The sequence below is a fragment of the Pinus tabuliformis genome, chromosome 8, assembly GCF_031772625.1.
Source record: "Pinus tabuliformis cultivar Carrire ecotype Pingquan chromosome 8, CPIR1, whole genome shotgun sequence".
Classification (NCBI taxonomy): Eukaryota; Viridiplantae; Streptophyta; class Pinopsida; order Pinales; family Pinaceae; genus Pinus; species Pinus tabuliformis.
The window spans coordinates 1,616,525,111-1,616,669,289 of NC_142294.1; positions in this window are offsets into that span (position 1 = coordinate 1,616,525,111).

Below are 144,179 nucleotides of genomic sequence, written 5' to 3' on the forward strand. Positions count from 1 at the left end.
ACTTCAGTCCATCTCCGGTTTGGTTTACGAACTAAATAGCTTGGAGCTGGCTTCTGTCTTTGTGTTCATTTTTTGTCCTTGAGTTTGATTTTTGCTCTCTTTTCAAAGATTGGGGATTAGTTCTCTGTTTTTTGATTTCCTGGTTCAGTCTGGGAGGTGCCTTGATTGTTTAAAGAGTGATTTCCTTGGTTTGTGAGTTTTTGGCTCGATTGTGCTCGTTTTTTAGCTTCAGCGCGGTTTATAATAAAACAGTCGCACTGCCATCGCGTATCTGTTTCTTTCACTTCTTGATCATCGCGCTTACACACTGAACAGTCGCGACGGTTCTGGAAATCGGACCAGCGCGGTTAAGGCGTGTACTTGCGCGCTGGCAACGCTTTGTTGCTACGCGTGGTTTCTAATCAGCGCTTTGTTGTTGTGTATCACCCGCGCTAATACCTGTAGAATTGGATTTCTTCAATTTTGCCTCCTGAGCCTGTAGGTCTGGCTATCCCCTGCTGTTTTCACTTGGTTTATGACTTGATTTTCATTGTCTGAAGATTGAAGCACTTTCTTGAGAAGTCTTGTTGAGCGGATCTTGCTTTTTGTGTCTTGTGACCTAGCTTTATCATCCCAATTTCGTTGGATTGGCTTTTCTTGGTTACTCGCTCACAAAGGTTCGTTTACTGCTTGCTTTTGGTTTTGTGAAACCTTCCTCTTTGCTTGCTTTTGCTTGGTTGTTTAGGTGATTGTTATTGAACCAGTCTTTGCATTGTTTCGATTACTTCTCACTACCCGGACACGGATCACAGTTGTTTGGGGTCAACCGGTTCTTTTCACATTTGTTTGATTATTATCTCTCAAAATTTGTTTAGTGCACTTTGCCTTTGAAAAGAAAAGAATAATCTCTTTTGCGTTGCATTAGTTAACTGAAATTAGAAGCTTTTCATTGATTAAGTGATTTAAAATAAAGAAAAGTTTCGTTTATTTGTCATTAGCTACATTAGGGTGGTTCTTGATTGTTTGTGGTCATTTTGTTTGATTGAAAAATTCTCAACTCTCTCGTAGTTAGTGTTCATCGAATGAAATGATATTCTTTGGCATATAGCTTGCATTTAGGGAATTGTGAGAGATTACATACGGTAGGACCTGGAAATTGAAACTTAATCAAAGATCGACCATAAAATGAACTGAATGAACTTAAAAACGCATTGGAACATAACGCTCACTGATTAGAGGTCTAGGCTAGAAATGTGCTCCGGCGTCATTAAACCTAGTCACTGTTGTTTCACACTACGGTTGGGTGATTCCTCCTTTTGTTACTCGATAGTGGTCTAGCACGGACTTGAGCTCCCACATACCATCGCGTATATAGGGGAGACCCCACTAGGTTATCATCCTTTATCCACAGGAAGCCATGTCTGCCGCCTTACAAGCCGTAACGCACCGAACACAGCATTCGGGAAGATTGACTGCTGTACGGGAAGTCCTTGGTTTTCATATGACTGCCAAGGTGTATATGCAGTTTTACGAATTTGTTTGGTAAACCATTTTGCCTAGTTCTCCAGAGTACTCACTTTTGATCCTTTTCAGACTCCTTAAAAGAAAAGGCTCACTTGAGCAGTTTGTCACTTCGGGCTCACAAAACATTCGAAGGCGACTAGAGTCACCTTTCTGTCCTTTTCTCGACTCTTAAAACATGAAAAGGTCAAGTTGTGTCCTTGCGTCTTAAAATTCATTTGGCCGCGATAAACATTACCTGGTTAGACCTTGTGTGCGTTAGTTTGAGTAGGGTCCTTTATCATTAGATTCCCTTAGGTTTTGTTTGAAGTTTGTCATCCTGGCTGAACCGTCGACTCCCGTTCCAAGTGATCAAGGGTCTCCGTCCTCCACTGCTCCTGAGGTACCGGTTGTAAGTGATACTCTTCCTGTTATCCCGAGTATCCAACTGATCAACTCTCGTGCTCCAGACGATGAAGGTTACGAAATTCATTGGAACCCCATCTGGGAGCCTGAAGAGGACGATATTCCTTTTACCCCCTCGGGTGTTTCGTCTCCAATGTCTACCTCTCACATGGATGAGACATCTCCTAGAGTGAGTGAGACACCTATTTTGTCGAATATCGACACTCCCATCCCAGCTACTTCTCCACTCCCCCCACGCTACCAGTCGTTGAGGGATAGGGTAAGTGCCAGGACCCCTGCTTCGACTATGTGGGACCCCCATATCACTCCCACCACGGGATCTTTTGTTTCACAAGTCCACACTACACCTGTCACTTCAGTTCCGACAAATCCAACTGTTTGTGTAGCACATTCAACTCCGGTTGTTAGTGCCGTTACAGCGTCTTCAGCCTTGAACACTGGTGCTGGTCCCCCTCACGGTCAAGTGAGTAACGGCCAGCCGGCACACTCACCTAAAGTTGTCCACCCTGCACAAAGTGCTCCACCCTCTTCTGGTCCCGTCCCAGGAGGGGGGCCATATGATGCCTATGGACAAGTTGTTCAGGATCCGAATGCGTAGGGTCCATTCTTTTATTACGATTATAGCAGTCAATACCTTCAGCTTTCTCAATCCTTGCCTACTCAACCTTTTGTGGAGGTTTCGGTACCATTATCTGTTGCTTGGAACGCCACCACTTTCCATGGGGGCCAAGCAATGCCTGCATAGCTTCAAGGACCGCCTAACCAAGGCCAGCCATCTTATGTGCAAACCCCCCAAGGGCAGCAATATTATGGCCAGTCTTACCCAGGACAACCTGGGGGCCTACAAGGACAACCCTATCAGGGACAACCTTCGGCCGCTGGCGGTCCATCTTTTACCTATCTGACTTAACCTTCTGGCTATCCAGGGCAACCTGGTACCCAGCAAGGTTACCCGTCTGGACAACTAGGACAACCTTACATCCAACAAGGCCAACCTGGTATCCAGTAGGGTTATCCCTCTAGACAAGCTGGACAAACGTATATTCCACAAGGTCAACCGGCAATCCAACAGGGGTATCCTTCTGGGCAAGGGGGGCAGCCTTACATACAGCAGGGCCAACCCACTTCCCAGCCTAGTCATCCTTCTAGGCACGTGGGCCAGTTTTCTGCACAGCAAAGCCAACCCACTGCCCAGCTTGGTCATCCTTCTGGACAGGCTGGCCAACCTCAAGGTCAACCGGCCGTCCAGCCCGCTCAACCATCTGTTCCTCAAGGACAACCCTTGGTTGCTCAAGGAAAACCTAGTACCCAGCAAGCACATCCTTCTGGGTAAACAGGTCCGCCCCAAACCCAACTAGGCCAACCTTCCGGCCAGATGGTCCAAGCCCAAACTGTTCAAGGACATCCTTTTGGACCCCAGACTCAAATTGGTTATCAAATGCAAGGTGGGTCGCGACCTCAATCTTCTTACCAAGCACAGCCTTCTTATCAGGCTCAGTATGGAGCTCAGCAGACGTATGGCTACCAGCAACCCCAGGGGCAAACTCAATTTACCCCTTATCAAAATTATCAAAAAATGCAGGTCACTCCTTACCAGAATTATCAGCAACAGTATGGTGCGCCTGCAGGTCAAGTTGCTAGTTCATGGGGTGCTGGGGGGCAGAACCAGGGTCAACTGTCTACTTATGGACAGAATCCTTATGGACAGAATCCATATGGACAGAATCCTTATGGACAGAACCCCTATGGGAAAAATCCCTATGGGCAGAACCCTTATGGGTCGGGCCCATCCAGACAAAGTCCATGGGGGAAACCACCACCTGGTTGGAACCCTGGTACTACCTCTCTTCCACAGCCACAAATGTCCTTTAATCCTCAGATGCCTTTCTTAGCGACGTTGGAACTTCCAGATGTGTCCAAGTTGACGAATGATCCCATTCTTCATAATCCATATTGGCTACCAGTTCCAACTAAAATACCCGGTGATTGCCCAAAATTCGATGGCAAAGCTGGTGAAGATCCTCAAGCACATGTCATGACCTATCACCTTTGGTGCTCATCCAACTCGTGGCTTGATGACTCCATCCGGCTCTGCCTCTTCCAAAGGACTCTCACCGGCTCAGCCGCTAAGTGGTATATTGAGTTGAATCGCGGAACATTTCAAGATTTCAACTCGCTGGCTATGGCATTCCTAACTCATTTTCAGTTACCCATTCGGTATGAGCCAGGGACACATCTCCTTACATCTCTCAAACAGGACACGGCCACGCATATATCCGATCATATACATGAATGGAGACGTCGTCGTCGCTTGATCAAATTTTGGATTCCTGATCAACTCCTGTCCGATTGGTTCATGACTTCCTTTGTCCCTGGGATCGCGCGAGACATCGCCATGGGAGCTTGTGTAACTGAAGAGCAAGCTATCGCGCGTGCTCAGTACCTCGACTTAGTATACTCTCAGTCAGGTACTTTATATGATTATTTGCCAGACGCCCCGAGACCCGGAACATCCAAAGCTCTGCCAAAACCATCTGTTGACGGAGTTATTGGCTCTGTAAACGCGCCTTCAAAGAAGTCATTCACGAACCCTGGGAAGCAAAAACAGAATGCTTCTAATGGAAACACTTCTCAGGGTCCATCTAATTCTGGAAGTACCTCTGAGGTTAACGCTGTTCAGTCCACCACGGCGGATAAATCCTCGAAAGGGAAAAAGAAAGGGAAAGCCAAGAATAAATCCGAACAGCCCAAACAGGACTCCCCTAAACCTCCACCCGAGGAAGGAGCCAAACATAAACCTAAGTATCCTTGTCTTATCTGTGATGAGGATCACTACACTAAAGACTGCCCCAAGCGGTCCGAAGTTAGTCGATTGTTGAAAGGTGCTCCTGGGACTCCTGCTGTGCTTAAGGAACCTTTCCCATCTCAGCAAACTCAAATGGTGGCAGATCCATCGCAACCCTCTTCTTCATTTGGCTCTCAAGTATTTATGGCTGGGACAATTCCCATCCATGTCACTACTCGAGCAAAAGAATATCCATCTCACACTGGGAAAGAGCCGGAGGTCCCCTCCAGCGCTCCTCCGTCCAGTTCTGGTCCTCTCCACATCGAAAGACCTAGCACTGAGACGACTATCCGACCCCCTCCAAAAGGTGTACTCCGGAAGTCTTCTTACAACCCTAATGCTCGTGTTGCCCAGCACTACAGCATCGTTGAGGACTTAGCTCAGGCTCCGTCTGCTATGTCTGCTCTAGAAGTCCTCCAGAGCTGCCCCTCCCAGAGGAAGTCCTTGCTATCGGCCATCGGTGGCATAGACCCGGCTGACTCGGATCTGATTTCTTTTGATCTCGAGGGCTATACGCCGAGACTGCCTCACCAAATCGCTTTCCTTATACAGGTCATCATCAATGGTAAAATGATTCATCGTACAGTCATTGATGAAGGTGCCTCAACTTGCATCATGTCTGTTGCTTGCTGGAAAGCTATTGGTTCTCCAACATTGAGTCAGTCTCCTACGACGTTAGAAGCCTTTGATGGAAGAGAGTCCCGTCCTTACGGTATCCTCCAACACTTGCCCATCTCCTTGGAAGGGAAGACGGTAGAAGTGGAGGTCGAAGTCGTCGACGCTAATCTTACCTACAACCTCCTCCTCAAACATAGCTGGACATACGCCATGCAAGCCGTGGCCTCCTCCCTTTTCCGTGTCATCCGTTTCCCTCATCAGGGGAAGATTGTCACAGTGGACCAGCTCTCCTTCTTTGCCTCTTCTTCTGAAGGTAATGTGCCTTTTGTGGAGCATACCTCCAAATCATTCGAGATTGTGGGAGTTGGGCTCTTTAAGGATCCCGCCCTAATGGGTGTCTTTCCACTCCCGCCTCCGAATATCGCCCCTATTAACATGATTTCCGTGCGTTCTGATCCGTGGGTCCTTCCTCCCGCTAATCAGATAGAATCCTGGGGCGATATGATGCCGTTGAGTCCTGCCAAGCTCAACTACGTCGAAATCGTCGCTGCATCAGCTCCCCCTCCCGAACCTGCTCTTCTGAGTGGTGTTCCCGATTCATATGTTCATTTCCCTTAGCTTGGAGATGATGCTACTTCAGATCCATTAAAGGAAATATTTCCTTCCGATGAAGCCATCATAGAGACCATGTCTCTTGAGGAGCCCCCTTGGTCAGATCATCACCATCGTTCCTCGTTTCTCCCTGCCCATCAGGAAATGATCGCATGTCTCGAACGGTTTGCTTCATGTATCCCATTCTAACCTCTTCAAACACCTATTCAAATTTACCAAGTGTCTTCTGAGGGCAATATGGGAAACATTACGCAGACCCAACCCATCGACATCTCTGTCAAACCAGGGATTGTCGAGCACATTCATATTGGAGTCACTTGCACTCCAGAGGAAGTTCAACTTTACACCGATCTATTTCGCGAATTTCGTGATGTCTTCGCTTGGTCCTACAAAGAGATGCCTGGCATCGACCCTAACATAGTGGTGCACGAGATACCTACATATCCAGGTGCTAAGCCTGTTCGTCAACGCCTACGCCCTGTGCACCCCTGAAAGGCCACAGCCATTAAAGCAGAAGTCGAAAAGCTTCTCAAGGCTGGTTTCATTTACCCCATTCCACTCATGGATTGGGTTTCTAATATAGTCCATGTGAACAAAAAGCAAGGTACTATTCGAGTATGTGTTGATTATCGTGACATTAACCGAGCTTGTCCTAAGGATAACTTCCCCACACCTTTCATCAATCAGCTTATTGATGAGTGTGTAGGAAGCGAAATCTACTCGTTTATGGACGGTTTTTCTGGATATAACCAGATCAATATTGCACCCGCTGATCAACATAAGACCGCTTTTATCTATCCTTGGGGCACTTTTTCCTATAAGAATCTCCCTTTCGGTTTAAAGAATGCCGGTGCTACCTTCCAATGTGCAATGTCCTATGCCTTTCATGACATTCGTCACATTGTACAGCCGTATCTGGATGATCTTCCAGCTCATTCAGCCAAGCGTCAAGACCATCCCTCCCATCTTCGCAAAATTTTTCTCCGCTGTCGACACTACCGTATCAGGCTTAATCCTCATAAATGTGTCTTCTGCGTTGAATCAGGCCGACTGCTTGGGTTTATCATCTCCCGAGAGGGCATCCGTCTGGACCCCCTAAAAGTCGAGGCTATTTTGACCCTTCCTCCCCCTGCTTCTTTGCAGCAGTTGCAGAGTTTGCAGGGTAAAGCGAATTTCTTAAGACGATTCATTCCGAACTATGCCGAGGTGGCTAAGGGTTTCACATGGTTATTGAAGCGAGATACACCCTTCCATTGGGATGCTATCGCTCAGGAGTATTTCGAGCGACTCAAGGGTCTCCTTGTCTCTGCTCCATTATTGCGACCTCCGAACTACCACCATGATTATACTCTGTATCTAGCCGCCGTCGATACTACTATCGGCATGGTTCTCATACAAGATGATGATGATGGCAATGAACATGTCATATATTATCTCAGCCGCAACCTCTTGGATACAGAAACTCGCTACGCTTACGTCGAGAAGTTGGCATTGGCCGCCGTTTGTGCCATCCAACGCTTCCGGCATTATATCTTGTTGCACACCACGACCATGATTGCTGACTGCAACCCGATGATGTACATTTTGTCACGTCAGTTGCTGGGGGGCAAATACTCAAAGTGGATCGTAATCCTCCAAGAGTTTGACTTGGAATTTACTGCTGCCAAGTCTAAGAAGTCTCTGGTCTTTGCTGAATTACTTTGTTCTTTGCCATCTCCTTCTGCACCCTCTCTTTCAGAGGATCATATCCCGAACGACACTCTTTTTCTGATCAGCACCCTCGATCCATGGTACGGGGATATTATCGTTTATTTACAAATGTCCTCTTTCCGCTCCGCTGTATCCAAAGATGCTCGACGGTGGATCCGCCATCAGTCTCAACCCTATCGTATCATAGGGGACACCGTGTACCATCTCGGCGTGGACTCCGTTCTCCGTCGATGTCTTACCCTCGAGGAAGCTAAGAGAGTCTTTAACGACTGCCACTCTGGCGCCTGTGGTGGTCACATGTCCGAATATGCCACAGCTCAAAAAATCCTTCGCACTGGTTATTTCTGGCCCTCCATTTTTAAAGATTGAATTCTTGTCGTCCGTTCATGTCATGCATGCCAGATATACCAGCGGAAGATGCGTGCGCCACCGGCCCCTCTGCACCCTGTAGTGACTGTAGGCCCTTTTGCAAAATGGGGCATTGATTATACAACCTGTAAGCCTCGCTAAGCCAGGGGGCATGGGTTTATTATCGTTGCCATCAATTACTTTACAAAATGGGCCGAGGCGATGCCCACATTAAATGAAGACGGTCATACAGCAGCGCAGTTTTTGTTCAACCATGTTATTACACGGTTCGGAGTTCCACAGGCCATCGTCACAGATCACGGAAAACATTTCCGTAATCACATGATGACTGAACTGACAACCCAACTAGGCTTACGGCATGATAGTTCGACCCCATAATATCCTCAGTCTAACGGCCAGGTTGAAGCTGTTAACAAGATTTTGGTTACGATGCTTCAACATACTGTTGACATGCATAAGTCTAATTGGCATCTGATGTTGTTTCCCGCCTTGTGGGCCTACCGAACCTCTGTGAAGGATGCCACCGGTTTCACTCCATTTCAACTAGTTTACGGACTGGAGGCTACCCTTCCTATAGAATGTGAAATTCCTTCGTTGAAAATAGCCGTCGAGTTGCTTCCCAACACTACTCCAGTAGAGGAATGGCTTCTTTATCTAGAACGGTTAGACGAGACCCGTCGCTTAGCCTCTCTAGCCATCGAAGCTCAAAAGAAGAGAGTCAAAAATCATTTCGACCATACCATTCATCCTCGTTCCTTTGTTGAGGGAGATCTAGTCCTACTATACGACCAAGCAAATGACAAGCTGGGGGCAAGCAAACTCGAGCCCATGTGGCTAGGCCCTTACATTGTAAAGAGAGTGTTTCAAAAAGGGGCATACGAGCTAGTTGACTATGAAGGTAATCCTCTTGATAAGCCCTGCAATGGGATGTACTTGAAAAAGTACTATGCATGATTCCATGCACTTCAATTTATACATGCGTGTGTCTTAGCAAGTGTGTGTGTGTGTATGTTTTCATTGGCTTGGTGTGAAAGCGTGATTGCTCCTTATTGTGTTTTTGCTTCTTGTGCAGATGTCGGGTGCACCTTATATTGGTTTCGCTGATGGTGCCTGCCGCAACACTCGCAATTTGTCCTCTGCAGCGTGGGTGATCTACGATCCTCACGGTGAGTTGATAGATCTTCAAGGTGTGTGTTTAGGTTGTACTACAAACAATGTCGCTGAATATAGTGCTGTTATAGAATTATAGTTGAGGCGAGTAATCTCAATATTCGTACATTGGTTGTTAACCTAGACTCTCAACTTGTCGTCCATCAGCTCAATGGGCGATATTCCGTCAGAGACCGTCACATTTTAAGGTTGTACTTACATGTTAAATTGTTAGAAAGGAATTTTGACTTTATCACATATCAGCATATTCCACGACGATTAAACACATTATCTGATGCATTGGCTAATCATGTATTAGATAGACATTTGCGTAATTTATAATCAAAACATCATACAAGCAAGCACATAAAAGCACAATAATAAACCATAGGAATATGTATATATATATCGTATGGCGCACCAAGGTGCTCAAAAAATAAGTGTATATGTCTAGATAAGGCCTGTGTTCTCGGTACATCTGAGACACATGTCTCTCAAAAAACCATCAGTAGGAAATAAAGACCTAGATGTCTACTGTGGTGGGTTATGCTCTCTATAATCTGTAGTCGCTCGTGCCACCCGCCTCAAAAGGCGATGCATCCTAGGTTCTACCCCCACTGTATGGATCTGAGATGCTATGGGGACCTCCTCTATCCCCTGGTAATCTGGAATCCCTGACAGTAAGCCCTCGAGGTTCCGTATCACGGTCTCCATCGTATCAACTCCCGGAGGAGCCAGGGCTAGAGCTCCAATGCCCTGTGCATCCCTCCACGCCTCTGGGGCCAAACCAAGGGGTCTTGTCGGTCCTACATCTGCATACCATAACATTCATCGTTAAGACATGTACATGAAAAATCAAAAACATTACAAAAATAAAAAATCAAAAAGAGATCAAGTGGCTTACCACCATCGTCCCACTACTCTCCAGCAGGCAGCGGCATGTCTGGGTCTCCACGGAAGTCTATGCCAGCATATGGCCAGTCCTCCACAAAAATAGTCTGCCGATCCAGCCACTCTCGGAAGTATACTCCCCATGCCACTGGTCGGCTGCCACCTCCTCGTGGCATGACATGGCCCCATCGACTGGCCCTCATCTCTCGGGGGCCTCTAGGTGGATCCACGACCATGTCCTGCAGCTGTAATGCCAGTACCCGCTCCATCATGAGCGGGACTAAAATTGACCCATAGCCAAACTGCTTCGACTCACCACGTCGGCAGTTGGTCAGCTGTCTCTTCCTACTGGTTGTTACTGCCGCTGCCCAGTTGAATATGGTAGGATTCAAGCATTCGAGAGCCAATCAAAGATGCGCCTTCGAGGCCTCGTGATTGGCCAGGGAGCCCGCTGCCCGAGTCACCATGAAGAGTATGGTTCGAAGGACAATGTCCTCCACCGTAGGAATAACTACTTTCCCACTCCGCGTCTTGCGTGCTTGTGGGCACACCTGGGCCATCATCATATCCAGAGTATCACCACCAAGTCGCTGCCCCTCCAGAATGGGCATCTCACCTCGACGTGATAACCCGGTCAAAAAATAGATATCTGTATATTCAAACTCAATATCTCGGCCTCGGATCACAAATTTCCCATCAGTGGGATTCCAGGCTCTGATCAAGAATTCAATAAGGTCAGGTTGTGCTCGCAGGCACAGAGTTAGGAAGAATTTGAGCAACCCGCACGCCCGCATTGCATTATGGCACCTAGCATCGGCAAAGTGCCGTTATGTCCTCATTATCATGAGCTCGCTCCTGCCAAAAGAACACCATTTTACCCTGCATGATCACAAAAATTCATTAGGGCCCTATCCATAAAGTTTCATACGTTCAATTTGTTAAAAAACTTGTTGCGCGGCGTCAGCGCGACTGTTTTTAAAACAGTCGCGCTGATAATGGCACCCTTTGATATTTTTCCTGGGTCAGCGCGGAAGTACATCACTCTTCCGCGTTGATCCGGGGGTGGTCTGTGTAAATTTTTTTCGATCAGCGGGGACCCGATAAGGAAATCCGTGCTGACCGAGGGCGAATTGAGTTTCAAAATATCCGCCCAGACCAGCACTTCCCACCATTAAAATGCGGCTAAAATACTTCAAAATGGAGCGTAGAGGAGGGTGAACCTACCTGGAACAGACTGCAGGATGGTTGATGTGCATACGGAGTGGAATTCGGCTCGTCAACCTCACAGCTCCAAGACGTCCTCCAAAGCTCCAAATGGTAACAATGGTAAAAAACTTTTTTACCCCCCTATTTATGGTAAAATTTCATAATTAAGTATTATTTTTCATAAATGTGGGATTTTTGTGATGATTTTTACCATGTGCTTGGTGCCAATATAGTTCTACTATGTTTTTATGCATGTGGTCCGTATTATCTCGAACAGGTTTACGCGTGCGGTGTTTCTTGTGCAGATTCTCATGCCGGTGGAATTACGACGGTTCTATACACACTTGGTCCCGGAACGTCGTCTTTAAGCTCTTTTTCGACGTGAAATAAGAAAATATGGCCGAGCCCCCCTCTCGGCTCGTTAAAAGGAATGAGAGGCGGTCGCCTTTAAAGCTCTTTTTTCGACCGTTTAAACTAAAAAAGATTGTCGGGTTTTTGTCATTTCGAACTCGTTATTGGCTCCAAAACGACGTGCTTCTGACCGCTTTTCTACTTTTTCGGGTCGAAGTCACTACTTACGAAAAGTACTCCTCGATCATACTGGTCGGGCAGTTCTTTCGAGCATTGTTTTATACTTTTTCGGGCTCGAGAGACACAACTTTATGAAAAAGGACCCCCCTGGAGTTTTCTTTTCTGCTGTCTTTTCAGACTCTCTAAACAGGAAAAGACGTCGAGTTCTTCCTTTGTCAGACTCGTTAAAACTCAATGACGTCGGATTCTGTCAAAATGGCACCTTCCAAGCATATGTTATCCCCGTCAAGCTTGTCATCAAAAAATAATCGGGGTACTTGCCAGAAATGGTGGGGAAAATGGATCCATAATTATTGTCGTGTCGGCAGTATGTCGCTCTTGAACATGGCACTCGTCTGCATTCGTGTCTGGGTGGGGGCATCTCATCTTGTTTTACACTAGCCTCCGTGGGTTTGGGTTATCCTATTTGACCTCTCATCTGCTCATTGCCTTGTCACCATGACCTCTGCTCATTTGATGTCAGATACTGCCAAGTCCACTGTCGTGTCGTCGATATGTTCAAGGGAAGTTGACCTCTACAATAGTACAACCCCCTCTGATATCTCACATAATTTTGATTCACCACAACATCCTTCCTCTGTCTCGTGTCACTGATGTGGGAAACACTATGGCCCACCTTTGATCAAGGTCACTTCCTGTCGACTTCAGCTCATTATCCAGGAAGCTGATCTAGAGACTCCCTTCTGGTGCCTTGGAGCATGCATGCCTCAATGGCAGGTTCTTTGTGTTCGACGAGAGGTTTTCATCATTGGCCTCCGATTGAATGATTCTGCAGGTGTTCGACGCCATCTCACCTATTCGCACGCCGCAGATTGTACCTATAGTACCTTGAGGGCCATTGTCATTATTGGTGGTACCTCTCGCGTCTGTTAACAGTTTTCATCATTGACTAGTAATCAGACGATGTTCGTGCATGTTCGACTTCAACTCATGTATTCGCATGCCTGAACTTGTACTTTGTTCGGGTCGAGATGGAGCGCAAGACCCTGGATTTTGTCTATTGCAATCCAGGTTACGATTTTGTGGATTATTATGATCATTACATGACTCATTGATGGATGGCTGCGCCCATACCTGAGTCTTCATGGATGGCTGCGACCATACCTTTATTATCATCATGGTCTCTTTAGCTAGGTGGCTGCATCCATACCACAGACCTCCTTCGTATGTCTTTTGGATGGCTGCACCCATGCCTGGATTACGTGTAATTGATTATCAGAGATATCAGTTGTACATACTTCCTGGTGATGTTCCAGTTCAGCGAGTTTTGAAAAGCATTTCACCCCTCCCACTCTCTCGGGCTTCATGCTTTAGGGGGCATCTGTTACACAGTAATTTGTCACTGTCTCCCTGTCAGTCTTTCTACTATGTCATGAGTCCAATTCATCCATGCTCATGCTCTCTAATGTTGCCAAATGACCCACTTTGCCAAAGTTTTTGCTATCATCGCGACTGTTGTCAAGATAAACGCGCTGATGGGCGCTCCATAACAGACGGAATGCGCTGCCAGCATGGAAGTACACGTGTTTCCCGCGCTGGTCGAATTTCATGAGACAGCGCGTCTGTTATTCATATCTGATCGCGCTGACATGACCTTCTTTGTTATTCAGCTGCGATGTCAGTGCTCCAGTGCAGTTATGGACCCGCGCTGATCCAGTTTGGGCGAGTTTGTTCTAACAGCCGGCCTTCTAGATGACTCCAGACCTGGTTGTTGGCCTTGTAAATGTCGCCCTCCCTTCTCTGGCATGTCTGTTTTGTCATTTGAGCCACCTTCCTTGGAGATAAGCTCATCCTCCCACCATTTGTGGAGACTCCTTCTCCTATTTAAGCCTCTACCATTGCCATGAGCAGCTAGTTTGGAATTGATAGTGCTTGGAGTGTTGCTGCTAGTGTGTGATCTTGATAGGTAGTTGGTCTGACAAGTGTGGGATTGCTAGAGAGCTTAAGGAAGGTTGTGAAGTGTTTCTTTCTTGTGTACTTGTGTGAGAGAGATTTTTTTTCTTGGGAGATCTATCTCCAAGGGTGAATGCTTAAGAGACTTGCTGGTTGGACCCTCTTGAGAAGGATTCGACGTCAGAACTATGGTTGTATTCTTCTTTGTTATTTATTAATAATAGATGACTATCATTATGGTTCCACTCTCATTGTTTTATGTTTGATGTTGAGTTATATCTTTTCTGACCGATATATAATTGCATCTACTAGATTTTATGCTTGTTTTCGTGTTGTTCTTTGCATGTGCAGGTGTCCAATCACGGAGATCGTGGGGATCGTGACCGGCCAAGGCAAAGGAACGAGGGCGACATCTCTTTGAAAAACACTAGCGTTGGAATCCAAGTAGGTTCTCACCATCTACTTTTTATTTACAATTAGGAACTTGTGTGATAGCATTGTGTGATTGTTGCTAGACCCGGTCTAGGCTAGTAGGGATCGTCTCTGTCCGCAGAGAGGATTTACCTCCACAACACCAACATGACCGACAATTGCAACAAGATAGCACTAACAATGCTATACCAAAGTCAGTAGTCAATTTAGAAGATCTTTATGATTTGAAATATCGGTTTAAAAGATCTACCAATTCAAAACTCCAAAGTTCAACATTGAATTATGAATTAGTAAATCTAGGAACTGATACCAAACCGCAGAATATCAATCTAGGCCTTGGTCTAGCTCCTGAAGAAAATTTAGCGTATATTCGTCTCTTGAGACAATACAAAAGTGTCTTCGCTTGGAATTACGATGAACTCAAAACGTATGACACATCTATCATCCAACATACTATTCCAATGATAGACAATGAAAAACCTGTCCAACAAAAGTTGAGAAAGATCCATCCCAATCTAGAAAACCAGATCAAATCTGAACTCAATAAGTTATTGAAAGCCAAAATAATTTTTCCCGCTCGACATTCCAAATGGGTTTCCAACATGGTCCCTATTAGAAAGAAAAACGGATACATTAGAATTTGCATTGACTTCCGAAATCTTAACAAAACCTGCCAAAAGGATAATTTTCCTTTGCCTCCCATCGAACAAATACTGCAGGCAGTCGTGGGCTCAAAATTGATGTCCTTCTTGGATGGATTCTCAGGATACAATCAAGTGTTGGTACATCCTGATGATCCATTAAAAACCACATTCATAACTAAATGGGGCACAAATGCATATCAAAAGATGCCATTTGGTCTGATTAATGCTGGTGCCACACTTCAGAGAGCCATGGACATCGCATTCAAAGGGTTAGTTAATAAATCAGTGGTAATCTATTTGGATGATATAACTGTATATTCCAAGAAACGAAACAATCATCTTAGAGATTTAAAACAAATCTTCCAATGTTGTCAAAGGTATGGAATTTCACTTAAGTTGAAAAAATCTTTTTTCGCATTAAGTGAAGGAAAACTTCTTGGATTCATAGTGTCAAAATCTGGAATTCATATTGATCCTGACAGAATCAAGGAGATTTCTGCAGTACCCTACCTCACGACAAGAAAACCATGCAATATTTTCTTAGCTAGATTAATTTTGTAAAGAGATTTGTTCCAGATTTTTCAAGAATTGTGTCTCCTTTACAAGCAATGATTAAAAAGAACTCAAACTTTAAATGGGGCTAAGATGAACATGAGGCATTCAATCTGATCAAACAAGAAATCATTAATGCTCCATCTTTAGCAACTCCAAATTTTTCCGATCCTTTTACTTTATATACGTTTGCCTCTGATAGGTCATATGCTGCGATACTCACTCAAGTAAATGAAGAAAAGGCAGAAGCCCCAATTGCTTTTTTCAGTTCCAATTTACAAGGGGATGAGTTGAATTATTCAGATGTGGAGAAACAAGCTTATGATGTTTTCAAAGAAATTAAACATTTCAGACCTTTTCTACTCAAAACACATACAAAAATCATAGTACCGTTTCCAGCGGTAAGAAATCTTCTAGTACAGAAGGATGTGGGAGAGAAAAGAGCCAATTGGGTTACTGCCTTACAGGAATATGACGTAGAAATCAAACCATCAAGTATTGTAAAAGGTCAAGTCTTTTGTAAAATGCTGGTCGGAGCATCGCTGATGTCCGAAATTCCATCTACAGAGATACAAAAGTACGAGGTAAGCCTAACCGATGTTGAGTCATTATACGCTGATATCATTTATTATCTAAAGAATGGATACGTTCCTTCAAACCTCGATCATACCAAGAAAAGAGCTCTAAGGTTGAAAGCCAAACAATATCAGCTCGTGAATGATGCTCTTTTTAGAATAAATTATGATTCTGTTCTCCTTAGATGTCTTGAGAAATCTGAAGCTGAAAAAGTCTTGCAGGAACTCCACGATGGGCCAGCAGGCGGACACTACACTAGAGATGCTACTGCTCATAAAATCTTACGCGCAGGTTATTACTGGCCCACATTATTCAAAGACTCACATAACTATGTGAGGAAATTTCAAGTCTGTCAAACCGCTGTTGGGAGACAAAAGAAACCATCCTTGCCACTGCAACCAATTAACATTGACCAGCCTTTCGATCAGTGGGTATTGGACATAATAGGTGAGATCGTTCCTCACTCTTCTAAGCAACATAGATATATCCTCAAAGCAACAGATTACTTTACTAAATGGGTAGAAGCAGTTCCACTCAAGACGGCTAATGCTGAAAATATCATCGAGTTCATAGATCAGTTCATAATCACCAGGTTTGGGTTGCCTTCTGCTTTAATGTTTGATAATGCATCATATTTTTCTGGTAATGCAATGACCAAATTTGCACTCAAAAGAGGTTTCAAACTCAAATACTCCGCCAATTATTACTCACAAGGGAATCGGTTAGCTGAATCTACAAATAAGAATTTAATCAGAATCATTAAGTGAACCATTGACCAAAATCATAAAAACTAGCATAAGTCTTTAATATACGCTTTATGGGCAGATCAAATAACACAGAAAGTCTCCATTGGTACTTCTTCCTTTAATTTAGTTTATGGGAAAAAAGTGGTTCTTCCAACTCATTTGGCAATTCCCTCTTTAGCCTTGATTCAATATATTGATGAAGCACCAACTTCTTCCTTACAACTAAGGCAACAAGAAATAATCAAGTTAGAAGAACAACGAAAACAAACCAAGATAACTCACGCTCATCATCAAGCCTTAGTAAAAGCCTCTTTTGATTCTAACGTGATATCCAGAAAATATTTTCAGATGGGAGATCTAGTTTTAAAATGGGACAAGGCTCATGAGGAAAAAGGGAAACATACAAAATTTCAACGAATGTGGCTTGGCCCTTTTCAAATCATAGAATTCATAGGTCCATCTATATTTATGTTACAGGACCTAACAGGAAAAAGAGATTCTTTACCTGTTAACAGTCAGATTCTCAAAAAATATTTTCCATAGGAGATCATTCTTCTATTTTGTAGAATAGTTGTTTTAGTTTCATAATAAACTAGGTTGTAAATGGTTACATTTTAGATTCATGAAAAAGACACAAATTCTCTTTTAGATTTTGTTTTTCACTTGTATAAATAGAATTATTTTTAGAAAATTGATCATTATTATTGAAAGATACAATTAAAAATTCTACGCCTAGAAATGATACTAGTTTCAACTGTATAAATTTTGATAAAAAAACGACTTTTAGTAAAGAAATTGTTTTGCATCAGTCCAATGAAAGGTATCAATAATAAAACAAAGATTCTCTGTAGAAAAGCTCTTTCCAAAAAACTCTATTATTGTCATCCAGAACCATCTTAAGGAAACAATGACTTCCTCCCCACCTAGGAAACTACAACGTTTAGGGAATGATCCAATGATACACTTTAACTTAAAGAGTAAGAGGTCTCATCACGAGCCGACTTATCATAATCATAGATATTATAGCTTGCTGACTTTGCCAATACTGCATACCACAATAGGGAAATGACTCAAGATTGTTGCAATCAAAAGACAAGGGGTCTCATCATGAGCTAGCTTGTTCAGCAAAGCTATAAATCAATGAATGACTGTGTCATAAATTGGATACCAAACCAAGACATTGTTCTTTAAGTGTAAAAAAGAAAATGAAAGCAATAAGTGTGGATATGGATTTCTCTTTGAAAATTGTAAATTTATCTAAGTAGGATACAAGATCATTGCTGGGTAACAGGTAACCCTGTCGAGGCTATAAATGCCTGCTGGCAGCAGAGGCTCTACCTACGACAAATGAGCATATCCAAAACTGATTTACAGAGAAGGCTTTGTTTTTATCTTTATAAACTAAGTAATAATTGATGTAGATACAAGGACTAGCTTGAGGAAGTAAATAATCAAAATTGAAAAAATAAGAAACAAAATATCATTAATAGGTGAAAGCATAATGTACTTTGTCTTTCTATAATAAAGTTTAATTTCCTGGAAAATTTTCTGTTTTGGAAGTTTAGAAAATTCAAAAGAAAAACAGAGATAACTGGTTCTTCCAAGTGAATCGCCAATTGTTGTGGCCAGCAAAAACCCCCTTCTTATTTAGTGTTATTACTAATACTAAATAAGTGGGGACCCTTAGTCAAAATTTAAAAAAATCAATTAGTGCTTGTATTTCCTTTTTTAATAAAACTTACCGTCAAAAAACTTAGGAGAAAACCCTTAAAAAATCAAAAAGCCTAAGTTTTATGATAAAATAAGATTATTCCTTAGGAAATATCGCATCGCAAAAAGATCATGGACACCCCCTTTGCAAGCCAAATTCTAAGATTGCGAGATCGTGATAAGGGACTACGGACATATATCGCATCGCATGCATCAAAACACTGCTTATGTTGAAAGACTTTAAACTGCCGATATGCGACGATGCATATCGCAAATTGCAGGAAACAGATTAACGAAAATTGTCATATGCCACGCTCCCGTGATATTGCGATATTGCGGTAGAGCAATTATGTGATATTGCGATAAAAGCGGCAAAGCGATAGAACGATTATGCGATAATGCGATATGATGGATTTGTGATATAGCAAGCAAACGATATGGTGATTCTACGATGTTGCGATCTGCGATATTGCGAAGCAAATCGCAAAATCGCTTCATCGCAGATCTTGCGGGCTCGTGGTTCGAAAAAGTAGTTTCCATAAACCAAGACCTGGTTATGCGCTTTAATGCCAATTAATGAGTTAGTTGCTAGTAATTAATGGAATAGGGTTTCGTGCTTATCAAAAAATCATTTCATGTAAGGTGGTGTATTTTATATGTCTTCAGCATTTATATCTTTCCTGTCACCTTTCCTTATCATTATTCTCACTTCACTTGTAAATTGCAGGAATGAAGAACAGAGAATGATACAAAGCAGTACGCAGGGTACTATGGGAAAGAAAGGCAAAGCCCCAAGCTCTGAAGAGAAGGAAATGGCGCCCTTGCATACAGACACTGCTTGCAACCGAGATGCTGGTATTGCTACCTCGGAAGGCATGTACAATCTACTTGAGGAAGAGAATCCGAGAGTAATGGAGGTCGAGGCTACTGCAGGCTCATATAGTTCTTCTGAGGCATCCCTTACAGAGCTAGCTTGTTCGTTCTTACGCCGAATAGCGGCGAGGCCCAAAATTCTTCCATATACAGACATGGTTAAATGGATACTGGACAATGCTGATATCAGAAACAGACAATTTAAGACTCAAGGTCAAGAGCTGACGAAATCATTATTTTTACAAATTTTGAGCTTTATATCCGCTAAAAGAAAAAGCGAAAAAGGCGAAAAACGCACCAAGGAAGCTTGGATCAAGAAATGGAGGCAGTTTCCGCGCTAATCACACATTGCTGAGCAAAACTTCTTGAAAAGGAAAGATCATAATTGCTCAGTCACCTGTAAGCCCAAAAATTTGTAAGAAAGCAACGATAGAGGTAAGAAGTAAAACTTGAATCCTAAACCAGTGATATTTGTCAGAAATATCTTCAAAATAGTATCTACCAAAGACACAACAACTACAGGCAGACTAGAAACAGAAGGCTCAAGAAAAGGCAGAATCAATCCAAAGGTTAACCAAGTTGAATTGGGATTGTTACTGGATGTACTTGGTAAAGCCACACAGCCAGTGGATGACCCTCAAGTATATCATCAATTCTGCCGAAAATATGGCACCAGCTCTTGCCGATTCTGTTTTCTCAGCACAGCTAAAATTGGAAGTCCGCCAACCGACTCTTCTCAAACAGATGCTGAACGTGTGCGATTTCAAAGATCAGATACACAGTTAGTTAGTAATTTTAAATTTTTACTTTTAATTTTGTTTTATTTTCGCCTAAGATGAGGACGGTCATTTAAACCGCATCCTACATTTTTGTAATGAGTTATTTTTAGATTTAGTTAGTAGTATTTAAACCCTTCTCATGCATTTAGAGAGGGGTCCTGAAATTTGTCAAAAACTTATCCCCAGAACATGCACTTTTGTACCTTTTAAGGAGGTTTTGATGAATGAATGGAACGGGATTTATTGATATCTGCATTTAATATCTGCTACTGATGTTGCACTTCTGTACTCTTAGTGGATGTTGGATTAAGAAGAGATAAATCATTATCACTTGAAGCTCATGAGTAGGACTAGTTATAAATGGTACTTCTATCTCTTAACTATTTCTGCCTTTGTGTTAAAAGTGATATTCAAGTTCAGTTGTTTATATATTGATGTGTGAATGCTTAAGTTATCATTTGGCACTTTTGTACGGTGATAGCTATTTATTTATGCTTAATGTATGAATAGTTTATTATGCGATATGCCTTTCACAACTGTTTTGTCTAACTTTTTATACGAAGTGGTTCATCTTTATTGAATTCTTTTCTCATAGCAGTTGAATGATCTTTATTACCAATTGTTATTTGAAATCATTTTAGATCGCATAACAGAAGGATTACACCCCAGGTTAGTGTAGAATTAGATGTTTCTGTTTATTAGAATAAAATTTGCACGTTATTAGATTAGAATTAGAGCATCTCACTTAGGAACTTTTAGAAGGGAAATATCAATTCTTCACACACATACACATAAATTGGGAAACTGGTCCCATATCCCCAGTCGGACCCACTATACCAAACGGAAAAGGAGCTGCTAACCAAGGTCCGGACCGGGTGGGTATCCCCCTTGTTGTAGACCTGATTTTCGGGGCTTCAACAGAGCCCTGAGGAAAACCACCATGGTGTTTCAACTTGCAAATAGATCCACAATATCCCCTAATGGTGTTATTGAGGATGTGATGGTCTCCATCGATTCTTAGGAGTGCCCCAACGATTTCATTATACTCAAACCCAAGAAGTTCAATGGGCATCCTCTCACCTTAGGGAGACCTTGGTCAGCTACTGTTGATGCTTATATCAACTGTAGAGCTGGGGACATGACGATTAAAAATGGGAAACTCACAAAGCAGCTTGTATTATACCCCCTTACTCAACCTCTTGTTGAGCATTATTTTCCTATGCTGGTAGAGGAAGAAGAAGAATAAGAAGAATAATTATATCACGCATCCCCTTACCTAATAAATACTTTAGAAACCATTGTTGGAAGAAGGAAACTATATGAGGATGATCTTATTGACAATTTTCTGCAAAATTAACATCTTGTTGCCATGCAAATTGATGAACTAGAAAATGAATTTTTAGGGAAGCCTGAAAACAACCCTTGGGAATAATTGTTTACTACTAGTTCTTAACAAAATCATGCCAAAGTTGTGGAAATTATTCCATCTAAAACCCTGAAAAATAGTCCTTCCCTCTCAGCAGAATAGGAAGAGAAATTGCTCACTGTTTTGAGACGAAATCTTGATGCCTTTTCTTAGGAATATAAGGAGACGAAATGGGTTCATACCTCAGTTTTCACAAATCATATATACATTAATGAGGGATGTAAACCTATTCACCAACCCCAAATAAGAATGAACCCTACTCTTAAAGACATTGTAAAAGAAGAGTTGCAAAAGTTATTGGATGCGGGATTCATTTACCCCATTTTAGATCAGGAGTGAGTGTCTCCTCTTGTTATTGTGCCCAAGAAGAATGGGAAGTGGATAATTTGTGTCAATTACAATTAACTTAACAAGGTTACAAATAAATATCATTTACCCTTACCTTTTATTGATCAAGTTTTGGATGGTCTTGCAGGGAAGAATTTATTTTCATTCTTGGATGGTTTCAATGAGTACAATCAAATACAGCTTAACCGTGAGGATCAAGATAAGGGCCACCTTCACATGTCCATGGGTGATATTTTCCTATAGGGTCCTTTCCTTTGGCTTTTGTAATGCCCCTGCTACCTTCCAAAGGTAGCTTTGAGTATTTTTGTTGATCTTTTTCATGATATAGTTGAAATTTATATGGATGGTTTTACTCCTTATGGGGATGATTTCTAGGAAGCCCTCTCCAACCTGTGTAAATTTTAAAGAAGTGAATTGAAGTGAATCTCTCAGTGTCTAGAAAAGTGTGAGTTTTTCATGAATGCAAGTATTTTCCTAAGTCACTTCCTCTCAAAAGAAGGGATCCAAGTTAACCCTAACAAGATTTTCAATATCAAAAGGGTCCCTGACCCTCAGAAATAAAGGGATTTTAGGAGTTTCCTAGGACTAGTGGGATATTATAGGAGATTCATTAAGGATTTTAGTAAGATATCCTAACCATTGTTTTGGATTGTTAACTAGGGATTCATATTTTTTTTGGACAAACAAGTGTCAAGAAACATTCGAAGAGCCGAAGGATAAATTAACCATTGCACCAGTTCTTAGGGGCCCAAATTGGGTCTTGCCTTTTCATGGGGTTGTAGGGGCAACCTTTGGAAAAGTGTAAGGTAAGTTTCCTTATTCCATTTATTTTATTAGTAAGAATCTATCCAAGGATGAACTCAACTACACCATTAATAAAATTGTTTATTGTACACTCCTTGAACAAGTTTAAATGTTACATCACAAGGAAAGAAGTTTTTGTGCATATTGATCGTGCATCCATTAATTCTTTAATGAAAAAACCTAATGTCAATGCTAAAATCATTAGATGTTTATTTTTATTGCAAAAATTTGATCTAACCATTGTTAACAAGCCAGGAAAGGAGAATCTGGTTGCAGGCTTTTTATCTAGACTAACATTGCTTATAGAATATGAAGATATGATAGATGATCAACCCCCAGTTGAGAACCTCTTCATCATTTCATTTCTATCACCTTGGTTTGATGACATAGAAAAAAATTTGGTTTCTAGGAAATATCCTCCTGTAGTGTCCTATCTAGGGTGCTAGATTAGGCTATATTTATTATCGACCAGGATGCGTAGACTTAGAGGCATGCGTCTACAATATATAGACATAAAGGATTATTAGCTAAGTGGTTATGATGGTAAGTTATTGGACTTCTTTACGGAAGATTGAGGTGTGTTACCTATCACCCAAACACTTAGGTCACTCAGTTAATATACCTAATTAAAACACTGTCATTCAATTCATCTACCAAATTAAACACTGTGTATCACTTTAAACCAAGATTTCAATCTCCTTACGGAGACACTGTGCATAAAACCCCTGTTCAGCAAATACTCAGCATTCAACTAATATTCATGAAAGATAAAGACATACTGAAATCGTAAGCATACTTTAAAATGATAACAGAGTTCATGACATTGATTTAAAAGACAACAAAGGATCGAATCCCTTACAGGATACGATTCACGATCTCAGTGATGAACTATTCAAGCACTATCATAAACATCACTCATACGCATTCTAGTGAAATCAAAAACCAATTCTAATTGTTGTGCATATCATTTAATACCCTAAGTTGTGAATAAAGAGAAATGACAGTATACCAGTTTAACGCAGGGCTCGTCCGCGTTTCAGAGGTATACTTGACTGTGATCAACCAATTATAGAATCAACGCAACAAGGAAATCGTGACTGCAACCATGTTCTTAGTATTAAGTTAAAAACTCTGTTTTCAAAACGATACAACGATAATCACTAACTAACTACCAGAACTGTGTTTACAAATGTTTTTACAACCTTTACATTTCGAAACGAATGTACATTCTTGATGCGGTTGTTGCCGCTTTTATCATGTCATGACTTTTTAAAATGTTTCTATTCTGAACTGATTTCAAAAAGGAACAAAACTAAATCAGTTTAGAATGCTATGTTGTTACTGCCTTTGTCGCCAACATGCTATACTTTGACCATCATTGACTGCACATGCAGGAGGGTCGGTTCTGCTGTAGGATAGGTATCCGTCCATGCTTGGACATTCTACTTTTCATCCCTACCCTTCGCTCTAGCCTAGCTATCATGCCACATGTCAAACAATAAACCAATTACAGGATGTTGTAACTTCCTGTAGTCATTTTATCAAAAATTCCTAATTCTTTAACATAAAACTCCTAAATCAATTTTAATGCATTTTAATAACTATAGTACTATTAACTAATCAATTTCAAGGGATCTAAGAGATGTATGACGGAAAGAGGTAAGCAAATGATATGTTTTAGGATGAAAAAGGAGGTCATGGGATGGTACCAACATCTCTCCCCAACTTAATGAATTAGCATGACCTCATGCTAACCCCGAAGTGCTTCCCTTGAACTTTGTCCCTGCCTGTACCTCTGTTGCCTTCAGCAATGTATCCACATTCTTTTTCACCTGGGCATCTTTCTGACCATGAAGCTCCTGCTTTAATCTTTTGTATTTTTCTTTAAGGGTCTTCTTCTGGTTGTACCACTTAGTGGCCCATTTACAGATATCTGTTTGCTCAGCCTCAAGTTCATTGATTCGCTCCCTTAACTTTTCATTCTTCTGTTGAGTCTCTTTACTCTGTGCTCGGAGAATTTCATTTTCTTTCTTGATAACGTTTTCCAGCATATTGGCCTCCATGAGTTCTTCCTTTAATTTCTCAATTTGTTTCTCCAGTTTCTTCTGTTTCTTAATGGGAGGTGGTGAACCTTTTTCTTGCCTGTTATTGCTTTCAACCTCTATATCAGCTCCTGGTCCTGGTTGTGAGTGGGCACTACTCTCAATATCCATTGGTATAGGTGCATTGGATTCAAGTTGGTCTTCTTGTAACTAGGCTTTTGATGCTCTCCTCGTTCTTCTTGAATAGGTGGTGAAAATTTTATCTTGCTCTACTTTCTGAGCATCCTCTTTTCTCATTTTCCTAGTCCTTATGCTGCTCACAGGTGGAGTTACCTTGCTTGCTTTGTGTACTGGGATCTCTTCATCGATATCCTTCATGAATCCTGAGTTTTCCTGTGGTTCTTCCTTGTCCTCTTCGTCTTTAATTTGGTTAGCAGCTAAGAACTCCTTCCACGTTTTCCCTCTTCTCTGCAATTCATGCTCAATAAGAATTTTAATTAACCCAAAGTGATATAAGCTCTTGTCTTCATTTCCCTTCTGCTTTTGGATGGTATTCGACATCTTGGTTAGGCTTTGCAATAGGAAGTATGGTAGACTGATAACACACTGCCTTTTCAAGTGTAGCAGTAGTTTAATATGGTACAGATAAACAATATTGTAACGGCCTTCACAAGTTACAAATTTTTGGAGGATATAGACCATCTCGTCCCAGGGATGCATCAGCCAACTCCTTGGGACGCCTTTCTTCCAATTAACTAATGAGACTCTAGATCTGGACATAAATTGAGTCCATGACTTCTCTTTAAATTGCTTTGTCTTGAAGTACTTCTCCCCTTCTGGGCTGACCCCTATTGACTGGGCTATGGTGTCTTCTAAAACCCTGAATGAAAAATTACCTATCAGGGCTTTCTCTCTGTTGAATGTGAAAGCAAATTGTTTGGTAACCTCTTCATTACTTCCACGAAATTTCTCTAAAAAGGGCAGCCACTGTATCTCTTTGAGAATTGAAATGCAATCTTCGTGATACTGGGAATTGTCGAACATGCTCGGCTCGACCCTATTGGTCATTTTGGCAGAGAGTTGTGCTCTAACTCTTCTCTGTTTATGTTTTGCAATTTCAACAAAGAAGTTTCAATTTGTTACCTTTTTGTCTTCCGCCCCAACACTGATGACCTGGTGGTGTCGCTCCCTTAGTAACCCATATGATGCTCGGTTGACTGTCTTGTGATTATGGTGGAAGTCAAACCCGAATGGCTATATTTCCCTTTTGTGGCGCTCACTGCTTTCAATCCTTACTGTGGAAGTCACTGGAGTCGAATGCCAACGTGAAATAACTGAGAATGATGGTGAAATAACCAACTACACTTACTTCATAGCGTAATCGTCTTTTGGAACAGAGGAATGGTTGTACTGCTTGTATGGATGTCATCATAGAAGCGCTGGAAGCGTATATGCAGTACTGGGGTATGATTTCAGGGAGTCCTCTATATCATTTGGCTACGTCAGGTGGTGGAATCATAATTCGGCCATGTGGGATACAATGAATAAGCCTGCTTAACATTTGTTTCTTTCTTCTTTTTTCTAAGAACAATTCACCACGTGTCCTTCTTCTATTGGTACTCAGCCAAATGGAAGATGTTGGTATGGCTGTAAGATCCGATTGACATAACAAAGTTGATATGAAAAGGGGGTAACGAATTTAGAGGTATGAAATAGGTTGGAGTATGAAAGATGATAAGAATTAACAGTAAGACAAGGGATGATGGAAAATGTAGTGTCTTTGAAATTGATCATAACAGTCACAGTTATTAAATTCAACATTAAAAATTAATCTAAGAAATTAAATGTTAAGAATATGGAATACATTACACTTTTGTTGGTTGTTCAAGTGTTGCATTGGCATGCTGAGTAGGACTAGTCTCTTTTGATTATTCTTTGCTGTTCATAACAGTTCCCCTGAGATAGATTCAAATGCAACAGGTCCCTCTGAGATCTTGAAGATGTTCATGCAGCTCCTTTGAAATCCGGAGAAAGAATTATATGTATACAGGTTCCTTGATCTTTGGTATTTGATGAAGTCTTGGTGCCCAGCAACCTGTGGATCCTTGTAGAAACTTGATGAAGCTTTGTTGAAGTAATCCTGAAGTAACAGTCTCTTAACAGGTCCCTTTTATGTGTCTTAAACAGGTCCCATTACTGCTGGTGTTGGTAACATGGTCTTCTGGACAGAACAGGTCCCCCTGCATAATGTTTATAACCAGGTCCCTCTGAGATAAAACAATGACAAAACAACTTCTTTATTGAAATCTGGAATGTTGAAACAAACTGCTTTGGAAATTTACAATGAGGAGATGAGATAAGAAATCTTTAAGAATTTACAATGGAGAGATAAAAGAACAAAACGCTGATGCTTCTCTCCCCCACTAAATTTTTGACTTGTCCTCAAGTCATTATTCAGTTGATAAATCAAACAGGGAACAAAAGAAAAGGAATTCTTACCCGCCAACGAATTGGTTTTCAAGTAAGAATTCGGGGTTAGAGTGTGCCAGAGTCTGGTTTTCACATCTAACCCATTGTTATTATTATTTTTTTGTGTTTGTTTTTTTTTTTAGATTTTGTTTTGTTTTTTTTTTTTTTTTTAAATTTCTTTTTGAATTTCTAAATTGAAATGAAATGAACTAAGGCAGGGATACTGTAGCTGAAGGCTGCAGTATCTCAACCTCTCTTTGTTGAGATACTGTTTGGAGAAAATTTTGCTTGCTGATGGGCTTAGTGTATAGTTTCAGGCGATGACCGTTGACAGTAAAGGAATGACCTTCTCCATCAATAGTTTTGAGCTTGACTGAACCATTGTCGTAAGCCTGAATAATTTGGTATGGGCCCATCCAATGGGTGGTAAACTTGGCTTTATGATCTCTGAATTTAGAGTCAAAAAGTAAAGCCCAGTCACCTTCCTTGAACTGCTTCTTCTTGATATGTGCATCATGCCACTGCTTCCTTTGTTTTTGCATGAGGATTGTGGTTTCCTCTGCTTGCTGCCTCATTTCATCCAGCTGGTTCAACTGCTGAATTCTTTCTTGTTGTGCTTGGTCCAGGTCAATTTGAAAATCTGCAGCCAGTTTAAAAGTATGTATTTGAAACTCAATAGGAAGCATTACCTCTTTACCATACACCAACTGATATGGTGTAAATCCTGTAGTATTCTTCCACGTAATTTTGTAAGCCCAGAGTGCATCTTTGAGCTTCTCTTCCCAATTCTTCCTGTTCATTGCCACAGTTTTAGTAATGATCCCTTCCAAAGTTTTGTTTGTGGATTCCACCTGCCCATTGGCCTGTGGATGGTAAGGTGTACTTCTTCTGTGCTTGATTTGGTATTTTTCTATGATGTCCTTTACTAAATTTGAAGTGAATTGAGTACCTTGATCAGTCACTATCTCCCTTGGTACTCCATACCTTACAAAAATCTCTTCAAAAAGGAAATTTACCACTGTTTGTTCGGTGGCTCTAACCAGTGCTTTTGCTTCAGCCCACTTTGTGACGTAATCAGTACATACTAAGATGTACTTCTTACCATTGGAGGTTGGGTTAATGGGTCCTATAAAGTCTAGAGCCCATTTTTCAAATGGCTCTAGGTGAACTTGGGGCTGAAGTGGCATCTCGTCTGTAGCTGTTGGCCTGCCCATTCTTTGGCAGTTGTCACAACTCTTCACATACTTCTTGGCATCCTTAAAAATGGACGGCCAGTAGTATCCAAGAGTAAGAACTTTGAATGTTGTTTGCTTAGCTGCAAAATGCCCACCACACGGTTCATCATGGCAAGATTTTAAAATATCAATTATCTCATCATTTCTTACACATCTTCTAATAATCATATCATAACCAGTGTAAAATAAATCGCCATTAAGCCATGAATATCTAGCACTTTATTTGACTAGTCTCTTCTTTTCCTTTGCAGTAAAGTGTGGAGGTGTCCTTACTGTAGACAAATAATTGGCCAAATCAGCATACCAAGGATTCACTATGGAAATTTCAAATAAATTTTCATCTGGAAAAGAATCTTCAACCGAAACAACCTCACCTGGATTTTGCAGTCTAGAAAGAAAATCTGCCACCTGATTCTCTTTACCTGGTCTATCTAACACTGTGATGTTAAATTCCTGTAACAATAATAACCATCTGGTAACTCTGCCATTAGTTATTGGTTTATTCATTAAATGTCTAATGGCAGAATGATTAGTATGTACAAAGACTTCATAACCAGTTATATAATGTCGGAATTTATTCACAGCATATATGATGGCAAGTGTTTCCTTTTCTGTGACTGTGTAGTTTGACTCTGCAGGTGTTAGATTTTTGCTAATGAAATAAATGGCATAATTACAAGATTCCTCTTTTTCTCCTAATGGGGCACCCACTGCAGTGTCAGATGCATCTGTAAAGATATGAAATGGTAGGCTCCAATTAGGCCCTCTTAAGACTGGTGTGGTTGATAACTTCTTTTTGAGTGCTTCAAATGCTTGCTGGCAGTTCTCATTCCAGTTGAAAAGTACATCTTTTGTTAGAAGTTTAAACAAAGGTAAAGCTATTTTACTAAAATGTTCAATAAATCTTCTGTAATAGCTTGCATACCCAAGGAAACTTCTTACCTCTCTTTGATTCTTTGGAATTGGCAAATCAACAATGATCTGGATTTTTGCTGGGTCAACTTTGATGCCTTGAAAAGAAATATAGTGGCCTAATACTATCCCTTCGTTTAACATCATAAAGCACTTTTCATTGCTCAAGGACATATTAGCTTCAATACATCTTTTCAAAACTCTTTCAAGGTTCTCTAATGCATGTTCAAATGAATTTCCGTACACTGAAAAATCATCCATGTAAACTTCAACACAATCATGAACTAAATCAGCGAAAATAGCTAATACAGCTCTCTGAAATGTAGTTAGAGCATTGCAAAGTCCAAATGGAAAAACATTATAAGCATAAGTGCCCCAAGGACAGGTGAATGTGGTTTTGTCCTGGTCTTCTGAGGCTATCCTGATCTGGTTGTAGCCACTGAAACCATCAAGAAAAGAAAATGATGATTTCCCAGCTAAGGTGTCTAACACTTGGTCAATAAATGGTAGTGGAAAATAATCTTTGAGCGTTGCTTTGTTCAATTGTCTGTAATCAACGCAAATGTGCCACTTACCATTTTTCTTGGGCACTATAACCAATGGGGATACCCACTGACTGTCAGAAATAGGATATATAAAATTAACTCTCAACAGTTTTTGCAATTCTTCTCTGACAATATCCTGGAGCATGGGGTTCATTCTTCTCTGTGGTTGCCTCACTGGTTTGATAGTACTATCTGTATAAATATGGTGAGTGCATGTGTCAGGGTGAATCCCATGCATATCGGTGTAGTCCCAAGCAAATTCTTTCTGGTATTTTCTCAATAGTCGAATCAATTTCTCTTGCTGAGATGAGTCTAGGTGATTTCCTATGTTCAGAGTTTTCCCTGGACTAATCTCTATGATCTGACTCTGTGTGTTTGTGATGGATTGAATTGGAAAAATATCGTGAAATGTGGTTTGCAAAGATTGAATGGTGCATGTTTCTTGAAAATTTTGGGCTAAAAGTACATCTACAGCATGATATTGGTCGTTTCTCAAATTTTCAGAAATATCAGGTTGAGAAAGGAACAATTCTACCAAATCATTATTATTTTGTTCTTGGAAATCATAGATTTGGTCAATGCTAAAAACAGATTGTACTTCTTCTTTATCATTGTATTTATCATCAAGCCACAAATTGTGTGTTACTGGTGGTGATTGTGCCGATGGATAAAGAGTGAGTTGTTTTCTTTCGGTCCCTCTTGAAATGATCATGTTGCCCGATCGACATCCTATGAATGCATCAGCAGTCACTAACCATGGTCTACCAAGGATGATAGGGTGCCCTCCTAGATTGGATTTGGGTTGAAGAACTAAGAAATCCACTGGATACTCCCAAGAGTCCAGTGAGACAATTATTTCCTCCAAAATCCCTTCAGGAATCACTTTAGACCTATCAGCTAGTTCTAGAACAATCGTTGTGTGTTGCAAATTTATGAGTTGGAGTGTTCTCATGGTTTCAAGAGTCATGACATTTATTGCGGACCCAAGATCTATCAAAGTGTTTGGAATCTGTATGTTGTTAATGATGGTGGTCACTTTGGGAATGCCAGGATCAACATACTTTTCCATGGAGATGGTATTGGTCATAAGGCTAGCTAAATGTCCTATAACATGAATGGTTTGAGGATCAATCCTTTTCCTAGTAGGCTTATTGAGGCACATGTCTTTGATGGCTTTAGTATATATGGGAATGTCTTTTATAGCTTGCAGCAGCGGAATTTTTATATAGACATTCTTGAGTTCATCTAAGACATCAAACTGTGGTATAGACATTGGAAGTTTCATTTGGATCAATCGGTCTGGAAAAGGTGGATGCAATGGTTGCATCTGCTTATCTTTGGTATCATCGTTTGGTTTTCTTTGATTTGTCATTTCATTTTCATTTTCTATGTTTTCTTCTTGCTTATCTGTTATTGGAGAATCTTTGTGGAGTACCCTACCAGACCTCAAGTTGATATTTTGCAAGGGTAGTGTGGGATATGAGGTTCCCTCTTCTACATTGTAGGTTGGCCTCTCTGCTCTGTTATTTGGATTTGGGACAGTTTGAGCAGGAATTTGAGTAGGTCTGGGAGGTTGTGAGTTAGATGGAAATTGCAGTTGTGGTGGATTTATTGGTGGAGGAGCAGGCAGTGCTTGTTGAGTAGGTTGAGGTTGGTAAACAACTTGCTGCTGAGGATACTGCTGATATGATTGAGAATGTGATGAGTATGGCTGATGATATTGTTGATATGGTTGTGAATATGGTTGGTATGATTGAGGATATGTATGATAGGATTGAGAGTATTGATGAGATGGTCTCCATTGTTGCTGTGGGTGATTTTGGTGCTGCCATGGCATGGGTACATTCCATGAATTCTGAGCATACATTTGATCATTTATAGGGAATTGCAAATTTTGATTTGGAAACATACCTTGAGGTGCTAGCCTTGGCTGCCATGGTCTCTTTGTGCCCATGTAATACACGTTTTCCATCTCTGCATTAGCTGCCATATTACAGTTCTACAAAACCTTAACTTTAGGACAATTAAATATATCATGATGTTCAGTACAGAAAGCACAAACTTGGATGTTTTCTAATGGGCAGTCTTTTAAGGCATGTTTCTTCCGGCATTTTTGGCAGAAGATAGCCATTATCTGATCTTCATCTTCTTGTTTCTTCTTAGCTTTTAGAGTGTCAATTTGGTTCCCTAGGGTGCTTAACAGATCTGTTTTAAATTCTTCTAACATATTCCCTATTTCAGCCCTTGTGACACTTGCTGAAGCAGATTTTGTGACTTTGGATGACAGGGTTCTTTTTCCAATTTTAGCTTTGCTCCTTGAATACTTTTCGCATAACTCAGTGATTTCTTCAAAGCGTAAGGCAGAAATGTCACCTTTTCCCATCAAGTTAAGATCATCCATGTATTCCTCTCGGATGCCTTTCAAGAATATTGTGCGGATCAGATCAAGAGGCATAGTTCGGTGTTTGGATTTTTGTAAGTTGTAGACAAACCGTTCTAAGTATTCCTCTAAGGTTTCATCCTCTTGTTGGCTCATTCTAAAGATATCATCTTTGGAATCTTTGGATCTACAATAAGGTTGATATTTCCTTAGAAATATTCTTCTCATGCCATCCCAATCAACTATCGCATGCTCACCAAGCCTCATGAACCATCTTAAGGCTGATGCCTTTAATGTCGCTGGGAAGAGTCTAAGCCTATGGGCATCATCTGTGTAGCCATATGTTCGACATACAATGTCAAACTCGAACAAGAATGAGTCTGGATCTTCCGAAGCCATACCATAAAAGTTTGGTAGCACGGATGGAGGTATGTTTTTCATTTTGATCTCATCATCTTCTTGTGGTTCATGTGTAGGAAACTTAAAAGTTGACTCCTCTTCGTCTCTATGTCCTTGATTTGGTACTGATCCATCTCCTTCCTCAGCCATTCTAATAGGTTTCTCTGTGTCAGTGTCACTTGTCTTAAAGAGGAGATTAAAGAAAGATTGTTCGGTCACTGTGCTACTTTCTCCTTGTGTGGAGGATCTAGGAAAGTGCTTCTTCTGCGATTTATGTGCTAATAAAGTTTGCCTTTCGATGAGAGTAAGTCTTTTTCCTAACTTTTTCTTATCCTATAATGCTTGTATGGTGACTTCCTCAGCTGGTGTTGTATTCCCTAAAGAGTCTGCTCCTGATGATGGGTTAGTTTTTGAATGGTGGGGGGTTTTTATGAATCTACCTTGATTGTCTCTAAATCTAGGCATAAATGAACATGATTTCTAAATCTATGTTTTTGCTCGTTTTTGTTTATTGAAAAAAATTTCTTTTTAAATCCTTTAAGTACGCCTCCCCGGCAACGGCGCCAAAATGTAGTGTCCTATCTAGGGTGCTAGATTAGGCTATGTTTATTATCGACCAGGATGCGTAGACTTAGAGGCATGCGTCTACAATATATAGACATAAAGGATTATTAGCTAAGTGGTTATGATGGTAAGTTACAGGACTTCTTTACGGAAGATTGAGGTGTGTTACCTATCACCCAAACACTTAGGTCACTCAGTTAATATACCTAATTAAAACACTATCATTCAATTCATCTACCAAATTAAAACATTGTGTATCACTTTAAACCAAGATTTCAATCTCCTTACGGAGACACTGTGCATAAAACCCCTGTTCAACAAATACTCAGCATTCAACTAATATTCATGAAAGATAAAGACATACTGAAATCGTAAGCATACTTTAAAATGATAACAGAGTTCATGACATTGCTTTAAAAGACAACAAAGGATCGAATCCCTTACAGGATACGATTCACGATCTCAGTGATGAAATGTTCAAGCACTATCATAAACATCACTCATACGCATTCTAGTGAAATCAAAAACCAATTCTAATTGATGTGCATATCATTTAATACCCTAAGTTGCGAATAAAGAGAAATGACAGTATACCAGTTTAACGCAGGGCCCGTCCGCGTTTCAGAGGTATACTGGACTATGATCAACCAATTATAGAATCAACGCAACAAGGAAATCATGACTGCAACCGTGTTCTTGGTATTAAGTTCAAAACTCTGTTTTCAAAACGATACAACGATAATCACTAACTGACTACACAGAACTGTGTTTACATATGTTTTTTCAACCTTTACATTTCAAAACGAATGTACATTCATGATGCGGCTGTTGCCGCTTTTATCATGTCATGACTTTTTAAAATGTTTCTATTCTGAACTGATTTCAAAAAGGAACAAAACTAAATCAGTTTAGAATGCTATGTTGTTGTTGCCTTTGTCGCCAACATGCTATACTTTGACCATCGTTGACCGCGCATGCAGGAGGGTCGGTTCTGCTGTAGGATAGGTATTCGTCCATGCTTGGACATTCTACTTTTCATCCCTACCCTTCGCTCTAGCCTAGCTATCATGCCACATGTCAAACAATAAACCAATTACAGGATGTTGTAACTTCCTGTAGTCATTTTATCAAAAATTCCTAATTCTTTAACATAAAACTCCTAAATCAATTTTAATGCATTTTAATAACTATAGTACTATTAACTAATCAATTTCAAGGGATCTAAGAGATGTATGACGGAAAGAGGTAAGCAAATGATATGTTTTAGGAGGAAAAGAAGGTCATGGGATGGTACCAACACCTCCCAATATATCCTCAAAGGAAAAGAGCAGAATTGTCATAAAAAGTGTTCATTACAGTTGTTGGAAATGTAACTAGTTTCAGTCTTCATAATTGTTATTGTACTCATTTCAATATGTATCTTATGTAACAAAAAAAAATGTTATTTTAAAGCATGGGTTTTATGCTCACTATTGATGGTATTATAGGGAAAAGCATGTTCTTCATGCTTCTAGGGTTTGTTAGGTCATAAATTTATTGTTGTGAGTCAAGAGAGTCAACATCATGATTATAAGACCCATGAGAGCAAAATGTATCTTGTAAAAGAAATTTATTTTAATTATAAAAAGTCTCCAAAACCTCCAAAAGTACAAGTCGTCCTTGGAAACTACAAGTCGACCTAAATAAGGTGATTGGACCCCTTGGAAAGGCTATGTAAAGAAGAAAATTTGACCTCAATTATTACTCACCAACTTAAGTTCGATCTCTCAAGAAGACATTCTATCTATAGATGGGAAGAAACAAGAAGCGAAGGTATAAAATAAAATAAGAAGGAAGAAGATATTTTTTTAGGCTCTGTCTCTCTCACACGTGAAAATATCTAGGGTTTCTGTAGCTTCCAGGAAGGTCAAAGTTATAGGTCTGAATTCTAGGAGAACGAGTTGTAGTATCAGGTTGTTGAAAGAGAATATATTATCTATTGACCTTGTTGACCTTGGAAGGATATGTCTTTCTCAAAGGAGGATTTATTGAAAATCTGGATTAGGGTTTCTGTAGCAGCTACAGGGCCAAAGTTGTAGGCTGAAGTTGTAGTTCGAAGTTGCAAGTTCGATGTTGTGGGTCAAAGTTGTAGCTGAAAGTTGGTTGAAGCAGGATCAAGTTTTGTTGATCTGATCCACTTGAAAGGGTTTCTTGAAGGGATGGCTTGGTACTTGGTTAAGGACTTGGTCTATGGATTGGGTCTTGATTGTCTCATTTGAAGCATATTCTATAAGAAGAGAAGATATTTTTTGGGTTTTCCACTTGGAGGGGTTTTTCCCTTACCTTGGAGCTTAATTTATGTGTCTAATGTCTTTATTATTTTTATCTTGATAATTGTTTGAGAAAAATATCTAATAAATAAAACACAAGAAGATAAATAAAGTTCATAAGAAATGTTTAAAGTTAAGGAAAATATGAATAAACTGTTGCCATATTTCATTTTCCAACAACACTTGGATTGGGGGCAATCTTTTCAGATTGGGCCCAAATCATATTTTGAGTGTTAATTTTTTTTAGGGGTATATTGTTCTTTGCTTTAATAATTTCATTTTTTCATTTACACATTAAATTAACCCCATAACATTATTCAAGTTTACAACATTATTCAACAACATATGCAATTATATAGAAATAACAACATCAACATCAATGCAGCGGAACATAAAGGAACAATAGAAGAAAAATATTCACACATAGAGACACTGGGATTGGTCGGAGGCCAGGGAAAACTCCACTATGGGGAAAACCCTTTCAAATTCTTCTTCTTATTATATTGTCATTGAATGATGCAGAAAAAGAGAGTATAATGATCCATATCTTCAATCTTAAACCTACCCAACAAAATCAACTAAATAAAATCTATGAGATGAACCCAACAATGTTAATACTCAAAAACCATGATTCAGAAGCCAATGGTCAACTGTCACTGTTTGTGGTCAACTACTGAACATTATGGTCAACTAAAGAAAAACTTTGGTCAACTAATAAAGCAAACCCTAGGTCCCAACCACATAGACAGAGAGTCGTGCATGCAGATGAAACCCTTCAACTGCACACATAGGCCTACATGCATGTGGTTGTGACTGAAAACTTCTTGTGTCATACCTGTGGCTAGAAAACAAAACCCTACAACACACGTGCGAGTTTCATACCCTACAATTTTGGACCTATTCGAGCCAATCTCTGGGAACCTGCCTCAGACCTGTGTGAGCAAAAACCAATAAAGAGAATAGAAGAAATGATCCAAGATGATGTCCAAATGGGCTTGAGGTCACTTGTATCTATAGCCTTACAAGGGGGTCCAATTTTCTTTAGGGCCAACCTGATAAAATGTGCACATGTGGGCTTTAATTCAAAAATACACTTTCCCTTATCCAAATTGGGCACTTCAATAGTCAAAATTGGTTCTCTCGAAAAGAGGAATATCATCCCATGCTTGGAATTTGTCACTGAGCTTCCAAATTAACATTGAGGAGGTATGTAAGGGAAGATGATCTCTTTGACATACTCTCAGGATGTCATGATGGAACCTATGGGGGCCATTTTTCTTCCAAGAGGACAACCTTCAAAATTCTACATGCGGGATACTATTGGCCTACCCTACACCAAGATTCCATAAGGTACACTACTAGATGTGATGAATGCCAAAGGATGGGAAATCCTATGCCAAAAGATTAAATGCAACTACAACCTCAAGTGACTCTTGATCTATTTGAGAAGTGGGGCATGGATTTAATTGGACCAATTGACCCCCCATTTGGACAAAAGAGATACGTCATTGTATGCACTAATTATTTTACGAAGTGGGATGAAGTGAAGGCAGTAAAAGAAGCCACATAGCAAAAGGTGGTAGACTTCTTGGGGGAAAAAATATTCTATAAGTTTGGTTTCCCAAGGGAGCTGGTTGCTAACCAAGGGGTTGAAATCACTTCTAATTTGGTTGAGGGAATCATGGAGCAACATCACATCAGGAACATAAATCCACTCCCTATCATCCTCAAGAAAATGGGCAAGTGGAAGTGATAGTAGAGCTTTGGAAAGCATATTAACCAAGGTTGTTAGCAACAACAAAATGGATTGGGCAACCAGAATTGTGGAGGCCACTTGGGCTTATAATACCACATGGAAAACCACTACTGGGTTCACTACCTTTGAGCTGGTTTATGGTGAAAAGGCATTGTTGTCCATTTAATTTGAGTACAACACCCTAAGAATGGAAGCACGATTGAACCTAAACATCACCAAATCTCAGCAGGAGAGGTTGCAACATTTCAATGCTCTTGATAAGCTTGTATTGCAAACTCTCGTGCATACTGAGGTGGTCCAATTATATAGGAATATTTGGAATGATAAACACATCAAGGGAAGGACCTTCTAGGAGAGTGATTGGGCCCTCCTGTATGACTCAAGATTCAAGGAATTCAAGGGAATTTTGATGACAACATGATTAGGTCCCTACCTAGTGGAAAAGTGTTATGAAAATGGTTTTGTCGAGATCAAAACAATTGATGAGGAAAAACTTCCATTATTATTCAATGGTTATATGTTGAAACTATACAAGAAACCTCTTTCAAAGGAGGGGTTTACCAAGTTAATAAGAAGATAAATAAATGTGAATGGAAGTCTCAATGCTCCCAATCCATCGAGACTGTGATCACTAGAGAAGAAAATGGAAAAAAGAAAAAAATAAGAGAAAAAATGAAAAAAAATAAGAGAAAAATGGATTAAAGTCAAGGTGAAAACCTCCATGAGGCACCTAAGGCAAGCTCTTGAACTGAAAACCTCCCTGAGGCAATCCAAGGGTATGGAAAAAGAAAATAAAAAATGATGAAAATAAATAAAATATCCCCAAGTGAAAACCTCCTTTGAGGGACTTGGGGTAGTCTTGTAGATTTAAAACCTCCTTTGAGGCAACCTACAAGTCTTAAGAAAAAACATAAAAAAAACACAAATAAGAGAAAAGGAGACCCTTACAATTTTTTTCTAACATTTTTGCAAGGTTCCAGTGACAATCAATGGAGGTAAGAAAATAAGGGAGAAGCTTCAAAAATTCACCTTATTATCCTCCAAAATATCTCTCTGAATACACTCCACCCCTTCATTGATTTTCCCCAAACTTTCCCCATCATCAGATGGCCTTCCTCACCAAATTCTGCCACATTCCTAAATTGCTATAGGATTGTCCCAAAACAACTATAGGATATTGATCAGTATGAAAAGAAGTAGTTTGTGTTTTGCTTCTCTCGTGAACAAGGGAATGGGTAAAGAGGCCCACTACCATCGTTGGGAGTGGTGCTACCTATACTATAGGTCTTATAGACTACTACAGAGGAGGCTATAGGATTGGGATATAACTATTATAGGATTGAGCCAAATACTAAAGGATTTAGACTGTGTGCTACAAGATCATGCTTAGGCGCTACAAGATTGTCCATAGGGATGAAAAATAGCCCAAACTTAAGCAATTTAAACCACAAAATTCTAGATTCACAAAGGAACCTCCAAGGGAAGGGTTAGGAGAGAAATTATACCCTATCCATGGGATGAAGTAGCATACCACGTTCTAAAATATGTATGTTTTGAGGGGAGACTCATTGTTTTCTATGCCTATCAATTTAGGTTGTTATATCATCTAAGGTTCCAGATGGATTTTCTTATCCCAATCATATTTAACATTCCCCATGTTCTTTCCCAACCTATAGTAGAGATGAGCTAAAGAGTAAGAAGGGTGAAACATCAGTATATAACTTGCCATGGGCTCAAAGGCTCATTGTCATGGATGCTCTGGAGCATATTCAAATTCCTATGTCATGGAAAAATTTTGTATAGGATATGGACAAGGAGGATTTGATTGAGTCTCAAACCCAAGCCTTGTTACAACTTGGAGAGACAATAAATAATGGTTTTGGAGAAGTAGAAGCAAAAGGGAAAGAAGAGGTTAATGAAGAAGAGGAAGAAGAAAAATCAGAGAAGAATATAAAGGAAGGAGGAGGAAAAAAGTTACCTACTAAAATAAATATTCCCAAGAAGGACTCATCCAATATTATTGTGGCACAAGCAGGAGAACAAGGAACCCCAAAGGTCATTAGGGAATGTTCCATACCTTATAAAAGAAGAAGAAGAGAGAAGAAAGCAAGTGTTTCAAAGATAAATAATAAAGAAGAAGTGGTTTCCACCTTGGAACCCTTAAGTACACTAGTCAAGCCAAAGGGGAGGAAGCCAAGGAAAGGCCCTATATATTTCAAGAAGAGGAGAAGCAATAGACTTAAGCAAGGAAAACCTCAACCTTCCTCAACAACCCCCATCACCATTGAGGGGCTAACTAGGCACCAGGAGAGATAATTGGAGAAAGATAAGAAACAAACTAAAGAAATAACCTCCCTCAAAGACAAAGGAAAATAGCCCCAAACCTCACATAAGAATCAAAGCACTGGGGGAGCTAACACTAAACATACGCTCAAACTGCAAGAGGGACCTGCCATGCTATAGGAAGGCAAGACAATTCTATAGGAAGGTGATACACAACTACAGGAAGGAGGTGAAGGGTCATAAGTGTTGCAAGAACCATCTCCCCAATCACACCTTGGGTGCTATTATAATATTTTTGAAGCAGGATAGATAATACCTACCAAGTTTGGAATCCCAATCCTCTTTGAGCTAGAGAAAGAAAAAGGTAGAAGCCATCGATGGATGCAAATTACAAAATCCAAAGGATTTGAGGATGTGGGTCTAATGGAAGAGAAGATGAAAAAGATGGGTGAGGAGATGGTTGAATTTAGACTTAGAGAGGTAAATATGAGAGAGTAGTTGCAAATATAAAACAAGAGACTTAGGTACTAGATGCAAGAGAAATATGAGCAACTCGCCACCATGGGAAGCTTGGATATTGAATCCATTTAATGCAGGAAACCATCAAGAACCTATAAAATGTTCCTCAAATAATAGTGGCTTAAATTTCATATCAATAACCTAGCACAATATGGTTCACTTCCTTTCCAAGATCAGAATTTTTTTATTGAATTCTATCATAAATCTAGTGTTGAGGACAAAGCTAGAATGGTTGAATTCTATATGTGTAACCCGATATTGACTTATATGAACCTTTGGGATCCCAACTCAAGGATGGGGGATGTAAAACTAATGCAATTTACCTCTTGGCTTTCTCATGAAGAAGCAAGGATGAGGAGACAAAAGGGTCATGACTAGGGAGACCAATGAGCCTTTACAAATCAAAGCAGAATTGAGAGCCCCTAGTCTTGTCACCAACAATAATAGACTCATTGTTAAAGACCCTAGATTGGAACCATCCTACATACAAAAATAGGAACAACCCATCCTACACTTTGAAGATATTTTTAAAGTTATTAGGAACCAAGATTTTACAGGATTTTCAGAGGAGATGACATTCTTTACCACATAACCTAAAAATCAGAGAATACCACTCTCCAAAGGGACCAAGAAATTCCTTGGAAAGGACACCCTTGTACAAGAGAGTTGTTCAAAGGCTAAAAATCAGTTGTATTGGGCTCAAATTCAGCCATCATTTGCTATTGGGACTACAGGAAAGAAGAGAGTAGGCATAAGAGAAAGAATAATGGGCAGAAATAGAGAAAAATGTAGGTTTCTGCCCTCAAGAGGGAATTCCATTTGATGTACCTTAGGATGTCAAGGAAGCTACCAGGGAAATGAATGAGATTAAATTAAGTGGCTGAGTTTCTAAAAGGGTGAGAAAAATATTCATTATGGGGTGATGATGGGTCTCCTAAATAGGTATCAATCAAGGCCCATCTCATCAGCCTTCAACATGCATTTACCTCTCTCTTTGCATTTGATGACATCTTTTTTTTACTATAATGTGTTCATTAGAGAGATTAAGGAATATTTGTCATATCATAGCCTAACACGTTGAATGTGTAGGAAAAAGAGTATTTATTATGTAGAAGTATGTTAGGGACCAACAATAGGGAATGTAGGAGGCTCGTTCCCTACATTAGCTCACAAACAACTCGGTTGGCTATATGGAATTTACTACACTCAGTGGTTGCAAGTATCTAAGGGGACTAGATCCACTTTTATAGATATTTTGGAGGGAATCAACCCTTCTTCCAAGAAGGCTTCCCCCTCAACCCATGAGCTCGGTAGGATTCGACTTATTAGAGGAGAATAGTGACTGATAGAGCTAGGAGCTTGTTACTTGTCATTTTCAATTCCATGTCATGTATTTGAACACTTTTTGACATCAATGAAAAGAATTTTGTTTCCTTCAATCTAAGTGTGTTTTAGAGGGTTGAGTTCCTTTGAGTTAGGGCCCAACCCAAGCACTCCAGTCTCTCTCCCTTGTATATTTTTCTTATGCCTTTTCTTTTATGCACTTAGTTTTGTAATGTTTCCCTCCTTGCAAAAATTATATATGTTAAAAGTTTTCCTCTGCAAATTTAGCAATCACTAGTCTTGAAAAGTTTGGCTGTAACTTTTGTAATGGCAATCACAAAAAATTAGTTCCTTTATCTTGATGCAATAGTTAGATATTGATTAAAATTCAACTCATCCTTTCCTTTACCATTTAGTTTTCTATGGTTAAGTATTTTTTTCATTCCTTGGATTTTGATACTTTGTTAGTTGAGTAACCTTATTGTGTGTAGGTGATACTATTGGCTTGCAGGGAAGAGCACTATAATTTTCATTTGTAACCCTACTATCAACACTCTTCTTCCATTTCTTCAAGCATTCTCCTCATAGAAAATTCATCACAGATTTGTTAGAGGTTGTTGTTTTCATTCCCTCATGCAAGATGGAATCCTAAGGGGTAATAAGATTGGAAAAGCCTTTCATGTCTTTTTCTAGCCTTCTACCATCCTTCTTCACCTTCAAATCACCTTTTTAAGCCCTTCAAATGCTCTCGAATGAAATCTTGTATCAATACAAGGCATCCTATAACATCTTGTAGCAATCTTGTGGCATCTTGTAGCACTACACATAACTCATCAAAACTTTAACATAATTGATATTTAAGCCTGATTTTTTCTTATTAATCCTTCACAATTTCTTCTATGCCTAGGAAACAATCTTGAGGAATATTAGAGACCACTGAGAACTCTTCTTTTCATCACTGTAATTTATTTTTTCAATTAAAGTTAGTTTTTGAGTTCATGAAGTCAATAGCACAAGTGTTAACACGGAAAAATCATGCACACATTTGTACAATCAAAATGATGCCCAAATTCGTCCAAAAAAATGTAAAGGTGAAGACTTTCTAGTTGAAAACATCATGAAGTACAAAAATCAAAACTTCTCCAAAGGTTTCAATTATAAAATTTACCTGTGCAGCCCATCCAAAGGCTGAAATTAGTGACCACGTAGTTTTTATTTCGATAGCCATGCGGTCAAACAAAATTTTGAATCAGTATTCTAGGACCACTTCACACACTTGGAAGATGGGATTTCCTAACATGTACCAGTCAAGGACAACCTATTTTGAGTCAACCTAGAGATATGCATCCCCCAAGGGATACTCTTGTCCTACTCATAAGCAATTTTCTCATTAATGGACCAAGAGAGGGAAGAAGAATTCAAAATTCTATATAAAAATGTCATTTGAAGACCGAAAACAAGGGAAATGTTATGCTACCAAAATTTCTCCCAAGAAATCTTGCATTCCATTGTTAAGGAAGAAGTAGAGCATTGTTATCCTGGTCAAATTTCTCCTTAGCAATCTAGCATTCTAGTGGAAGAGTATTTCACCATTGAGAGAGTCTTCGTAATCTTTTGAAAGAAAGGATAAGCTTGCAAAGATATTGAGGAAAGGAACCTCCTTGTTGATGATATTTTAGTACCATTTCCCAAATAATTCTCTCCAAGGGTTAAGCATTCATCAATTATGTCTCTTCTACATTCAACAATCAATAAAGGGAGCCCTTTTCCATTACTTTGTTGACTTGTTTGCTTCATTAAGAATTGTTTATGTGTTTATCTTCTATTTTTAATTTATGTTTATGTACGCATTATTTTGACCATTTACAGTGCTTTCTTTTCTCATGTTTGTCCAGTAACAACAACCAACTATCTGTATTTTCTTTACAGGGAATAACCAACTGCTAAGAAGGTATCTTTTGGTACCCCATAGCAACAAAAACACCACTACAGATTTGGAAACTCGACTATTTTATTTTATTTACTCTAGTGATTGTTTTTGTAGGTCCTTCTCTATGTATTATCACTTCTTAGTGCATTCATCACTTCTCTGGAATTTCTGCAAGACCTGCACAACCTATTTTCGGTTGGAAAGCCCGACTGTTCAATTTTTTTTGTCGATCGCATGGATTTTGTCGAGACAAACGCGCATGTGCCTTTGTTCATAGGAAAACCTACGCGGTTTACATCGAACATAAAAAACATTGTAATTTTTCTTTCCTATGTGAATGGCAACCTTTAGTGAATTGCCTTCACCTCTGCAATTTTTTTCCAATTAGTTCAGATTGCCTAGTTGCTTTACTAATCACTATTAGTAGAGTAATTTGATAATATTTTATTTTTATTTACATTCCAAACATATATTAATTAGGGGGGAAAATAAGTTGCCACATTCCACATATATTTTTCAATACATGTTGTTATTTTTCACAAATCACATAACTTAATCAGCAAAGGAGTAAGTGGCCCATTATCCACAAATCTTGTTACTAACTAAAGCATTTTTATTTCATTAGCTTTTGGGACTAGGACCAAGTGTTACTATATAAAGTATGTAATCTCTGCTTTCCTTACATATTTTGGATGAACCTGGGCTTGCATATGAAATCTCTCTTAAAACAATTGAGTTTTCCATCTCCCTTTAGGCACACATAGTGTAAAAGGGAAAGAGTAAAGTGGCCCATTATCCACACATTATTTCTTTTTCGTGCAAGGAACAATCAAAACTTAGTGTAATTAGAGTGTATTGTAAAGGATCATCAAATATCCACATCTTGTCACACTTTGTATGTTCACTTTGCCACTTGCACATACATTACACATCACACACTAAGATTTTATAAACTTTGTACAAAAAGAAATCTAGTTTCCAGAGCTTTTTGTACTTAGTTTGTTTTTACTTATATTCTCACAACATAAGTGAAGTAAGGTTCCTAAAAGCAATGATAACTTGAACCAACTAAATTTCCACACAAAGGCCATAAAAGAATTTATAGTTCAGGTTAGGACCATTAGGGGTAGGCATCCCATAAGCTGCCATGGTCATGATACATATTTGAAACATATAATTTGACTTTTAGGGTGCTTCAAATCCTTCATCATCCCACGTAAAAGACTACTCGAGCACGTTAGAGACTCGATTCAGAGGTGGTTTTGCTTAGTTCCAATGCATGTGTTACTATTTGGGGCTACCCAACTGGTCTAGTCGATGAATTAGCCCATAACTACAACATAGTCGATGACTTAGCCAAATGTCCCTCAGCTATGTCGGCATTGGAAGTCTTGAAAACATTCCCAACCTAGTGGAAAGCGTTACTTGTCACATTAGGTGAAGTTGAACCTTCTGATTCTATTTTAATATATTTTGACTTGTTAATGTTGCCCCTTGTCTTCCATCAATAGCGCCTTTGAAATTCTGGTCAAAATTCAGAATATCAACATCCACCATTGCATCATTCATGAAGGAGCATCTACATGTATCTTGTCGAAAATAGTTTGAAAAACACTTGGATATCTCGAACTCAAACTATATGACATTTCTCTCAGAGCCTACAATGGACACCCTTTGGCCCCCGTAGGCCTATTCCAAGATGTGCGGGTGCAACTCGCCGTAAAAATATGCTCATTGACATCAAAGTTCTAAACGCACAATTGGATTAAAATATCCTTCTTGACCAAAGTTACATGTATGCAATGACTACAGTGGCATATTTCGTCTTATGTATAATGATGTTCCCTCATGATGGAAAAATTGTTATGGTTGACCAACTCACATACTATGATAAAAATATATCCACCACCCTTGATGGTGTGCTAATTTCGTAGGATATTCCCCAGAGTTGATCACAACCTTCATTGAATTCAAACCTAGACAATTAAACCAACAACGCTCCTCGGTACACACCCTAGAGACCCCCCTTTGCTGGATGACATTCCTACAACCATAGGAGCTCTCGTGTGCATGATGAGTTCATCAAACACCCATTAGAGCTAGGAACCAGTTCTATACTAATTCTACATTCCTACCATATACTATCACCCAAACAACCGTCTTATACCTTCCACCTAGTTTTTTCTCACACCGAGGAGGAAGAGAAGTCGACGCAGGGTGGTGGAGGCGATGAAGGGCAGAGCACCCCATTCCAGATAAGGAAGCGTAGAGAACATTAGCAGGAGGGTTCCCAGAAGAAGACAAAATCATATAAAACGCAGGTGGATCCCATCACGCTAACGGAGGGCGATCTCAACGAGATTGGGGACGGAGGGCGATCTCGACGAGATCGGGGATGGAGGGTGATCTCGACAAGATCGGGGAAGAAGTGCACAACATTACCACCAAACTATTGCAACAATTCAAGAAATAGTGCAGGCAGTTGTTGGGAAATGTTCAGAATGATTTGTGCGAGCTGTAGATCCAAACTAGTAGAATACAAGTGGGCACAGGACAAGTGAGTGCTGCACAGATGAGCCTGGCACTAGGGACAAGTCAGGATGCAGAACTGGTCAGGACATTGGACCTGAGGATAGTTTCTCTGCCAGACGAGTCCCCAAGCATGGAATCGGCTGATGACAATATCATCGTTGGCACCCTAAAGAACATTGGCCTCAATATTGTAGTGCTCCTTAATGAGTTTCTTCATGCACTATAGATAGGAGTGACAATGGAATTGATAGCGCGGGAGAAGCAGGCTCTCAGTTTAATAAGAAAGTACTAGGTGAACAATGAGAAAATGTTCATCGAGAAGACGCAGGTCCTAAAGGAAAGGGATACGATCCAGGTGCAGAGCACCCAGTTGGAAGTCATGGTTGCAGAGGCATGCAAAACAGTGCCAAAGTTGCACATACTTGAGGATGCACAGCTAGAGGTCAAGATCCAAAAACTAGCTCCAGGCATCCACGATGCAAAGGTAGAGGTGGAAAGAGTTCAATTTGAACTCAATATGAAAATCATGGAGCTACAACTCAAGTCGTAGGAAGGGATGGCTACTATGGATGTCGCAGTGGTGGATAGCACAACTTTGTTTGAACAAGCAATGGAGTTGGTGACAACCCTGTAGGAAGATCCCAACCTGCAGATATTGAGTACAAAGATCTGCAAGCTCCAAAAGTAGTATGACGAGGTTAGGGTGACGACACGCTCAATTGTTATAGCACAGTGCCTTGCCAAGTTGCAGGAGGGGAAGCAACTCCTTGCATAAGTGGAAGCAGCGCAAAAAAAAGAATTAGTGCCTAAGTCTAGGTTGGTTCCTTGGTTGGAAGAAGCCTAGAAATTCTCAACCAACATTCAGGAGAAGCTGATGAACTTGCAACTCACACAGCAGAAGATCAACTAGTCGGTGAAGTACCAACTATGGAACAACTGGACGAACAAGTCAAGCAGGCAGCTACACAAAGTGTTGTTGAGGTAGCAGTTGTGTAGGTGGAGATGGGGGATCTTCATATAAATATCACTGTGCCAACCAAGTGACTCAAGGGTGAGTCACGACCTTTGTGTTGGGGGCCTGTTGGGATGGGGTCTCCTAGGTCAGTTTTGGGGCAAAAGCCCAAGTTTTGATGTAAAAAGATGTAAAGTCTCCGCGAATTGTGGACGCAGAGTGCATAGTTAGTTAACAGTCAAAAAGGGTTTTTACCCTCATTTATGTAAACTTTAGTCGCTTTTGGAATATCTACCCATGGTTCGCGGACCAGGGGATTGTATAAATAGGTGTCTCTTAGAGAGTCTAAGGCAGATTTATGTGTGTTTCTATGGGTACAGCGAAAGGATTCTAGAGAGTTAGTGGAGCAAAGTAAGTCTTAGAGGGGGAAAAGGCTTTGTAGCTGAGTGTACAGAGGCCTAGAGTAGTGTCAACAGTTGAGTGCACGGACCCCTACAGCAAAGTGCGTAGGGAAGTTTTGAGTCTGTAAACTTATACTAAAGATCAATAAAGAAGGTTGTTGTAGAAATTCCTATGTTTTATCTATGTACTTATGTTATTTATGATTGTGATATATGTTGTAATGAATAACGTATTTATGAAATAAAGATGTATTAATGCACGAATTTGTTGGATCCGTCTTATTAACTGAACACAATTAATGTTAAGTGATTACACGAAGATCATAACACTTTTTGTTAGGTTTATTGAACACTTGGGTAGATCTGAGTACATACTGATCTAAGAGTAATCTAAGGTGCACGTAAGTAGCTAATTCGTTTGTTCAGGGTCCACAAAATCCAGTCGTAGACCTTCTGTTATAGACATTTTTGTGCCTTACATCATGAAGCATGAAATGTCCATAATCTGAGGGATCCAAAGTCCCTAAACATGTTGTTCCTACCCCTAGAGGAACAAGGTCAGCAAACCACAGCACTGAGTAACAGTTCTCCACCTGAAAACACTCAAAAACAAGTTAATTCTGGATCATGTCAACTGCTCCACTGAGCATCTATGCTGAATGTCAACTGCTCCACTGTGTACCTGCCTGAATGTCAACTGCAAAGAAGGCTACCTGTGCTGGGCGAGTTGGGACAAGTGGCACAGTCATTCCTCAAGGTGTCAATGCCCAGGAAGCTTCCAAAATGACACTTGGATCAGGGAATTCGACTGGTGATGAGTGAGAGGGTCTAGATCTCCAAGTGGAAGCAAGAACCTCCAAGTGGACTCAAGAACTGAAGAATAACTGAAGTGGGAGAGGACACTAGTCAGCTTCATGCCAGCTACAAGCTGACTCATCCTTTCTCCAAAACTCCTATATATAGAGCTCTCTCATGAGGTCTAGGGGGGCTGGAATCTTGTGAATGTAAGGAAGTGCTGTTGGTTTGAGTTTAGAACTATTGGGTGATTTGCTTTGAAGGAGGTGAAGAGGAGATTTCTTTCTGCTGGGAGGTGATGCTGGATTGGGCCTTTTATGGTTGTATCACTTCCTGAACTTTACTTCTTCCATTAATAAAGCATTTGAGATTCTTCTATATGCATGTGTCTCAATGGTGTATTGTTATACTTGTGTATTTGATTTATTCTAATCCTTGAATCAATTATGAATGTATACTTCTTGTAGTTTCCCTCTCTTGCCATTTTGCAGGATCTTGGTGTAGCTGGGCCAGTGAAAGAGCAAGGAGCTGGGAGCAAGCAGCAAGGAGAGAAGATTGGATCAACCATTAGCGAAAGACATCGGTTAGTGGACCTCTTTCTCCCCTATTTTACTTTCATAAAGAAGAAATCTTAGATAGCTTTGCTTCGATTATTGCTGAGGTACTATCACCCTTAGAGTGGGATAGGGTCATTCCGTATTGGATACTTTTCCCAACAACAAATTGGCGACTCCATTGGGGATCGTATCTTGTTGGTTGTTTGTGTTTTTGCTATTCATTTCATAAACACAGGGAGTACCGAATCGAACTGCATTTGGATCTTTCAAATGCAAAGTAGAGGGCAGCTACTCTAGCTCAGTTTCTGGGCATGTTTATGATTTGAAGAGCTGATCCACAAGGACTCTGAATAGCTCTTAGTGATAGCTTTTCATCCTCCTAATTACCCTTTAGTGTGTACTTGATTGATAGCTTCTGATTTGGCCAAAAACTGTGAATTTTATCTCTTCATTGCAGGCACTGTGAAGGCAGTCTGCATTTCATCGCAGGTCCCAAAGGGGCTACCTGCGCTGAAGGTCAAACTGCCAGTGTACTACCTGCGCTGAACCAGTTTTGCCTAGTGCTACTGGGGTTCCCTCCTGTTTATTGCCCTGTTTTCATCCTTGTTTTTGCAGCCTGTTATCAGTCAATGTACCTATCTGAAACCAACTTTCCTTACCACTATTCCGCCTCGGTTGTATAAAGAAACTGTGTTTGTTCTTTGTGTATTTCTTATATCATTTGCAGTTTCCCATAACGAAAAGTGAACTAGTCTTGCTGTGGCCTCTTAGATCTAGACCTGTGATAAGTGTCGTTTTGATCTTAAGAGTTAGTTTGTTTGCTGTTCATAGCTGATTGAGCTTTTGCTTTCGTCATATGGTTTGAATTTATATATTTCTAGTGTCGAAACAAGTAAATCTTAAGGTGTCTTTTGATTTTGGACAAAAGCTTGTTTGCTTTCACTTGAAATTGAATTCAAAATTATACAACAGCTTTCTTTTTGTAATACACCAACATTAAGAAAGAGAAAAGAAATACCTGCATTGTGCATTTTGCATTTGATAATTTTGTATGTTGATTTAGGGAAAAAGTGCATTAATGGGTGCTCTATGATCTGTGTGAAAAGATGATGTCTTTCTTTTCCCTCAGTAGTTAGGATTTTCAAAGTTAAAAGATTTGAAATGCTTGCTTCTCATCTTAGACTGCATTTAGGAATTTGTATCATACATCTCGTGGTGAACCTTGAAAGGCAAACTTTAAAAAGATCAACTTAAAATATATTGAATGAACCTAACAACGCTTTGAAACATAACGCAAACACATAGAGGTCTAAGCTAGAGACGTGTTCCGGCGTCGTTAAACGTAGTGACTGTCGATCTCGAAGAAGGTGGGTGATTCCTCCTGAGAGTCGGTGGCACTAATACGGACTTGTGCTCCCACGTACCGTCGCGTATATATTGGGAGACCCCTATAGGCATATATCTTTTATCCATAGGAAGCCATGTCGGCCGCCCTACTGATCGCAATACAGTGAACACAGCATTCACGAAGATCGACCACCCGTACCGTAAAACGTATTCTGTGGTTTTGCGAAAGGTTTGGCACACCCTCTGCCTAGATCTCCAGAGTAGTTTCTTTTGGCCTTTTTCAAACTCTATAACTGAAAAAGTCCACCCAAGCATTTGTCACTTCGGGCTCGTTAAAACATCGAAGGAGACTAGAGTCATCTTTAGCTTTTTCTCGACTCTTAAAAAGTGAAAAAGCAAGTTGTGTCTAAAAGCGTCTAATAAAATTCATTCAATTCAGAAACACAATTTTCCCCTTTTAATATTTTGGTTGATCGAGTAATCCGCAATCGTGGAAGAAATTCAATTGAAACCCCGTCGTTCGCGGAGGCTTACGAGTCAACCGTCTTTGTCTCCGGAATCGAAAACAGTACGGACAAAGCGAACTCGTTTAACCGGTTCAAAATCTCCTATAAAAGTTAGAACAAGTGTTCCAACTACATCTGAGGTTCCGGTTACTCCAAACATTTTTGGAAACCCTGCCTCTATAGAAGAAGTTCAACAGCTACAGAAGGACAGTAATACTGATCCTAGTCTGGGGGCAAATACTTGTATAACTGAACCAGTTCCATCAGTAACCGGTCCAGAGAGTTTTGTTCCTCAAACAACTGTCGCTGTCGAAACAACCACTTCTTCGGCACCAGAAATATTTTACGGACCTGACAGTCTTCCTCTTCCACCGGGTTTGATTGCGATAGAGGAAATTGCAGAGGATCCGCAAGCAAGTACTCCAACTCATTTTGGAGTCGGGGTCACTCTATTTCCTTCATCAGAGGTTAATCCACCACAAGTGGAAGTTCCTGTAGAATCGCTAGGCAATCTATTGGATAGACTTAAAATGTCTGAACAACCGTCATCATCTAGGACTGTGTCAAATGACACGGCGACAGCAGAAGCCCCTGCCGTCACTCCGACAATGTTTGCCGGCATACCAGCTGTCCCAACTAGCTCACAACAGCTAGAAGGAGTCCACCAAGGGACTATTTCGACAGTATGGTCTGTTCCAGTTTGTTCATCCGGAGTAATACCCGGCAACTCTTATGTTGAGACTCGCCAAATTGATCCATTTGGAGGTCAATTTGGGCAATCCAGTCCCCAAGGACAATCAATCCCCTTGAGTTCCGGATTGCTACCGTATGGGGGGTAGTATGCCCTTTCATTACCCCCTCCGGGAGGGTACCCATACGTGAGTTCACAACAGTATTCAGGTTATACTGGAATTGCATCAAGTAGTTGGGTACCTATGCTACCTCAACAACCAAGGGTTGTATATTCTATGCAACAGTGTGTACCTATGACGAACATCCCAACCACACCGGCTATTGTAACAGTGTCACAAGTTCAAGCGATGCCTGTTGCATGTCAACCTCAGGTTGTAATGCAACAGCCACTTGACCATGGGTCACAACCACAATCGCCAACTGGTGGGGCGACACAGGTCCAAACGGGTACAATTACCCCACACCTCGGTCCAACGGTTAGCATAGCACAACAAAACATGGCTTCACAACCATGGTTAGTGCAATACCAACAACCACAATTCCAGCAGGTGTACCAAGGTTCTGAGCAGCAGATCTTTGCGAACAGTGGACAACCGTATATCCAAAACGGTCAAAACCAACCACTTTACAGTGGTCAAGTCCACCAACCGTATCAGTCATACCAACATCAATTACATTATGCTGGTATGCAAAGGCCCACTGCCCAAGCGATTCCATCGTACCCTGGTTATGCTTCGCCTAACCTGAATCAACAGTTACCATTCGTGGCGACTTTAGAGTTACCCGATTTACACCGGTTAACCAACGATCCGATTGCTTATGCCCCTTGGTGGCCAGCGATTCCTCATAAACTTCCATCTGACATGCCTAAATTCAATGGAAATCCAGGTGAAGACCCATCGAATCACGTGATGACCTTTCATCTGTGGTGTTCGTCGAACACCCTAAATGACGATTCGATAAGACTTCGCCTTTTTCAGAGGACATTGACAGGTCCAGCGGCTAAATGGTATATTGAATTACCGAGAGCCTCTTTCGACAATTTTAGCTCCCTAGCCACGACGTTCTTAACCCATTTTCAATTACCGATAAGGTATGAAACGGGAACAGAAATATTAACCAACTTCAAACAGACGACTGCCACCCATATATCTGATCATATACATGAGTGGCGTCGTCGTCGTAGGATGGTGAAAACATATGTTCCCGATCAGCTGTTAGCTGAATGGTTTATAAAGTCGTTACTTCCTGCTATAACGGAAGATGTGGCCAAGGGGGGAGTCGTAACAGAGGAGCAAGTTATCGCTCGTGCACAGTATTTGGACTTAGTTTATACTCAGTCCAGCACGCTCTATGACAAAATACCTGACACTCCTAGACCGGAATTTTCAATTCCTCCCCCTCCTAAATCAAATAGTGACTCTCATGCCGGTGATGGCGTGATTGGCACAGCAAACGCGAAATCGATAAAGGCTTCATCAAAGAAGGCCCGTAAGAATTCGGATCAAAATGCAAAAGAAGAGATTCTTGCTTCGGAAGTAAATGTCGTATCAGCTGATAAGGGCAAAGAAACCAATCAACCAGGAAGCAAGAAGAAACAAAAGGGAAGAAGAAAAAACAGGGTGAGTCATCCCCTGGAAAAAATTCTTCAAACCCTCCTGGGAAAGGGAAACAAAATTATCCCTGTCAAATATGTGATGATGAGGATCATATCACAAGGAATTGCCCATTCAAAGCTGAGTTAAAGAGGTTCTTTAAAAGTTCCCAAACCTCAGCTGTGTTGACTGATCCGTTTCCCAACCCAGGTCAAAATCTGGTTGATAGTGGAAATGCTTCCCCATCGCAAGTACTTATGTTGTCGGTTTCAAAACAGCAGAATGATGCTTTGATTTCGACAAGGAACAAAGATTATGGGAATCCTCAGCTGTCGAACGAAAAAGGTAAAGATCAACCAAGTAGTTCGACAACAACTTCGACAGAAGTTGTACCACCCATCATTCCTGAATTAACAATAAAACCGCCAAAGGGTGTAGTACACAAGTCGACATTTAATCCTCGCGCCAGAGCGGCGCAGCATTATAACATAGTGGAAGATTTGGCACAATCGCCATCCGCTATGTCGACTCTTGAGGTACTACAAAATTGTCCATCCCAAAGGCAGGCGTTGTTATCGGCTATTGGTGGGGTTGATCCTAAGGATTCCAATCTTGTATCCTTTGATCACAAAGGATATGATCCTCAGTTACCAGCTCAACTAGCTTTCCTTATTCAAGTGAAAGCCCTCAACAAAACTGTTCACAGAACAATTATTGACGAGGGAGCATCAACATGTATTATGTCGATGAGTTGCTGGAAAACTTTAGGATCTCCAACCTTGTCGCGATCATCGACGACATTAAAAGCTTTCGACGGAAGGACTTATAACCCATACGGTATCCTTAATAACTTGAAAGTTGAACTAGGAGGAAAAACAGTAGAAATTGATGTTGAAGTCATTGATGGAAATCTTGACTATAACATCCTACTGGGTAGACCATGGATTTATGCCATGGCAGCCGTTGTGTCAACTTATTTTAGGAAGATCGCATTCCCGTTTGAAGGAGGGATTACGGTCGTCGACCAACAAAACTTCCTCCCTGATGGTTCACAAGTTACAGGAAGCATTCCCATGATCCATGAGAGCAACCATTCAATTCAAGATATCGGAGTAGGATTACTGAAAGACCCCACATTGATGGGAACTTTCGCGCTACCACCTCCTATAGGAAATGTACCGTTTGTAGCAACCTGCAACATGATATCTTCCACGAAGGTCGCAAAAGACAATGTCAACATGGATCATGCAGTGGTTTTGCCCCCAAGCCCTTTAGAAATATTGTAGCAATCAATGTTTCAAGCATGGGAGGCGAACCCAAATCAGCGCTCGTCAAGCGTTTGGGTAGATAGGTCTAGAGAATATGGTACCCCATTAGATCCTTGGTCGAAAGTACATGGGACTGATGAAGGAATCTTACAATCAATGTTGATTGAGGGGACACCATGGAATGATCACCACCATCGTTCCCTTCTTCCGGAATATGAAGAAGATACTCAAAGTGACCTTTATCACCCTTCAGTTTTTGAATTCCTAACAAATACTGTAAATACGGTGGATTCCGAGCGAAACTTATCCAATATTGAAGAGACTATAGCCATAAATATCTCGACTAAAACAGATGTTGTAGAGAATATTTATGTCGGCAAAGGTTGTTCCCCTTCAGAACTGGAAATATATAACGCTCTTTTTCGCGAATTTAGAGATGTCTTTGCTTGGTCATATGATGAAATGCCAGGTATTGACTCGAGTATCGTTGAACATGAAATTAAAATGTATCCTGATGTCAAACCAGTAAGACAACGGCTTCGGCAGGTGCACCCCAAGAAAGCCGCCGCCATTAAGGCAGAAGTTGAAAAACTTCTCGATGCTGGATTCATCTACCCGGTTCCTCTAACCGATTGGGTATCGAATATTGTCCCTGTTATGAAGAAACAAGGGACGATTAGAGTGTGTGTCGATTATAGGGATGTAAACCAAGCTTGTCCGAAGGACAACTACCCTACACCCTTCATCGACCAGATAATTTATGAATGCGCCGGATGTGAAATCTTTTCATTTATGGATGGATTTTCCGGGTATAATCAAATAAATATCCGCCCACAGGACCAATCAAAGACTGCATTTATTTGTCCGTGGGGCACATTCGCTTATCGAAAATTACCCTTTGGTTTAAAGAACGCAGGGGCGACGTTTCAGAGGGCAATGAATTATGCCTTCCATGACATCAATAACATTGTTCAACCTTATCTCGACGACCTTCCGGCTCATTCGCGAAAGCGGACTGATCATCCGCAGCATTTAAGAGCGATATTTCTACGTTGCCGACACTACAAGATAAGACTCAATCCACACAAATGTGTGTTTTGCGTCGGTTCTGGTCGTTTACTTGGCTTTGTAGTCTCTAAGGATGGGATTCGTCTCGACCCCTGCAAGGTTCAGGCAATCATTAATTTGCCTCCACCTTCAAATTTGCTTCAGATTCAGAAACTCCAAGGGAAAGCGAACTTTCTGAGGAGGTTCATTCCAAATTACGCAGAACTTGCTAAAGGTTATACTCGTCTTTTGAAAAAGGATGTACCTTTCGTCTGGGACCAGGTGGCGCAAGCTTCCTTTGATGCTCTGAAAGATTGTCTAGTAAAAGCATCATTAATGTTCACCCCGGACTATCAAAGAGATTTTAACCTGTATCTGGTTGCAGCGGATACGACCATTGCGATGGTTTTAGTTCAAGAAGTCAATGGAATTGAACATCCTATATATTATTTAAGTAAAAACTTAAATGATACAGAAAGTAAATATTCTTATGTTGAAAAACTAGCTCTTGCAGCTGTTTAAGCGATTCAAAGGTTTCGACATTATGTCCTCTTTCGGAAAACTACCATCTTGTCAGATTGCAACCCCATGACTTATATACTGTCGCGACAGTTGCTGGGGGGAAAATATTCAAAATGGATAGCGATCCTTCAAGAGTTTGATCTGGAATTTGTAAAATCCAAATCGAAGAAGGCTCTAGTTTTCGCAGAATTATTGTGCGATCTCCCATCGTCGTCCGAACAAAAACGTATACGATACCAAGCAAAGGACTACATGATCGTCGGTGATACACTTTACCGTCGTGGTATCGATACAGTTCTGAGGAGGTGCCTTACCCATGAGGAGGCCGAAAAAGCCCTGAATGAATGTCATTCAGGCGCGTGTGGGGGGCATCAATCTGGATATGCAACAGCACAAAAAATCTTACGAGCGGGATACTTCTGGCCAACCATGTTCAAAGATTGCATAACCGCAGTCAGAAGTTGCCATGCTTGTCAAATTTTTGATAGCAAAACCAGACGACCACTCGCACCTTTACAGCCGATAGTTGCTGTTGGGCCCTTCGCCAAGTGGGGCATCGACTTCATGCAATGTAACCCCACCTCGACCGGGGGGCATGGGTATATTATAGTCGTTGTTGACTATTTTACCAAATGGGCCGAGGCGATGCCTACATTGGATAACACTGGTGAAACAGCTGCCCTTTTCTTTTTCAATCATGTAGTCGCCAGGTTCGGCGTACCACAGGCTATAGTTACAGATCATGGATCGCATTTTCGCAATCACATGATTGTCGAATTAGCTGCCAAGCTAGGGCTATCTCACGACAGCTCTACCCCATATTATCCGCAAGCCAACGGACAAGTTGAAGCAATCAACAAGGTCCTGAAGCGTATGTTGCAAAGGATGATCGGGGTTCATAAAAGAAGGTGGCACCTAATCCTGTACTCAGCCTTGTGGGCTTATCGAACGTCGGTAAAGAACGCAACCGGGTTCACACCTTTTCAACTGGTGTATGGCCTGGAAGCAGTCTTACCAATCCAGTGCGAAATTTCGTCGCTTAAACTCGCAATTGATCTCCTCCCCGGAACTTCAGAAGAAGAGGCTCGTTTCTTGGAATTAATCCAATTGGATGAAACCCATCATGATGCCGCTTTGGCTAACGAAGCCCATAAGAAACGAGTCAAGGCTCAGTTCGACAAAAATGTCAAACCCCGTGTCTTCTCAGAAGGTGATTTGGTCTTGCTTTATGACCAAGAATCCGATAAATTGGGAGCAGGTAAATTCAAGTCCTTATGGATGGGCCCCTATATTGTTAAAAAGGTGTTAGCAAAAGGAGCCTACGAGTTAATGGATTACGACGGAATTCCACTAGCGCAGCCCCGTAACGGGCTGTACCTCAAGCGTTACTATGCTTAAATAGTAACCTGCATGCTTTTGTTGTATTTTGTTTTCGCTAAAGTATTTGTTCTGGTCGAGTGATCCACCCTTTCCATTTGTTGCAGATGTCAAACCTTCTGGAGACATGTGTTGGATATGCCGACGGAGCGATTCGTAGTTCGCGGAACCTATCCTCCGCAGCCTGGGCCATTTTTGATCCAAGCGGCGAGTTAGTAAGTTTCAGAGGTGTATGTATTGGGCAATCAACGAATAACATCGCTGAGTATAGCGCGTTGATAGAACTACTCTCTGATGCCATCACACGTGGCATATGCCGACTAATTGTCAGGCTAGACTCACAGCTCGTAATACTACAACTCAATGGTATATATTCCGTTCGCAATCCAGCTATTTATCGCATGTTCCTAAGGGTTAAGATTTTGGAAAGACAATTTGATTCAATTCAATATCAACATATTTCCAGAAACTTAAACACATTAACTGACTCATTAGCAAACTATGTGTTAGATAGACATTTGCGACATTTATAAAAAGGACACATCGTCAAAGATTGTACATATGGATCATATAACTCAAACAGAATAAAACTCGAAAATCAAAATATATATAAGCTGTTTATAGTTCATGCATAATGTTCTGTAACCAAGACAAAATTGGTCATATGACCTAAAACTCAAAAGATGCTAGGGGGCACCCTAGCCTAGTGGTGCTCATGATAGCACGTCACGGCCTGTGCAATCATGTGCAAGAGACGAGTCCATCGTCTAGGCACACCAGTAGTGTGTCGCTGCAGCTGTAAAGGTAATTCATCAATCCTCACATCGGGAATGCCAAGAGTAAGGCTCTCAACCTGCTCCTGCACAGCTGTAAGGGTCTCAGTATCGTCAAGGTCGCGGAGGATAGCTCTCCTAGCAGGCTCCACTACCGGGGCAGCAATGGGCAGTCTCGGACGAACTGCTGGACGGACAGGACCAACATCTGCATGCACCCAAGAGTATGATTAAAAGTCTTGATAGAATAAAGCACATCAACATTATAAATAAGAATAGTAAACAGTGATATGGTCAAAGAGTTTACCAATAGCACCCCACTGTTCGCCATCCAGTAGCACCAAATCCGGATCACCTCGGAAATCCATACCCACATATGGATACTCGGAAAAGACCATCTCCTAGCGTTCGAACCACCTGAAGAAGGCATCAGTAAAAGTAATCTGAGGTTGACCAGCATGCCTAGACATGTGATCGACCCACCTCTGCATGCGTGGCTCGGTCGGAGAAGGCAAGTCGAGTATAATATACTGAGGCTGCATCAGTGGGATTTTCTCCAAGGCAAAGGCAGTCAGAATAGAACCAAATCCAAAGTTCTTTAGCTTCCCGTCCTTCACCTTGGTCAACTGACTTTTCATCTGAACAAGTACTGCATCACACCAGTTGAATACTTTCGGTTGGAGACACTCCAAGGCGTGCTGCATATAAGATCTGTTGGCAACATGTAGAGCTGCGCTACCGGCCATCCTACCAATGGTATACAGAATGGACCTGAGAGACCTGTCAGTAATCTCACGGATAACAATCTTGCCGTCTCTGCTCGGCTGAGAACCTTCCCTGCAATACTGGCGGACATAATCTCTCACGGAATCGGTCCCCCGGGCCGTACCTGACAAGGAAATGGGGGCACCTCGCCTTGACAATCCAGTCAAGAAGTACATGTCCTCTATGGTCAAGGGGATGGACTTTCCCCTAATCTGGAATACCTGGTTAATAGGATCCCAAGCATCAAGCATGTACTGCAGCAAAGTGATCTGTGCTCTCATGCTAGAGATACGGAAAAACTTCAGCAGGCCACAGTTCCGCAGCGCGTTCACCGTGACAGGGTCATGGAGGGCAATCATGTCCTCCTCTTCATGTTCTCGTTCTCACCATGTAAGGGACATTTTGTTCAAAGTTCCCTGCAAAACAAACAAGAGAAGGAGTAAGTTCCTGATTTTGATGAAAAACTGGCGAAAATTCATCAAAAAATGAGCTGGAAACTCAGTTTTCTGAGCCCAACGCAGGCAGAGAGTGTCCCACCTACGCTGAGGGTCAGGCTGCCTTAAGGCAGCTTGACATTCAGTGCAGGTTTCGAATGGGGAACCTGCGCTGAAGTTAGGGCGCCCTGGCAAAACCCCTGAGGCTCAGAAAGACTGAAAAACAGGCATAAAACTAGGAAAAGAAACCATGAAAAGAGAGAGCTAGGGTTTAGCTCCTACCTGGTCCAAACGGCGCCGAAAATCGTCCGCAGAATCTCCCGGAATCAGCTGGTGAAAATCAAGGGGAAAGAGGCACCTCCAGAGCTCCAACAAACCAAATGCAAATGAAATGGTAAAATGAGAGGTAAAAACACCTTTTAATGGCTTTTTACGTAGTTCAAAGCAAAATATTAGGGTCATAATCTCATTTTCATGCAAATATTATTCATTTCTAACAAACTTTGTTACAGCAATTGAAAAATACTGTACTATCCTTGAAAAGAGAAAAGCTAGTAATGGTAAAAAATCAAAATTTGACCATATATCGAGCAGTTTTAGCATAAAGTTCATGCTCGTTAAAAAATAAACGCAAGATCTGAGCAGTTTTAACGCGGTATTCATGCTCGTTAAAAAATAAATAAAAGTAGTGAGCAATGTTTCCCCCAGAGTTTAAGCTCATTTTTAAATAAAAAATGAACCTATCCCGGTAGATAACCGCTGTGATCGTAAATTTATCAGCCATAAAAGCCTTGGTCGTGTTTGCACCTGCCACCTCCACCGTCATTTGGCCGATCGTTCACCTCCATATGATTGTTTACCCATTTTGAGGAACAACTGCGAAGAGTGATTCCACCTAGCCATCCTTGTGACACTGCCGTGATTGGAAAATTCCAACCTGTACCTGGAATCTGCTGCTATCCCTGTTTATCACTCGTTCCTCAAAAGACGAGTCTTCTTTGAGCTCTTTTCAACTGACTCGTAAAATATGAAAAGATTGCCGAGTTTTGGCCTTCCAGCTCGTTAAAGTGACCGGAAGAGCTATCCCTCCTCTAGATTTTAATCTTTTTGGACCTGAGGGATTATTGCACAAAAAGGTCGAGCGCTTGTTTTATTCGGCTCGTTGAAGTTATCGAAAACTCATCCCTTCTGTATTGTTTTATACTTTTTCAGACTTAAGGGATTAGATGACGAAAAAGGAATTTTGGAGTTAACTTTTTGTACCTTTTCAGACTCTCTAAAAATGAAAAGGACCGAGTTTTCCTTGTCGTTAGACTCGTTAAAATGATTAAATAGCGACAAACTTGTCTTTAGACGAGAACGAGTTTCCCTATCGCTAGGCTCGTTAAAACATAGCGATGGGCTTGCCCGAAGGGCAGGTTATAGAACAAGCATATGTTATCCTCCTCAAGCTTGACAAAAATAAAGAGGTACTGGTCAGAAATGACTGGGGAAAAATTGGGAGAACCTCAAAGCTTTAATGGTAGCAAGTCGCTCTTGAACATGACACTTTTCCTCCGTATCACATCGGGTTGGGTTGTTTCATTCACCGGTCTCATCACCATGGTCTTGCCAAACCATCCGTATTTGGGGTAATGCTACCGATCCATCGCATCAGTGTCGTTATATGTTCAAGAGATGTTGTTCAGAAAGAGTCAACCGTGTCCCATCCACTGCCATACATTATCCTTCATCCACCCATGATCGCCACCCTGAATCATATGTCACAGATTGTTTTCACCTCCATTAAAATCATTAGCTCCGTTCCGTGTCACTGATGTGAGATTCATTAAGGCCCTCCTTTGACGGATCACTTCTTGTCGACTTCAGCTCATTATCCAAGAAGTTGATCTAGGAACAACCCCCTCAGTACTTTGAAGCTTGCATGCCTCAATGGCAAGTTTCTCACTTCTGGCGATAGGTATACATCAATGACCTTCGACCGGAAGATTTTGCGTGGTGTTCGACGCCAAGTCCTTTATTCACATCACGTAGATTGTACTGCCGTACCTTGAGGGTCATCATCATTATCGGTGATTCCTCTCGCGCTTGTTAACGGTTTACATCATTGACCGGTAATCAAGCGATGTCTTTCCATGTTCGACTTCAGCGCAATTCTCACATGGATCGACTTGTACTTAGAGTGAAGATCGAACGAGTTTGAAGACCCCGGATCTAGTTTCATCCATCCGGGCTGCGATATATATTCAGGAAATATAAAGACATTTCATATGTACATCATTGCAGCAGATGATCATCCTACTCAAAGGATGATAATTTCAGCAGAGAATTATCAGTCTACTATCAGACGATCGTCTGTTCTATGTACCTAAATGAATTTATAAAGTTGAGCATGGGAATGCCCGCCTCAGCTAGATCATGAAAGCAGAATGAAAAATAATGTATTGTATTGTATTTTATTACAGGTCACCTCTCAGCGATTGAATGAACTTCGAATCCTCCTGATAAAGCATTTCACCCGATAAACGGCCTCATACTTTAGGGGGCAACTGTTATAGACATTTTTGTGCCTTACAGCATGAAGCATGAAATGTCCATAATCTGAGGGATCCAAAGTCCCTAAACATGTTGTTCCTACCCCTAGAGGAACAAGGTCAGCAAACCACAGCACTGAGTAACAGTTCTCCACCTGAAAACACTCAAAAACAAGCTAATTCTGGATCATGTCAACTGCTCCACTGAGCATCTGCGCTGAATGTCAACTGCTCCACTGTGTACCTGCGCTGAATGTCAACTGCAAAGAAGGCTACCTGCGCTGGGCGAGTTGGGACAAGTGGCACAGTCATTCCTCAAGGTGTCAATGCCCAGGAAGCTTCCAAAATGACACTTGGATCAGGGAATTCGACTGGTGATGAGTGAGAGGGTCTAGATCTCCAAGTGGAAGCAAGAACCTCCAAGTGGACTCAAGAACAGAAGAATAACTGAAGTGGGACACTAGTCAGCTTCATGCCAGCTACAAGCTGACTCATCCTTTCTCCAAAACTCCTATATATAGAGCTCTCTCATGAGGTCTAGGGGGGCTGGAATCTTGTGAATGTAAGGAAGTGTTGTTGGTTTGAGTTTAGAACTATTGGGTGATTTGCTTTGAAGGAGGTGAAGAGGAGATTTCTTTCTGCTGGGAGGTGATGCTGGATTGGGCCTTTTATGGTTGTATCACTTCCTGAACTTTACTTCTTCCATTAATAAAGCATTTGAGATTCTTCTATATGCATGTGTCTCAATGGTGTATTGTTATACTTGTGTATTTGATTTATTCTAATCCTTGAATCAATTATGAATGTATACTTCTTGTAGTTTCCCTCTCTTGCCATTTTGCAGGATCTTGGTGTAGCTGGGCCAGTGAAAGAGCAAGGAGCTGGGAGCAAGCAGCAAGGAGAGAAGATTGGATCAACCATTAGCGAAAGACATCGGTTAGTGGACCTCTTTCTCCCCTATTTTACTTTCATAAAGAAGAAATCTTAGATAGATTTGCTTCGATTGTTGCTGAGGTACTATCACCCTTAGAGTGGGATAGGGTCATTCCGTATTGGATACTTTTCCCAACAACACCTTCGCGAAGGTCTAAAGGCCATTCGAAGGGAATTGTAGTACCAAGCCCTAAGGGCTTATAGATCTACACAGAGGCAAATCAAGGGCATAACAATACATCACACTGATATTTGGATGCGGAAATTTGGTTCCAGCATCCCCCCACACTGATTTGGGTGAGACTTTAGTCCGCGCTACATGGATTGATGTCAAAAGGGCTAGTAGTGTAGGGTTTTATTTGGCGCAACTAACTCTGAACCTGGGTCAAGACCCATTAAGCCAACAAATGGTTTTGTTGCCAAGACCGGAATCTACATAAACAGATGTGTGATGTCCCATCACTGGAATCCGACCAAAAATGAGATTGAGAAGTGGTTGGATAGGAAGATCCATGAATTGTTCAGGAGAACAAAAATCTGCACCTGACAAAAGAGCAGTGGCTAGACAGATATTTGTACACAAAAATACATGAAATTTTCTTCTGAACCTTCCCGATTGAACTATACGAGTGGAAAACTAAATTGGCAGATGACCAAGGAAGGTGGAGCCTTGACGGTCCAATAGTGTGGACTCCACAGCTAGTGCAGAGGTTGGAAGCCTATGAAGAAAATATCGCATGTGTTGTTGACCATTGGCTTGATCAAGTTATATGAGGATTTGTTACAGAGTTTGCGGTTGACACCTTAGTCAGTTGTAGCAAAGCAGAGCGATGCTTTGTCAAGGGACCGCAAGGTAAGTATTTGAGATCTTTGAATACCTAGATTAAGATGCTCTTGTGTGAAAAATGGGTTATGTCATTGCCTTGATGTTTGGATCTACGCGAAGTGGACGAAGCTTTAGAAATCAAGGAAAAGAAGGTCCTAAATATAGCCCGTTGATTGGACCTCCTTCAAGTGAAGACGAAGGAGCGGTACAGGCCTCGCCATGGAGCACTATCCAGTTGATAAGGCAAGGATTTGAGTGGATACATCATCCATTCACATCACCTCCACCTTCACCTCCACAACACACACCCTCGTCCACACCACCACCACCACCATCATTCAAAATGTCGAATACAATGAAGTTACCAAGTTTCAAGGGCCTAGGAAGTGAGGATGCAGATCGGTTTTGGTTTGTTGTGAAAGCTATGTGGACAGCACAACAAATTACAGATGATAATATAAAGAAGGTGTAGTTGGTTATCGCTCTGCAGGATCGCGCGCTGACATGGTACATTAAGTACTTCACTGATAATCGTTGGCATCATTAGCAGACACTTAGGCCACTTTGAACAAAAAATTCAGTAAGCCTAAGTCTGACTCGCAATCAATAATTGGATTCAAAGAAATCACAATGAGGGCTGGTGAAACTCCCTGGGGGTTAGACCAAAGGTTGAAGTGTGTGATCCGCAAATATAATATGCACCTCAAAGATAGTCAGCACCACGAATGGTTTATAGCCTCTCTCCTGCCCCACCTAAGGATTGCTTTATTGCAGCAGAATATAGGGACTCGGGCAGAAGCTCTGGAAATCGCAATGAGATTGCATGAAACACCTATTCAAGACACATCTTTGGGTGTCCAACAAATTCACTCATAGTTGCAGAACCTCTACTTGGAATTGCAGAGTTGAAAAAAGAAAAAGAGGCTAGATCAGAGGTGCGCAAGGAAGTTTGGTGCTTCAAGTGTAAGAGCCAAGGGCATGATAAATATCACTGCCCTGTCCTCGCAAATTATATCACAATGGGGGGGACCGATTCCCCTGGGGCAGGAAGCTCTAGTAGGACCAAGTATGGGGCACGCACTATGGTGTGCTATTTGTCAGGTGGTAGGAAAACATGTAACAAATAACTGCCATTTGCAACAAAAGTTTATACAAACACAACAAAAATTGTTGTGCGATTTCTGCAAATCGGTGGGCCACAATGAGAGCCACTACTGTAGCTACGAATTAATGATGGAGAGGACATCTACATATCAAATGCAAGGAAAAACTCAGCCTCCAGATCAGGGCGATGGGGGAGCGCTCAAAGGATATCAGGGGCACGGACAAGGCCAAGGAGGAGGAGGACCGGGTGGAGGTCATGGACAGGTCATTTTCTATAATTGCAGGACACCAGGGCACTACGTGCGGGAGTGTTTGAATCAGAAACGCCCATCATGTCAATACTACACTCAATTTGACCACACAATAGAGGAACGACCTGTGTTGATAGCTAAAATGAAGGAGAAGAAGGCGAAGCTACAGTAACCTACCCAAAACTTGCAGATGATGAGGGCTAAGCCTCGCGAGGAAGATCCAAATGTGAACATTGTGCTAAGAAGCGGAATAACGACTGGTGATGATAAAGGAAAACAACCTGAAGAAAGTGGGTGGGTCTGCAAGACCCCAGAAAAGGAAGTTGGCTTTGATATGGAACGCACGAAGGAGACATTTATGGAGGAAAAGAAAAAATTCACTGAGGCATCTACCTCGGGCAATCAGGGAAAACTACCAGGAATTAGTGTGCCGATAGAGATTGATCCCTCAACACACACCACATTCCTAGAAACCTGTATGAAGTTGTTGCATGATAGCAAGGTTGTAAAGGGGCTACAGGAATTGATAAATAAGCGTGTTGGTAAGGAAAGTACCCTTGATGGAAACTGCGTAGTTAGGAAGATTGGAAAGCATAAGGCAAGAACAGGGCACGAGATGAGGCTTAGCGTGCAAATATGAGACTATGAGATGGACTAGGTTATTTTGGATCTGGGGTCTGATGTGAATGTTTTTCCTAAACAAACATCAGAGAGAATGGGGAGACCTGCGCTACAATGGTCCCCAATTCAATTGAGGATGGTGAACCAATAGAAGATTATCCCTATGGGACGATTACATGGAGTCACTGTAGGTATATAAGGTGCGAGCGTGCTGGATGACTTTGAAGTGATAGAAATTGTTAATGACAGCAATCCATACCCCACACTCCTTGGAATTGATTGGGCTATTGATATGAATGGGGTCATCAAGTTAAATAAGTGGACAATATCGTTTGAAAGGAAATCGCTCTACATTGTAGTACCATTGGACCCTGCAGAAGGACCGCGCTATACTGAACTAGTCTGCGACTATGAAGAAAATGATGATGATTTGGATCAAATTTACAAAATAATAATGCAATATCAAGATTGGATTAACCCAACAATTGATGGATGGATTGCATGGGACTGCACAAGCTCCTGTACATCGGATTCAGATGAAGAATTGGAGCATTAGCAGAATTAGTTGCACGAAGTATCTATGTTGCGCTATAACATGATGACTAAATTGTTGCGCTATGTGTCATTGGAGGTAAGAAATTTACCCTATTATGATGGTTTAACTGATGTATATAATTTTTTGGATGTCTTTGAAAGAGAAGTACCTGAAGATCATCTCTTTCAAGCGCTGGTTTTGGCGCTGCATGCTACGCCCGCACAGTGTTGGGGTACGCACAGAGACAACTTTGATGAATGGCGCGGTTACAGAAGGATGATGAGGTTACGATTTGGTTGCCCAAAAGTTCGGTTGACTGAGAAATATGATCCATGTGACCATTTAGCGAAATGGACTAAATTTTATGGAGTAGAGCCGCAGCCAAAATGGGTTCATTTATTCTATCATGCTTTGGATATAATCCCTATGAATTGGTACCTAGAAATGGAACTTTGCCACGACACCACGGAATGGGATATATTAAGGGAAGTATTTGTGATGACTTTTAGTTTTGAAGATGGCTTCGAAAGCTTTGATGAAGCCATGCAAGAGGTTAAGGCAATGATCTTCAGAATTTCGTAGGATCCTTTTGAATTGGTCCAACTAGATTGGATCACCCAGCTGCACCATGAACTAGAATGCTATAATATGACTGCAGAAGGGGAGGATGAGGATACAAGAAATATCAATGTCCCAGAAGTGGAAGGCCACTGCAAGGTTGAAGGTCTGCAGATAGAGAACCTGGATATCACCGCGTCATTGAAGACTAGGCAAGTAAACATTGGTACTGAAGCAAAGCCTAAATTTGCAAATATTGGGGATTACTAGGATGATGCCCCAGTGGATAAGGTTGTTGAATTTCTCCATGAATATTAGTATTTGTTTCCTACAAAATTTTCAGACTTGAAGGGAATCATAGGCGATTTGGGTGTGATGATAATAACTTTGAAACCGGACGCGAAGCCCATTAAGCAGAGGCCATATCGCCTTCATCCCAAATATAAGGAAAAGGTCCACTTGGAGTTGGAGAAGATGTTTGAGGCAGACATTATCGAACCTGTGCAAGAATCCGATTGGGTGAGCTAAATGGTGGTCCAAGAAAAGAAACAGAAGGGAGAAATAGGGATTTGCGTAGATCTTAGGAAACTTAACGATGCTTGTGTCCATGATCCTTTTCCAACACTGTTTACAGATGAGGTACTGGATAATGTTGGAGGACAGGAGGCCTATTCATTCACTGATGGGTTCTCTGGATACCATCAGATTAAGATCGCTCCAGAAGATAGGAGTAAAACAACCTTTGTGACGGAATGGGGGTGTTTTCAGTATACCGTGATGCCGTTTGGACTCAAAAATGCGTAGCCTATATTCTCTCGCATAGTCATCGTGGCGTTCAAAGAATTTATTCACAAATTCTTGGAGGTATATTTTGATGACTGGATGGTGTTTAGGTTAGTAAAGCATCGTGTAGCCAGTCTATGCCTAATGCTGGATATGTGCCGAAGATATCAGATCGCGTTGAACCTTAAGAAGTGATTATTTTGTCTCCCCTTTGGGATTCTGCTAGGTCATGTGGTATGCAAGCAAGGAATAATGGTGGACCCTGCCATGATCGCAATAATAGTCAATTTCGAGGCCCCACAAAGTGTCAAATCGTTGTGCGCAACGCTGGGCCATATTGGATATTATCGATTCATCAAGGCTTATGCTCAGATTACCGCACCTATGAAGAAGCTTTTGAAGAAGGATGCTACACTTTGTTGGCATGAAGAATGTCAGTGCAATATGGATGTATTAAAATAAAATATGACCACCGCGCCGATCTTAGTCTTCCCGGATTGGAAGAAGGAATTCCATGTGCATGTTGGCTCCTTGTGTATTGCGTTGGGGGCAGTGCTAACACAGGCTGGTGAAGGAGAGATGGATCACCCTATAGCCTTTGCGAGCAGAAATTTATCAAAGGTTGAGAAAAATTACTCAACAACAAAGTGCGAAGGGCTAGATATGGTGTACGCGCTCCAAAAATTCAGACACTATCTCTTGGGCGGAAATTTCAAGATGTACACACACCACTCCGCCTTGAAGTACCTGGTTAATAAGCCTATGTTGGGGGGAAAGATATGTTGATGGCTGCTATTGTTTCAATAATATGACTTTGAGGTAATCGTGAAGCCAGGAAGGTTGAATGCAGGACCTCACCATTTGTTGCGCATTGAAAAACGGGAGGAGCCTACTAATTTGGGGGAAGGGTTGCCCGACGCGCAGCGCTTCGCAGTGCACATAGTGGATAATCATTTTACAGATATTATCCACTTCTTGACTACCAGAACAGCTCCAGAAGGATACACCAGTTAGCAGAAGAAGGATTTAGTAGTATGCACAGTAGACTTCTCAGTAATTACAGGATAGTTATATAAGATGGGTTCATATGAGATACTTCGATGGTGTGTGCCTGATTTTGAATGAAATAGCATCCTTGTTGAAGCTCATGGAGGAGCTACAAGAGGACATTATGCAGGGAAGGCAACGACGAAGAATATTTTTCACGTCGGGTTGTGGTGGCCTATGCTGCATAAATATTCTAAAGCATATTATAGGGCTCAGAAAATGAGCAGACCATCGCGGAGGATTGAGCTGCCATTAAATCATAAGGTGTCATTGTAGCCATTCGAGAAATGGGCAATTGACTTTGTAGGACCAATTCATCACCCAGGTTAGAAGACAAGGGCACACTATATCATCACCGTGAAAGAATACCTAACCAGATGGGTGAAGGCATAGCCTGTGAAGGATTATATAGGAGCCATAACAGCTAAATTTGTGTTTGAGTACGTGTTAACTAGGTTTAGCTGCCAAAAATTATTGATGAGTGATCGTGAAAAGATCAGCGCGCTAACGAAAGAGTTCCAGGTGTATCATCAGAAGGGTACACAATATCAACCTCAAGCTAATGGAACAATTAAGGCCTTCAATAAGATCTTGGAGAATGTGCTGACAAAGGTTTGCAATGCATAGCAGAATGATTGGGCTGTGCGTGTACCTGCAGTGTTGTGGGCATACAAGACTACTTGCAAAAATCTAATCGGTCAGACACCTTTTCGGTTGGTCTATGGTGTAGAAGCTATGATGCCTATGGAATATATTGTGCATTGTCTCCACATAGCAGCTTTTACAAGAATGGCAGACCGCGGAGCCTTGGAAGAGCGGATTGTGCAGCTAATGGAGCTCGAAGAAGACATATTCTTGGTTGGATTCCATCAGCAAGACTAGAAGGAACGTGAAAACGTTTGGCACGATCGGCACATCAAGCTACGCACATTCAAGGTGAATGATTTGGTATTATTATATGATAGTAAATTCGCTAAGTTTCCAGGAAAGTTTCAGGTGCATTGGTTAGGGCCATATATCGTCAAAGATATCACAGATGGGGGCGTGCTTCAGCTCGCAAAGTTGAACAGAGATTCTTTTTTGGGGAAAGTGAATGGAAGCCGATTGAATTCATATGCAAGAGATCTGGCTCAATGACTATATGATGGTTAGATAGTCTTAGTGCTCTAGGCAGCTGCAAGGGAGCACGAGACTATAAACTACATTGCCTGGTTTTGGGGACTACACGATAGGGGGGTTGTGCAAAAAAGGGTGATGTCATAGTACCAGAAGTCGCATGAAGGGAGTTGCGCTATGGAGGATATACCGTGCAGCATAACCAGAAAGTGATCGTTAGGGTCACTATTCATGATTTGACAACCCAGAGATAGTTAAGAGGAGTGGGTGGGTGGCATTTAAGGCTGAAATATTTGGAGATCTACCGGAAAATCAACATTAATGGACAAATTTTGGGGGGAACGGTTGAATTTGAATTCAAATTCCCCTATAAATTACGCATGCCAATCCAATAGAGAACACTTTGCACCCTTAGAGTTTTTGAGTTGTGTTGTCTGTTGCATATAAATCGTACTTTCTTTAAAGATTTGGTCGCAAACCCCGCATTCGACCATTTGCCCGAGTTAACCCAGAAATTCATTTGCGACACCATGTCAGGACCAGGCCCTGCTAAAACTGCAAGCATTGGACGAACTGTCGCATCTAAAGGAGCTGCTCCAAAGGATTTGAGCATGGAGGCTTTGGCTCTTGTGAATACAATGCTGAGGTCGCCTAGGCCGAAGTCTACACCTATGCGAGAGACCCAAAAGCCAAAGAAAGACAAGCAGAAGAGGCAGGTGCCAGTGCATGAGTCGCCTAGGAAGCATTCTGTTGCCCAGACAATTTGGAGATTGAAAAGGGAGCTGAGGATATAGATACTAAGAACGTGGATCCCATCACCAAGTTATCGGAATATATCCCTCCACGTAAAGGGAAGGAAAAGGTCACTAAGGACCCAAACTTAGAGAAATTCGTCATTCACACGCCCCTATTGCCAGAAAAGATAACCTTCGAAGGTCCGTGCTTGGTGCAGGTTCCCCTTTTAAAGATGGAAGATTGGGACCTGGCTGACCATGAGAGACTCCCCCACCGCACGACAGATAATTATATGAGACAAGTGCATTATAAAGACTCAAGTGTCACTGAGTTGGAGTCAGTTGAATGGATCTGTGAAGTAGAGCAATCCGGGTTGTTGAACCTGTTGTGGGTGCCCCACTACCACCACTCTAACATTAATACCACCTGTGTATGACATTTTCTTACTCTAGTGCACAATGGGTGCTTATGGCTTGGCGCGCCTATCCCCATCACGAATATGCTCATTCATAGGATCACGCACTTGCCGCATGAGGGTTTGAATCCAGCCAAGGAGTTTGCGAAAAGATAAGCGAGAGAGACTTGGCGAAAAGGATGAAACATAAATTTGAGCTTATTAAGAAACTGTGTGTTTATTCCATCACATCCATCAACAATCCCGCGATGAAGATTACTACCCAGATACTAGCCAGCAAAGTTGTGAGGAAGAGTCGCGCAGACAAGGTTCTCGTGTCTGTGATCTCATTAGTTGCACAATGCGTGGAGGGTGTGAAGTTTAACTGGTCAAGCTATTTATGTAGTGAGTTCCTTGCGAATTGTTGTGAGGCCCAAGATGAGAGCAAGACCTTCCTCTACGCATGGTTCCTGCTCTCCATTGTGCTAGTTTCTTTGGAGCTGTCAGAGGATAGCCAGTTTCCTCCATTACAGGCAAGATTGCTGGAGGTTGCACAGTTTGCCTCCCTCTGGGCCACGAAGGAACCCGCACAGGTCACAAAAACAAATATTTTCTTGGTATTGATGGAGTCGAGCTTCCGCATGGCCATCAACTTGCGCCCAAGGTTGTCCTAAACCTTGTATGAACAGCTATCTGAATATGTTGAGTTCAAGGCAGACTTCCACCGCATTTACATCTACGCTCGGACGGACCTGCAGCAGAAGTGGTTCAATTTGTCGTATCTCATCACTAATGATGCCATACAGGAAGTGATCAAGTGCTAGCTAGGAAATTGCAATACTCCATCCGACTTGGCCGCAGATACCAGCAAAGGCATGGGGCGCTCAGTGGAGAAGAAGTGAAAGGATGCAGGGAAGTAGGCAACATAAAACTTTTCCTTGCAAAGAAAACAAGAAGCTGGAGAAAAGGCTTGACTAGAAAAGGAGCGCACCGCAAAGGAACGGGCTGAATAAGAGCAATGTGACTCGGAGCAGAGTGGAAAATCTCGTTTTCCTGAAACTGAGGAGGAAGAGCAGTCGGCGTAGGGTAGTGGAGGGGTTGAAGGGCAGAGCACCCCATTCCAGCTAAGGAAGCACAGAGAACAGCAGCAGGAGAGTTCCTGGAAGAAGACAAAGTCAGCTAAAACACAAGTGGATCCCATCACGTTGATGGAGGACAAAGTGTGTGACACTACCACCTAATTGTTGCAGCAATTCGAGCAACAATAGATGGAGTTGTTGGGAAAAGTTCAGAAGGATCTGTGTGAGCTACAGATCCAAACTAGCAGAACACAGGTGGGCACAGCACAAGTCAGTGCCGCATAGACGAGCCTAGCACAAGGGACAAGTCAGGCTGTGAAACTGGTTAGGACAATGGACCTGAGGATAGTTGCTCTACCAGAAGGGTCCCCAAGAGTGGAATCTGTCGATGAGAAGATCATTGTTAGCACCTTGAAGAAAATCTGCCTCAATATTGCAACACTCCCTAACGAGTTTCTTTATGCAATGCAGACAAGAGTGACAACGGAATTGAGAGTGTGGGAGCAGCGCACTCTCAGTTTAATAAGAAAGTACTAGGTGAACAATGAGAAAATGTTCATTGAGAAGACGCAAGACCTAAAGGAAAGGGATACGATCCAGGCATAGAGTTCCTAGATGGTGATCACGGTTGCAGAGGCATGCAGAATAGTGTCGTAGTTTCACATACCTGAGGACGCACAACCAGAGGCCAAGATTCAGAAACTAGTTGTGAGCATCTGCAATGTAAAGGTAGAGGTGGCAAGAGTTCAATTTGAATTCAATATGAAAATCAAGGAGCTGCAACTCAATTCACAACCTTCGACTCTGCTGGAGGTCAGGGAACAACACGGAGCCGCCATCAAGGAAGGGATGGCTACTGTGGATGCCCTAGTGGTGGACTACACAACTTTATTTGAATAGGAAATGAAGTTGGTTATGACCCTGCAAGAAGACCCCAACCTGCAGATATTGAGTATAGATATCCATGAACTCCAAAAGCAGTATGACGAGGTTAGGGCGACGATGTGCTCGATTGCTACAGCACAACACCTCACCAAGTTGCAAGAGGGGAAGCAACTCCTTGCACAAGTGGAAGCATCGTAGAAAAAAGAAGTAGTGCTTAAGGCTAGGTTGGGTCCTTGGTTGGAAGAATCCTACCAATTCTCAACCAAAATTCAAGAGAAGTTGATGAACTTGTAGCTCACATAGCAGAAGATCAATCTGGTCGGCGAAGGACCAGCTACAGAGAAATCGGTCGAACAAGTCAAGCAGGAAGCTACATAGAGTGTTACTGAGGTAGTAGTTGTGTAGGTGGATATGGGGGATCTTCGCAGCAAGATCACCATGCCAGCCAAGTGAATCAAGGGCGAGTCATGACCTTTGTGTTGGGGGCATGTTGGGATGGGGTCCCCTAGGTTAGTTTTGGGGCAAAAGCCCAAGTTTTGATGTTAAAATATGTAAACTCTCCACGAATTGTGTACGCAGAGCGTGTAATTAGTTAAGAGTCAAAAAGGGCTTTTACCCTCATTTATGTAAAATTGAGTCAGTTTTGGAAGATATACACATGGTCCGCAGAGCAGGGGATTGTATAAATAGCTGTGTCTTAAAGAGTCTAAGGTAGATCTATGTGTGTATCTATGGGTACGACAGAAGGAGTCTAAAGTGTTAGTGCAAGGAATTAAGTCTTAGAGGGCGAAAATGCTCTGCAGTTGAGTGTGCAAAGGCCTAGAGTAGTGTCTGCAACTAGGTGCACGGACCCCTACAGCTGAGTGCGCAGGGAAATTTTGAGTATGTAAAATTATACTGAAGATAAATAGAAAAGGTTGTTGCAGAAATTCTTGTGTTTTATCTTCGTACTTCTGTTATTTATGATTGTGATATATGCTATAATGAATAATGTCTTTATGAAATAATGATGTATTGATGTGCGAATTTACTGGATCTGTCTTATGAACTGAATGCAATTAATGTTAAGTGATTGTATGAAGATCATAACACTTTCTATTAGGTTTATTGAACACTTGGGTAGATCTGAGTACATACTGATCTAAGAGTAGTCTAAGGCATGCATAAATAGCTAATTCATCTGTTCACGGTCTGAAAAATCCAGTCGTAGACCTTCGCAAAGGCCTAAAGGCCATTCGAAGGGAATTAAAGTACCAAACCCTAAGGGCTTATAGATCTACACGGAGGCAGATCTAGGGCATAAAAATACATCACACTAATCTCTGGATGTAGAAACTTGGTTCCAGCATCCCCCCACACTACTTCGGGTGAGACTTTAGTCCGCACTACACGGATTGATGCTGAAAGGTCCAGTAGTGTAGGTTTTTGTTTGTTGCAACTAATTCTGAACCTGGGTCATGACACATTAAGACAACAAAGAGAAAGCACAAAAGTCATTTGAAGCCCTAAAAGATGCATTATATCAAGCTCCATTGATTAGCCCTCCTAACCACAATAAGGACTACACTCCTTACCTATCAGCATCTGACATAGTGATCACTGGGTTATTATTCCAAGAAGGACTTGATAATAGAGAACATGTGATTTATTACATCAGCAAGAACCTCTCTGGTCCTGCCTTGAAGTATGATCCAATTGAAAAGATAACCTTTGACCTAGTACACTCTATACAAAATCTTCAACATTACATCATATTACGAACCACCACCATAATAGAAAATATCAATCCCATGAGATATTTTCTCACTCGACGTATGATGAACCACAAATATGCTCAATGGGTGGTTATTCTGCAATAATTCTATCTATAGTTTGTTTCCCCCAAAAGCAAGAAGTCCCTTATCCTTGCAAATTTCATCACAGATCTCCCTACAAAGTCCCAAGGGTCCCCTGTCAATGATGCTTTCCTTGATGTGCATTTGTTCTTTGTATCAAAAAATGACCCCTGGTGCGGTGCCATCCTCCTCCTTCTACAAACTCAAGAGTTCAAACCTTAGCGTAAACATGACAATTAGAGATGAATTCACCATCAAACCCCCTTGGTACCTCCACATGGGGGACATCCTCTATCGTCGAGGCATTAGCACCATCCTTCGATGATGCCTAACTCTCGAACAAGATGAGAAAGTCTTAAATGATTTCCATAGTGGAGCATGCGGCGACCACCTCTCAAGGATGACTACTACTCATAAATTCCTTTGTGTTGGTTACATCCGGCCCTCCTTGTTCCATTACCATATTCAATCAATCAAGAGATATGAGCGGTGCCATAGATACACTCATAAGGCGTGAGCTCCATCGGCTCCCCTACTCCTAGTCATCGTCATTGGCTCCTTTTGTAAATGGGTCATCAACTTCATGACCTGTAATCTTCCATCTTCAGATGGCCATAAGTACATTGTGGTCATCATCAACTACTTCACTAGATGGGCAAAGGCCATGCCTACACATAATAACACCACCAAAACTCTTGCACAATTTTTCTTTAACCATGTCATAACATGGTTCGATGTTCCAAGGAGTTGGTCTCAGATAATGGCAAACATTTTGAGAACACGATGTTTCAGGAGTCATCCCAACACCTTGGTTTCTCTCATGAATTTTCTTCTCCATACTACCCTTAGTCCAACAGCGAGGTAGAAGTGGTCAACAAAGTTCTCAAAAAAAAATTGCAGCATATGGTGAACAACCATAAAACCATTTGGCACCACATGGTGTTTTTGGCCTTATGGCCATACTAGACCGTGGTCAAAGAATCTATTGGATTCACACCCTTCATATTAGTCTATCGGATCAAACTTGTTCTCCCCATCAAGTGTGAGATCCCTATCTTACACTCAGCCATTGAACTTATCTCTAACACCACACCTTTAGAGAAAAGTTTGATGCAACTAGAACACGTCGACAAAATTTGGTGAGAGCCTCTCCAGCATAATGAAGCACAAAAAAAAGCATACTAAAGCCTCTTTTGACCGTAATTTCACTCCTCAATCATTAACCGAGGGGGAGTTATTACTTCACTATGATGTCACCAAAGAAGCTTTAGGCCCAGGGAAGTTTGAGACATTATGGAAGGGCCCATACATTATTAAAAAATGTCTCCTCAAGTGGGCATACATCTTAGCAACATCAAATGGGACTTTCCTAAAAATTGTTAATTAACTCTACCTCAAAAAATTATATCCGTAACACTCAAAACAAACCTAGAATGTAGATGTATACACCATGACTTATTTTTATGATGACCACCTCATCATGGATGAACACTAAAATCATTCTCTCATCATGTGTCATAGATGGACCATCCCCCAGCCTATCATCTCGAGTTTGCTGATGGTGCTTCTCAATGGTCGCAAAACCTCATTGTAGTAGCTTGGGCCATCTACTCTCCTGACCTGACACCCTTTCACCACAACGGGTTATATTGCAGTTGAACAAAACCTTCAGAGTACATGATCTTTTCGTTTTCCAGAAATACCTGCATGCACAAAGGTTAGCTCATGGTTTTCATCACATCACATTTTCACATATACCAAGAGATCAAAATCACATAGTCTACCGCATAGCTAATGAAATCCTAAACTCGCATGTATCACATATATATCATCATCAAGACACATAAATCATGAACATCATATCCATCAAATAAATGCAGAGATACATCACATGTATAGAAGCATACACATCAAAACACATCATGAGAGCCTAAAAAATCACCACCTCATATATATGTGTGTGTTTGTGCATGTGTGTGTGTGTACAAATATACATCTATTGGCATAAGCCAAAAAAATAAGTCATCAAAAGGGGAGAATCCTCATAATGGGTGCTTTCCATGGTACATACATAAAATATACATCTAAGGCTGAGGCCCTACATCCCCTAGACCTCCCACATGAGGCCCTACAACCTCACCAGGCATTAGATCCAGACTCAGACGAGCAGTCGCCACTGCCACTACAAGACAACAAAGGATAGGACGTCGCTTTGTCCCAAGCCATGAATTTTTTAAGAGTGTCATCCCCTTGACCTGCCCAACCCACCTCGGGCATCCCATGAAGTAATGGAATCACACGATCCCATGCATCCTCGACGTCTTTGGTGCGATCCTCTACAATGATGAAGGAGCATCTGAATTTAGTTAGCAATGTGATTGTATGTTCACATGTTGTGGCTAACATAAGATGAATTTCATTGACCTGAGTGGTCAAAATCAGTTCTAGTAGAGAGGGTTGGATCTCTCGAATTGATCTTTATTTCAATTATTGTAATAATTAAACCATTGTATTATTTTTAGAATAGGAGATAAGTTGTTAGGATAGGTGTGTATCAGAGCTTGAGAATAGGGATTTAATAGTTGAGATGATAAAAATAGAGATTGAGTTGTCAATGTCGTTAAGATAGGATTTGATCCATAAAAGAAAGAAAAAAAGAATGTAATGATAGAGATCGGATGGAATAGAAGAGTGAGTAAGTGAGAGGTTGAGAGAAAGATAGGGTTTGTGAGTGAAACAGAGGTCAGAAAAATTGTTGTAATCGAGCCGAGAGGGCCAAGACTCTGTAATTTCTATTTTATTGAATAAATTGATTAAGTGTGGCGTTGTGTATTATTTCTGGTGTGAAATTCGCTTGAATCTGTGTATCGGCGTTTTGTACCCTAATCGAGTATTATTTCCATTCATGTGTTTTATCATTAATCATTGTTAATTAGCATTAAGGCTCAATTTTGAGATTAAGCTAAACCTTTTATTAAATCATGGTTCTTAAAGTTATGCATTGAGCACGTGAGTGGGATTAAAAAGCAGTAAGTGGTATATCACGTGGAAAATAAGTGGGAAATGGTATTTCTCTAATTTGTGTGATTAACCTAAGTTGGTGACACGTAGCACAGGAAAACCACTTTTCTCGCGTGCTCTCAACCTGATATCGTTCGTGCAAGAATTCAAGCGAGATTGTGCGGTAGCCGTTGGATCGAACAAGATAGATCGACGGTGGAGATCATCTGGACTAGTTGGCGCGTGATATGCCGTGATATTTGTTGCATATGAAGAACCTAGGTCAACGGTGGAGACTGAAGTGCTCGAGTAAGAAGTCAAAGTGGGACCAACAGTAATTGGTCAGCTTAGTAGGACCCTCGGGAAGAAACTACACGCATATAATCTATTTAATGCACAGCTGATTGGTTTTTAAGTGAACCATTAGTCTAAGTCTAGACTACCACCTCAATTTTGACTTCCATCCACATCATTTGGTATCAAAGCCCAAGGATTACGTCTGCTACAATAAATATGCCACCTAGGAGAGGAGTTGGCATAGGTCAGGGGAGACCTGTAGCTAATGCAGTTTTGCTGGAAGAGATTTGAAGTCTGCGTACAAAAATGGAGACAATGGAAATGGCCCAAAGGAGAGCACTGGTGAGCACCAGTATTGCAGCAATAATGTTGCAACTCATGGGCTGCCTACTTTACTCTTATCAACCTGGTAGTTCGTAACAAACTTGGAAGCGTCGGTGCTATATGCACAAGTACTAGTTCTCACTGTAGGTTGTCACTTGGTCAGTCGGCGCAAGATCACTAGGAGCTCGAGCCAACTTCTATGGATTCCAGAAGAAGCTCTATATGTGATGAAAGGAAATAAAGATAGATGTTATTCTAACTGCAGAAAGGAGAAAGACTGCAATGTAAAGCAAACCTAGTAAACCCTAATTATCCAACTCATTCTACTTTTGCAGAAAGCACTATGAAAACCATGAAAGGAATGCCATTACCTATTCAAGAAAGTAAACAACATCTAACTATGTTATTTCTAGAAGTAAACGAGCAAAAAACATGTTTTTTGATTTTTATGTATTTTTATGTGAATTTGACATGCATGTAATTTATTATCTGTGAGTGTAGCAGTGATTAGGTCGCGTTGAAGGGCGGTCTTGGGACTTGTTAAGATGTAAGATGGTGTGGATGGGTCCTAGGAGATCTCAAGTGGCATTCTAGAGGCTTTTCCCACACTCATCCTTCAAAAGAAAGCCTACAGGAAAATCTACAGGAGGACACAGGAAATCTACAGGAGGAAAACAGGGAATCTATAGGAGGCCTATAGGAGGAGGCCGAGAGCAATTTTCACTGTTTTGAGGGTTTGAGAGTGGCTGGAAAAGGTGGCTGAAGGTTGGAATGAGGTGTTAGGGCACCTAGGGTCTACCATGAATCACCAGGAAAGAGAAAAATGATTGGGTTTGCTCAAGGAGAGAGGAAGAAGTTCTATGGAAAAATGCAGGAAACTAGGGCAGAATTGAGGTGAGATTTGGGAGACCTATAAGGCATGGATCAGATGGAGGGGATGATTGATGATAAGCTAGAATACTGCTAGAAGAGATCTGTTGCATAGAAACTGACAGTCAACTAAGGAAATCAAGCAACAAGTGAAATGAATGCATTGAGGAAAAACAGAGTTTTGCATAAAAATGGTCTAAACTATGATCTATGAAAGGAAATGCTGAGAAATGTTGTGGGAAAGGAAAGCATGAAAGAATTTTATTGCAAATCAAGAAGTGAGCATGATGAAGAAGATCTAAAGCAAAGAAAACTAGACTATTAACCTACTAGAAAGCTGCAAACACTAGAAGTCCTATGAAGGAGGAAAATCTGTGTTTTTGGGGCAGCGAGAGGGTCTTTTCCTCAAATCATGGTCCTAAAGGGAGGAAGAGAGGCCAAGGCACTATTTCTAGCCTTTTGAATATTTGTTGATCACTGTTTAACCTGTTATAGAAAGCACGAATGGAAGCAAACTACTGAATCATCAAAAGTAACCTATTCTTAACCATAAAAGGAATAATTCTAACAGCGAACTAATATACAAACTGAAACAAAGCATACAAAAACAAGTAAAGAGGAACTTGGCTACTTGGATTGGGCCCTAACCCAAGAGCTTTAGCCCTCTGACGTAACTTTGTGCTAGCTCAAAAAGGATTCCATCTTTATTATCAAAACAATAGCAAGGTTACATGAAACTGTCACAAAAAATAAGCTCGAAGTTTGAGCAGAGTTTACATACGAAAAAATCCAACAAAAATCCAACCCTAGTGAGGCCCTAGGCCTCTCTACTTATACAAATGAAGCTACCAACAGCTTCCTTAAAATCAGGGAGGCTTGGCTCCCAAAACTCGAGATAATAATTAGTCATCCTCCACTTGATCGGCTGCCTTCTAGTGCATGATTCGACTGCTTGTACTCCGAGATGAATGAAGGGGAATTTGAATTGAGGAGTAATAAATGACGGGGATTCCCTCCTATAAGTACTCTCCTTTTTCCACTTCAGTTTATTGCTGCCATTTGTCCACTGGATCTTTGACTTTGACCTCGAAACTCATCAATAATCAGCATTAAATGCATGTTAGATCACATGGCACAATAAATAGCTCAACTCACTCTATAAGCATAAATATAATCAGAAAATCATACAATAAACTAAGAGAATGGTTGATTTGACTAGGTTAGGAGGTAAAATGAGCCCATATAATTACCCATTTATGAGGCTCATCATCACCCCCTACTGAAAGTGTTGCTCATCCTCTGAGCAACTTAGTCAATCTCCTCATCCTTTATGGCCCTAGTGGCCTCCCTAGCATCCCAAACTTCTGATGTGGTCTACTCTTATTTGCCATAAAATCTTGCCTTCCTGTCTATCTCCTTCCATTGCTCTTCCTCTTCTTCTTCTCTTCTTCCTTCCAGCATGCCTAACAATAGTGGAGGACTCAGTTTGAGGCCAATCCAGTTGACCTTCAGCCTCTGCATGGAGTTCTTGTACATTGGCACTCCTTTCAATGCCTCCCTCAACCTCATGGGGGAATGATATTCCCTGATCTGTAAACTGTGTGGTAAGGTGTTCCATCTCCTCATGCATGCATGCACACAGTCATCCCCAAGTAGCCTTTGCATATCCTCAAAGTGTGCAATGGCTTGTGCCTGATTGGTGAGATATCTAGGGGAAATTTGAGGGTCATTAGCGAGCAAGTTGTGTGTGTTGATGAGTGCCATAGGATCTGATGGCTCAGCTCTTATCATTAGTGGCTCATTCTACTCCTTTATCATCAATCTTTTTATTTCTGTTGCCCTCAATTCTTCATGGTTCATCCATGAGGCCATGGCCATTAATTGCAGGTCCCCTAGCTTGGCATTGGGGTCCCACACATTCATGTCTGTGAGGGCCATGTTATGTAGGTAGAATTCTACCATCTTTGCCTTATCCTCTGATGTGCTTTGGTCACACAGATCCATAAACTGCTTGTAATCTTGGAAAGGCATTGTGCCTCTTTGTGCCAAAGTCTTTATCTAGAATTGTAACCATTGGTCCTTTAGATAGAGGCCATAGGATTTTGCTGGTGTTCTACATTGCAATGCCTCCATGGATAAGCTAGCCATGCATGCCAGCTGAGTCTCTTTCTCTTGTAGCTACCTCCTTAACAATTCATTTTCAGTTTCAAGGTGGCTTCTTGTAATTGATTCCCTATCTCTGAGAGCACTCAACTCTCTGCCCATTTCTTTGAGTTTGTTTTCCATATGGCCAACATCCTCAACTCCTTTAGATTTGGCTATTTGCATCCACCTATGTGTTCTTATTCTTTCTTTCTCTAATTCAAAGAATAGTGGAATTGCAAATTTTTGTGGGATTATCCTTCCTCGCTCAAGTAGATTGTAATAGGAGCCAAGACTAGGCTGGGGATCAGGTTCTTGTAGCTCTGTTGCTTCCTCCTTTACTTGTGGCTGTCCTTCCATCCTTTTCTCAAGCTTTTGGGTCTCCTGTAGTTTTAACAGTGTCTCCTATAGAACTATCTGAGCCTCCTATAGGACTGTTTTTGGGTCCTATAATACTACCTTTTCCTTCCATGTGGAAGATCTAGGAGTCCCCCTTTCATATGTGATAGGTGCCTTGGAAGGGGATTCTCTCCCCATGGCAGAGGGTGAATCTTCAATTGTAATTGGCACTTTTGAAGAGGGCTAAGGTTTGCCTGCTTTGATTCTTGTGCTCTTCCTAGCCCTGAAATACATGGAGGCATGTCTTTTCCTCTTTTTATTTGGCTTGATTGGTGTACTGAGGGCAGCTAGGGAAGTTGCTACCTCCCTTTCCAGAGTCTCAGGGGACTCTTCTCCTTGTTCTGCCTTTTTTGCCTCTTTTTCTCCTCCTTCTGTCTCCTTTTCTGTCTCTTCCTGCTCTGTTTCTTCAGCTCTCTCCTCCTCTATTTCAGTTTCTTCCTCCTTCCTTTTTTGTTCTACTAATTCACCAGTGGTTTCACCTTCTCCCCCTTGCTGCTCTTCCTCCTCACTACCAGTAGGACTGACATCATAGGGTTAAGGCCTTTATGTCATCCTCAGCTATCATGTTTTGGAAAACTTCCCATGCTATAGGGAGTGCACATGTATGGAGGGATTCCTCCACTAAGATTTTCATTAAGCCATGGTGAGCTAGTTGCTTTGAATTTCCTACTTGAACCTTAGTGCTGGAGTCAATGAGGGACTGCAGGAGGAAGTAGGAGATACTAAGGTTCTGAGGTGTTGGAGTGTCCATGCCATACCTTAATTCATGGAAGATTCTAAAGTGATGACCATAGACAATGTTGTACCTCCTCTCATAGGAAATGTATTTTATTATTTGATAGCTAACCTCATCCCAAGGATATGGTATGCTAGCCCTTCTAATGCCATTTTTATCCTCTACAAGGGTTTCATGGAAAAAAAATTTCCTGGCAGCCTGGCCAATTGGTTTCTCATCCTTGCTCCAAGGCAGCCCAAGAGGAAGGGTAGTGACCCTACTGTAAATTCAAGGGTTATCTCCATGGAAAGACCTCTAAAGGTGACAGTGGCATGAGTTCTTGTGTGGGGTACCAGAGAGAGAGAAAACTCTTGGGCAATTTCCTCATCAAACCCTTGGAATTTCTCAAAGAAATTCATCCAATTTTCCCTTGTGAAGATGTCCACCACTTGTGGATGTGCATGGAGCCTAGTGGAGTTAGTGGGCTCCTTTCTCATAAACCCTCCTGTCATTTTGTTTATACTCTTTTGGGAAACCAAATGTGGAGATGGAGACAACAAATTTTGAGAAAAACAGAGAAACAGAGGAGACTGTGTTTTTTAAATAAGCAGAATTTTTTTTATGTATTTTCTCCTCTCCTAAAGACTTATTTCCTCCTCAAATTGAAACCACTTCTTGCATATATTGATATTCAATAGGGGGCATGCATGAACCCTACCTCTTCAGACTAAAAATCGTGCAAAAAAATGAGTTTTCTCCCTTCAAAACGACTCACTGCCCATCCTATAGAAGCATGTTGTCCCTCCTGTAGAATTCTTGTAGGTGCTCCTGTAGAACTTGTAGGTGCTCCTATAGAAAATGCCGAGAGCAGTAATATGGGAGAGATCGATGGAGGATGATGGTTACAAGGTTGTGGGGGCACAAGGAGACTGTTGTAGCTGAGTTACGAGGAGAGAATGAAGGAAAAGGTGGTGAGAATGCTCAGGGAGGAGTACTTATTACCCTTTATGGATATTTCTGGTGATGAGGGGTGAGCTGAAAACTTATACATTGGCCATATTCGGACCGTTGGTCCCCACCTACTTGGTCATCATGGCTTCTCCTCGTAATCATCTCCCATCATTGCATCGGAGTTCACACCTCCTCCACTACCTGTCCTTGGCATCTTGTGTTGGAGTTGACTGTGCGCATGTGTGGGTGACATCTCGGATGAGTGGAGTCAACTAGATGAAGGTGGCCAAGTTAACTGGCCACCTTTCCCTCGTTCAACCTCAACCATCTCATTGCTTTTGCATGACTTCTAATTACACAAATGCAAACAGAGGAGCGATTTAGTTACTTACTTGTGATCTGAATGTATTTGTTGTGAGGTGTTGTGGCTCTCTCTCTGCTGCATGCCTTTATTTCTTTTGATGCATGTTGTCTGCTTACTAATGTGTGGCTGTGTGCTTGTGCAAGTTCTTCTTTGGCTGGGTCTGACCTTCAGGTGCCTTCTCAACCTTCATGTGTGCATTCTCCTGCTGCTAGTGCTGGGTTTTGATGGGATCAGCTACTACAAGAATTCCTATAGGAGCTCCTGTAGCTACTTCTCCCCTTGAAACTTTAGCTTCTTCCTGTGCCTGGAGCTTGAGGATGATGCCATAGGTATAGATAAATATGGAGAGGTAGTAAGTAGGCTCCAGGTGAGGTGGATGGTGCTGCTTCCTCTCTTATTTTTTGTTTTTTCTTTTATTGAAAAAACTTTTTTTTTCTTGGACAAGAAGAAAAATGATGCTTGGGATGTGATGCAAGTTTGGAAATGATGACAAGGAGGTTTGAAGACTATAGGAGGGTTTATAGGTTCTTCATGAAGCTTCCCTATGCCTCAAACTACCTTTTGTATCCATTTCTGGCTCTATGTAATTCCTACAGGATCCTCCTGCAGAAAACACAAAGCCTCCTGTGGAAAACACAGTTTTTGAAAAAGAACCACACTGGGGTGAAAGAAATGCCAAAAATGATGGAGAAAAGTGTGGAGAAGATGATATGGGTGCTGGTATGAATGTCAGGGTCCCCTTGGAACCTTCTTCTGCTCCCTGTACTCCTCCTGCAAACCTTCAATGCAACAAAAAATTCTCCTTTTTCTCTTTTTTTTTTTTGAAAACAACTAGGGCACCTCAAAGATTTTTTCACCCTAATTACCTACCCTGGGTGCCTCCAAGGGAGGTTTTCACCCAGGGATCTTATTTTTCTCTTTTTCTTTTTTTTTTTCATCACTGGGCCGCCTCAGAAGAGGTTTTCAACCCAATGATGGGATTCAAGCGCCTCATGGAGGTTTTCACTTGAGTCCTTATTATTTTTTTGATTTATTTTCTTCAGTGAGTGGATGAAGTGGAAGCTGAGACATGCTCCACTACCATCACTGTTTTATTCAAATCTTCAATAAACTCTTGCTTGGAGAGGGGTTTCTTGTAAACTTTCAACCGATGTCCATTGAAAAGCATGGGGATGGCTTCATCATCAATGGTTCTGATCAGAACTAAACCATTGTCATTACATTTCTCCACAATGTAGGGTCCCAGCCATCTTATCCTCAACTTTACTTTGAAATCTTTGTATCTTGAATCAGAGAGTAGTGCCCAATCTCCCTCTTGGAATTGCTTCTCCTTGATATTTTTGTCATGCCATATCTTTCTCTGAAGTTGTACTACCTCTGTATGGAGAAGGGCTTGCAATCTGTATTCATCCAATCCATTGAGCTGAAGTAATCTCTCCTTTTGTGCATGGATGATGTCTAGTTCCAGCTGAGCTACCATCCTTAGTGTATTGAACTCAAATTCTATTGACAGCAAAGCCTTCTTCCCATAGACCAGTTCATAGGGTGTGAACCCTGTGGTGGTCTTCCATGTTGTGTTGTAGGTCCAAGTGGCCTCAACTAATATGTCCACCCAATCTTTTATGCTTTTGCTCACTACCTTGGTCAGGATCCCTTCCAATGCTCTGTTAATGACCTCCACTTGCCCATTGGCTTGTGGATGGTAAGGGGTGGAAGTCCCGTGTTTAATTTTATGATGTGTGAGCAGGTCTTCAATCAAATTGGAAGTGAACTGACTACCTTGATCTATGACCAACTCTCTTGGATACCCAAACTTGTAGAATATGTTTTCTCTCAAAAACTCAGCTACTTTTTCCTCTGTCACTGCTTTGATTGCTTTTGTCTCTACCCACTTTGTCAGGTAATCGGTGCACACAATGATGTATTGTTTTTGCTTTGAAGGAGGGTTGATAGAACCCACAAAGTCCATGCCCCACTTCTCAAATGGCTCAAAGGTCACTTGAGGTTGCATGGGAATCTCATCCTTTGGAGTAGGTTTCCCCATCCTCTGACACCGATCACATTGGCTTGTATATCTCCTCACATCCTGATGAAGAGTGGGCCAGTAGTAGCCTGCTTGCAATATCTTCAAAGCAATTCTTTTTGCTGCAAAATGACCTCCACAAGGCCCGTCATGATAGGTCAGGAGGATGTCAAAGACTTCCTCCTCCCTGACACATCTTATAAAGATCTGATCTGCGCCAAGTTTGAAGCGATTGCCCCCAATCCAGGTGAAAGGGGTGCTTTTCCTTACTATCTTGCTCTTCTCTTTTGAGGACAGGTGTGGTGGGAACTGTGTCGAAACCAAGTAGTTTGCTATATCAGAAAACCATGGAGAGAGTACTGAGATAGAAAACAGATGTTCATTTGGAATTTGGTCATCCACCATTCCTTCTTCACCTGCAAGCAAATTTACTCTAGACAAAAAGTCAGCAACAACATTTTCTTTACCCAGCTTATCAATAATGGTCAAATCAAACTGCTGCAGTAAAAGCAACCATCTAATAATGCAAGCATTTACATCTGGTTTGTTCATCAAATATCTAACTGTAGCATGATCAGTGTGCACAAAGGTTTGATAGCCTGTGATATAATGTCTGAATTTGTTTAAGGAATGCACGACAGCTAGGAGTTCCTTCACGGTCACTGTATAGTTTAACTCTGCCTTTGACAAATTTTTGCTTATAAAGTATATGGCATAACGTAACTTTTCATCAATTTGTCCTCAGGTTGCTCCTATTTCTTTGTTCAAGGCATCTGTGTGAATGTGGAAAGGTAGGGCCCAGTTTGGGCCTCTGAGAATCGAGGCAGTCACTAACTTGCTCTTCAAGGTATCTAGGGCTTCTTGACAGTTTTTTGACCATATGAACTCAACATATTTGCCTAAGAGGCCAAACAAAGGAGAGGCTAGCTTTCTGAAGTCTTTGATGAATCTCCTGTAATATCCAGCTAAGCCTAGGAAAGTTCTGACATCTCTCACCTTTTGAGGAGGTGGGACCTTTGGATGATGGAAATTTTGTTTGGGTCCACCTGCAGTCCCTGCTGAGATATTGCATGACCTAACACTGTCCCTTCAGTCATAAAAAATTCACATTTTTCCGGACTGAGGGATAGGTTCATCTCAATACACTTGTCTAGAACTTTCCCTAGGTTAGATAAAGTTTCCTGAAAGTTAGAACCATAAGGAGTAAAATCATCTATGTATATTTCTACTGCATCATGAACTAATTCAGAAAATATGCTCAATACTGCTCTTTGGAAAGTGGCTAGAGCGTTGCAAAAACCAAAAGGAAGGACCCGATATGCAAAAGTAGCCCAAGGAAAAGTGAAAGTGGTCTTATCTTGGTCTTCTGGGCTGATTTGAATCTGATTGTACCCGCTAAACCCATCTAGGAAGGAAAAAAACTTTTTCCCTGCCAGACCGTCTAACACTTGATCTATGAAAGGTAAAGGAAAATGGTCCTTTTTAGTGGCTTTTTTCAATTCCTGATAGTCAACACAGATTCTCCACTTACCATTTTTCTTTGGCACTAGCACCAAAGGAGAGACCTATTCACTGTCAGAGATGGGATAGATGAATCCTACATCAAGCAATTTCTGTAGTTCTTCCTTAACAATATCTTTAAGTGCTGGATTCATCCTCCTTTGAGGCTATCTGATTGGTTTGCAATCTTCCTTGATGTATATATGATGAGTACATACTAAAGGGTGCACTCCCTTCATCTCCTTATAACTCCAGGCGAAGGCATCTAGATGTTTTCTCAGTAGGCTGCACAGTTCCTTCTCCTGGGAAGTGGATAGGGATGGATTGATTTTCAAGGTTTTTTCTGGGCCGAACTCTATATTCTTAACACAGAGAGAAGTGGAGTTAGCTACACAAAGATAATTTGAGGGGTTGTTTGGGTTTCTCTTACTATTTCCTCTAATGGTAATACACTGGGAGGTGGGTTCTGAATCAAATTTTCAATCATATCATCCTCATCTTGTTGTTTCCCCCCCATGGCAATTTCTAATGCACAAAGTGGTGCAAAATAAACTTCATCCTCATCTTCCTCCTCCAACCAAAGAGGTAGATCATGTTCTAGCAAGGGTTGGGCAGGAGGATATAGGATTAACTACTTGGACACTTGATCGTTCTTTATGGTCATGTTCCCAGTTCGACAGTTCATGTAGGCATTGGCTGTAGCCAACCAGGGTCTTCCCAAAATGAGAGGATACCCAGTGAGATTTGCCCTTGGCTGGAGAACTAAGAAATCAGCAAGGTACTCCCAAGAATCAATGGAGACCATCACATCTTCCACAATCCCCTCAAGGGTCACGGTGGAGCGGTCTGCTAGCTGTAGCACGGTCGTGGTCTTCCTCAAGGAGCCCTGGAGGTTAAGTTTGAGCATTGTGTCCTTTGTCATCACATTAACGGCAACTCCTAGATCAATTAAGGTATGTGGGATCATGGTTCCATTGATGTGGACATCAACTACTAGGCTGCCAGGGTCCAGATATTTTGGACAGATTATCTGCAATAACATCAGGTCGGACAGTTGTCCTATGACATTTTGGCATCTCTCTTGCGCCTTCCTGGATGCCCAAAGCACTTCTGTTTGATCAACCTATTGTATATAGGCACATCTTTTATGGCTTGGAGAAGTGGTATCTTTACACATAAATGTTTCAATTCTCCCAGGGGTTCAGTCTCTTTTGGGGTAGGCTGGACTGTCATGGATAGTCTCTCAAGAAAGGGTGGATTTGCTTTAGGTTCACTTTCCTCTTTATCTTCCTCAACCTCCTTGGGTGGAGGTTGGCTATCTGGGAGAACTTTCCCAAATCGCAAGTTAATTTCGTGAATCTCCACAGCATAAGTTGGGCAGGATGGTTCCCCACTATACACTTGCTGAGCCTGTCTGTTGTTCGGGTTCAGATTTGGCAGGGCAGGCATTTGGGGTTGCTTTAGTGGAGCAGAAGGTAACGGTTATGGTTGGGTAGGTGGTGGAGGAAAAAGAGCAGGAAGAGAGTTGTATTGGGGCCTCCACCCCTGATGAGATGCATTCCACCGAGGTTATGGCTGAGAATAGGATTGAAATGAATGGGTGGCTGGTTGGGCATGATATTGAGATGTGAAGGACTAGGGAGGGGGCGTGGACCAGAAGGATGAGCATGAGGGCCCCAAGAAGGTATGGAGCTATTGGGGTTGTAGTATGCCTGAGATGTCCCTTGCATCCCCTATTGGTATGGTTTAGGTCCATGCGGCCTTCTTTGTTTTATGTAGTAAAGTTGTTCAGTGACTCCCTCGAACCCTCGGTATACAGCTTTAAGTTTGGGCAAGGAAGGGCACTTATCTGTAGAATCATTTTCTTCACATACTGAACAAACCTCTATAGAGTTCAATGGGTATTCATTCCTAGGATGCCTCCTGGTGCATCTAGGGAAAAAAATGGCCAAAACCCTCTCTGCTTCCTCTTGTTTCCTTTTGATATGTAGGGTATCCATTTGCATGGCAAGAGTCTGCAACATATCACTCTTGAAGTCTTCGAGCATGTTTCCAATTTCTCCTTTAATGGATGAATTGGAGGATGAGGTACTGGCGATGGGTTGGCTTCCCCTACCTTTCTTTCTGGTTACTCTATAATGGTTTCTAAAAACAGTCTATGTCCTCATAGGATAGTTGGTAGATGTCTCCCCCAGCCAGTAAATGGAGTGTGTCTAAAAGATCTTCCTGAATTCCCCTGAGCAAGACCAACTTCAGAGACTCAAGGTCAAGTGTACACCTGGCCCTTTTGTAACTGAGCTAGAACCTCTCTTCATAGTCTTCCAGGGACTCATCACTTCCTATGGTCATTCAGAAAATTTCTTCTTTAGTGTCTTTTGACCTACAATAGTCTCGATACTTGTTGTTAAAGGCTCGCTGCATCCGAGCCCAAGTTGTGATGCTATTGCCAGGTAATCCCATGAACCAGCGTAGTGTTGCATCCTTGAGAGTAGAAGGGAACAGTTTCAACTTTTTCTCATCTTCTACATAGACATAAGTTCGACAGATGATAGAAAACTCGAACAAGAAGATGTTAGGATCTTCTATAGTCAGACCATGGAAATGAGGTAGGGCTTATATTCTTCATTTTGGTGTCCCCATTGGTCTCCCGAATGGGGAAGTTACCCTCTATTCTCTCTCCATTCCCCCTAGAATTTCTGTTTTCAGCCATCAGATCAGGAGGAGTATTTTCTTCTTCTTCTTCCCCTATAGGTTATTTAAATATGTCTGGTTGTTTGCCTAAGGGTTCTTCTTGATTGCAACCACCGAAGAAGAGAGAAGGTTGGCTGTGTGAAGCAGTGGGGGTGTTGGGCAAATATTTTCCTAAGCTATCTCTATTCCTACAAGGCATGAAAGGAAATATTTTTGGTTGGTTTTTGTTTCTTTTTTTCCCACACTGAAAGTACCTGCAGAAACTGAAATTTTGATTGAACAAAAAAAAATTCAACTAACTGAAATGAACTTGCTAAAATGAAATTTGCAGAATTGAAAAGGAAATCAAGGAAGTGATGAACTAAAGGAAGAGAAATTACTAGTCTACTTTTGCTGAAATGAAATTTGCAGAATTGAAAAGGAAATCAAGGAAATGCAGAACTTGAAAGAAAAGAAAGGACTAGTCTAATTTTGTTAAAATAAACTATTAGCAGAATGTTGCAATAGGGAATAGAAGAAAGCAGTAATCACAGAATACTCTGATGCTTCCCTAGCAACGGTGCCAAAAAATGGTGAGCACCAATATTGCAGCAATAATGTTGCAACTCCTGGGCTGCCTACTTTACTCTTATCAACATAGTAGTTTGTAAAAAACTTGGAAGCGTCGGTGTTGTATGCACAAGTACTAGTTCTCGCTGGAGGTTGTCACTTGGTCAGCTGGTGCAAGATCACTAGGAGCTTGAGCCAACTTCTATGGATTCTAGAAGAAGCTCTATATGTGATGAAAGGAAAGAAAGATAGATGTTATTCTAACTACAAAAAGGAGAAAGACTGCAATGTAAAGCAAACCTAGTAAACCCTAATTATCCAACTAATTCTACTTTTGCAGAAAGCGTTATTAAAACCATGAAAGGAATTCCATTACCTATTAAAGAAAGTAAACAACATCTAACCATGTTATTTCTGGAAGTAAATGAGAAAAAAACATATTTTTTGATTTTTATGTATTTTTATGTGAATTTGACATGCATGTAATTTATTATGTGTGAGTGTAGCAACGATTAGGTGGCGTTGAAAGGTGGTCTTGGGACTTGATAAGATGTAAGATGGTGTGGATGGGTCCTAGGAGGTCTCAGGTGGCCTTCTGGAGGCTTTTCCCACACTCGGCCTTCAAAAGAAAGCTTACAGGAAAATCTACAGGAGGACACAGGAAATCTACAAGAGGAAAACAGGGAATCTACAGGAGGCCTCCAAGAGGCCGAGAGCAGTTTTCACTGTTTTAAGGGTGTGAGAGTGGGTGGGAAAGGTAGATGAAGGTTGGAATGAGGTGTTAGGGCACCCAAGGTCTACCATGAATCACCAAGAGAGAGAGAGATGATTGGGTTTGCTCAAGGAGAGAGGAAGAAGTTCTATAGAAAAATGCAGGAAACTAGGGCAGAATTGAGGTGATATTTGGGGACCTATAGGGCATGGATCAGATGGAGGGGGTGATTGCTGATAAGCTAGACTACTTCTGGAAGAGATATTCTCCATAGAAACTGACAGTCAACTAAGGAAATCAAGCAACAAGTGAAATGAATGCATTGAGGAAAAACAGAGTTTTGCATAAAAATGGTCTAAACTATGATCTATGAAAGGAAATGCTGAGAAATGTTGTGGGAATGGAAAGCATGAAAGAATTATATTGAAAATCAAGAAGTGAGCATGATGAAGAAGATCTAAAGCAAAGCAAAACTTGACTATTAACCTACTAGAAAGCTGCAAACACTAGAAGTCCTATGAAGGAGGAAAATCTGTGTTTTTGGGGCAGCAAGAGGGTCTTTGCCTCAAATCATGGTCCCAAAGGGAGGAAGAGAGGCCAAGGCACTGTTGCTACCCTTTTTAATCTTTATTGATCACTGTTTAACCTATTATAGAAAGCACAAATGGAAGCAAACTACTGAATCGTCAAAAGCAACCTATTCTTAACCATAAAATGAATACGTCTAACAGCAAACTAATCTACAAAATGAAACAAAACATACAAACACAAGTAAAGAGGAGCTTGGCTGCTTGGATTGGGCCCTAACCCAAGAGCTTCAACCCTCTGAGGTAACTCAGTGCTAGCTCAAAAAGCATTCCATCTTTATTATCAAAACAATAGCAAGATTACATGAAACTATCACAAAAAATAAGCTCGAAGTTTGAGTAGAGTTTACATAAACAAAAATCCAACAAAAATCTGACCCTAGTGAGGTCCTAGGCCTCTCTCCTTATACAAATGAAGCTACCAAAAACTTCCATAAAATCAGGGAGGCTTGGCTCCTAAAACTCGAGATAATCATCAGTCATCCTCCACTTACTCGGCTGCCTTCTAGTGCATGATTCGGTTGCTTGTACTCCGAGCTGAATGAATGGGAATTCGAAGTGAGGAGTAATAAATGAGGGGGATTCCCTCCTATAAGTCCTCTCCTTTGTCCACTTTGAGTTATTGCTTCCATTTTTCCATTGGATCTTTGACCTCAAAACTCATCAATAATCTACATTAAATACATGTTAGACCACATGGCACAATAACTAGCTCAACTCACTCTATAAGCATAAATATAATTAGAAAATCATACAATAAGATAAGAGAATGGTTGATTTGACTAAGTTAGGAGGTAAAATGATCCCATATAATTACCCATTTATGAGGCTCATCAAGCACCTGATGAAGGAGATGCCAGTGCTGCAGAGTAATCTTCTGAGGAAGAAGAAGAGGATGAAATCCAAGCTACCAAAGTTCTCAAAATGTTGACCAAAGTAAGTGGAAGACAGAAGGTGGAAATACCTTTGTATGATGGGAATCTCAATGTAGAAGAATTGATGGACTGGATCAGTTCATTAGACAATTATTTTGACTATGAGGAGGTTGATGACTAAAAGAAGGTGAAATTTGCAGTTTCCGGATTGAAGGGTCATGCAGCGATCTGGTGGGATGAACTACAAACATCTAGAGCAAGAAAGGGGAAGTCCAAGATCAAACAATGGGATAAAATGGTGAGTAGATTGAAAGCTAAATTTATGCCAAAAGATTATCAATTAAATATTTTCATACAATTGCAAAATTTGAGACAAAAAGGACTGACTGTCAAAGAATATACAGAAGAATTTTATAAGCTGAGCATTAAGGCAGGACATGCAGAGGATGATGTAGAAAAGGTAGCCAGATACATCAACGGCTTGAGATATGACATACAGGATGAAATCAGCTTGTTGTGTTTGAAGACAATTGAAGATGCCTATCAAGCAGCTTTGAAATAAGAGGAGAAGATGTTGAGGAAACAAAATTAGAGGAACAGAGGGAAAAGTTCGGCAATAGATAGAGGAACTACCAGATCAAAATTTCAGCACCCTCACAGTGAAGTAGGTCGTTCGAGTATTATACCACCACAAAGAGGAGACTTTAGTAGAGGGATATTTGCACCCAGAGGAAGAGGTCGAGGAAGAGAAATTTAGTGTTACACATGTGGAGAATGGGGACATGGATCATGGGACTGTCCTCATAATAAAGCAACAAGTCAACAAAATGTGAATGTGGCTGAGGCAAAGAAAGAAAAACCTCAAATTGCAAATAAGGAAGAATCACCTGAAGTAGGAGAATCTTTTTTATTGAAAAGGATATTGCTTAAAGCGGAGAAAGAGATAGGAGAACTAGCTCAGAGAAAGAGTTTATTCAGAACTACATGCAAGTCCAAAGGAAAATGTTGTAAAGTGATAATTAACAGTGGAAGCACTGATAACCTGGTTTCTACAGAAATGGTAGAAAAGTTATGATTAGTAAAAATAGTACACCCTACTCCTTACAAAGTATCATGGTTGCAAAAAGAACATCAGCTTATTGTGACAGAACAATCCAAGGTGGAGATCCAGATTGGTACTTATAAGGATTTAGTATTATGTGATGTAATGCCAATGGATGTATGCCATGTATTTTTGGGAAGACCTTGGAAGTTTGATAGAAAATCCTTTCATGATGGTAGAAGAAACACCTATACCTTGGAGAAGAATGGAGTGAAGCATACATTACTGTCATTAAAGGATGAAGCTGACAAAGGAACAGCTGGAAATAGTGTTATGCTGATGAGTGGAAAGGAGTTGTTGCAAGAAGTTGGAAAAGTGAAGAAAAGCATTTTTCTGTCATAGGGAGGCCTAATGTAATTTTGAATTCCACAAACTTAGATGATTTATCTGAATAAATCAAAACTCTATTGAATGATTTTGCTGATATTATTGTGGATGAGCTACCAAATGCATTGCCACCAATCAGGAGTATTAGTCATCACATTGATATAATACCTGGAGCAAGTTTTCCAAATAAAGCAGCGTACAGGTTAACTCCTCAAGAAAATGCAGAAGTTTGGAGATAAGTGAAAGAACTAATGGATAAGGGATTGATCAGAGAGAGTCTTAGTCCATGTGTTGTACCAACAGTCCTCAGTCCAAAGAAAGGAGGTGAATGGTGTATGTGTACTGATTCCAGAGCCATAAACAAAATCACAATCAGGTATCATTTTTCTTTACCATGCATGGATGATTTAATGGATTGTTTAAGTGGGTCAAAATATTTTACTAAAATAGATCTGAAGAGTGGATACCACCAAATAAGGATTAGAGAAGGAGATGAATGGAAAACTAGATTTAAAACAAAAAGTGGGTTGTATGAGTGGTTAGTGATGCCTTTTGGACTCACTAATGCACCCAGCACATTCATGAGGTTAATGAACAAAGTCTTGAAGGAATATGTAGGCAAGTTTGTCATTGTTTACCTTGATGATATTCTAGTTTTTATTCAAAGCAAAGAGGAACATCCGGAGCATCTTAAGTTGGTTCTAAGAACTCTACAGAAAGAGAAATTACTGATAAATCTGAAGAAATGTAGTTTCATGAAAGAAGATTTAATCTATTTGGGATTTGTAGTTTCTAAAGAAGGTCTAAAAATGGATCCAAAAAAAGTCCAAGCAATTCGGAACTGACCTATTCCAAGAAACATATCTGAGGTAAGAAGCTTTCATGGTCTTGCAAGTTTTTATAAAAAATTTATCAGAAGTTTTAGTCAGATTTGTGCACCAATTATTGAAAAAATAAAAGAGACTAATCATCCATTCAAGTGGACAGAAGAAGAAGACACAAATTTTAAATTGCTGAAGAGGAATATTACAAAAAAACCAGTTTTAGCTTTGCCTGATTTTGGAAAAGTTTTTCAAGTTGAAACTGATGCTAGTGGAGTTGCAATTGGAGCAGTTTTAAGTCAGGAACAGAGACCAATAGCATACTTTAGTGAGAAACTAAATGAAGCTAAGAAGAAATATTCCTCTTATGACAAAGAATTTTATGCTATTGTGCAAGCTTTAAAAAATGGAGACATTATTTACTACCAAAAGAGTTTGTATTGTACTTTGACAATCATGCATTGTAGTTTATAAACAACCAACCAAAATTGAACCAAAAGCATGTCAAATGGGTAGAATTTTTACAGAGTTTCACTTTTGTGATAAAACATACAAGTGGTAAGTTGAAAAAAGTTGTTGATGCTCTAAGCAGGGTAAATTTCATTGTGCAAGAATTAAAAGTTGGTGTTGTAGGATTTGAATAAAAGGTTGATATGTATAAATATGATGCAGAATTTAAGGATATTTATGTAGTTGTACAAAATTTGACAGTTCATAATAGAAGCTAGTGGTTGGATTATCTTATCCAAGGAGGTTTATTGTTTAAAAGTAACAAACAGTGCATTCCCAAATGTTCTATGAGAGAAAATATAATTAAGGAGAAATGCAATGGAGGGTTATCTAGGCACTTTGGACAAGACAAAACCTTTCTTAGGTAAATGCTTTTTACTACTGGCCAAAGATGCAAAATGATGTTAAGAAATTTGTTGAGAAGTGCAGGATATGTACAAGAGGTGGAATATCTGGGTCATATTGTATCTCATGAAGGAGTTAAGGTAGACCCTAGCAAAATTAAAGCCATTAAGGAATGGAAAATCCCCACATCCATAAATCATCTGTAAGGATTTCTCGGGTTGACAGGGTATTATCGCAAGTTTGTTAAGAATTATGGGAGAATAGCAGCACCTCTAACAACATTATTGAAGAAAGATGCATTTTCATGGACTCCAGAAGCAACAAAGGCCTTTGAACATCTTAAAGAGGCAATGTGCCAAGCACCGGTCTTAGCTACACTGGACTTCACAAAAACCTTTATTGTGGAATGTGATGCTTCAGGAAATGGAATTGGTGTTGTTTTAATGCAAGATGAAAGACCCATTGCTTTTGAAAGTCGTCCAATCAAGGGAAAGTTTTTACACAAAGCTATTTATGAGAAGGAAACGTTGGCAATACTACATGCACTTAAGAAATGGCGACCCTACCTAATGTGAAGACACTTCAAGGTAAAAACGGATCATGATAGCCTTAAATACTTTTTAGAACAAAGATTATCCTCTGAAGAGCAACAAAAGTGGGTCATAAAGATGTTGGGATATGACTTTGAAATCATCTACAAAAAAGGGAAGCAAAATGTGGTGGCAGATGCACTCTCAAGAAAGGATGAGGATGTGGAGGTATTTTTGTGCGCCATTTCTATTATCCAGCCAGATTGGATAAACGAAGCAAGGAAGGAATGGAAGAATGATGAAAAAGTGTGGGCACTTATTCGAAAGTTACAACAAGATTCCAGTACATCTGATACATTTAGATGGAAAAATGATTCGTTATGGTACAAAGATCACTTATACCTTTGTAAGAATTCCCAACTCAAACAAAAGATTCTTATGGAATTGCACACTTCTCCCTTAGGAGGGCACTCAGGATTTTTAAAAACTTACCACAGGGTTAAGAAGGAATTTTTTTGGGATGGCCTTAAATCAGATATTCAAAAGTTTGTGGCGAAATGTTTGGTTTGCCAACAAAATAAAGTTGAAACAATTAAGACCCAGGTCTATTACAATCTTTATCCATTCCAAGCCAATGTTGGGAGGAGGTTTCAATGGATTTTAGCACAGGTTTACCCATGTTTGAGGGAAAGAGTGTCATCATGGTGGTAGTTGATAGACTTACCAAGTATGTACACTTTTGTGCATTATCACATCCATTTAAAGCCAGTACAGTTTCTACTGCATTTATGGAAACAATTCAAAAGATACATGGAAACCCAAAGATTATTGTAAGTGACAGAGATCCCATTTTCACTGGAAATTTTTGGATAGAATTATTTTCTTTTCTCAGTACTCAGTTAGCTCATAGTTCATCTAATCATCCTCAATCTGATGGGAAAAATGAGATAGTAAACAAATGTTTGGAAGGATATCTTCATTGCTTTGTATCTAATAAACAGACACAATGGGTCAAATGGTTGCCTCTGGCTGAATGGTGGTATAACACTTCCTTCCATACAACAAAAAAAAAGACCCCATTTATGGGACTTTATGGATATCAGCCACCATCCATCACATCATATTTAAGAGAAAATTCTAAGGTTCAAGCAGTGGAACATCACATCGAGCATCAACAACAAGTCCTCCAACTCTTAAAGGATAACCTCGTGTTGGCACAGAATAGAATGAAACAACAAGCAGATCAACATCGCAGTGAAAGAAGCTTTGATGTATGTGATTGGGTATTCCTACGGCTACAACCATATAAACAAATTTCCCTCAAGCAAGCTAACAAGGATAATAAATTATCACCAAAGTATTATGGTCCGTACAAGGTGTTGCAAAAGATTGGTACTATGGCATACAAATTGGAGCTTCCTGCAGCTGCTCGACTGCACCCAGTTTTCCATGTTTCATGTTTAAAGAAGGTTATAGGTGACAAGCTCCCAGTTCAAACAATATTGCCAGAACTTGACGGGGAAGGAAAAATTATATTGGAACCGGAAGCATTCACAGAAACAAGAACTCGACAGCTATGAAATCGATCAATTTCGGAGTATCTCGTCAAGTGGAAGAACTTAACCGCTGAAGATTCCACATGGGAGGATGAGAATTTTATACAAAAGCATCCAGAACTACTCAAGCGTTGAGGACAACACTTTTTTGAAGGAGAGGGTCATGTTAGGTCCCTATAATACTAGTGATTACCCCATTACTATTGTGGTTGTATCCCTTATTAACATTGTTTTGCCCCTATTGTCCCCATGTTGTTATTACTGTGCCCCATAGAATCCCTCTATTGTTATTTTTGTGCCTTTATTTTATTATTGTTAGGTCGGTTGGGTTATATTGTGACTTCTTAGACTCCTATATATAGAAAGGAGGTTTTTTCATTTGAATCATCAAAGAATCATTCATTTGTGTAATGTAAAGGAGGTTGCCCCCTTGAAGAGGTTGAATTCTAAGGCGTTGATCTATCTTTTCTATCTTTTTGTGAGCTGGTTTCATAACAAGAATCCCATGCATGCAAGTCTGTTTTGCTTAGTCCTGAAGGGAAGCGGTCAACTCAACTGCACATGCAAGAGACTTCTCGGTTACTGGAGAAAAATGTGCATTTCTGGCTAGGAACTGGGCTGGCTGCCCGGGAGATTTGCAATTTTTGGGTAGAGCAGCTAACTATTGCCTAGATTTGCACAAATCATAGGCTAAACAGCCTGCTGCTGGGAAAATTTGCGCAAATCCTGCTAGGAGGGTTGGCTGGTAGGATTGTGCAATCCTGGAGCTCAGCAGGTTGTCAAAGAGGATTGCGCAATTCCTAAAGGGAAGGCTAGTTTTCCTCCAGAAATGTGCGATTTTCATGGGGAATTTGCTTAGCCTACAACTGGACCAAGTCCGGGTGAGCAGTCTCTGAGGGGAATGGATCAACTATGATCGACAAGCTACCTTTGTGCGAGGAAAACACTTGAAGTTTGAGTACTTGACGAAGCAAGACAAATTGTTGTGTAAGGTTGGTAGGGAGGCTCCAAAACAGGCTAAGGAAAAATTTTGGAGGGTGGTTGTAGCCGCTACAACACTTGGCAACACACTGGTAGAACTCCATCTCTCTGAATGGACATTGTTCATAAAAAGCATGTCTAACACCTCCGGAAGTATTGTTCAGCTCTTAGCTCATCTTCGATTCACATGAGTTTGATTGTAATTTGTAGCATCTTCCAGACTCTTGCTCGATTGACACACATTCCAAGCCAAGGCAACACATTTGTCGTTAGAGTCTTAGTTTCATCTCTGGTGTTGCTCCACTTCCAACAGGCCTGGACAGTGCCCCGATGGAGTCACATAGGAACACAAGCATGGCTCCGCTGCAAATGAGCCTGGTCAGTATCCCGGTGGAGTTACTTGTATCACCTCCCTGCACAGGAAGCCTTTTTCTTCTTTCGCCTTATTCATTTTTCATTTTGATTTTTTTTTTACTTTTCATTTTTTTCATTTTCACTGTGCATAGCACTTATTCATTTCAGAGGCGGAAGAGGGATCCCGACTTATTTAGAGCAGAAGAGGTTGTTCTAGCAGAGAACTAGTTTATTTTATCTCTGACATGCCTGTTAAGGTTTTCCCCCTCACCTTACTCTACTTGACTGAGCTGACAAGGGTTAACCCAAAAACAATCTACTAGAGAAGGTGACACTAGCTAGTGCGCAAGCGTTGTGTTTACACCAAGGCTCACTTCAAACAACATGTATTTTCCTTCGACGTATCATGGACTAAAAGAAACAATCTCATCATACAGAGGAAAGATGACAGATAACCAAGTAGTGATAGTTGTACAAGACCTCTTGTAATTTACCCATCTCGCTTCAAGATTCATACATGGTTTCATGCAAAACTAACCTATGAACGAAAAAATCAAACGAACTAACAATCAACAAAGCAAAGCAATAGCAGAAGCAAAAATGAAAGCAAAGCAAGTAAACAAAAAAGCAAGTAGATAAACAAGAAAACAAAGCACGTAAGCAAACAAGCATGCAAGAAAACACTACTACTCCTACACTAATAGTACATGGGCCCGATCACATGAAGTGATACTTCCAATGCAGCCACCAGCGCATTGGTAGACCCATGTTGGTGAAGGCTTGGTCCGCGAGCAACCCAGTTTTGTGAACCAGCAAGCAGGAAATATATAACAATGAAGACAACCACACTTCATGATTCAAAGTGCCCACGAGACATAAATGAGTGCATGTTCATGATGGGTAGTCCGCGGACTTATCATGGTGTTGTGTGACACTATGTGCAACTTTGAAAAAAAGCACACTCTTGTTTGTGACATGCAAGTAAACAACATAAGCAAAGATAACTTGCATCACGCACAAGTGCTTGCAATGTAAGAATCCTCCAAAGCATGAGAAATGGGATCGTGCAGTTCGAGTGGAGGAAGTTTGATCTATGAGTGATATGGATCTTCAATGCATACAAATGAGTGATGAGGAGCCTTAGGTGATTGAACAGTTTCATGATCAGAAGTGAGACTGACCCCAAGAGAGCAAGGGCCTGACATAACCATCAGCTCGGTTTGAAGTGCCTCGACAGTCTCGGGTGTCTCAACTTCATCATCAGGTAGATCATCATAAACCGATGGCTTCGAAAGATCAACTGAGATAGATTCATGATCGTGATAAAAATGGAAGCAAATGGATCAAGAATTCCATGATCAAAATAATCAATGAATTCTTCGATATCCTCATGATCATATGAATCAAACAAAGGGCTAGATGAAAAGCGAACGAACTCATCCTCTATGTTTCTGGAAAATACAGATGAAGGATCAAGTGGATCTTCAATGAATAACTTATCCTCTCCGTTGTCAAATGATGGACTAGCATCCGGTGAGTCCTGCGAGTGATCAACAATGGGTGCATCCATGGATGAAGACACATGAAAAATCATGGACGGCAGGTTCACCAAAGAAGCTAGGAAAAAATGCAGGGGATTCGGATGAAAGGGAGTCATCCTTCGTCGACTGTTGATGTTCAAGATCCCACTTATACTCTTCATGAATGACAGCACATGTTGGTTGTGCAACACCAACTCCGTCAGTGGGTTGTTCCTCATTCACAACAAGTGAAGGGTCTAGAATGGATGAACACAAGATAGCATCATCCGGAGGAACACCTGAGTGCGAAGACGGAGGTCGAAGAAAAGAATGCATATGGTAACTCGAAGGACTCACAACCAACTATGTGCGAAAATTGAGTGGAGTAATGTGGGGGGGTTTGAAGGATGAACAGATGTGTGAGCATGATCCTTAGCATCATTGGGAAATGGTGGAACTATTGAATTAGAGGGAGGTGGATAGTCCATTGAGACAGTGCCTACTCCCACATGGGATTGTGCAGTTCCATCAACGAAGAAGGTTGAGCGAGGCTTGACATCAAGCTTCCCCTTAGGCCTGGAAGATTTCTTGAGATAGTACTCGAACTGGTCCCAAAGGGAAGCGAATTTCGTCTGGCTCCTCAGAGCTTGAAACTGTAAGTCACGGAAGCACTGCCAAAAATAATAATGGATTCATGCGGAGCCCTCCGTTGCTATAACAGTTTCCGGTCAAGATGGTCTGGATCAAAATGATAGAACATGCCTTCAATAAGATCACAAAAGTTCTCACATGAGTGCACGGTTTTAGCCGATAGGCTGAGCACCCAACGAAATGGAGATCCGCGAAGTGCGTATGTGAGCAGCAACCCAAACTGTTCATTAGTAAACTCATCTTCCTCATAAATCATGGAAAGAAAGTTATGTATTTGCTCAGGCTAGGCCACTTCGCCTTCACCATCATATGTGTGAGTGGACAAGAGATTGAAAAGCTTCCCCGAGATAGAGACATCTTCACGATTCGAAAAACACCTCGGGGGAAGAAGAATGCAAGACTCCATGAAAGATATCCAAAGGTTCAAAACTGGATGAGAGGACACTGCCTGTCATCAGGCCCTCCTTCTAGTGCCAAAAATGTTGATGGTGTTGGACCCGCCAACATGTCGAGGGGATTTCCCTGGTAAGAAGTCCCAATTAGACCTCAAACCATTTGATGTAGGAGTCACAGTAGTGGGTCATAAGGTAATGCTTTGACCGTGATGTCACACAGAGGCAAGTAGAATAACTTTGTCAACAGCAAGCGTGTGACTGATGCAATGAGTCAAGGAAGGTATATGAAAGGTTACAACACTTCGAAGGGGGAAGGAGGTGCAGGTGAGTTCTAGGTTGAAAGGGAACAGTCCCAACTAGGCTAGGAACACACAACACAATGGACATGCACAGCTTCCGGCGGAGCAATCCACTCGGATGCAACAGTGATATCATACAAGGTAAGATAACACGTACAACACTCATGGATCAATCCAAGATGAGTGTGATGGTTATTATAGCAAGGTTCAAGTGAAAGGTCTGTCTAATGTCTGACAGAGCAGTCGAAATGAACGGTGACAACATTAACAACATATGAAACACATCAACAACAAGATTCATATAATTGCATGTGAATCAATTCATACACAAGTACGTAAGTTAAGCAACACATATCATTAAAGCAATCGAAACAGTTCAAATATAATAACAACATATGCATGAAAATGTGTTGGCTCTTATTATATAAACAAGTGTAAGTCACAATCATACAATACATCCATGTAAACCTGCTAGCCCCAACAGTGGAACGTTACAGCCACATCCGCCTGCTCCTCCAAAGAGATGTACTAGCTCTGTGCAGTGGAGAAGCCAAGGCGTGTTACAATACTATCCAAGCCTTCTTCAAAATAGTCTTAGTAGAAGCTTGGCTGACCAAAACCCTATACAATGAGCTATGAGGGACTATTTATAGCAAAGGATGGGGTGACCCTTAACACTCCCCTTTGTGACAGTTCAACTACCATCATGACTCTCCACCTACTCAATGGTTGTTACATCCAACTGTTGACACTTGACTTACACTTGACATGACTCAACATTACAATGCACATGTACTCATGTGAGATAACATGGCTTGAGAAAGCCTTGCAAGACATCACTGACACTCGGTCTGCTATGATGAGACCAACTCTTTGACATGCTTGTGATGGTGAAGGTGGTGAGATGATGCCAAGCTTTTTCGTTTGTGATGGGGTGCATGCACCTCATGGTGACATCTTGTTGAAGCGAACTCTTGCCTCCATTGCAACCAATGCATTGGTTCATCCCCTTCATCTAAATCGTCTACTAACATGCGCATGGTCTTCTTGGGTATGGTTGAACCGAAAACACGCTAATGCATAGTGTCTATGCTGATATTCAAGTATGTGCTGGTGGTCATGCGCATCAACTTGCCAAAGTACATGTTCAACCCAAGTTGGACTTGCTTCTTGCCTTCGCCTTGGTGAAAGTGTTGACTGGGTTGGATTGCATGCGTCCGCTTAATGACATGCATGCTATTGAATCCCTTGCATGTGATCAACAACACTGCTCACCATGTCTGATATGTGTTAGCTGCTAGGATGGATCCTTAACTTGCTCGGGCGCAGTTTCATTTGTGAGTTCATCTTATGCCCACTATTGTTCCTATTCATGTTGCAACTCATTCATCTGTCTGTGCAACTTCATGTTCTTCCTGAGTTGTTGCTTCAACACATGCAACTCCTCCTTTTTTCCATCTTTTGTCTTCACGCGATCTTCATGTCGTGTCGTCACTTCATAGCTGGAGTCTCCAAAGTTGCTTTCATCATCAATGGACCTGGTTGAGCTTGTAACCTTGTTCCACCTCTATGTTATCAACAACCCTCCTCTTGCATTCATTCCATTTGGTATGTTGTCTTCAGCTGTTGTTCATGATGATTCTCGATGTGATGCTACTGCTGTCATATCTTGATGTCCTTGTTTATGAACAACTTGATGTCCTCGTGGGTAGGCAAGTCTGTGGAAACTTTATCAACTGCATCCCCAAGTGTGCTCTGAATGGTGTCTTCATCTCTAATCTCCTAGAAACCATCGTACCTATTGAGAGGCAGATGAAAACCTGGGATACCTGGAGACATGGCAATACTCATGGTAAGAAATACGTTAGTCGAAAACCAAAATGAATATGAGAACTGACTTGCAACATAATTGGGTGCATGATCATGAAGGTTGGGCAATTTCAGTTGGGAGGTCGGGAGACCGACTACCAAGACTGCACAAGGCATAGTCTATGTTATTGGGAGACTGGCTGACTACTGGAACTGCGCAATTCATAATCCTGTCTGGCTGCTGACTGTTGGGATTGTGTAATGTGCAATTCCAGCTGGGAAGGACTATTGGCCTAGGGACAGATCTATGTAATTTATTGGGCCAAGCAACCATTGTCCTCCATAAATGCGCAAAACAGTCCTGGAGGCTAGTGTCGGGTAGGAATGCACAAATCTGGAGAGGAAGGCGAGCCTTCCTTTCCCAGATTGTGCAATGCAGCCTTGGTGAAGGAAAAACTCGGGCCAAGGTTGGCCCAACTCGCCGACGGGTGACTGAAAGCAAGTAAGTCAATGAATGCATGGTGACACTAAGTGATAGCAGAAGGGATTGATAGTTCGTGCAAAACATGAATGAAAGATTCAGCAAACAGATCAACATGCATGTGGGTGTGGCGGTTCACCGGTTGGGCGAACGTACGTGCAAAACAATTTCATGCATGTGACAACAGTGAGATAGTAATGAAAACTAAAACAAAGCTAGGACAAGCTAGTATATATGTAAATGACAAAAATAGTTTAAAGAAATCAAGCAAACAATACTCCTACAAGCAAAAACACAAAAAGCGACATAAATGCAGCACAAAGCATGGGAAGCGGGCTTACCCCAAAACAGTTGAGCTGAATGTGTTGACTTCTCCTAGATGTGATGTGGGATGTCAGAGCTACAAGGTTGATGTGAGGAATGAGATCTGCATCATTCGATTGATGAGTTTTGATAACATGGAGGCTGTGATGTGCATGCCACAAATCTAGGGGAAGCAACACTTTGTGGGAGGTTTCAGAATTTCTCCTTGCATGTAACCTCAAAATGCTAAACATAGATCTATGAAGCAATGGATGCATTTGCATGCTACCTTGGGAGAAGTAGCCCATCCATGCAACTCTGTTTTTCTTAGTCAGGAGGGAACTGGTCAACTCAGTTGCACATATAAGAGACTGCTCGACTACTGGAGAAAAATGCGCATTTATGGCTCGGATCTGGGTTGGCTACCCAGGAGATTTGTGTAATACCTATGTAGAGCAGCTGAGTGTTGCTTAGATTTGGGCAAATTTTGGGCTGAACAACTTGCTGCTGGGAAAATTTGTGCAAATCCTGCTGGGAGGGTTGGCTGGTAGGATGGCGCAATCTTGGAGCTCAGCAGGAATTCAGAGAGGATTGCACAATTCCTAGAGGGAAGGCTAGTTTCCCTCCAGAAATGCATAATTTTCAAGGGGAAACTGCTCAACCTGTAGCTGGACCAAGTCCGAGTGAGCAGCCTGTGAGGGGAATGGATCAACTATGATCGACAGGCTGCCTTTTTGCAAGGAAAATATTTGAAGCTTGAGTACTTGACGAAGCAAGACAAAGTGCTATGTAAGGTTGGTAGGGAGGCTCAAAAATAGGCTAAGGAAAAATTTTGGAGGGTGGTTGTAGCTGCTACAACAGGTGGTTAAACCCCGCCAACCCACCACCACATATATACATTGTTATGATATGGTCGTTCGCCAATACCAAATGTGGGACCGCCGAGGTTTAAACCCGCGTTAGCTAGGTGGCCAGACTGCCCAACACGACAAACCCGTGATAAATAGCCACCCGAACCTAACCAACATGCCAACAACAAAAAATAGCCGACTATTTTGGGGGAGGTCATGGGGTTGGAACCAGGGGCTTCCCCCTCCAAATTTAATCGTTTTCCAACGACCCACATGACCACACCTTGTTTAATCCACCCAAAAAGCAATACATAAATGAAACACTGACATTCAGTGGGGGAGAGCTAGGTGAAGGTTTGATCGCCAGAGCAGGGAGGCAGAACCAGTAGTGCCTCAGGTGGGCACAAATTTTGAGAAAAATTCCTAGGGAATCTTAAGGGAATCTAAAGATTCCTTAGAGCTCTAGAGGTCACTTTCTTAGAACATAGTCAAATTTATAGTCGTTTGACATGATTTCATGCCACGAATCCAATGGTGATATCCATTTTCGCAGCTAAGTTTTTCATTTTCAATCCATGCTAGAAAATGGAGTTATAAGGGTTATTTATGTAAATTTTATTGTAATTTGGTTTTTGCTACCATTAATGAAAGAGGCCTCCCCACATTGAGTAGGGCCCGAAGACATAGCCCACACTAGGTGAACTCCGTAATCAAATTGTCTTTTGCCTTTGATCTCATGGTTGCTTTTGATTTCCACTTCTTTTCATGTGTTTACGTTACTTGGTTACATGGTCTTTTAAATGAAATTTTGTATGCATCCATGAAGTAAAAGATCTGGATCAAGTTTGGTATTAGAGCAAGTCTTCTTGATGCAAGTTACATGAGTGAATGCTAACCAGGAACAAGCTCCAAAGAGGGGAAGGAAAACTTAAATCCTTTGATCTCAAAGCAGAGCATGCAACATGAAGACGGAACATGGAAGATGAGGAAGCTTGAATTGAGGAAGAGTGAAAATATCGCAAGATATCCTTCAACATTGCAGAGGGAGTTGACAAGTTGTTTGCAGAATATGAGAAGAAAATCAAGCTTGAGAAGAAAGAACCAAATGATCATGCCTTAGTTAATCATGAAGGTGGAAGAGGAGAACCTCCTGAACTACCCTCTCCATCCTCTAGTGACGCTTCTTCTTCTTCTTCTTCTCATCATTCTAACATGCATCATAGGAATGCATCTAAGAAACCATTTTTAAGCTATATGTAAAGTTTGGTTTGCCCACATATAATGGAGAATGAAATGCAGAAAAATTAAACAATTGTATTAGAGAGATGGAGGTTTATTTCCATATTCAACAGATCAAGGAGGATGAGGCCAAGATCCAATTAGCATCTCTTCACCTGAGTGGCACCGCTCTCGTCTAGTGGGAGAGAAAGTTGCAGAAAGGCAACAAAAATTGGGTAATCTCCTTTCTTATTTGTTCAATTTTGCTTCTGCATTAAAAGAACAGTTTTATCCTTTGGGTTATCAACAAAAGGATTTAATGGAATGGAAATATTTGAGACAAGGGTCAAAATATACAAAGCTTCACAGAAGAGTTTAGAAAACAGCCTTTGAATTTGGGTATTTCACTTGATTCACCAGAAACTGTAGCAAAGTATATTGGTGCTTTACATAGTTACATCAGGCATTCTTTGTTGTTATTTGAGTCTACTACTATCGATGCAACAAGTGTGAAGGCCATTCACCTTGAAAGCATGGGAAATAATGACAAAGAAGAGCAACCAAAGAAATCATATTTCAAACCTCATAATGGAAAATTCAAAGGAAAAGGAAAGGGAAAGGACAAGAAGACAACTACAACCAAGAAGGAGGAAGGAGAAAATCCATCTTGCACACATTCCAAGAAGGAAGGCCATGGTGATGAACATTTTTGGAAGTTGCATCCAAAGTTGAAACCAAATATATTTGGTGGGAAGAAAAAGAAAAAGACGGTGGCAACCGTACAACAGGACCTTGGACCTCATTCTGGTGACGAGACACATATCACATCAATGGGAATACAAGGTGCTCTTTCTCTTCATGCTAATGAAAATTTTGAATTTCATGCAAGTACAAGTTCTTCAAATGAGTCTCTTGTTAATGAACGAAAGAGGATTGAATTGTTCCACATTAGAGTCATAATGAAACATACTAAAGTGGAAACCTTGTTTGATCCGGGCTCACAAGAAAATTTGATTTCAAAATCCTTGGTTAAGAAGTTAGGGTTAGAGACCAAGCCTCATATGAAACCCTACCCTCTTGGTTGGGTGTGTGATAAAGCCAAATTACATGTAACCAAGTAGTGTAGAGCTAGATTTGTGATTGCATCCAAACTAGTAGATGAGATTGATCTTGATGTTGTACCCTTGGATATTTGTGGCATTGTATTGGGGAGTCCATATTTTTATGACAGGAAAGCAATTTTCTTTCACCATGAAAACAAGTATCATCTCATGAAAGATGAGGTGGAATAAATTGTTATAGCTCATCACACCAAAATCAGTGCCAGTCTTGTAAGTGTGGGTCATATGAAGAGATTGATCAATTCTAGAAAAGGGTGCATCCTCATGGTTGTTAGAGCAAAAGATTCAAATACATCTAAACCTTTCCAAGGTTGTGATCCCACTCATAAAAAATAATTGTATGAAATTGTTTCTAAATATAATGGGATTTTTTAGGAATCAAGTGGGTTACCTCCAAAGTGTGAGATCCAGCATGATATTCACTTGCATCAGGATGCTCATTTACCCAACATTGGTATGTACATGTTTTCAATCATTGATATGGAGGAGATAAAGAAGCAAGTGTAGGAAATGTTGACCCAAGGGGTCATAAGGCCAATTTCTTCTCTATGTGGCTCACCCATCGTGTTGGTGCCAAAGAAGGATGGCACATGGAGGATGTGCATGGACTATAGAGAACTCAATAAAATAACGGTGAAGAATTGACACCCTCTCCCTCGTATTGATGATTTGTTAGATCAATTGAAGAATTTTGTCTATTTCAAAAAACGGGACTTATGCAATGGCTATCATTAGGTCAGGATTGTAGAACGGGATGTATGGAAGACTCCATTCAAGACAAAACATGGATTGCTTGAATGGTCGGTGATGCCATTCAGACTATGCAATGCTCCAACCACATCATGAGGGTGATGAATGATATTTTGAGACCTTTTCTTGATGATTTTGTTCTTGTGTATCTTGATGACATTCTTGTTTTCAGTAGAACATGGGAAGATCATGCGAGTCATGTTAAAAAGGTGCTTGATGTTTTGCAAAAAGAAAAATTGTATGTCAAAATGTCTAAGTGTGAATTTGGTAAGACCTCTTTGGTTTACTTGGGCCACATTGTTGGTGGTGGACAATTAAAAATATATCCTTATTGACGAGGCTCATCAATAGGTAAATTATATGGACCTTAATGCCACTCTCCAGCTTATTAAAATCAACTTTTCTCACATTTCTTTACATGTTTTATTATATTTTTCTTAGTGAGAAGGGTAAATATGAGATGTTATGTCATGTGACCTAATGTGCATTAATTGCAGGATTTGGAGAAATTTTAGCTAATTTAAGTGCAGGAACTTGAAGTAGACAAGAAATAAGGATTTTAGGAGATTGGATCTCCCTCCTTAACTCCTTAATCACTCGAAGATTCCTCCACCAGATCTCATCAGCTTGGAGTGACAAGCAGCCAAGCCCACCGAGGTCATTAGCAGCAAAGCTAGTGATAGTTGAGGACAATTTAATCTCGATTTGGGAGCCAAGCCTCCCTAAATTTAAGGAAGTTGTTGGTAGCTTCAGTTGTATAAGTAAGAAGGCCTAGGGCCTCATTAGGATTCAGACTTTTTTGTTGTAGCCAAGAGGCATTTTCGAGCTAAGACATTGTTACTGATAAACCTTATGTATTTTTGATATTTTGATGAAAATGAAAATCATTCCCTTGATCCGACACTAAGTTGACTCAGAGGGTTGAATCTCTTGGGTTAGGGCCAAACCCTAGCAACAAATGTTCCTCTTTCTGTACATGTATTCTTAGATTACATTCATAATTAGCTATCGAAGTGATTTTGGTTTTGTTTAATATGCAAGTATTTGGATGATTACTTAGTTTGCTTCCATTCGTGGATAGATAGATTAGTGGTACAATAGTGACAGTAAACACTTCAGAAAATATTGTGGTAGTTTCCTTTGCCTCATCTCCCTTACGAGATCATGGTTTGAGGGTTCCATTCACACATCCCAAAAACAGATATTGTTTGATCACTGCATAACCTAGGGTTTCTTGTTAATAGATCATTGTTTCTAAATTTCCTAGAAGTACCTGCAATTGTCATTTTGGTCTCTTGAGTTTTCTATGGTTTAGAGGCACTTCCATTCATAAGCTTAGCCATTAGCTATTAATAACTCTATTTTTCCTAAATTCAACTCATGTTTTCCATATACAAATGAAGTTGTGCATAAATGAAGAAAATAATGCGTGTTGTTGCAGGAGCTTCTAATTTGCAGGGAGACCTCTTCTTGCCAGCCTCATCCAAGTCTTCTCCACCCAAGCTTCCAAAGTCCACCAAACCTTAATCTGAATTCTTGTTTCGTAGCAAAGTGGACATTTTCCTTAAGCAAGTCTAACCATCTTAAAGCCTTGGACTGAGCCTTGGGTAGTGTGCACCTCCTTTATGCCTTGTTTCCCCCTTAGACACCTTTACCACACTTCATTCTACCTTTCCAACCTCCCTATAAGCTTTCGGCCTATTTCCTCTAGTAAAACAAGGCATCCTGAGTAGAACTAGGACATCTTGTAGTACTACAAGAAACCCTATAGTAGCCTGTTTTAAGCCCGAATTGAGCAGAAATGGTCATCTAATCTTAGGTTAGGTCTCCACTTGTCTTACATACCCTCGACACAATTCCAGGCCTGTTTCCCCATACTTGTCTCCCCTTCCAAAGAACAAATTGGTTAAATTAGCATTTTCATTCATAAAACTGAAAATCAAAAAGGTTTTTTCTACAATTTCTAGTTAGCACATGCATGCAGTAGTCACAGTAGTTCTTAGATAAAATTCCATGCTCATTTAGTCCAGATAACTAGATGTTATATGCAAGGTTAAGTTAGGTCTCTTTTGCAAGAAATATGTGTAGATTCTTAGCTAGATGATTTCATGTCACTTTATAGCACCTTCCAATTCAACACTTTCATTTCCTAGAGTAGGTAGCATTCCCTTTCTGCATTAAGAGTAATTTTCCCTTTTCCATTTGGTAGTCAGACTCCTTCTAGTCAATAGAAGACTGGTTTGAAAAACCCTAGTGGTCTATCACCCCAATTGAAAAGTGACAAGAGTAGACCATTGCATCTACTGTGTATCTAGTACTATCACCTCCAAGTTTGTACAAACCCCAGGTTGATGAAGTAAAGTTGGTAGCCCTAGGAGTTGAAACATTCTTGATGCAATACTGGAGCTCATCACTTCTAAAATTTTTGTGATTGTAAAGTGGCCTAAACCCACCAATGTTACAGAGGTTCATAGCTTTTTGGGTGTAGTACAATATTGGAGAGGCTTTACCTTAGAGGACCCAGATACCTTTTTGTTTGAGTTTCTTATCATATGCAGAACTTATGATTATACCTCTGAAGACCATAAATTGAAATTGTTTCCATCCACCCTCAAAGATGCAACTTTGCATTGGTTCATGGGCTTTCCATGGGACAACATCACCACCTGGGCTCAAATGCAACAAGCCTTCAACAATAAGTACATGGATTATTGCAGGTCCAAAGATACCAAAGAGGAAATATTTAGAATGACCTTGGGACATGATGAGTCTTTGGAAGATTATGAGGAAAGGTTCCAACTCAGCTACAAAAGGGCCAGGTGCACCCTTGATCCTAAATCACTTAAGTTAGTCCTTCTTAGAGGGATCAAGGAATATCTACTAGAAACCCTAAACACATTATCAGGAGGGGACATCTATCAGTCGCCCTATGATGATATCAATACAGTTTTCAAAAATCATTCTAGGGCATCCAAGAAGAAGGGTAGGGCTATTCAAGCCTTGGTCAGTTCATCCTCCTCGAACACATCCATAAAAAGTGAGATTGGGAACATGTTGGAAGACTTCAATAGTGAAATGCTACATACCCCTGCTCTGCAAATGGACACATGAAGATCAAGAGGAAGTAGGAGGAAGCAGAAAGAGCCTTAGTTGTCTTCTACCCTAGATGCACTAGAAGGCACCCTAGAAATGAATGTCTATTGAATCTTATAAAGATCTGCTCGGTTTGTGAGGAGAACCACTCCATAGACAAGTGCCCTTCTCTGCATGGATTGAAAGTTGTGTATCAAGGAACTTAAGGGGGGGCTGAATAACTCTACTATATCAACCAAAGGATGCCTCAAGAACCTCAACCATACTAGTAAGGCATGCAAGGGGCATCCTATTCATATTACAACCCTAACTAGAATGCACCATTCCCCCTTGGTGCCCTCATGCTCATCCTTCATGGTCCACACCTTTTCCGTGATCTTTTGCACCTCAATACCATTCCCAACCTACCAATCAATCATTTCATCCATATACTCCTCCACAACCTCAGTGGAATGCACCATCCCAGTTTTGGAGGCCCCTATACAACCAATCTCCAGCCTTACTACCTCCACCTCCATCTCAACCACAGATCCTTCACCTTGCTCCACCTAAGCAACCTTAGATGCCTGCTCAACCAAATCTAAACCCGAACAACAAATAGGCACAACAAGTGTACAGTGGGAAAAAATCTTACCCTACCTATGCTATGGAAATTCAAGAAATCAACCTCGGGTTTGGAAGAGTGCTTCCAGATAATCAACATCCATATCCACTTGAGGAGCTTGAAGAGGAAAAGTAGGAGAGTGTTCCTCAATCCAATCCACCTCATTTTCCTAAGAGATTAATCCATCCTATCCAGCACACCCCAGAAGAGACTGAACTTTTGGGTGAATTGAAAAACTTGTGTGTTAAAATCACGCTCCTCCAAGCTATCAAGGATGTCCCCATATACAACAAGTTAATCAAGGAGAAATGCTTCAAACGTCTCGAGAGGCGAAAGAAAGATAATCCTACCATTAATGTCATTAGACAGCTGTCCAAATTAATGTTGGGATGGGTGATTTGCCCGAAGTATCTAGATCCTAGAATTCATGTGGTAGATGTGAACATCAATGGTATCATTATCCCCCATACCTTGATCGATATAGGGGCTGCCATGAATGTGATGACTAAAAATACTATGCTTAAATTGAACCTCCAAGGATCATTAAGGAAGACCACAACAGTCTTGTAGCTTGTAGACAAGCCCATAGTAGCTCTTGAGGGAGTTGTTGAGGATGTGATGGTCTCCATTGATTCTTGGGAATACCCTATAGACTTCTTAGTTCTCCAACCTAAGACCAGTTCAATGGTTGTCCTCTCATCCTTGGAAGGCCATGATTAGCCATTGTTGATGCTTACATAAGTTGCAAGGTTGGGAATATGACGATTAAAAATGGGCATTTGTCCAAACAATTGGTCTTGTACCCTCTTGATCAACCATCTCTGAAGCATGACTTACCTTTATGGTTAGAAGAGGAGGAGGAAGATGAATTCTACTCTTCCCCAATCTGTACCCTAGATGCTACTATAGGAGGGGGGCAACCTGATGAAGACGACCTGATTGAGAAAATCCTCTAGAATCAACCCCCCAACACCATGTCTCTTAAGGAGTTAGTGAAGAAAGCTAAAGATAACCCTTGGACTGATTTGTGCCTAGCTGACTCAAGTCCTAATCATGTCAAGATGATATAATTTGGTCCAGAAAGAACATTGAAAATCAACCCCTCTCTCTCTGCACATTAAGAAGAGGAGTTATGTGACATGCTAAGAAATCATCTGGATGCCTTTGCCTAGAGTTATAAGGAAATGGAGTGCACCCTTCTGTGTGTAATCACCACATTTACATCAAGGAAGGATGTAATCCAATGAGCCAACCTCAGAGGAGAATGAACCCATCCCTCAAGGATATAGTAAAAAAAGAGCAACAAAATTTGTTGGATGCAGGATTCATTTTTCCCATTTTAGATAATGAGTGGGTGTCTCCTCTGGTTCTGGTTCCAAAGAAAAATGGGAAGTGGAGGATCTGTGTGAACTACAGAGAGCTAAACAAAGCCACAAAAAAAGACCATTTCCCTCTACCTTTCATTGGACGAGTATTATATGGTCTGGCAGGAAAGAATTTCTTCTATTTCCTTGATGGATTCAATTGTTACAATCAGATCTAGATCACCCTAGAGGACCAAGATAAAACTACCTTCACCTGTCCTTGGGGTGCCTTTTCTTATAGGGTCCTTCCTTTTGGATTATGCAATGCCCTTGCCACTTTTCAGAGGAACGTCCTGATCATCTTCAAAGAGCTAGTCCATGACTCTATGGAAATTTGTATGGATGATTTCACCCCCTGTAGGTGTGATTTCTTAGAGGCTCTCTCTAACTTGGGAAATGTTTTAAACAAATGAAATTAAATTAAATTATCCCTTAGTCCTGAGAAGTGTGATTTCTTGATGACTACAGGGACTATTCTACGCCACTCAATATCCCAGGAAGGACTGCAAGTCGACCCAAATAAAATATATATCATAGAGAGGGCCCCGACTCCTAAAAAGCAGAGGGATGTCAGAAGTTTCTTGGGTTTATATGGATATTATAGGAGATTTGTAAAATACTTAAACAAAGTAGCCTAACCTTTTTTTGGACTATTGGCCAAGGTCTCCAAATTTTATGGTCTGAAAGCTACCAAGAAGTCCTAGAAACCCTAAAGGACAAGTTGACTACTGCACCTATACTTCGAGGCCAAAATTAGGCTCCTCCTTTCCACATCCATGTTGATGCCTCTGAAAAAGCTATAGGAGAATCTCTAGGCTAGGTAGATGACAAGTTACTTTATTCCATTTACTTCATCAACAAAAAAATTTCCAAGGTTGAATTGAACTATACTGTGACTGCAAAAGAGCTCCTAGTTGTTGTCCATTCCTTGAATAAATTTAGACATTACATCATTGGTTACCAGACCTTTGTACATACTACCCATGCTTCTATTAAATATTTGATGAACAAACTTGATGTGAATTCCTAAATTATTAGATGGTTTCTTTTGTTACAACAATTTGATCTAACTATCATTGATAAGCCTGGAAGAGAAAATGTAGTTGCAGATTTTTTGTCCATACTAGATTTTCCTATAGGTGAGGAAGGAATGGTTGATGATAAGCTTTCAGATTAGAATTTATTCACTATTTCAGTTCTCTCTTCATGGTTTACTGACATAGCCAACTACTTAGAGGCTGCACGGTTCCCTCCAAATGTGTCCTCTAAGGAAAAGAGCAGAATTATAAGGAAAAGCACATCATTCACATAGGTTAGGGGCAATCTCTTCAAGTTAGGCCCAGATCAAATTTTGAGAAGATGGGTCAGGGAGGAGGAAGTTGTTGACATCCTTTTGGCTTGTCATGATGGGCCTTGTGGAGGTCACTTTGCAACTAAGAGGCCAACCTTCAAGGTACTACAAGCTGACTACTATTGGCCCACTCTCCACCATGATGCAAGGAGATATACAAGCCAATGTGATTGTGCCAAAGAATTGGGAAACCTACTCCTAGGGATGAAATTCATTTGCGACCTCAAGTGACTTTTGAGCCATTTGACAAGTGGGGCATGGATTTCATTGGGCCCATTGATCCACCATCAGGATAGAAAAAGTACATAATTGTGTGCATTGATTACTTGACAAAGTGGGTTGAAACCAAGGCTATCAAGGTAGCCACAAAAGAGAAAGTGGTTGCGTTCTTGAGGGAAAATTTGTTTTATAATTTTGGGTACCCTAGAGAGTTATTCACTAATCAGAGAACTCAATTCACCTCACACCTGATTGAGAATTTGTTGAGCCAACATAAAATAAAGCACAGGAAGTCAACTCCTTACCACCCTCAGGCCAATGGACAAGTAGAGGTTACCAATGGAGCATTGGAAAGTATTCTCACAAAGGTGGTGAGAAACAGGAAAGATTGGGCTGATAGACTAGTGGAGGCCACTTGGGCCTATAATACAACTTGGAAGAAAACCATTGGCTTCACTGCTTGTGATTTGGTCTATAGGAAGAAGGCTCTTCTCTCCATTGAGTTTGAGTACAAAACTTTAAGAATGGAAACACAATTGGATTTGGATGTTACAAGGGCACAACAAGAGAGGCTTCTCTAGCTCAATGGGTTATATGAATTTGATGCAATCCCTCCTACACACAGAGGTGACTCAAGTACAAAGAAAGGTTTGGCATGACAAAAATATCAAAGACAATGTTTTTCAAGAGGGTGGTTGGACTCTACTATATGACTCCAGATTCAAGTATTTCAAAGGAAAATTGATGAACAAATGGCTAGGCCCATATGTGATAGAAAATTGTCATAACAATGGGCTTGTTCAAATAAGAACCATCGATGAAGACGGTATCCCCTTGATTGTCAATGGGTATAGATTGAAAGCCTACAAAATACCTCTATCAAAGGAAGAGTTTGTCAGTAGTATCAGTAAGGAAGCGATGGTGATTGGAAGTGTCTCAGTTTCCACTGCACCGAATTCTTAAATATTGTTTTTATTTTTTTGAAAAAAAAAAAGAAAAAGGAGAAAAAACAATAAGGGACCTAGGCGAAAACCTCCATGAGGCACCTAAGGCCAAATTTTGGGTTGAAAACCTCCTTGAGCCAACCCAAGAGTGAAAAAAGGAAAAATAAAATATCCCTGGGAGAAAACCTCCCTTGAGGTGCCTAGGGCAGGAAAACATGTTGAAAACCTCTTTTGAGGCGACCTATGTGTCTTTCAAAAAAAGAAAATAAATATATATAAAAACCACAAAAATGCTATGGCAGGGACCTCAAACCTACCCACTAATAGAAGTCTGTGATTTTTGAAGGTTTTCAAGGCAAAAAAGGACACCAAGTTCAGAGGGAAGCAGCCCAAGCAATACCCCATTCCTCCTTCATTCCTTTAATGCATTCCATGACCACCATGTCTCCAACATCCATTCTCATATCCAAACATCAAAAACCAATTTGCAGGCAATTTTCTGACTTCTACAGGATTTCCTATAGTTACTACAGGAGTTTCCTGTAGTACTACATGATGTCTTGAAACTCTACAGGAATGGAATCCTAGTTGAGGAATAATGATGCAGCCCTATTCTGGGTTGAAAGAGGAGACCATTGACCTCACCACATCTCACCCACCACCAATTCATGACCATGCCACCCTCTGTGTCCATCAAAGAAACAACTAAAACAAAATACAAAAAAAACAAAGAAAAGTCCAAGGGCCATACCATCAGTGGCCTACCTCACCTACCACTCCATCTTCCCCATTTCCACCCCTTCCACTCCTACTTCAACACCTATTCCTCCTCCAAGAGAAAAAAACAAAAAAATAAAATAAGAAAGAGGCAGCTACAAGATTTCCTATAGTACTATAGGAAACCCTGTAGCAGCCTGTATTATGACAACAACAGTCTCCATGCTCCTCCTTCAGCATCCATGCAGAGAAAGAGTATCAGCACCCCTGTAGGCACTATGGCACCTATCCAGAGCTCAGTAGTAGCAGAAGAGGCCAACACCTGCACATCACAACAAAGAAGACAAACATATCAGCCAGGTGAAATCAACAAAACAAGAGAAAAAGAGAACATGTACCTAAACAAGAAGAAGCGCAGTAGAGCCACCCTCCAGCATGCATCAACCGAGTAAAGGAAGCCACAGGTATGGCACCTCATCCACACTCTTTCCTAAGTACGAATATGATAAAAGTGTAAGAATATGAAAAGTTGGTTTTATAAGCTGAAGGTGGACAGTTAACTTGGCCACCCTCAGTCTAAAAACAAAAAGTGAAGTTCTAGTCAGCAGGCCACGTGGAAAGGTCAGATCAAAGAAAATAAGTTGGAAAGGTGGTCGATTTAAGTCATACAGGAGTGGGTGATGACTATGACAAAGGGAAGCATGATAACTAATGGTGGGCCAAAGTTCCAAAAGTAGAAATCACCTACCCTACCAGCTGTTGTAGCATCCATTGTCATTTAAATTTCATTTTCAATTTTATCACAAAAAAAAAAAAATCAAATATTATATTCTAACAGAATTAAAGGAGAATGTGGAAGTCTAAAATAAGTGATTTGTTTTATATTATTGATGGCTTTCGAACGTGAGAAACCCAGGAGAAGATCTGAGTCGTTCAATCGACAAGAAACAAATCTAACGATAATTGCGTGCTAACAAGCGCGGAGGATAACTCCAAAATTGGACACGAGAAATTATAAATTTGAGTTAAAACCTCAGTTAATCGGGGCCGTCCACTTGAAGGATTCAGATCCGATGGTAATCGCGTGGTTAACAAGGACAAGGTTTAATCCAGAAAATGGACACAATGGTTTATGGAATATGATTTAATTCGTTGAAGTCTGGATCAAACACAGTCGCTCATCAAGAAGGGACAAGATCTGACGGATATCGCATCAAAACGTGTATAGGTTTTATTATAAATTTCGAACCTGAGAAGTCTATGAACTGCAATTTTGTTTCGTTTCAGTTTCGTGGGGAAGGTAAAGGTTTGTGGAAAAGGCAGACGTGATAAGATTATGAACCGGAGTCTTAATTCCTTTGGTTCTAACCATAAACATTTAAGGAAGGACCGACGGTGATTGGTCGGGTTTCTTTGTGATTCTGCCAATTAGAACGCTTTCGATATATACGTGGGCCCATAACCCATAGGTCCACACAGAATTTTGTAAAGATGCAGCTTTGTTGTGTTAAAGCAGTTTAGTTGTTGTCAGACCACCTACTCAAGCCATAGATTCGAACAATAAGCAGCCATCACCAATCATATTCTAATTTCTGTTACTTCTTGTTATCTTGTTTTCCTGAGAAGAATGAGGTGTCTTTTACCCTCCAATGTAATATTCTGTAAAGACTTTTACTTTAGACAATTAGGAGATAGTTAAGCAGTTTGACAATTTTGGTGGTTACCAACTGTCCCATGATGTATAAAAAGAGGCAAAATTATAGAAAAAAGGTCTGAATTTTGAAGAGCCTGGAGGCTATGCTATTGTATTCTTGATAAATTGATGATTAATGAAAGAATCAGGAGCTTTGCACACATTGTTGGGTATTATTTTGTAATTCTCCGTTATGTGTCATCGTGTGTCTTCCCTTCTTTAAGTAGGGTAATGAAGCTGCAGGTCTTTGTTTACTTATGTGAATGAAGTTAAAATTCCTTAAAAAGAACTCCTATATTTAAAGTTCCTACTTCTACATTTCTTCTAAATTACAGGTAATGGTTTCTGTGAAAAACAACATATTGTCTCTAACTTCTCAAAGAATTCTTCACTCAACATTTATATTTAGCAATCACATGGCATTCTAAGACTTTCATATCAGCTAAATATTAAGGGTTAAAATTCAAGCCCTTCAGGTCCTTCACTTGAGGATATATCATACAAATAAGTGACAAGAATAATAAACATTAATGTCTTAAGCACAATTTCTACACAGCTAAGAAATTGGTTTCTTAAGGGACAACATTAATTGGCATCGTTGTCGGGGAATGAAATCAAGAACACCTTTTCCCGGGTTTTCAATATTTTCCTCTGGTTTTTCAGTGAGGAGGAAATATTTGGATGTATTGAATAGAAAATAATAACTCTAGCTTCAAAGACCCTCATACGAGGTCAGATACCTCACAAGAAAAAGTTCAAGCCCTTTCAGACCCTGAGAGACTAATTTCCAAGAGGGTTGGAAGACCAAAAATTCCATTTACACCAAGTACTACACTATCTGCACCTTGCAGTAGTTCAACATATCTTTCATCCAAACATTCACCTTTTATTGACCAAGAGCTACCTTTCACATCCACTTCATTTCAAGAACCCAACTGTCAAGAACAGTCTTTAGAGTCTGTTTCTTTTTCAGTATTCGTAGATATATCTGCTATAGTTTTTCAACCTGAACCTATAACTACATTGCCACCTTTTCATACTCCATTTACTCCTCGCTCAGGTTCTACATCTACTAGTACTCAAGGTTCAGTAAGTTCAGGAACAAACTTGGCAGCACCTGTGTTCTTGTTGAATAGGTATGCACCTATTCAGTTTCCACAACAGTTGAATCAAATGCCTCAAGAATACTTAAAAATTCTTCCTCATTTCTCAGGGGAGGATGAACAAACAATAGAGAAGAATATAGCAGTGTTTTGTAATTTTGCAGAAAATTTCAATGTTGAACACATGGATGTTGTTTTAAGACTTTTTGTGCAATCCTTGGATGGAGAAGCAAGAAAGTGGTTTAAAGGGATTCCTAATAACTCTATTTCTGCATGGGAGGAGATGGAGCGCCTATTCACCCAGATATGGGGAGAGAAACGAGACCATGGGTATTCACTCACAGAGTTTAATGCTATTAAGAAGAAATCTGATGAAAGTGTTGTTGAGTTCATCAGAAGGTTCAATAAACTTTACAACAGTCTTCTAGTGGAGATCAAGCCCCCTCCTACTGGTGCAAAAATAACTTTTGCAGGGGCATTTGAATTAGATTTTGGGTTCACATTGAGGGAGAGAAGATCCACAACCCTTGATCAGATCCAAACTGATGCCTTAGAAATAGAAGCAAATCTGGTGGCTACAGGTAAAGCACCAGAGACACAGCCTACTCAAGATAAGGGAAAGGCTAAAGTGGAATCCTCTCAAAGTCAAACATTAGAGGATATGAATAATGTAATTAAAAATTTGTCTAATAAATTGATTAAATTGGAATTGGAGAGTAAGAATTCTCAAAGGAAAGTACAATAGAACATAAAATTTAATCCTCAATATAGAAGACAACCTCTGCAAATTTTGCAAAAGGAGAGAAAAGACCAAGATCAGGTTCAAGCACCACTTTACTTAGAGGCAGATCTTGATGAAGTAACAGAGCATTCTAGGGACCATGATGATCATATTTCCACATTGTATGCAGTAGATGAAGATGAACTAGGTGTTGAGGGAGAAGAATATACTGAAACAGATTCCATTTATGATGAGAATGAAATTGATGAATATTGGAATCAGTTTATTGATTTTATGCAGGCAAAATTACATAAGAAATATGAATTGAGATCAAGGAAAAGATCTAGAATTCAAGAAAATGAAGGTTAGAAGCAAGTTCCAACTCCCCTACAAAAGGCGACTCCACAAGAACCACAGCCTGCAAAATAATTAAATAAAGGAAAGCAACAACAGAATACAAATAGCAAGACTCAAATACTTCAAGATGAGTCTTCTCAAGATAAAAGTGACAAAATTCCTTTAGAAAAAATTGTTTCCATTCCACAAGAGATTTCAATGATGAAGAAAAGTGAAGATGAAAATGAAAAGAATACTAAACAGGTTCATGTATTTAGTCTCACTAAAGAGTTAGAAAAAATCAGAATTCAGGTGCCCCTCACAGAGTTGGTCAAAACACCAGTTTATCAAAGAGAGATTGTTGAGTTTATCAACCTGTCTCAGAATGTGAATATAAATGACACTGTGAATCTACAAGAGGATAAACCAGTAGTGGTTTTTGGTCCACATGTGGAGGAGGTATATTCTTCAACACCTCCTTTCTACATTTCTTTATTGATTCATGATTTCCTCTTGCATAATTGTATGTTTGATTCAGGAGCTTCACATAACCTTATGCCACTATCAGTGATGAAACAACTAAACCTACAAGTTACTAAACCTTACAGAGACCTGTATTCTTTTGATTCAAATAAAGTCAAGTGTCTCAGGGTCATTAAAGATATGGTGGTGTCACTAGCCCAGATCCCAGCTAGAAGCTTGGTAATGGATGTAGTGGTAGCAAATATCCCTGCTAGGTTTGGAATGTTGCTATCTAGGTCATGGGGGGCTAAATTGGGTGGTGTTTTGAAACTGGATTTTACTTATGCTATCATACCAATTTTTGGTGGAGAAGAAAGGAGGTTGTACAAAGAAACAAGATTTGTTAAAACAATCACAAAGAATGAAGCAAGTAATTCACCTATATATAGCCAAGAGAAAGATGACTTTTCTTGCTTCATGCTACATGACAATGCAGAGTTGGCTAAAGATAACCAGAGGCAGCTTACTTCAGCCAGTGTAAATACAGAGCTGCAAACAGAAGGGGTGTGGAAGTGCTTCTTTGATGGAGCCTATTCTAAAGAAGGAACAAGTGTTGGTTTCCTTTTAATTACACCTGGAGGTAATATGATCCCTTTTTCTTTTAAATTGGAGTTCGAAGCGACTAATAATGTGGCAGAATATGAATCCTTGATCATTGCTCTGTAAACAGCAAAACAAATGGGATTCCAATCAATTTCTATTTTTGGAGACTCAGAGCTGATAATAAAGAAAATTAAGAACCACTGTCAAACAAAACACCCTAGGCTTAGGGCATATAGAAATGAAGTGTGGGATTTAGTTGAGAACTTCTTTGTGCCTTTCAACGTATTGTTCATTCCAAGAGATGGAAACAAATTAGTAGACTCTTTGGCTATGGTTGCTAGTACTTTTAGGCCTCCTATAAATCCAAAGCTAAGATATGAGGTTGAAATGAGGCATAGGCCTTCTATTCTGGATAATATAAAACACTGGCAAGTTTTTGAAGATGATAAGAAGATTAAGGAATTCTTGACTATGATTGAAGATTTTCAGGGCGCTAAGATTGATCAAGATGAAGATGAAGCAACAGAAGGTGCAGAAGTAAGTGGTTTTAAAAATTCCATAGTTAATCAAAAAATTATTCAATTGAAAGATAATGTTCTACCAAGGGGGCTTGTCCCTCTTAAAAGACTTTTTAAGTCCAATGATGTAGTTATTAGTTCAGAGAAAATTCCACAGGATGGGCAGATTCAGTATCACAATATTGGAACCCAGAACGAGCCCAAGTTAGTCAAATTATTTAATGGAGTTCCACTTAATTATAAGGAGAGATATATTGAGCTTTTTGTTGAAAATGCAACAAGATGATGGAGCTTAGTGGAAAGGAGTCGCCTTCACTAAGTGGGCCCACAGGCTATTTTTGGCGCAAAGTCTATTTTTAGACATATGGATCATGGTCTATGAGTTGCAAGATGTTGTTTATGGATGATTGGTCATGTTGGGAAAAATAGATGGACTTCTATTTTTGGTTCATAGCGGAGTGATCAGAGTCTATTTTTAGACTGCCAGGCTAAAAATAGAAACAGTCAAATATTATTAGCCCTTAGTAATATTTGGACTCTAAACATTATCTTATTCTCTTAGAGCACTTCGTTTTGAGCTACAGATGTGGCACATGCAGCTGACAAAAGGAATCACATGGTTTCTTTTGTGTTAGTTGAGCTATTGCATGGAGGACTTCAGTTAGAACTCATGCATGTGAGTTCTGTGGAGTTCTGTGGAGTTGATGGAGTTGTGTTCAGTTTGACTTGGTTGAACTAGTTGTATTTAGTCTAACTAAAGAATACACTAGTGATGAGTTGTGTGAATTGATTGTTAATTAATTCACTAATTATTAACTCATAAAGCAACTGAAGAATACATCAGTTAACTCAGTGCATGGACAGTTCAACAGACACAGGTGTTAGAGGTAAGTGAAAGGGTGAGTTGTGACTATCAGTTGTGCATGAGATTTTGCACATGCATGGATTGAGTAATTCCAATGAGGATTGCGCAATGTGGGCCAATATCAAGGCAATTGTAGCTTGTACTCACGTGATTCTCTTGTAGGATTGTGCAGTGGAGGGAGGCAAAGCAGTGGAGGGGATTTGAGCTTTGATTGATTCAGATCTGAGCTAGTTTGTGTGTAACAGGTGGAGATAGTACTGAGTACTTGTGAGGAGTATTGTACTATGTATTGTTACATGTTCTCAATCATTATAATATACAGATAGTGTGGGGTTTTCAGCTGTATGCTTTCCCCGGGTTACATACTGTGTTAATGTGCGCATGCGATTGATGTTTCATTGTTTTTAATGCTGCTAAATTGATGATCAACGTAGAGGAGGTTATGTATTTTTCATGTATTCTGCAATAGTGTATAATCGGGATAATCTCTGTGAATAAGTGTCACATTATTCAAAATTTCTACACTTTTCAGGAAGTATACTAATGTTTTTGCTTGGTCCTATTAGGATCTCAAGACATATGATGTAAGCATTATTCAGCACACGATTTCCTTGAAAGAAGGGATTAAACCATTCAAGCAGAAACTCATGCAGATAAACCCTTTGCTTTTACCTTTGATTGAGAAAGAAGTCAAAAATCTGTTGGATGCCAAAATAATAGTTCCACTCTGGTACTCTATTTGGGTGGCCAATTTAGTACCTATGAGGAAGAAAAATGGAGAAATAAGGTTATGTGTGGATTTTATAAATCTAAATAGGGATTCCTTAAAAGATAACTATCCATTACCTAAAATGGATCATGTGCTACAGAAGGTAACCAGATCATTTAGAATGTCAATGCTGGATGGGTTCTCTGGGTATAACCAGGTGATTGTTGATAAATAATATCAGAAAAAGACTACATTCACAACTCCTTAGGGAACCTTCATGTATGCTCAAATGCCTTTTGGGTTGATGAATGCAGGTGCAACATTTCAGAGGGCTATGGACATTGCATTTGTATGTGATAAGTTTGTAGTGATATACTTAGATGATATCACTATTTTCTCTAAGTCTGATGGGGAGCATCTAGACCATCTTAAAAAGACTTTCGAGAAATGTAAAAAATTTGGGCTTTCTTTGAATCCTAAGAAGTCTATTTTTGCTCTAGAAGAAGGAAAACTGTTGGGGCACATTGTTTCTAGAGATGGAGTGAAGATAGATCCAACAAGGGTGCAAGTTGTGTAGAAAATACCCCTGCCCAGGAGTAAGAAAGACATTCAAAAATTTCTAGGAAAAATAATTTTTTTAAGGAGGTTTGTGTCCAATTATGCTGAAATTATAAAAGAAATTACCAATATGTTGAAGAAGGAAAATGAGGTGCATTGAACCAAGGAAGACAGAGAGTCATTCTCCAAGATTAAAGAAGCATTACAAGAAGCTCCAGTTTTAATTAGCCTTGATTATCAAAAGCCTTTTCAAATTTTTTCATTTGCATCACTTAATTCAATAGTTGTTGTTTTGTTGCAGAAAAATGATGAAAAAAAAGAGCAACCAGTTGCTTTCTTTAGCAATATTCTCAGAGATGCTGAACTAAAGTACAATATTCTTGAAAAACAGGTATATGCTTTGGTAAAATCCCTAAAGGCCTTCAGGACTGATGTGCTGCAGTCACAAATCATTGCTTATGTGCCAAATGCCTCAGTAAATGATGTCTTAGTCCGGAGTGATGTGGAAGGCAAAAGAGGAAAATGGATAGCCAAGATTCAAGGGTATGACCTGGACATAAAGCCCACATAGATGGTGAAAGGGTAGGGATTGGCAAATATGTTGACAAAGTCAAATTTTCAGGCATTGGGAATCAACTTGCTAACACCTGTAAATGAGGAAATAATTGAAGAAAGTGAAGAAAAATCAGACCTAGGTATGTAGATCTGATATAAATTTTTATATTCAAAATGGTACAAGCACATAGTCCATTATTTATGTTTTCTCTCTTGTCCTCAATATTTGGATAGAACAAGATATAGAGCATTAAAAATCAAAGCACATCCATATGTGATTGAAGAGGGAAGATTGTATTGGAAGGATCTTGTGGGAATTTTATTGTTATGTTTAACAGAGGATGAATCTATAGAGACCATTAAAGATTATCATGACAAGTTATGTGGTGGACATTATAGTTGGAAAGTTACCGCACATAAAATCCTCCAGGCAAGGTTTTATTGGCCCACCCTATTTGGTGATATATATAATTTTGTCAGAAGCTGTCAAAAGTGTCAGTTTTTTGCTGAGAAGAAGAGGTTAGCTCCCTTGCCTTTGATCCTAGTCTTCATAGAAGAACTATTCAAGCAATGGGGACTAGATTTTGTTGGAGAAATTAACCCACCTTCAAGTGGACAACACAAGTGGGTTCTTACAACTACTGATTATTTCACCAAGTGGGTATAAGATATGCCTACTAAAAGGGAAAATGACCAGGTGGTGATGAAGTTTTTAGAGGAAAATATTTTCAGCAGATTTGGATGCCTTGTCAAAATCATAACAGACAATGCTCAAGTGTTCAGTTCAAGTAATTTTGTTGCTTTTTGTCAAAAATATAATGTTATTTTATCTCATTCAATAGATTATCATCCACAGGGAAATGGATTGGCTGAATCCACTAACAAAACATTGATGAAAATTATTAAGAAAACTATTGCAAAGAATCAAAAAGATTGGGATTCAAAATTAAAGTTTGCTCTATGGGTTGTCTGAGTGACCACAAAAAGGTCTACAGGCAAATCACCTTTTGAGTTAGTGTATGGAACTCAAGCTCTGTTCCCAAGTCAGCTTGTGAAGCCTGTGATTGCAATGATTCGAGAGGCAAAAGAAGAACCCAATGCTCTAATAAGAAGGATGCATAAGGTAGTGTGGTTTAGTGAAAGCAAGGATAAGGTAAGAGATAATTTGATTATGTATCAATCAAAGATGAAGGGTATTTTTGATAGAAATTCCAAGGAAATTGATTTTAAAGTTGGAGACCTAGTATTAAGGTGGGATACTAGAAGAGAAGATAAGGGAAAACATGGGAAGTTTGATCCTCTCTGGTATGGCCCATTTAGAATTATAGAAGCAAGGGAAAATAATACATTCTTCTTGGAGAATCTTGATGGTGAAACTTTACAGCTGCCTGTCAATGGGTAGTACCTCAAACATTATTTTCAATTCTGAAGCACAAGCATCATGTCATTGTAGATACCAGAGTGAATTCATTGTAGAAATTCCATAGAATTTAAATTGGCTAAGCAATATGTGACTCCATGCCTGAGGTGAAGGCACTTATCTGTGGTTCTTAGTGTTTCTGTGGCAAAAGCACTATCCCCAGGTGGAGCCAAATGTTGTAACATCCATTGTCATTTAAATTTCATTTTCAATTTTATCACAAAAAATAAATTAAAAAAAAATCAAATATTATGGTCTAACAGAATTAAAAGATAATGTGGAAGTCCGAAAGAAGTGATTTGTTTTATATTATTAATGGCTTTCGAACGTGAGAAACCCAGGAGAAGATATGAGTCGTCCGATCGACAGGCAACAGATCTAATGGTAATCGCATGCTAACAAGATCGGAGGATAAATCCAAAATCGGATGCGAGAAATTATAAAACTAAGTTAAAACCTCAGTTAATTGGGGTTGTCCGTTTGAAGGATTCAGATTTGACGATAATCGCGTGGTTAACAAGGATGAGGTTTAATCCAGAAAACGGACACGATGGTTTATGGAATGTGATTTAATCCGTTGAAGTCTGGATCGATCACAGCTGCTCAACAAGAAGGGACGAGATCCGACGATATCGCATCAAAAAGTGCACGGGTTTAATTATAAATTTCAGACCCAAGAAGTCTATGAACTGTAGTTTTGTTTCCTTTTGGTTTTGTGGGGAAGGTAAAGGTTTGTGGAAAAGGTGGATGCGATAAGATTATGAACCAGAGTCTTAGTTCCTTTGGTTCCAGACATAAACGTTTAAGGAAGGACCGACGGTGATTGGTCGGGTTTCTTTGTGATTTCGCCAATTAGAATGCTTCCGATATATACGTGGGCTCATAACCCACAGGTCCACGCACAGAATTTTGTAAAGGTGTAGCTTTGCTGCGTTAAAGCAGTTTAGTTGTCGTCTATAGGAAAAATTTCGTCCTGATAATTATTTGGACTATGTATAATATATCCGCAATTTTTTTCAATTTGTAATCTAATATCAGAAGTAATTGATTTAGTAAGTCTAGCTATATGTTTTGTAGTATCAATTATTTTCACAGAAGGTGGTAATATGATATCTTGAGCAGTTACATTTCTGGGTCCAACAATATAAATAGAAGCTTCTCATTCTATTGGTACATTTACAGAAGAAATGAAAGCCCTTCTGGAAGAGGCTCTTAAGGAACATACTGAACCTTTTTTACTTCAAGAAAAAAAATGAATATTTGATCATTTGGCGGGATTATTTAGAACAGTAAAAGAACTAAAGAATTTGTTCCATTCCAATTCTCCAATCCTTGTTTGATTGTCAATGTTATACCAAGGGTATCTTTGAAGTCTACTGGACCAGTATAGCTAGCTTTCTTCTAACTCAAATTTTTTTACATTTGAATGTATGTCAAGGATAAAGACACCCCCGATTTCAAAACCCTTCAATGGATACACGCAAGAAATTCCCACCTCTCATAGGTAAACTTCTGGAAAAGGTCATGTTCAATAAAAGGTACTAGCGTCAATCGATCCGTGGAACGTATCAAATCTTTCATGTATAAGTTTGTTATGAGATGAGCCCACTCATCTCACAATGATATAAAATCATTTTGGACAATGCTTTGTCCCCTAAGCTACAACGAATAACTATAAAGCAAAGAAGCTTAGTCCCTTTCTCCTCCCTGACCCTTCTTTCTTTCAAGGATAAAATATAATCATCATATTGAATCTACAATAAATATTCTTCCCTCGCTGAAGAAGAAAATTTCTCTATCAAAAACATAGGAAGATCAACAGATTTTAGGGTGACACAGAGGTAGTCCTACTCAAGCCACAGATTCAAACAACAAGCAACCATCACCAATCATATTCTAATTTATATTGCTTCTTGTTATCTTGTTTTCCTGAGAAGAATGAGGTATCTTTTACCCTCCAATGTAATATTTTGTAAAGACTTTTACTTTAGACGGTTAGGAGATAGTTACGCAGTTTGACAGTTTTGGTGGTTACCAATTGTCCCATGATGTATAAAAGGAGGCAAAATTATAGAAAAAAGGTCTGAATTTTGAAGAGCCTGGAGGCTATGCTTTTGTATTCTTGATAAATTGATGATTAATGAAAGAATCAAGAGTTTTCCACACGATTATGTAATTTCTCTGTTATGTGTCATCGTGTGTCTTCCTTTCTTTAAGTATGGTAAATTATGAAGATGCAGGTCTTTGTTTACTTATGTGAATGAATTTAAAATTCCTTAAAAAGTGCTCCAATATTTAAAGTTCCTACTTATACATTTATTCTAAGTTACAAATAATATTTCTATGAAAAACAGCATATTGTCTCTAACTTCTCAAAGCATTCTTCACTCAGCATTTATAGTTAGCAATCACATGGCATTCTGACACTTTCATATCAGCTAAATATTAAGGGTTAAAATTTAGGCCCTTCAGGTCATTCACTTGAGGATATATCATACAAATAAGTGACAATAATAATAAACATTAATGTCTTAAGCACAATTTCTACACAGCCAAGAAATTGGTTTCTTTAGGGACAACACCAGCCATCACACCACTCCAAGGAATCGACCATAAATAGAAAATATCCCTAACTTTCATGCACACATCATTCATTTTGAGATTTAGAGCAATGGGACCACCTGGAGGAGTCATTGAAGAAGAAATCTAGTCTTGGGCATTCTACAGTGAACACCTATAGGAAACAGTGGGAATTGTCAAAAAACTCTACAAGGGGGTGCCTAGGGCCCAACTATGTAGGAATTCTCCTCAACCGGGGCATTAGAGAGAAAGGTAGGTGGCCCATATCCTTTGTGTTTTGAATAGATAGCTAGAACAGAGAAAAGGAAAAGAAATCTTCATTTTTTTCTAGTAATTACAATGTGCATAGGGATAGATAGAATTGTGTAGAGAAATTGTGTGGGGATAAAGGAAGAATTGTAGTCATCACCCTCCTAAACTCTAAACCCTCAGTCACCTTGGAAATATCTAAAGCTAAGCCACCAAACTACCTACAGTCAGCTTGACAGGGAGGAGAAAATGACAGGAGGTTTCAATAGAAGGGAACCCACAGGGACATCTAGAATACACCTCCATCGCCTTATGGTAGAGATATTTAGAAGGCATCAATGGTTGGGATTCTTCGAGCTGCTTAGAGGATATGATGATGATGTAGCTTGGGAATTTTCCATGTCACTCACACCTCAGGCTAGAGTCAGTGCCACTTTTGTGGTGAGAGGATTGTTAGTAACAATTACCCCTGAAAGCATTAGTAGAATCACTGCACTTCCTTTAGGTTTACAATGAAAAAGGAGGATAAAGCTAGTAGTAATTATGCCAAGAAGAAATTTTTCTTGAGAGATGAGTAGTCAATTGAGGAAAAAAATGGGATTAGAAGGGTGAGAATTCCCTATCCTTGGGATGAAGTAAGCTATCACATTCTCAAGTATATTTCTTGTGAGGGAAGGCTAAATATAGTCTATGGTTACCAATTTAGACTACTCCATGAGCTAAGATTTGGAGAAGAGTTACCCCTTAATAAAAGACTTAGTGTTCCCTACTTCTTATTTCAATCAATAATATACATGAGCATAAAGGTACAGGAAGGAAAACATCAGTAGTTAGCACATCATGGACTAATCAAGCTCATACTAGAAGATGCCCTAAGCCAATTACATGTCCATATTCTATGGTCCACATTTAGGGACATGGACAGGGAAGCTGTAATTGAAGCAATTGAGTATGAAAGAGACCCAACCTCTAGTGGTGAGGAGGAATATGAAGGATAAGAAGAAGAAGAACCTAAATAAAAAGAGAAGGAACCTAAAGAAGAAGAAGAGGAACCTAAAGAAGAAGAGGAGGAACCTGAAGAAGAAGAGGAAGAACCAGAGGAAGAAGAGGAGACAGAGACAAATAAAATAGAGGGAGAAAATAACATTGGGGAAGAAGCATAGAAGGATGAGGAAAGCCCTTAAACACATACCAAGGAAGGGGAGGAATCTCCAAAAGTGTCTCCCGAACCCACAAAGAAGGAGGCAGTTGCTGCCTTGACTACCCTAAGCACACCCACAAAGTTAACAGGTAAAAGGCAGAGGTAGACTCTCCTATATTTAAAAATAAGGATGAGAAATATGATAAAACAGGGGAGACCACAAACACCTACCAAGACTCCTGTCATCATTGAAGTCTTACCAAAAGGACAAGAAAAACTAGTCTCCCCAGCAATGAAAGGTGAAGAGCGCACATCAAAACAGGTTTCCTCAAAGTCGCCAATCACCTATGTTAGGAGGCCTGTCACCAGGTCAAACTTAGAAAAGCAAAGCAAAGAACCTTTGACTCCGTTGAAGAAAGGAAAATATCTCCTACAGGAAACTCTGTCGGCACTATAGGAAACACAGAAAAAGTAGCAGGAAGGAAAACAAGGAAAAAGGAAAGGCAAGGAAGTAGCAACACAAGTACAGGGGGAGAAAGATGATCCAAAGACATTAAAGAGAGAATCCCAAGAGCTGCAAGAACCTAGCCCACAACCCAATCTTAACTCATATTACAGATTCATTGAGGGAGGCAGAGTAATACCCACAGAAATTTTCCATCCCTCTCTTCTTTGAGCTTGAGAAGGAGAGATCAAGGACACATCACTAGATGCAAATTGCTAAATCAAAAAATGTAGAGGATGTGAGCCATATGAAAGAGAAGCTATTAGAGATGGGCAGAGAGTTGAGTGAGATAAGAGATAGGGAAAGAATTACGAAATCTCAACTAGAGGTTGAAAACACATGGCTGAGGAGGTAGGTACAGTAAAAAAGAGCCAATTGGCCACTATGGCAAGCCTCTCTATGGAGGCACTCCAGTGCAGGATGCCATCAAAATCATATGCTTTGTACCTAAAATTTCAATGGCTACAATTTCAAATAAATACCCTAGCACAACGAGGAACTATTCCTTTCCAATACTATAGGCAGTTGATTGAGATTTGTGACCAAAGCACCCCAGAGGAGAGGGCCAAGATATCTGAACTCCATTTACACAACTTGGCCTTAACAGTCTTGAATGTGTGGGACCCCAATCCAAAGCTAGGGGAGTTACAACTAATGGCCTTAGCATCATGGATGAGTCATGAGGAGGCGAAGGCTAAGGAAGTAAAGAGGGTATTGGAAAGAGAAGAAAAAGATTCCCTTTACATCAAAGCAGAGCAAATCAATTCCATGGTTGTCATTAGCACCCACAACCTCACTGCCAATGATCCCTGGCTTGCACCAAGATACCTAGCTACATAAGAGCAAAAAGTCACTTATTTTGAGGACACTTTAAGATTTCTAGGGGATGAAAGCCAACAAACATGCCAAAGGAGATGTGTCACCCTACCATACAACCTAAGGATTAGGGAGTATCATTCCCCTGAAAGAATGAGGGATGCACTAGAGAGGACCCCACTGTATAATAAGGCACTTCATAAACTCAAAATCAACTAGATTGAATTGAAACTCAGTCCACGATTGCTCTTGGGTATGTTAGAAGGAAGAAAGGAAGAAGATTAAAGAAATCAGTGGGAGGAAATAGAGAATCATGCGGGATCTTATCCACAAGAGGAGAATACATCAACAGAAGTGTAGGATGTTAGAGAGGCCACAAGAGTAATGAAAGACATGGACATAGATTAAGTTGTCCAGAGGATGAGAAACACTTTCAGTAGGGGGGTGATGATGAGGCTCATCAATAGGTAAATTATATGGACCTTAATTCCACTCTCCAGCTTATTAAAATCAACTTTTCTCACATTTCTTTACATATTTTATTATATTTTTCTTAGTGAGAAGGGTAAATATGAGATGTTATGTAATGTGGCCTAATGTGCATTAATTGCAGGATTTGAAGCAATTTTGGCTAATTTAAGTGCAAGAACTTGAAGTAGAAAAGAAAGAGGGATTTTAGGAGATTGGATCTCCCTCCTTAACTCCTCAATCACTTGAAGATTCCTCCACCAGATCTCATCAGCTCAGAGTGACAAGCAGCCAAGCCCACCGAGGTCATTGGCATCCAAGCCAATGATAGCTGTTGGCTGGATAAATCGTTCTTGCGGACAAGACCGATCTCCCTAGTATCAACAGATATCTAGCAACAAACAGGACAAGCAAATCTACCTTTCTCTAAATATATTGTGATTCATTAATAAAAAACTAAGAGGTGTTTTAGACCCTACCTTAAGTCCAACGCTAGTTTGTGGCAGCCATGCTATGATCGTCCGGAAGAGTTTCCTTTTAAGAACCTACAATTACAAACAAGCACACATCAAATAACACCTGCATAGCTAATATAATAAATCATATTCATCATGGTGATCAAGGAATCCATGAAATAAACCATAAAACACAGCTTATTGAGAAAAATAAACTTGATTGTATTAACTTTGAAAATAGAAGAACTTTACAAACTTTGGTGCCTTGATGTTGTACAAGCTCCTCCCAGGGTCCAAGCAAGAATCTCCTCTACTTTGACAAGCCTCACACTCTTCCCAATGAGATCAAAAAAGGTATGTAATCTCTCCTCTCAAGCTCAATTAGGAAGACTAAATTCCAACAGCATTTCACCTCAAAAATATTCAGCTTTCAACCTCCTCAGTAACCAGCCCAATGCTTCATTTTATAGTGCAAAGGAAGGAGGTTACAGGTCCACCTATGAAGGGATAGAGTCCTCCTTCAAAGGGATAAGCTCCTCACATCAAGGGGTTAGCTCCTTAAGGTATGGGATGCATGAACCTTAAAGGAGCGAACTTGCCACCTCAAGATTCCTTCTAGAAGCTTCCAGAAATGACTCAAAGTGAGTTTTTAAGAATGTACTTGCGCCTTTTTTACTTTTACAAGGATCCGCACCCATTACACAGAGACAGAGCGGTCAAGTACACAGGGGACATGACCAGTAGGTGCGGGACCGCAGGTAATGCTAAGAGAAAGTGCGGAACCAGAGTTTTAGAGACTTTTAAGGGCTTTCTCTTATTTTTCAAGGCTTGACATGAAGAACTGAGGTTTAAGACTTGTAAAGGAGGAAAGTATGAGTGGTGATAGACTCACACCGATTGAAAAATGTCATGGTGACAATATTTTGTGCAACAGATTGCCCCCTAAAGTGCGAAGTCTATAATAGATGAAAATAGAAGTCTTTCATGTATGAAGAGTGAAGTACTTTATCATTTCAAGGATCATCCTGTGGACACCCCAGTCAGAACCTGTAAAAACATTCAATACAAAATATATATATGTGAACATATCATCGCTGAGGTAGGCATTCCAATGCTCAGATCAAAACTGACTAGAAAACTAACTAAACTACTCTGATATAGGAATGACTTTGTAATACATCATAAGTATAGACATATGAAGACACAGTATGGGCGCAGCCGTCTATTTATGAATAGTCCACTGTATAATGAATAACAAAATTCCTCGTAGCCTGGATGGTGGAAACTAGATCCAGGGTCTTGATTTATACTTCCTGAACTAGTACGATTCTATACACGTGAATGAATGTGTCGAAGTCGAACATGGTAGAAACCACTTGATTACTAGTCAATGATGTGAATTGTTAACAAGTGTGAGAGAAACCACCAGTAATGTCAATGGCTCTCAAAGTACTCAGTACAATCCATGAAATTTGAATAGATGAGCTGATGTCGAACATGTCATATAATCCTTTGATCGAAGGTCAATGATGCAACCTATCGTCAAAGGCGAGAAACCTACCATTGAGGCATGCAGATTCCAAGGTACTGACGATTTCTAGATCATCTTTCTAGATAATGAGCCAAAGTCGATAGAAAGTGATCCGTCGTAGGCAAGCCCACAACATGAAATCATAAATCAAGTTTGAAGAAAAATATTTGGCAAGGACTAACTCAGGGATGGTCAAGATGGATGACAGATATTTTGCAGATGAATGGTTTATTTCAACTGACCTCTTAAACACATAACAACATTGCAGATGGTTTGGTGACAATTGACCCAAAGCTAATACCCAAAAACTGGGTGAAGACTTTCAATATGGTTTGATTAACTGTTAGGCAAAGGATTTCCCAACCCAGGTGAACAAAAGGTGTCATGTTCAAGAGTGGTTAAATGCTTTTATAAAACACAAAGTATAACAAACAGGTTCATTTTTCTCTCTTTTCCCCCACCATTTCTGGCAAGTACCTCTTTATTTTTAACAAGCTCGAGAAGGATAACATTTGCTTGGTTATAAGCTCATCCTTCGAATGAATCCAACCTAGTTTAAAATTCGAACCCTAAGAAGGAGTGGTTCGTTCCGGTTTAAAATTGAACAGGTCCTTTACTATTGAATTTTAATGAGTCTAGTATAGGAGAAACTCGGTGTTTTTCAATTTTAGGGAGTCAGAAGAAAAACTTAAGAAAACTCCATGGATGTCCTTTTTCGTAAATTTGTGTCCCCCAAGCCTGAAAAAGTATAAAATAATACTTGAGAGAACTGCTTGACCATTACGATCAAGGAGTACTTTTCATAATTAGTGTCCCTGATCCGAAAAAGTAAAAAAGAAATCAAAGACACGTCGTTTTATAACCAATATCGAACTTGAAACGACAAAAATCTGGCAATCTTTTCATGTTTATGTGGTCATAAAAGAGCTATAAGTGGATCGTCCTTTTAATTCCGTTTTAACAAGTTTTAAAAGGAAAAACTCGACAATCTTTTCATATTTTACGAGTCACAAAAGAGCTTAAAGAGGACTTGTCCTAGAGGAACGAGTGGTATAAAGGGTAGCAACTGGTTCCGGCAATGGAGGAACTGCTCAAAACATGTAATGGTTAAGAGGCTGGCTAACAAAACCACTCATAGATGAGGTCCCTCAGGAAGGGTAAACAACCAAGCGAAAGCATGTGATCAGCCAAAGAGATGGTGGCGATGGAATGAAAACAACCAATCTAACAGAATTTAGCGGATAAAAAATGAAAATCACAAGATGTAAAATAGGTATAGGTTCATTTTTACATAAGCTTGAACCATAGAGAACTCTGCTTGGATTCGGTTTCATTTTTATGCAAGCTTGAAACGAAAAACTATGCTTGTTATAAGTTCGCATGCCCCCAGCATAATGGCGCAAAATGAGGTACATTCCCCCCAAGCTTCATTGCATTCAACCAGGTGGATGGAATGAAGGTTCACATTCGAGATCTTGGAAAGGCAGGGAGTTGTTTCATTTTTTAAATGAGGTTGACACAGGAAAAGAATTGTCCTCAAAACCCTTGTTTCATTTTTAAGTGAGCTTGACACAAGACAAGGAACTATGCTCTAAAATCCTTGATTCATTTTTTAACGAGCTTGACACAAGACAAGGAACTATGCTCTAAAATCCTTGATTCATTTTTTAATGAGCTTGACACAAGACAAGGAACTATGCTCTAAAATCCTTGATTCATTTTTTAACGAGCTTGACACAAGACAAGGAACTATGCTCTAAACAACTGCTTCATTTTTTAACGAGGTTGATGTAGAAACTTTTTCTACAATTATCTAGCTCCGATACCATGTAGAAACTTTTTCTACAATTATCTAGCTCCGATACCATGTAGAAATTTTGAATAATTTAACACATATTCAATGGAGATTATCCTGATCATGTACTATTGCGGAAAACATACACAATACATAAGCTCCTCTACGTTGATCAACAATATAGCAGCATCAATAACAATAAAACATCAAGAGCATTCACACATTAACACAGTATGTATCACGGGGAAAGCATCTCGCTAAAAACCCCACACTATCTGTATATTAATGATTGAGTCATGTAACATTACACAGCATAATACTTCTCACAAGTATCTCCACCTCTGTTACACACAATACAGCTCAGATCTGATCTCCAAATCTCTTCCACTGCTTGCCTGCCTCCACTGCTCAATACCTGCTCAAGAACTGATGAGAATTGCTTCCCAAACTCGATTTTCACCTGCAAAATAGTCACTCACTCTTTGTGGACGTGAGCAAAGGCTAAAATGCGGGCCAAATACGTGAGCAAACTCATTGGCATACTCAATCCTTTGATTGTGCAAGATCTGGTGCACAACTATAGTCACAACTGATAGCAATCTGATTCTCTACCACCTGTCCCTGTTGAACTGAACATGCACTGACATGCAACTGAGTTAACTGATGTATTCTTTAGTTGTATTATGAGTTAATAATTAGTTTAACAACTCATCATTAGTCTATCTGCAGTTAGACTAACTACAACCAGTTTAACTAAGTTAAACTGAACACAACTCCATCAACTGTACCTCCAGTCCACTAAACTCAACTCACTTGAGTTCTAACTGAAGTCATGCATGCAACAACTCAACTGACTCATAAGAAAAACGAATTTCCTTCTGACAGCTGCATGTGCCACTTCCGTAGCTCAAACTGAAGTGCTCCAAGAGAATAAGATTAAGTTTATAGTCCAAATATTATTGTGAGATAATAATATTTGACTTTTCTATTTTTGACAGCCAGTCTAAAAATAGACTTGATCACTCACACTGTGATCACTCACACTTTCATCAAAAATAGAAGTCCATCTATTTTTCCCAACTTGATCAATCATCCATAAACATAGACATGATCCATATGTCTAAAAATAGACATAGTCTAAAAATAGACTTGCGCCAAAAATAGCCTGCGGGCCCACTTAGTGAAGGCGACTCTTTTCACTAAGCTCCATCATCTTGTTGCAATCTCAACACTCCCTCTCGACAAGATATGGATTATCAGCAACCCCTATCCTGCCTCGGTGGTACTCGAATTTGCTCCTGGTGAGAGCCTTCGTCAGAATATCAGCATCCTGATCCTCCGTTGGAATGTACGAAAGTAACATGATCCTCCGCTGCAAACAATCTCTGATATGATGGTACCTGATGTCAATATGTTTAGATCTATCATGAAATACAGGATTAGCCGAGAGTTTAATGCAACTCTGGTTATCACAGTAAATCACAGTAGGATCCAAATGAGAACCAAACAAACCAACCAGGATCTTCCTCATCCATATAGCCTCGCATGCAACCAAACTTGCTGCCATATACTCGGCCTCCGCTGAACTGAGTGCCACGGATCTCTGCTTCCTGCTGTACCAAGAAACTGCTGTCGATCCGATACTGAAGACCCCTCCTGATGTGCTCTTTTTGTCTGTTGGGCTCCCTACCCAATCTGCATCCGTGAAGCCACATAGCTTCACCTCATCCTCCTGTCTGTACCACAAACCATATCCCGATGTGCCTCTCAAGTAGCGCAATACATGCTTGCCCGCCTTCCAGAAGAGCTTGGTAGGCTTAACCATAGCTTGTGAAAGCTGGTTAACTGCATAGCATATATCAGGTCGTGTATTGACCAAATACATCAGCGACCCCACCAACTGTCGATAAACAGTGGCATCCACTTCTTCTCCCGAAGTGGCATCCTCCTTCCTCCAACCTCCAGGAAGAGGAGTATCAACAGGCTTGCAGCCATGCATGTTTAACTTCTCCAGTATCTCCCGAGCATACTTGCCCTGAGAAACAAACAGTCCACCACTGCGCTGCCATATTTCCAATCCTAGGAAATAGTGAAGGAGGCCCAAATCCTTCATCTCAAACTCTGTAGCAAGATCCTTCTTGCATGACAGTATCAACAGCTCATCACCCGTTAGAATCAAATCATCAACATACAGTACAATGATAAGCAACTTACCCTCCACCACAATCTGGTATAGGTTCGGATCCGCCTCGCTCTTGGAGAATCCAAGTCCTGTGAAATAGCTGTCTATCCGTGTGTACCAAGCACGTGGTGCTTGCTTCAACCCATACAGCGCTCTCTTGAGCCTGCACACATGCGACTCGCTGCTGAAGACTTCAAAGCCTTCGAGTTGCTCAATGTACACCTCCTCCTCAATGACTCCGTTGAGGAACGCAGTCTTCACATCCATCTGATGAATGTGCCATCCCATCTGCGCTGAGAGAGCAAGAATCGTCCGTATGGAAGAATACCTTGCGACAGGTGCAAAGGTCTCCTCATAATCGATCCCCTCAATCTGTGAAAAGCCTCGGGCAACAAATCTTGCCTTGTACTTCTCCACACTCCCGTCAGCTGCCTGCTTAACTTTGTAGATCCATCTCGAACCCACCACTGATTTCCCTTCCGGTCTAGGAACAATCTCCCATGCACTGTTTCTGACAATAGAATCATACTCTTCCACCATGGCGTCTACCCATGCGGGATCCTCCACAGCTTCCTCGAAAGAGGATGGCTCAGTCACAACACACTTGCTCATAAGAGCCATGTATCCAGTGTACCGATCAGGTGACTGTCTCTGCCTGCGTTGGGCTGTAGGTGGTCCTACAACTTTCTCTGCATCTTGAGCCAGTCGCTCAGCTTCTGTCAAGCGCTTTCGCCCTCTGATGGTTGGCGCTGCATGAGTGGTCTCTTCCACTCCATGAACCTCGTCCTGTGGCTGATCCACGTCCTGAAGCTCATCCTTAGGAACTAATAGCTCCTCATCTGCATGCAAGTGTAGCTCCCTCTCAAGCGAACACTTCATGGCTTTCTCCTCCTGAAATTTTATATCCCGTCGCACAACAGTTTTACCACTGTCTGGCAAATACACACGATAGTTGTGGGGCGTATCAGTGTACCCCACAAATATCCCAACCTCTGCAGTCGGCTCCAACTTCTTTCTGGCATCCTTCGTCACATGCATGTAAACGTTAGCACCAAAAATCCTCAAATGAGAAAGATCAGGCTTCTTACCAGAATAAGCCTCCTCGGGTGTACTCATGCCAAGTATCCTATGAGGACAACGGTTCTGCACATAAACTGCTGTATTTCATGCTTCCGCCCACAAGTGAAGGGGTAGGCCCTGATCATGCAACATTGCCCGTGCAGCACCCACAATCGTTCTGTTCTTCCGCTCAGCTACCCCGTTCTGCTGTGGGTTATGGGGAGCTATGAGCTCTCTACGAATCCCTTCTGCCTTGCAGAAATCCTTGAACTCGTCCGAGATGTATTCACCACCATTATCGCTCCTAAGAGCCTTCACCTTCTTCCCCGACTCCTTCTCGACCAGTGCTTTGAATTCACAGAACTTTGAATATGTCTCGCTCTTCTTCTGCATGAAGAAGATCCAGCACTTACGAGAGAAATCATCAACAAAAATCACATAATACCTGTGTTTTGCTGTCGAAGCAACTGAGAAAGGTCCACACACGTCTGTGTGAATTCTCTCAAGGATCGTCGTGGCGCGACTATCCTTCTCGTGAAAGGTGGCTTTCACAAACTTCCCCAAAGTACACCCCTTGCACTGATCTGACTGCGCAAGTGTGCCTTTAGGAAGCCCTATAGTGATCTGCTGCAGTATCTTCAAGGCTCCATGGTGAAGGTGACCCAATCTCCTGTGCCACAACTCGCCATCATCCCGGCTCACCAATCCTTCTGCCTTGCCTGCCATTGCTGCGCATCCATCTACATGCAACTGATAAAGGTTCCTCACTCGAACCCCTATCTTCCGGGTCTCACCAGTTGTCTTGCTGCGCAGGAAGGCCTTTCCCTCGCTGAAAACAACATCATACCCCTTGTCTTCTAACATCGCCACTGAGATGAGATTCTTCTTCAATCCTGGAACATGCATGACTTCCTTCAATACAAAGGGTTTACCAGACTCCCTCTCAAAGGAAATGGTACCGATACCGGTCGCACTGTATCTACCATCATCGCCCATCTCGATGTGCACTCCAAGATCTTTGTCCTCCAGATCAGAGAACAAATCTCTATCTCCCGTCATGTGAAAAGACGCACCACTGTCCAGAAACCACACTGATCCCATCACACTTGAAACCAAGCATGCGATCAATGAAAAATCAAGCTCAAACTGAGAAGCTAAAGCCTCTCCCCCTGCAGATCCAGCAGCTTGCTTGTTCTTCTTCTTCTGCGGACAATTTGTGGCATAGTGTCCATGCTGGTGACAGTGAAAACACTTCACCTTGGACATATCCTGCTTCTTGCCTTTCGCACCAGACTGAGAAGCTTTCTTGCTCTTCCCTTTCTTTGCTTTGGCAGCCAAAGCACAATTCTCTTCATCAGCTCCCTTTGACGAAGATCCGTCCCTGGTACTCCGCCTGATCTCCTCCTGCACAAGATCTGACCATAGTCTTTCCCATCCTGGCAACTTCTCCCGACCATTGACAGAGTCCTGATAGGAATGCCAACTCTTCGGAAGACCAAGGAGAGCCAAGCTCACCAAGTCCTCATCATCGACAGTAACCCCCACACTTCCCAGCTCATCGCGACACTGAGTGAACTTCGTGAGATACTTGGGAATACTGTCTCACTTCTCGCATTTGATGTTTCTGAGTTTATCTTTGAGCGCCAGCTTCCTCTGATCGCTCTTGCTTTGGAATAATTCTGTTAATGATTTCCACATCAAATATGGAGTAGCCTTTCCATGGAGGCTGGACACAATGTGATCCTTCACGCCCTCCAACAGAATTCTTCGACATTTTGCGATCTTCTTTTGCCAAGCATCAGCTTGAGTAGCATCAGTAGGCTTTGGGATATCCGTATCTATGAATTCCTTCAGCCCGTTATCATCCAATACTGCCTCCATCCTGTCCTTCCATGCAATATAGTTTGAGCTGCCCTCAAGAGCATACTCCAATCGCAATCCGTTGAAAGACATTGCTGCGTTGTCACCAAGAAAACACTGCTGCAAATTCGAATTCCACCAGCAACCAACTCAACTGCTTCCGATCAACCCTCGCTTGATATCCTGTAAAAATCTCTTCTACAAATCAAGCTGCTCCGATACCATGTAGAAACTTTTTCTACAATTATCTAGCTCCGATACCATGTAGAAATTTTGAATAATTTAACACATATTCAATGGAGATTATCCTGATCATGTACTATTGCGGAAAACATACACAATACATAAGCTCCTCTACGTTGATCAACAATATAGCAGCATCAATAACAATAAAACATCAAGAGCATTCACACATTAACACAGTATGTATCACGGGGAAAGCATCTCGCTAAAAACCCCACACTATCTGTATATTAATGATTGAGTCATGTAACATTACACAGCATAATACTTCTCACAAGTATCTCCACCTCTGTTACACACAATACAGCTCAGATCTGATCTCCAAATATCTTCCACTGCTTGCCTGCCTCCACTGCTCAATACCTGCTCAAGAACTGATGAGAATTGCTTCCCAAACTCGATTTTCACCTGCAAAATAGTCACTCACTCTTTGTGGACGTGAGCAAAGGCTAAAATGCGGGCCAAATACGTGAGCAAACTCATTGGCATACTCAATCCTTTGATTGTGCAAGATCTGGTGCACAACTATAGTCACAACTGATAGCAATCTGATTCTCTACCACCTGTCCCTGTTGAACTGAACATGCACTGACATGCAACTGAGTTAACTGATGTATTCTTTAGTTGTATTATGAGTTAATAATTAGTTTAACAACTCATCATTAGTCTATCTGCAGTTAGACTAACTACAACCAGTTTAACTAAGTTAAATTGAACACAACTCCATCAACTGTACCTCCAGTCCACTAAACTCAACTCACTTGAGTTCTAACTGAAGTCATGCATGCAACAACTCAACTGACTCATAAGAAAAACGAATTTCCTTCTGACAGCTGCATGTGCCACTTCCGTAGCTCAAACTGAAGTGCTCCAAGAGAATAAGATTAAGTTTATAGTCCAAATATTATTGTGAGATAATAATATTTGACTTTTCTATTTTTGGCAGCCAGTCTAAAAATAGACTTGATCACTCACACTGTGATCACTCACACTTTCATCAAAAATAGAAGTCCATCTATTTTTCCCAACTTGATCAATCATCCATAAACATAGACATGATCCATATGTCTAAAAATAGACATAGTCTAAAAATAGACTTGCGCCAAAAATAGCCTGCGGGCCCACTTAGTGAAGGCGACTCTTTTCACTAAGCTCCATCATCTTGTTGCAATCTCAACAGTTGACATAGGAAAAGAACTATCCTCATACCTGATTCATTTTTTAACGAGGTTGACTCAGTAACAGGAACTATCCTCTAACCAACTGATTCATTTTTTAACGAGGTTGACACAAGAAAAGAACTGTCCTCATACTCACTGATTCATTTTTTAACGAGGTTGACTCAGTAACAGGAACTATCCTTGAAACCTTTGTTTCATTTCTTAAACAAGCTTGACACAAGATACGGAACTATGCTCATGACTCCTTGTTTCATTTTTTAATGAGCTTGACACAAGACAAGGAACTATGCTCAAAAATCCTTGATTCATTTTTTTTTAATGAGCTTGACACAAGACAAGGAACTATGCTCAAGACACCCTGTTTCATTTTTTAACGAGGTTGACACAGGAACAAAACTATCCTCGCTAAATCCTTGTTTCATTTTTTAACGAGCTTGACACAAGACAAGGAACTATGCTCATGACTCCTAGTTTCATTTTTTAACGAGGTTGAGACAGGAACAAACTATCCTCATGAAACCCTATTTCATTTTTTAACGAGGTTGAGACAAGAACAAAACTATCCTCGTGACAGCCTGTTTCATTTTTTAACAAGGTTGATACAGGAAAAAACTATCCTCGCGACAACCTGTTTCATTTTTTAACGAGGTTGATATAGGAAAAAACTATCCTCGCCAACTGATTATGGCTTCCAACTGGAAGAAAGACATGTCAATGGACACACCTTGATCATGGCTTCCAAGAGGTATTCATCAAAAGGAAGAATATTTCTCTGGAAGGAACACATGTCAAGGGACTCAAAAGGGATAAGAACATCACGTTCAAGTAATCCCATAGAGTTTTCCGTGTCAATTACCGGATCTAAATCAAAGGAAGATGAGCAAACAGTGAGAGGTTCACTTACATCGGTAACTGAAAACATGGGACCAGTTGCCACATAATTAACCCGTGGCAGGGTAGATACCACTTTAGAATCAGGAACATTCAGGGGTGTCAAATCATTGGTAGTTGAAACAAGACTAGGGAACGGAAGTTGGTCTACAGTCACAATATTTCCATAGTGAGGGAAAGACATCATGCGAAAAAGTGTCGATACGACAGCTTTCATTGCATAAACATAGTCTCGCCCAAGGAGTAAATTGAAATCCAAGGGACCTCAAACTACCATAAGATCAATATAGACAGTTTTACCTTCCAAGGTAATAGCAAACTTAGGAAGGATCCCTAAAGGTTCACTAATGGTTCTGTTAAAAACTTTCAGATTCTGCGTAATCGGCACAAGCTGAGGGGAACCCAAATCTTTCCAAGCAGTTGAGGATAAAATACTAACAGAAGCACCGTCATCTAACTGTGTGTGGTGTATGTCCCTATCACCAGCCTTGACAATGATTTGGAAAGGGATGGAGGAAGGAAGACGAGGTTCTATCAATCTATTCCAATCAAAGGAAAAGACCTCAATACTTGGAGGGGGTTATGTAGAAACAGTGAAATGCCCCCCGGCGTAGAAGAATCTGATGTAACAAGAAGAACCTGAGCAATATGAAGTTCAGTCTCTAAAGGGAGAGTGGGATCGACCGAATGTGAAATTGAATCAACCACTTGATCAACTAATGGATCATCAACCTGAGTGATATGAGTTTCACTCTCCAATGGAAGAGTGGGATCGATTGTACTTGAAATTAGATCAATCACTCTGTCAGTTGACGGTAGGTTGGGAGAAAGTTTATGGTAACCAGTTGGAAATTCTTGTTGTGGAATAGTAAGGTTTTCCAACAATTTTGAGGCTTCATCCATGTGAGGGAAAATGTGAGTTTGATGACTCCCTTTGCATAACTTACAAGGAAACCTAACTTTACCCTTTTTCCCAGGAACCTGACTATCACTGGTTGATGGATCAAAGGAAAGTTGATGAGATTTTCTGACCATACTTCCAAGACCTTTGTAATACCAGGACAATTGATAAGGAAGTGGTCACCCTTACAAAGCCTGCAAGGGTATTTGGGTTTACAATGCATGTTGGAGGTTTCCTCAACACAACTAACACTTACAGCCATGGTTGGTTGGTTGACTTATTTCTTATCTTGCTTCTTCTTCTTCTTCTTCTTCTTCTTCTTCTTCTTCTTCTTCCCTTTCTTCTTCTTCTTAGCCACCTGGTTACTAGCGTCAAGGCTTTTACCAAGCGAAGAGGAAGAAATGGAGGAAGAAATATTA